A 135,534-nucleotide genomic window follows, 5' to 3' on the forward strand; every position below is an offset into this window, starting at 1 on the left:
TTCCGAACTATTGGCGTCCGAAAGTCATTTTCCCACGCTTTCCGCACCTTGTAGATCCGAAACTATGTCCGATAGGCGAAAGTTCAAGAGAACTTTTTTTCTTGTCTCAGTGGTAAGAGTCAGCTCCCAAGAATTGTAACACTTATTTTGCAAAACCCGATATATATATATATGCATGTATATATACCATAATATAAATAACATTTGGAATTGAATGATGAAAATCAATCCAAGAAATATATGAACATTCCGTTAAAACTAACAATTTTTATTACAAATTTGTTATTTATCTATTTATTTAGTCTTATTTTAACAGAAATTATGAAGATGATAATACTCACTACTGTTTGCTATTTCACATCATCATTAACAAAAAGCAATCCGTGCATGTGTTAATTAATTATTTAAGTATTGTAAACGTACATGAATTAAAGGTCTGAAGATTTAAGAAACGCAATGAACGTATACACTGATTTATATTTAATAATAATTTACTTTACCTTTTACTTCCTTTCGAAGTGAATTAACTGTGGGCTGAAGAAAAGAAAGAATGCTGTTCGCTCACTTTTCCTTATAACTGATAGCTAGAAGAAGAAGGCGGTACAAATGAAATTATGTCACGTTTATTTTTATTATTTAGGAAAGATTTCATCTCATGTTGAAACGATAGGTAAAAAGCATTCATTGCAAGAAATAGTAGATTTCTATCAGCAATGACAAACAACTTATTCCTCTCCACATAAGACAATAGATAAAAATTTAGAAAGGTAGATAGTGTCTTCAATAGTATATAATAGATAATAGTGTCTGTAATAAAATTATTGTACCAGATATTGTTATAGTTTATGAGTATTTAAAAATATCTGATATTTTCCTTTATTATTTATTTATTTTTGTTATAGGTGATTTCATTTGCAAAGGACGAAACCTATTGTCCGCAGTAAAAAAGATAATTCAATATAGATTATGAATTCAAATACTTAAAAGAGCAGATAATGATCTTTACGAAAAGGCTTAAAGATGTAAGACTTAACTTTTCCAATAAGGTAATGATGACAATTTGCAATCTAATTTTTTTGTTTGATGATGTTTTTATGCAATGTTCAAACGCACATCTATCCGACCTGTTCATCTGTCCATGTGTAATCTTATAGGACTTGCAGTAGAGTTGTTACGAGACAAATTCTGTTTCATGTGTAATTATTGCTATATAGAAAATTAGGAGAATAAAAGATCTTACTTGCCACCGATTCAAACTTAACAGCCTCGCAAAGGGTTAAAAATAAAGGCTAATAATCACTAACCATATTAGAATTTTAATATTGGTGTTAAAAGTTTGTTAAAATATTTAAAACTAACAGCTGATTTTAGAAAGCTGCCCATAATTTTGAAATTGGAAAGTAAAAGTTTTATGTGCTAGCAGCACTAAAATGCTGTCTTAAAATGTATGGTGCCAGCATCCATTTTATTTATCAACATTAGTCTTCTGACTCTGTTAGTAATAACAATATTCTGTTTAATTTAAAATAATCATCGTTTTGAATTAAAATCCTATCATTGGACGGGAAATGAGCAAAGAACGTTTGGATTACAGTTAATTTACGAATGTAATACTCAAAAGCTATGAACTTCTTAAACATGCTAGATATTTTTTTAACATTTTATAAGAATAATATTTGTATTCTTTAACATTTATGTTATCTACAGGGTGGGCCATAAGTCCCTTACAACCCCTTGTAAAATCCGTGTTCGTGGAAAATAGTGAACAACAACCATGTAGTAACATAGTACGCCAAAAGGGAAGTAGGATTGTGATGGTGACCAAGATGGCGGACATCTTGAAAGCCGCCATCTTGAATTCACGTCAAGATTTTAAAATAGAAACATGGTCATGCGTTACATCATTTTAAGCTAGAATTTAATGACAAACACAATGGTGAAAACGGTTTGTTGATATCTTAATGTGTTCAAAAGTTACAGGCATTTCAAATTGCTAATTTTGCCTGTCGCGCATAGTGGAGCACGTGCACTACGTGGCCCCCATCCCGAGTTATGCACAAGGTAAGTCGTTAAACCCAATTGTCCATGACCCTCAAAAGAGTTTCTGGTGAAATATCGGCACAAGCTGCAAATATGCGTTCTTCCAGGTGTTAAAGATCCCTTATCTTTTCGGCACCTTTCCTTTCAGATGACCCCGCAGATAAAAATTCTAGAGCGTCAGAACTGGTGATCGTGCTGGCCATTCAATGGGGCCACGGCACCCAATCCAACGTTCAGGTAATTGTTCATCCAGATAGGTACGGACCTGTAATCCGTTATACGGAGGGGCACCATCCTGCCGGAAAAAGAGTTGAAATGTGCCGTCCTCGGACAATATGGAAGGGAGGATAAGATCCCGCAACATATCCAAATACCGTTCAGCAGTGAGGGTACCAGGAATGATGAATGGACCAATTAATTGGTGCCCCATAGACCACAGCACACCATTAATTTACCTGTACCTATCATTTTGCAAGGGTCAACCGACTCAGGATTTGTCGGGGAGCGATAGCGACAGTTTTGCTTATTCAGTTCCCCAGTGACATAAAAATTGGCCTCATCGGAAAATAAAATTTGTGTGTGGAATATGGGATCCGTTTGTAACTTTGCAAGGACCTAGTCGCAAAATTCCACACGACGATCAGGGTCATCTTCAGATAGATGATGTTGAAATTGCAATTTGTACGAATGCCACTTGCTTTTCTGTAAGATACGTCTGATGGATGTACGGCTGACCCCACATTCCATGGAGAGACGACGGATACTGCGGTGTGGTGATGTAGCAAATGATTCCAGTACTGCTGCTAATGTGGCTTCATCTGTTTCGGTCGTGAGTCTTCCACACCTGGGTTTACCTACCATGACACCAGTATCCATGAACTTCTGGAAGAGTTGGGCGACACTAACATGGGACACAGGATGTCGATCTGGGTGCCTGGCATTGAATTCAGCTGCTACAGCCCTTGAACTTATTTCTCCCCATGCCCTGATCAACTCCTTCCTATCAGCTGTCGTTAGCGGCATAATTATTCACCTGCAACAACAGAAACAGTACGCTAAAATTAGCAATTTGAAATGCCTGTAACTTTTGAACACATTAAGATATAAACAAACCAATTTCACCATTCTGTTTGTCTTTAAATTCTAGCTTAAAATGACGTGCCACATAACCATGTTCCAATTTTAAAATCTTCACTTGAATTCAAGATGGCGGCTTTCAAGATGTCCGCCATCTTGGTCACCATCACAATCCTACTTCCCCCTCGGTTTTAGACGAACGCGGATTTTACAAGAGGTGGTAAGGGACTAATGGCCTACCCACTATTTACTTCGCAACATTATGAAGACAGTACGTAGAACTTAACAGATGTTATTTTAAAAATTGATAAGTTTAGCAATAACGAAACTCCCGCTAATCAAAATGATGTATGCCCAATGAAATGATCCGAGACTGTCTTTACAGAAGTTACTGTCTGCAGATGACATGGATCCTGCTCTGAAACCTAAAAAGTTGATTAACAGACTTGAACAACAGTAAAAGCCAGTATCCAGATAAAACAACGTTAAGAAACAAAAGAAATAGTGATTGCCAAGATAATATTTTAAAGTAATAAAGTTATAAGCAAAAAATAAAATTAAGTTCGTGTATTGTATCCTATTATCATAACATCCAGAGATCTTAGTGGTGGGGAAATTCGTTTGCAGCGCGTTAAGGTGTAGATATCACGGCAGTGCAGAAAAATTGTGAAAAGAACGAAAGCAAAAATTGGTGTAACAAGATACCAAACATATGTTATTAAAATAGTGTTGGTACGACTGAAATGTTCTTTTGATACGTCTTGCATTCGGAGGTGATGAACATGGAAACCACAATACCAGGTTATCCAGTTTTCTCAGGCTAAAGCATTTCTCCACCTGTGATTGGGTTACATGGCAGAAGAAGTCTACAGTACGTTCTGCAAAGAAGAAGTGAACACGTTGCAACACTCTGTTATCTGGGAAGTTCTTCCCTGAAAAGGGTGAGATAGCAGATGATATGATAATCGGTGGAAAAGATGTCAAGAGAATACGGTGGGTGAGACCATTCTTAAACATTCATAATATACCAAAGTAAACTTAAAATAATATTAACGCCAAAATAAATTTCATAGATTCAGTTCCAAAAGAGTACAATATTATTCCCTGTTTTCCTTATAGTATAATCCAACTTACTAGTCAGATAAACACTGCGGCTTTTCTTACCACAGTAGCCAGTAGGTAGTCGAAGGGCTGGCGTCACACGAAAAGTCACGTAAAACGCAAGATACTTTGCGAATTATGAGCCAGCTATGAACCATAGTCTCCTATCGGCAGGTTTTTCAGACAGCGTCAATTAGATGCTTCACATCACAATATACATTACAATTTTTTTCCTTTTATTTTTATTATGAAAACTTGGGTACATTACAATATCTCACACATCACTGATGAAGTCCCACTTGAACTGTGAATTTTGCTGCTTTTCGTTCGTACTCTTGATTTATGTCGTGTATTCTTTATACATTTCTTGAATTATACAAATTTATATGTTCGGAACCCACTTTTTCTACAGTGACCACCAATTAATATCCCGTTGTATTCTATTTTATGCTTTTTCTAGGTCGATGAAACTATATGAAAATAATTTTGTTATTCTCTGTACGTTTCCACTAACATCCTAAGATCATACATTAGGATCTTGTTTTATAATCCATTGTTTTATAGAAAAGATATACGAAACACCTATATGTAAACATACTGCCGGTTTTATGCGTCAGCCCATCACCTTGAGACTAGTATAATTTACTATTATTTTATTTTCTCGTTCCAAATAATCATTAGTATAAGAAATTATCTTTATGAAGATATGTCATGGTGTTATAAAAAGCTATTAAACTTTTTATGTCAGTAATTGCGCATACTATATGAGAAACTTCCACAGTTTACCCTTTTGGCTATGTCACACTGAGTTTTTTTGGCGCAAGTGAAGACATTCTCCGAAAACATGAAACATGATGGATATTTTTTCTATATAACCCAAATTCATGGGTTTACTAAGGACAGTGATGTTTCAGTGGTAGAACTGTCACCTTTGTTACGTAGGGTAGGGGGTTTCTATCTCAGTTTACTTTGTGCTGTACAGACATCGTTCGTAGATTTTCTTGGGGTTCGCCCATTTTCTGTTACTGATCACTTTATTCATTATCATCATCTCTATATGTAACACCGATGTATAATTGTGAGTCGATAAACTTGAAATTACATTTTCCTTTTCATGACTTTATGAAGTGCGCAATCCAGAGTTATATAAGGAACTTAATAAACTCATGACTTGCCTAACAGAAAGATTACGTCCTCTGTGATTTGTAAACTCAGTATGAAGGCTTTGATTTTGCCAGGGGTAGGATATATGATACATGTAAACAGAATTTGGAAGCTTCATACCATAGCTGCTTACAAGGTTTTATCTTGCCTTAGACAAATTAACTTCTGGAAGATGTTCTGTGGACTTCTATAATTTACGTGTAGCATCATAATTAAGTATCAATTCTGATTTCTTAAAAGTAATGTCTCTTTTCCTCATAGAGATTATATCCCAAAATATAAACTACAAAATAACGAAATAAAATCTTTAACACCACATGTTTTTGCTTTTTGGATTAAAGTAGATGGATAACTAAGTTCAAGTGAAAAATGGTCAAGAATGCATGGAAGAAAATGAGAAAAATTAATAAGCGTCGTGAACAAGATATTGATTCTTTTTAGTCTTAGGTCAAACCAGAGAACCTTCGTACTAAGTATAAGTTCCACCAATGAGCCACAAATTGAGTTAATGAGGACGTTACCGCCAAGGATATTAATTCTCTAACGGAAAGTCCAGTTGTCGACATATCCTTTTCATAAAAGGAGTTACAAAATAAAAATCAATTCCAAAATAAGATTTAAATGAAAAATGTATAAATGGGATATCATCTCAAAAATAAACAGAATGGAAAGTGAAAGAAAAGGTCGTAATGAAACTTCAAATCTATCATGAAAACATATAACAAGAAAAGTAACTTAAAAATATAAGAAACTCATACATCTCAATCTAATTCAATTTCACGGCAAAAAACGTGAACACGGTCATCCCTTTAACAAAAGTAACATTATTTTCCTATTCATCTTGGCTTCTGTACCAGCACGCTAGTGTCCCCCAGTGACAACTTGGACTGATACCCAGCAAACAACGACGAATCAACCTTATTGCTGTAGCTGATAGAATCTCAGGAATATAACTTCACGAGTTCGAATTTACTAAACTCATTCTGTACTCTCATAGAAACACAAGTAAATACATAATGCACACTAATTCCACTAAGAAGCAAAAGTCAAGCAAACAGCTTATATCTTGGACAACGATTAGGACTAAATAATAACAATAATAATGGAAGTCATGTTTCTGAGGTATAGCCTTGTTTCTAGTGACCGTGTTCTAGTTTCATCGTGCGACTGACCTACGTATAACATAAATGAGACTTATTTTAAAACTATTATTTGTTTTTTTTTTTATTATTATTACTGTTCTTTTAGTTACCTTTCTTGTTGTTCGACTACCATGTCTTTGGCGAGAGTTTAATTCCCAATGTTAGTTAGTGTATTTCGGATCTCACTTTAAATTAGGTTCACGTTTCTTATAGTCTCATTGCGGAAGAGGCGCTAAACAGAAATAACTTTCTTGCTGTTATGTTCTCTATTGCATTTTAGAAGCTTTCTCACAACTTCTGTTTAAATTTTCATTACCCTTCTATGTAAATATTTCGAGCTGAAATTTAATGTGTACCTTTTGGTCTTCTAATTGATTTTTCCTCGAAAAATCAAGGAAACTATATGTCGTACTAGTTTAATTGAATTCATCTGCTTGGGAGAAAATTTGTCATGGTGGGAGAAGTTGATCTGTTATATAAGCCTTTCAAATAATATGTTGTTAATGCTTTCAGTTACCGCGTTATAGATTATCAAATTTTGTGTCATATTTTTGAAACCGAAGACCCATATTCACCGAACTCACCCGACCGGGATAAAATTTGTCATGAAGTTATTCTTTAAACTCCTATATAATCGTGAAAAATATTACGTCGTGCAAGTTTTTGCTCCAAATTTGTACTCAATGACAATCATTCGGCAATAAAGTTTGCCTACATTATGCCCTTCTGCTTTTATGAACTGAATTACATAACGTTGTTCACACTTAGCCCCTTTGATTGCATACGATATATTTTAACGCTTACTACTCTACTTACTACTACTTACTACTAACGATGATTAAATGGAAGAGTGTCTGTCGATGTGGTGAATAACTGACGTTCAATGAGTAACTTTGTGTTATCCCCATCACATGATATCACGTGGCTCTCCTTTGGTCTCTTAACGGAGGTTGATAAAAAAAAGCATCCGTAGCACTTACCTCACCTATCATGCCAGATATTGCGTCCATTAAAATACACATTTAAATTATCATTGCAACAAGAAATTTTATTCCAGTCTTATTTGAAATATCAGGTACATTTTTTACAAAATCAAATACAACGACGGCAATTTTTGTATTTTTTTAAAACCCAAGTATCACATTAAGACTTTCATAATATCTCAGTTATTTGCATGATTATGTTGTATCAAATTTGTGTAACATTTAGTATGCTTTACTTCCTTTTCGAATAAAAGTAGTCAATAATTTCAATATTTTAAAATTTTGCATTCAATAAATGTTATATCCAACTTTGAAAATTTTAAGTCCAAATTTTTAATAAAACTTTATATGCGCTGGTTTTATTACGTAATTCTGACTTTCACAGCTAAGTGTGTGACTGGAATAATCCGTCGGCCGTGTCACTAGCTAATTTTTTTCACATAAAAAATTATGTGGCTATGTCAATATAAAGTAATGCCTAACTTCTGAGAATAACTCATTAACGCCATTTTCAGTCACAGATTCTGAAGAAAAGTGTCAGGGTACTGTAAATCCACTATTTCTTTTCTATAGATGTCAGAAAACGAATTAGGGTTGCCGAAACTTCATTAGTTAAATATTTTCTTTCAAATTTACATATAAACTTTGAAGTAAAGCATACTCGATATGTTTAATTAGCAACAGCATTGTTAAGCCAATTAGCAACAGTATCATAGTTATTATCAAGCCATTGCAATCGATCTTCAATATCTGGAAACAAGTAAGATAATCCTCCTAAGACATCCAGATGCTCAACTACGAATTGCTGTACCTATAAGGAAAGAACAGTTATTAAATATCTTGGTTAACGCTATGGCTTTTATATTTGCATTGAGTTGCAGAACACGATTTTTAATGTCATACTCAGAATTACTAGTCAGATCTCAGATATTACAGAAATTGATATTGAATACTTTTAATATTAATCTACTATGACAAAAGCATAATAAAAAGACAAACTTGCTTTTGTTACTGAACGACTATTTTAAAAATAATTTTCTTCACTTGAAGCCATTCGGTGATTTTTCACCTTAATATTTTCTGTCCTTGCTTCCAATCTCCAGTTTTTGTTTTCTTTCCCCAGCTTAGGATTAAATAACATTAGTTCTAGAACCATTACGATATCTGCAGATTTCAGCTTGCTTCCTTTATTGTTGTAAATTCAATAGGGGACACCACGTAAATGGGACACCAACTAGCATCGTACTATACGAAGTTTACACTTGACAGAAAATTTACTGACAGACAAGTCGCAACAGTATAGTATTCTTTCGAAAAAGTCACCAATTACTAATAAAATATTAGCAAAAACACGATTAATTCGAATTTTACGTAACATGTATTACATTCATTTGTATAACTTCATGTCACTAGTCTAGAATACGAGGTTCCTTGAAGACGAAAAAGCATGTTAAAGGATATTACTAATGTACATCATCCAATATTGTACTCTAATTCCAATTTTTTATATTTTCCATTTTTGGGCAGCTCAAAATTAGAAAAACAGAATTAGTCAAATTTTACATACATAATATTATCATGTGTGATAATGGAGATAGCAACAAGCTAGTTGCTTTAGAATTTTAGAATTAGATAATGAAAATTAGTACAACAAATGAATTTCAAGAAGTCTTACAATATTGCTATAAATTCTTATACATAACTTGGATCAAAAGTAGTGACAACATTGTTTTCACGTCTAAACACAATGTTTCAGCACTAGAAGGGTTCCGTTGTTGATAAGGGAATGTGAGGCAATGAGGTGTGGCAAGTAATAACAACTGTATGTTATTGTGTCAAAAGCAGCAGTGTCATAAATTAAAGGAAGAATGTGGAAGTGCCATAATGACGTTTCGAAAAGACGAATAACGTGAGTAGAACAATATTGAAGTGGCATACGCGGGCAGTGCAAAATATTGATTTTATAGACTTCGTCATTATCTTGCAACCAAAATAAAGGCCATTTCCCGCTAAGTACTATACAAGAGAAGGCACCATTCGTACCGTATGGCGGTTTCTGTGTGATATAAACAAATATTGCCACGCTCAAGGTGTACGACATCTTTCACATGTGTAGCAGGTGATGGAGATCAGAGGTGATTATATATTTTTATGGAGTAGTTCAGTCAAATTAGACACGAAAAGATCTAAACCCAGAAAAAAATCATAACAAGCTGAAATTTTGCACATACTTTTGGGAAGGTGTATATAACAACATACTAAAAATCCTGAAATATCCGATGACAGGTTTGGCCGCCATATTAGAAAATGGTCGAAAAACGGGTGTTTTTAATGGTAATGACTATTTCTAATTTTAATAGCTTTAACTCACGTCGTATTTGCACTATTGATGTTATTTCTATTTCACTTGCATAACAAAGGACTACGCTTACAGACTGTGCATCACACATCACATTACTGCACATGCGGGAAGTAACGGAGGGATTTCTTTTTTAAAATCCCCAAAATGTTTTCTTCTTCCGATTAGTTTTCTTATTCATTAACTCAGAAAAATATCATAACAAGCTGAAATTTTGTACATATCTTGCGAAAGGTTTACATAACAACATAATAAAAGTCCTGACATATCCGATCACGGTGTGGCCGCCATATTTGAAAATTGCCGCTAAACCGATGCTTTTAAAAGTAAGTTACTGGTTCTCACTTTAATAGCTATAACTCACGCTGTATTTGCAATATTAGTGTTATTTTTACTTCATTCCAATAACAACGAACAACGATTATAGACTCTTACTAGTCTATTAAACATATTGGAACTAACGGAGGGATTCTTTTTTGAAAATCCTCAAAATTTCCCTTCTTTCGATTACTTTTTCTTAATCAGTTGACAAACTTTTCCTCTGAGAGTAGCAATTAAACTTATATTAAATAAACCAGAATACACAAAATGTACCCTCCGTGTTTAATTGGGATCATAATAATAGAAAAGAAACAACAAATATTTATACAACTGGTGTAGCAGGGTTCTATTGGGGACAGTGTGCCCCTAAACGTACATTTTAAAAAATGTACGGGTCACTAAATCTTCTTTAACTTATCAATAGTAACACTTGCAATAAATAAAAATTTCTGATAATGTGCACAATCTAAAATAATTCCAATTATAGAGGCTTTTACAATGTTTTCATGTATACAAATTGAAAGGTAATTGTAGTATTCGTTAAGAAGAGAGTGTCTTTTTCAGTATACAGAACATTTAAATGAAGTCTAGATTTTTAATAGCTATTATTACGTTTCAATAATGGCCACGTTCGTATTTTCATCGGGCTTGATTTCCTCATAATAGGAAAGGATGGAACTATTGCCATTACAATGTCCACAAAACGAGGTACATATCAGTTCTGTTTTTCTGCACTTACATACGAGTTCATAGCCCATCTTGCAGTTACAATATATAAGTTTTAATAGAGTCCTGAGTTGGAACATTCACTATTATGATTGGTTTCAAATACGTTTCACTCCTCTGCCATCTCCAGAAAGTAGAGGGTAGCTTGTTATCCTTCCAGTGTTGTACCTGATGGTAAACACGAAATAAGTGCTGATGGGCTGCTGCACTGGAGGTGGCAAAGCTTCCAACTGAATCTCACTTGTGACTGTGCATTTCGCTACAGATTTTATGAATGCTCGATAACGCAACTGATCTAAGGTGAGCACTGACCTTTCAGCACCATACACTGTAAGAAGAAACAATTCACCAGCGGCAGTGATGGATTCACGAGTCGCATTTTCACCGTTGGAAATACCTATTTGCTTTTGTCTTTTTCTTTTCCTTGGCTACAAGCAGCTGATGTTATATGGCAGTCTGTGACATCTTGTAAAAATGATAAATGTGTCTTCATTTCTACAAGATTTGGTTGTAATTTTCTTAAACTGTAAACTTAAAATTGACTTTTCTCCTACCAGTTTTAATGAATGTAGCATCTATTTCCCCACTTGCTAATGCGTCCAAAAGCACAAGCAGATCAATATCTTCTCCAATGATTGATACCGGATCTGGCTGCTTGAGAGAGATTTCTAATGCTGGGTATCTGCTAATACGCACAATCTGGGTATCTGCATCTCCAGGACCTTGAAGGATACTGATACCAGCTGCCGTGAGATGTTTAGAAAGAATTTCAATAAATCTATATTTGTTCATCAGATTCCAAGGAAATTCTCTTGAAATGTGACAACGGGTGTTGAAGAAATAAACAGAACAGTTGGAAATGTAGTTTGACAAAACACCTTTTTCGATCAATGCCTTTTGTTGCAGATTCCCCATAATGTCGTGTTATGCATCGTTTGCAAGCATAGTCCTTTGTTATTCGAATGAGGTAAAAATAACATTAATAGTACAAATACAACAACAGTTTAGCTATTAAAGTGAGAACCAGTTATTACCTTTAAAAACAACAGCTTGGTGGCCATTTTCCAATATGGCTGCCAAACCCGTCACCGGATATTTCAGGACTTTTAGTATGTTATTATAAATATCTTCCTAATGGTATGTACAAAATTTTAGTTTGTTATAATTTTTTCCGAGTTAATGTATATACTGACTGGACTACAATGTAAAAGGTGTTCTGTGCATAAAGCAAAAACGACTAATAACAATGTTGACGTTATTTTTTGTCTAATCCTTGATAAGCTGATGGCAGGTAATGTAAAGTATTCCATTTTGCGTGTTTATGTTCTAATATTTGGAAGTAAATTCTTTAATTTCGTGCGTTTATTCGTATTGTAAATGCATATAAATTAAAGGTTTTGCTTATGTTTCTATTGAAAAAATCTTATTTTCGTTTTGAGATGTATTCAAGATATCTGTAAATTATGATATAAATACATAATATTTATATAATAATACAAAATATAGTAATACCTTGTGTATACAAGTTTATAAATGTAAATGTATTAGTGTAAGTTAATATGCAGAGCTCCCCCATGGCTAAGCGGTTAGCGTCAGTGCTTTTTTCGTGGGAGTCACGTGTTCCATTCCCGAGGAACTCATGTGGTTTGGATTCCACGTTAAACAGTAGGTTCATGTATCATATAACCTTGCTGTTGAAAGGGTCGATATGCTAAAGATCAAATCAAATCAAACTCCTGAGGCAATGCATTATTAAAGCGATTAATCTTATCTCTCTCACTAATTTCTTCCCCATTCTAGTGGAGTGGTATTCTATAAAAATCTGACTGTGTTTAATAAATATAAAATTAGGAAATCCATTATATCCATTTCAGCTCAAATAATTGAGATGATTAGAAAAATAGATTATGTTCGACAAAATTTACATGACGAAAGTATATGAAAATCATATAATTTATCTTGGAGAGGATTTATCTAGGAGTCCTGATATTTGATTGATTTTAACTATAAGAGTTAGGAATATATAAAAACCTTAATAAAGACATACATCATATTGTGTTAAAAGTCAATAAAATTTAAGAAAGTTATCAGAGAACATTAACCTGGTAGAAAGATGGTCTTCAATTTGTAGTCCTGGATTGATTTTAAATACAACTGAAGTCTCAAAAAGTATATGTTATATTCCATGAAAATCTAATATTTTCGGGAAGGTACCTTGAACCTATTTTTAATCTATGGGGCAGGGGTAATCCATATCAGAGACCAACATTTACTGCTCAGTCTCCATTGTTTTTAATCCTAAGCACAGTGGATTACGGAAACGAGTCAAACAAAATATACATAATAGTGTACAAAAGCCAAATAAATTTTACATAAATTACCACGGAACTCTAAAATAATCGGTGTACAACTATGTTATTCCTTACTGACTGTAGCTCTGTGTAGAATGAGTGATCGAGAACCTTAAAGAAAATGTATCACACTAAAATCGGACCGTTGGAACGGAAATTAAAGAGGATTTTTTTTTAATTTGCGGGGAGTAATCATACCAAATAAAGAAGGTGGATTCACGGTTCATTCTCATTCTTGACTGATTTTAATCCTAAACACTGGGGATTACCGAAAGAGTTAAAGGAAACGTTAGAAAATTTAATTGAACTCTAAAGTTAATCGGGAGGCTAGAGGAGATATATCCACTACCTTATTCATTACTAATTTCAACTTCCTGCAAAGGGAAAGGTCAGAAGGTCTCAAAGAAAATATATCACATATTACGCCAAAATCAAATACATTTTAACGAAAATTATTGTATAACATATTTTTGAAATTCAGTAAGATTATATTCACATTTTCACTCTTGGCAGAGTGAATTCTAACTTCAAGTTAGGGGATATTTATACTACTTTAAAGAAAATATACACTAATGTCTGTCATAATCGAAATATTTACGTTTTTTTTTTAAATTGTCTTGGGTATGCATGCTAAACTTGCAACACAGTGATGATTTAAGCCCTTATATCCTTCTCATATTTAATGGTTTGCAACCTCAAAATATAAGGTTATTTTAGTAAATGAAAAAATAAATCCAGATTTCATCATAATCGGGTACATTTTACGCAAACTCTCGTGGAACGGATGAACGGGCAGACACCCAAACGCCAATCAAGTCGAAAAATAGAAGTGTCGCTATTGGTCGCTTGTATCATCCGTGGTGCAACATAAATGAAAGTAAACTAAGATCATGTAAATGAATATGAAACATTTGACAAGGAAGCAAAATATTAAAACATAATCTTCTAAAAATGTAGTTTGTTAGTGTGTTTACTTCCATCTAGGAGTACATTTTTCTCAAGTATAATTACTGTAGTTTATCCTTTAACTAGCCAGCATGACAATATTTCTAAAGTTTAATTATATTTGGTTTTAGTTTCCAAAAATTAAAAAGAGGCAATATGTTACTTACTTGATCAAAATCTTCTTGGGTGTTAATGTCGAGTAATATATCTTGAACAGCACTTTGTACCCTTTGAGCTCCAAGTCTGAAATATTAATATGTAAAATAATTGTATAAAATTGTACTATATTTTGCACTAACTAATAACAACACATTGTATTTAAAATTCGAACTAATAATCAAACCGATTATCTTCCTATACGTAAATTGACATAGTCTAAAGTTGTGCAGACAAAAATTGAAATATACGTCAACTGCTCAGACTGTACAAAAATATGGTTAACGATTCTCGTTTTTACAGCAACATTTGCGGGGAGATAGATATTATTATATGGACTATATACTCTATTTGGATGTACAGTCACAATTAAAATTATAATTTCCGAATTCTTATCCTCCAAGATAGCACTAACATTAACATCTTTGAGATGAAGGGTGAAACGCCTATTCTTCTTGTTTTGGAATTGGAAACTTTTCTTCCCTCTTTAATCAGTGGATTGTAATATTCTTAGGTAGAAAGAAACCTTATCTCTACATATCCTTGCACCTATCAGGGTTTTTTGAATAAATATGTTATTAAAGCTTGAATCAGAAGAGTTCCGATCCTTGGAAACTGATTATAGAAATGTCCCATGGATGTGTATCGAGAAGAAATAGGATAGAATTAAAGACGAAATTACAACAACACAGAGTAATTGAACTCAGTAACTGCGGCACTGAGAAACTTTGTACAAAACTTATAGCTGCAGCACTGTGGCATTACTTGCATTTCTTAGTCCGATTGTGTCTCTCTGTTGAAATTAATCCTTGATATGAAACCTTGTAATATAGGTCTTTGAAGACTAAAAGCACTATAAAGTCATCTAAGTTCAGTAGAATTCATTATTTAGTTATTCACCGAAGTGAAAACTGGATAACTACTAAAGGAAGCTTTTCAGTGCACTTTTACGACTTGACAGAGAACAGATAAATTGAAAATTTAGTAATGAAGAAGACACGTAAAGGAGATTTTGTACTACAAGATCTTATTTCTTCAGGGATGAAGTTCGACTGCTAGTTGGATGGCAAATGAACCCGAATTCACTTTTGTTAGTCCATACGCCTCTTCCAATCGCATCATTCCCATCGAATTGTCCTTGAATAGGCTCTGCATTTTCTGGGGAACTGTTCTAAGCATCCTTTCTAAACATCCTAAGATTCTAATAAGGAATCTTACTTACGTGCACTCTCCTGCATTCTTCGACCTAGAAACAATAATAACATACTCTGACTCATTTCCGGCCAAATGTTAATGTTGCGTTGTCAGATTGGTTCTAATTGAAATTTTCCCTTCCTTATTAGAATCCAAAGTGAGAGTAACATAACGTTATAATAAATATAAAGAAAATATTCTAAAATTCTTATCTTTTGGTATGTGCCTTGATGACACGTTCTAGAAATGTGGTAATTTTATTTAGCAATATTGGCATAACAAATTCCATATGACCTCTCGTGTTTTCGGTTATCTACACATATCATAATGACTCGCAACATAAAACATACAGAAGTTACAGATTGAAAATAGACATTGAAGAGATGTATACATTTCTCTTACATGTAACACTAAATACTACACTATAACGATAGCAGAACTACTAAATTAAGAAAGAAAATTTCCTACCTATTCCAATGAAACACATAATTTATGTTGTTGTTAAGATTTTCACGAACTAACTGCAGGTTTTTCCCACCAGGCCATTCATCGGATTATCTAAATGTTACAGAATGGCTGCGTGAGTCGCCAGAGCACTATGCTGCTCCCAAACGGAAAAGGTGAAAAACTGCTTGAGTTAAATTCAGCTCATGTGGCAGTTAATGTGTTACGTAAATGAGGATACGAACCACCTAAGTCTACCTACATTGATAAAAATTAAAATTTTATCACTACTGAGTAAAGTTAATAAAATAAAACTTACCTAATTTTCTAATTGTTGTATACAAGAATAAGGGCATTAGATAAGTTGTATATCCTTTGGTTGAAGGAACTATGTTTCAAATCTTATCTATGTGATTTCTGTCAGCAGCCAATCAGAATCTCGATTCTCAGCTCATTTTATATTCTTAGGAATAACATGGGAAAGGACCAACCTTGTTCCTTCTTGTTTAAGTGGTTTCATGGGTTCAATAATCTTAAGTATAACACTTCCATGTATTTTCTAAATGTTCTTTAGTTCTTCATCAATGCACATTAGATTCTAGTGTACCGCCGAAACAGTGACAAGGATATGACGTCAGAACTTAGAAAGTCCACAACTAGCCTATACCTATGAAAGTAGGCTTTAAGTTATTACAACTTATCATTACTACCTATGAAACAAATATTTATAATACACACACACCTATATATATATAAGTTAACATTATCAGCTACTTACGATTCAAGAGCCGCATCAAAATTTTCACTGATAAAATTAAATGCCAATCCAGGTACATCTTCGTTGGAGACAACAGCAGCAAAGAATGAAGTAAAATATTCGTTACTCACTCCTCCGTTGGATGGATCAGTAATGGATTGTTCTAACACGCTAAACAAAGTAAAGAAATTTTAGGATCTCCTGCAACCATGTCTTATTCTTCTAACCAAAAGTCGTTTTCACCTTTCAAATGGGCTTCGAAAAATCTGGAAACATATTTGGACAGCCCATATGAAGATGTAACACATTCTATACAGTTATAGCTGCTAATTCACGCTAATAATGAAGTAACAGCACAATAACGATTTGAGAAACGTGAATCAAGAAAATGATAAAACTTTAAGATAAATTCAACTACCTTGAAATATACTTAAGTAATCTTGAAGAAATTTTGTATGACTAATATATGTCTAATACGTAGTAGTATTGCAAACTTTAGGAGTAATTTGAGGAGATTGGTTGCTACAATCACGATCGACAGATTTCGAAATACAGACAAGGAAATATAGCTTCTGTTAGAAATAGTTTCCAAGAGAACTATCTTAACCTGAAGTACAAAAATGTGTACATTGATTCTACAATTTTGTCAGAATAAAAATCTAAAACAAGCATTATAACCGAAATAAAAATGAGTGAGTAAACAAAATTTCAGGGTAGAAAGAATTCTTAATCAAAAATAACTGGAAATGTTGATTTGTTAAGCTGCTTAATGCATTAAAAGTCTTGAATGATAATATTAAAACCTGGGTTTTGTAATGTTGGTATTACTTATCTTTTCTGTATCGAAGCAGTATGCACAATTTGTACTACTGTTAACATGTACCGTGCTTTAACCAAAGTGTCTTAACTTTATTATATCAACTAACAATGAAGTGATACTTTTATGATCTTTTATTTTTAAAGTGGTTAGATTGTATCATGAAATAGTGTTTTATTTCCTAGAGAAGGAGTCTTCTGTAGGCATTAAATTTGAATAAATGTGTATATTTTCTAGAATGTGGAACACAATAAAAAGATATAATTATTGTAATGTGCATTTCAAAAGCGAACAAACAAGAAACTTATAAATATATGTATTTTTCCATTTGTATATCTCTTGTGAAAGTAGTTAAGTCACATCATTACATTTAAGGCAAAAAAAGCTAAGAGCAAGTTCAGAATATGTGTAATGTTAAATTAGGAATGAATAAGCTAGAAAATATTTTAAGAAAAGGAAAAGAAAGGGTCAAATGTAGACAGAAAAAAGAATCTAGAAGGGAGACATTCCTTAGTTTCCTCTCACAAATAAATGCATTTTTTCAGGACTAATCTAAACTAAAATGACCTATTCTGTTTTAGTTTCAAAACCTTCCCTGTATTACTATGCTGAGTTCAATATATTGAGCTTTCAACTATAGATATCGCGTTTGTGCAGATATTTCTTTAGCTTGGAATATCGTCCATTAATGCGAGAATGAAAGAACGCAAGGAATATCTGTTCTATTGTGCGTTGGAAAATAAACTGACTCATTTTAGTACTAACAGCAATTGTTGAAGTGGCTATAAACCTCGTCGGGTATCATTGGTTTGCAATGCCTTGACTTACATTCTATTAAAAGCACTTGATGAGCTACTCTCAAAACTATAACGGAAACATTTGTGTACCTTTAATTGATGGAAAATATCATCCTCAGTCAAGATTGGACAAATACTACGCTAATCAATACATAGTACAGTTTATATTCTTCTTCTTTAAAAAAGACATAGGCGTTGCCTTATCATAAAACTGAGCAACTCTATAAATAGGTATAATTTTGTTTTTCTTCCTTCGATTTGATCTATAACACTCTATTGAATCAGACAAGACTTGCGAAATATTACTATAACTTCATGTAGTATAGGTATTTAAACAACAAACTCTTCAATACTAAAGACAGATGCTCGACAAATACTTATAGATGCTTGAGTAATAAATCCTTTCAATTTATTCCCCCATTGTAAAATAAGAATATGTTTAATATTATACAAGTGGTTTCAATACCTCTTTTGCCCACCCTAGTCCACTCTAATCATGGTGTTAGAAACCCAGTTAAGATGGGAACGGTGTATGAATATAATTTCAGACTAAAATTGCTTTTTTTGTATCATATGACCTAACTAATGTAGCATTTAAAAAACTTTTTCTTGAAAAAAAACAACCCATGAGATTTATGTGGTTTGCTTCGTGTTCATTTATTAATTTTTCCTAATTTCTTATTCTCTTAAATTCCTTAAGGGGGACCTTTCAAAATGTAATTTATATATAAATAAAAGATCGTTATCATAAATTTACAAAGAAAAGTTTATTTCTTCATAAAACATCTCTTGAAGTTTTTCGATTTTTCTTTTCTAGTATTTAAATTTCACGCTTCTTTAGTTGTCAGTACTTGAGAATACGGTATATTGGTTTGTATTTAAAAAATGTTCTACTTAAACTTTCCATGGGTAAAGACCAAACACTGTTCAAAAATAACACAAACAGTAAAGCTATTTTTGTTTGGTAATAGTAAATTTCAATTTCCGGCTCCCTACAGTACAGCCATGTTTAACATGAAAAAAATTGTAACACTTAAAATGAGTAAGAATGTTCAACTTTAAAAGAGTTGTACGAGCGAACCATTCAGGGAATTGACTTTTAAACGAACACAAAACAAGGACAATACTTAAATTCAGAGTAACATATACAATATTGAATATGGTTAGGAACTGGTAGCAAAACCGTAGTTGATGAAGTAAAAGACTTGGCGGGCAAAACAGAAGCAAACCTAATAGTAACACAAGAATTATATACAAAAATATAAATATTAACTAAGGTGGGACCCTGGGAAACAACAGTAACTAATAACCACATAGGGAAAAAACTATGTTTTAAACGCAGGTAGTAAAAACAGAATCAACGGTGGTGAATGGAAACAAAAACATTAAAATTTCAAAGATGATGCAATTTCGAAAGAATTGGACTGTGTCTAGAAATAGGAACTACCTAGAAAACTTTGAGCCAATAAACTGTAATTGTCTTTAGCATGTATATCCAAAAGTTTTTAGACAATATTGACGAAATGAAATATTTGTTTTACGTCCCACTGTTATGTCCGCTAGGCTAAAGAGACAGTGATGATGAGAAATGAATGAAATGGTGGGATGAAGAAAAAGGGATGAAACGGGAGAACCCCGAGAAATCCCACGCACAGTTTGTTTGTCCACCACACAGCTCACTTGGAGCGAGCTGGAATCGAATGAAGGACTCCATGCAGCAGAGGTGAATGTTCTACCAGTGAGCGACCGAGGCCCCACAATATTGACGAATTCTGCAAAATATTTAAGGGAGGAAGCATTATAATATGTATGGACCCAAATGTTAAATTAATATTACCGCACAACAAAAAACTGATATAAGAGGGAAAAGAGTGTAGGAGTTAATAATGAGCAACAATTTAATAATCATATATAAACAAGGAAATCTCCTCACTTACAAAGATAGATAGGAGACAGAGTCAAACATCGATCAAACTATAACCACAAGAAAAATATATAATTTATTCTGACAAATTGAAAGATACTACATACAGCTACTCTCAACGATCGTAATTAGCAAATTTTGATATAATAAGAACAAAAACACGAAAAGAAACATATAAAGGAGAATGTAAGACACTATACATTTCTAATAAAATTAAATGGAAAAGGCTTTGATCAGATATACAATTTCTTCTAGCAGAAGAAGATAGTAACCTCACGGAAACCAAAATCAAGAACACAAGCACAAATTGAAGCAAACACTTTCTGGACTAATGAATTACAAAATTTAGAGAGAAAAGTACGAAAGGTAAGAAAACTCTATCAGAATAACATCAATAACAAATACGTCAAAATAAAGTAACAGACAAATTGTAAAATTATTTTCAGGAAAAATGAAATATAGATTCTTAAGGAGGTTTTAAAAAATAATAAGTAAAAAAGTCATAAAATATCAGACGGAACATCCACAAAAGGATGGGAAGTAACAGGAAAATACCCAATGAATATCATGACACCACAGAAAGACAGTGAAACATAGACAAGAATTAAACTGGATATGGCACTGATTCCTACGAAAGGTAAAGATGAAAATGTTACAAATCAACAGATAATAAAAAATATAAAAAAGATTAATAACAAAGTTCCCGGACCGGACAGGCAAATAGATACCTCCCTTGTCAAGGTTGTTGAACTTACGATTTACTTGGGACAATCAATTGATTCGGAAAGACCGCTTCTCGATATCTTTCAATGTTTTTACTCTACAGAGATCAATATTTAAACCAGAAATAGTAAATTTGCACCACTTTTTGTCTTAGTAGAGAAATGCACAATAAATTACGTATTGTTTTGTAAATCGATTCCAAAAAAATAGTTTGTCGCTTTCTATTACTGTTTCTGTTATCTAGTTATCAACGTTTAAATGGAAAATAGTTTATTTCTGCCGCTTTTCGTTTGAATAGAGCAATAAAAGAGGCTTTGTAATCTAATTTGTAACTCTAAATTGATTCCAAACAATCGCTTCTGCAATGTAACACTTCTTGCTCTATTGAGAGCAATATTTAAGCCGAAAGTAATACTCCATTTGTATCATTTTTGGTGTTAATAGAGAGATCCACGAGAGATAGTATCTTTCCTTCAAGCACTGGATCAATTCCTAAAAACCGCTTGTTTATCACCATTTACTACTGTTGTTACATATCAAAAGGTTTTAATATTATCTATCAGGTTTCAATTCTTACTTTTTTCCATCATTGACCTCAGACTACCAGTTATAACTATGATCCTAAGATTCAACCAACTTTAAAATTTATCGGATGCTTTTAAAAGTATTCAAAACATTTTAAAACTTTAAAACTAAAATTTCAAGAAGATCAGACAATCACGTTGCACGAAACATAGTGTTCCACTAATGACGTAGACTACGAATTAAGACTGAATTTAAAAGTGTGAAATTATAATTGTTCCATATTAAACATTTGTAATAATATCACATTTGGTTTCAAGTCCTAGATTTTAGATTATAAGCCGTACCTACAATCCTAAGACTCAAAAATTTTCAAACTCATATTTGAAAATAGTGAGAGAAATATTTTAAGCGTAAACATTTGCCAAATATTTCTCCCGAAGCTTAAGGAGAGTGTCCCAAGGTACTCAAATTCAACGAAAGATAATAGAACCCTGAATTCATCCATATGTTTATATGTTACAATCTATCTTAGTGAACATTAAGCACAAAATTTAAAATTCACATCTCATGCTAACTCATTTTGTCGTCAAAATTTACAATTTCCGTTAAATATCAAGTGATCCTATTGACAATATATTTTTGATAATTTTGTATCCATATATGCAGGTCCTAGAGAACTTTTACCAACATAAATATTTTATAATTTCCAAATTTAAGAGTGGGCCAATAAAGCTTTCCCAAACTTAAGAGGTGGGTCATGTACATTTCCCAAATTTCAAAAGGAAAGCATCAATGTACCCATATCCTTATAAAGACAATTGACTCCTATTCTCATCTACATGTACATAAGCATATTATACTAAATCATCATCAAAAAGGTTATAACAGGTCAAAGACCTTCACATTTATAATTTTTGACAAGTTTATATCCATAACAGTTAGCAAGAATACGAATCAAATTTACAGAAATATATACTGGAGTCATATTACCAAATGTTGTGTTTTTGACAATTCCGAAACGTAAGGGTAGACTAATGTATTCCTCCCAAAATTTATGATGAGTGCGTCAATGTACTTACGTCTTATTAGAGAAAAGGACTCATGTGCTCAATCATATAACCATATAAGGTAATAAAGCCTTATCAAAAATGAAGAATTGCTCAAAAACATTCTAAACTTAGACTTTCGGTAATTTCTTACACATAAAATAAAGAGATGGGTCATCCAAACTACTGAGAAAAACGTAAAAACGTTGATTCCTGCAGTTTTTTGGACTTAACGTACAGGATACATATAACTGGAAACCTATATTTTGTACGTATCTTCCGTATAAGTGTTACGAATAAACGTACTTTCCGTACGAATGAAAGAACTGTGTATATGTAAGCGGTCAGAATCTCACAAACGCATGGACGTATGTAACGTGCATATATATATATATATATATACTAGCAGCGTTCACCCCGCTTCGCTGCGGTCACCCCGGAACGCAATAAACTTTGTTACTTAGATAATTTTTACTTTTTCGCTTTCAAGTGATATGATAAAAACCATAGAAGATTGCAGTAAATGTTAACATTATATCGCCTGTCATTTATGTTAACCCGCCCCGCTTCGCTGCGGTCACCCCGGAACGCAATAAACTTTGTTACTTAGATAATTTTTACTTTTTCGCTTTCAAGTGATATGATAAAAACCATAGTAGATTGCACTAATGTTAACATTATATCGCCTGTCATTTATGTTAACCCGCCGAGTCACACGGTCATGCGGGTTGCATATAAATACTTTATTTTTACCTATGATGAACTAACAAAGGATTTGTACGTTATGGACACTTGAATGGTCAATTATCTCAAGACACTGGTAATTAAAAATTAAAGTGATATGATAAAAACCATCTAGGGTCCAAATCCTAATAACCCCCAAAAATGAAAGAAATTGGTTCAGCCGTATTAGCGTGATGAGGGAACAAAGGATTTGTGCGTTCTCTTTTATATATAAGATATATATATATATATATATATATATATATATATATGTGTGTGTGTGTGTGTGTGTGTGTGATGTGTGTGCGTGTGTGTGTGGTGTGTGTGTGTGTGTGTGTGGTGTGTGTGTGTGTAATATACGGCAAAATGTTAAATATCATACATTCTGCAACAACATGATGAAACACCTAAGCGGAAAAAGTATGTAGCATATGGATAACGTATGCCCCGTACTGATCTCCGTAGTAAACATAAGGATTCCGTATATTTATACAATATACCGCTATCCGGAAAACGGATCTTTCTCAGTGTAACCCAAGTACATACCTCCGAAACATACTACCATACCAACTCTACTACCATATCACATTCCAAAATTTAAGGAGTGTGATATATTATGTAGCCCTTCCAAAATTTTTCGGAAGGAAAACGTACGCAATGCCAAAATTTATAGGAGCTGGTCCTGTATACTCCTATGTCACTGACTCCGGGCATCTTAAAAGTTTGCTGACTTCGAGATTTACGTTGGAGTATGCTACTATTTTGTTGCATTTTCCGACTACGTACAATATTTTTGTCCTCTTTTTGTTGTACAATATGTTTGTGGAATGGATTAGACAATAATCATAAAAGAGGTAGATAGTAGTAGACAAGTTTTACATTTAAAATGAGATAAAGTATTAGTTTCCTTCCAACGAGATAAAGTATTAGTTTTTATGTATGTCCCGGGGTAAATCGAATTCAACGTTGTTTCCCTGTTCCATAGGTACGAAATTAGAAAATACAACGGTAAATGGTGCTTCCATTCTCTACTTCTGGCCAAATACACTGTTTATATTTTCACAGCTCGCTGTGCAGAATGTCCGGGTTTAACTCGTAAAGAAACATTATTAGCAATTGTATGTTCTTCATACTATACTTCATTCGATATTCTTCAACAACGCACTGAGTCGTCACTGTGACACATTTTAGCCTCATTGCAAGATGGGTCTATCCATACGAAATGGTCCAGAGCAGGTTGCTTGACCATCTCCGAAATTTATAGAAATTGGAGTGTGATGAACCGTGTGTATAAGAAACTCATGTTTGCAAACGTTCACGAAAACTACACTTGCTCAGGACGTAACAATCAGACGAACATTAAACAAAAACGAATGTTTACAGGAGAGACTGACGTACACGGAGAAAATGAAATGAAATCTTTGAGTTTTACGTCCCACGGTTATGCCGGTTAGGCTAAAGGAGACGGTGATGATGAGAGATGAGTGAAATGGTGGAATGAAGAAAGTGGGAGGAAACGAGAGAACCCCGAGAAAACCCACGAGCACGATGTTTGTCCACCACAAAGTTCACTTGGCGGGGGCTGGGATCGAACCCGGGACCCCAAGCACCAGAGGTGAACGCTCTACCACTGAGCCACCGCGCCCCCCAACGTACACGGAGAATATAAACGTTTGCTTCTAAATAAATATGCAGAGTTGCAAACTAATACATGAGATCACCGGAAAAACTATAGAAAGTTACACTTTTAAAGAGGCTGTATTTTGGAACGGCTTTGTAAGTTCTGTGCTGAATACTATTGCATGTTAAGAGTCTGCAGAAATATCCACAGCTATGATACTACTGGTACCGTAAATTTATGGGGGTCCGAAAGTTGAAGTTTGTGATTTTGATGCCATTTTTGGGGAGTATTATCTCAGGAGGGCAAAGTGCTAAAAATTGGTACTTAGGCCACAAAGTAGTTTAATTCTGTATGCGAATAAACTATTGCAAGGAAATCATGACTGATATTACATGGAGAAAAAGTGAGGACATGTTAAAAACGCAAAGAAAGAACGTGCGCGACAATGGTCGTAGCGCGGAAAAAATTAAATATTTGGATGTGTTTCATGCTAAATCTCAAACACTACACATGGTGCAGCAATTAGGCCCGCTTTTGTTTGTGTTCAGTTGTGTAAAACCCTGCGAGTGACGTTTGTTCCATCTTTCTAGCTCCATGATCACTGCAAGGTCTATATGGTACGGGGTAGCTCCCCCTTGCACCCACGACACACATCGTCGTAGTGGACAGCGGTATTAAAGTACTTAAAGGATGAGCAAAGTGTCATTGAAATTCAATCCCAGTTACGGAAGTTAATATGTTCACAAGGTTGTGTTATATAGGATAGACTAGCCTTTGGCTAGCTGGGGGCTCCGCCCCAGGCTCCCGAGTTAACTAGGCCTCAAACCTCTAAAACCTAGAATTCTACTAAATCTCAAGTTTGTTTCCGTATTTCAACTACCTGAAAGATAAGATTTTGTATCACAAGAAGACACCCATTTAAATAACATGGGAATTACTTTATCCGCCCTTTAAACTCCTTAAAACAAAAAATGCCCTTTGGGCAATTTCCTTATGGGTTAGTTCTTGAAGTCTACAATCATGCAGAATTTCATCATTCTAATCCTGCCGGAAGTGCCTAAACATTTTCGGGTATAGAAGATGTCCCATATAAATAACGTTGGTAAGATTTTCCAGTTCCCCATAAAACCATTCTGTGGTTCAATATTTTTATTTTTGGTTACTTACTTTGGTAACGCTAATGGAAATGTCGAAAAAAGTAGAAGACGTCAAAAAAGACCCATTTAAATAACATGGAGAATTTGTTGATCCCCGTTAGACCCCCTAAAATTTAAAAAATATTAATTTTTGGCAATTTTCCTGTGGGTTAGTACTTGAAAGCTACAATCGTGCTAAATTTCAACTTACCACGTCAACCGGAAGTACCCCTTTATTTTATATCAGCGTATTTTTGTATATAGTTTTAGTATAGATGTAACGCAACCTTGTGAACATATTAACTTCCGTAACGGGGATTGAATTTCAATTTGGGTTAACCCCCATACCATATAGGCGTGACAATGATTATGGAGCTAGAAAGGTGGAAAAAACGTCACTCGCAAGGTTTTACACAACTGAACACAAACAAAAGCGGGACTAACTCTTGCACCATACGTAGTTTTTGAGATTTAGCATGAAACACATTTAAACATTTAAATTTTTCCGGGCTACGACCATCGTCATGCGGATGCTTTCTTCGCGTTTTTATTATGTCCTCACTTTTATCTCCATGTAATATCAGTCATGACTTTTTTATTGCAATAGTTTATTCACATATATAATTATTTTGTAGCCTAAGTACCAATTTTTAGCACTTTGCACTCCTGAGATAATACTCCCCAAAAATTGCATCAAAATCACAAACTTGAGGTTTCCGATCTTCATAAATCTAAGGTGCCAGTAGTATCATGCAGACTCTTTACATGCAATAGTATTCAGTACAAAACACAAACTCCGCAATTTATGCTGTTCCAAAATACAGCCCCTTTAAAAGTGTAATTTTCTGTAGTTTTTCTGATGATTTCATGTATTGGTTTGGAACCCTGCATATTTATTTAGAATCAAACGTTTATATTCTCCGTTTACGCTCGTCTCTCCTGTAAACGTTCGTTTTTGTTTAATGTTCGTCTGATTGTTACGTCCTGAGCAGCTGTAGTTTTCGTAAACGCTTGCAAATGCAACAATTGGCACTCCACCGAATACAAAGATGGCCGCCATTCAGGAACACTTACATATACGACAACGTAAATGATGTTATTGACCTTCTCATACACACGATTCATCACACTCAAATTTTTATAATTTTCGAAGGTGGTCGAGCAACCATTTTCACCATATTTGGACCACTTCAGATGGATTGACCCAGACGTATATACAGCAGAATTTGTGATGTTAAACGGGTGACCTTAATATATCCCTGTGTTGTGTTGCTGATGTGACTTTCATACCAGACATAAAAATAGACATTTCATTCGCTCTAACATAATACTTATTGTGAGTTAAAATCTGACAAAAATAAGGGTATAAATTCAACTCCATTTCAAACCTAGGAAACATGAATTGTCAGCTTGTATTTACAACAAAATTATTTTTTTAACAAACTACAAAGTATAGTAAAATATTACTTGAATTACTTAACACAAAGTATTCAATTATAATTAGAAACTTATAGGGTGATAGTAACCTTGGCAACATCGTGAAAGACTGCCAAACAAGAGAAGGAGAGTTTAACCTTATTTCTTACTGAATTATATACTGACCTGTTCAATAGAGTTTCATTTTTTGAAGAACCTAACGCTTGAACCCAATATGACCTCTCAGTTTGTTGTTGATCGTTTAGATATTGCTGATAAGCAAAATTCCATTCATCGGTACCTCCTTCTCTAACAGCTGTCTTATAAATGGTACTCCTATAATTCGGGGAAATTCTACAACAAACAGAAAAATGCAAGGTGAGAATATAATTCTATCTCTAATTCCAAAATGTATTATACTTTTAATTACAAGTAATTTGGGTTCGAAAAGCTAACCTAGTATCAAATTTATTTTTACGTGTTCCATTCAGAACCAGTCTCTTTGCGCTCTTGGAACACAAATACGTTTATAGGGCGAAGGATTGGGATTTGATATGCTTCTACGACTTCCTATAAGGCCTATCGATCTTACGCATTATGATTTCTGGGTGTGTTTAAAAGTACTAATTAGCATACTCATAAATATATTGTATCTAATGTAACTGAGAGAATCAATTTTGGAGGCATACTCTAAGAATAAAATTAAAAACTTTTAATTTAATGTCCCAGGATTGTGATCATTAAGCGAAAGGATATGGGTAAATAAAGGTAATGAACGATTATGGAATGGTTAATATAATCAAAACGTTGGAGGTACGGGAAAACAGTAAAAAAATTCACAGAGATGATGTTGCCCTCTTGAAATTCACATGTCTGAAATCGATTTGGGTTGACTCTCGCACCAGAAATGAACTATCTACCACTAAAGTAACATTGTTAACGTTCCTAAGCGTCTTTACTCTTATTTCACCACCTTCAGCATATTTCACTGCTGCTTAAAACTTTTTTTGTTTTTTCAATGTAGAAAACTAGGACAAAATCTGCCATTAAAATGAATGTTTGTTGTTTAGTACAATTTTTTTCCTACTGTTTAATTGCGAATTTTGCTGGTAATAACTTAAAACAACTTTCACTCAGAACTTGCTCACTAAATAACAGAAAACACATATTTCTTTCTTTCAGAGCAGTAATCCAAGATAAATGTGATATTGGATTGTATATTTTTCTTGTAATAAGGAAGTGTATTGATGACATTTAAAGCACTTAGCCGTCGTTGCTGTTGTCAATACTTGAGGAAAGGGGAAAGAGTTACGAAAAAATATACCTTTTTCAGTTTTAAAAATAAATTATCTAAAAGCTTAGGGATATATATATCGCGTGTTCTAAAACAGCGCCCACAGACCACACCGCACTTTTCTACAGGTCAAAATAAAGTGAATGTTATATCATGGCATGGCCTCCCGGGCCTCCTGCAGCCGCTACGGGGAATCAAAATTTCACTGTGGCAACATTGCTTATGAATTTGCAACCATTAGCATTGCTCCACAAATCTATCAAACAGTTACATAGATTGTTAATTAATAAGTGGTGCCAGTGTTAACGTTTATTGATTTTAACTATCATCTGGTAAGAATCGATGTAATTATTTGGTGGATTGGTAGATCTAATCTGTGGGTTTTTATCAGCGATGTTGCCACATAGTGCAATTCGCATCACCAGAAGAGGACCCGAAAGGAGTACAAATTTTATATATATATATATATATATATATATATATATATATGTGTGTGTGTGTGTGTGTGTGTTTATTTTGATTTGTAAAATACTGCTCTGTGGTCCGTGGGCGCCATGTTTAGAACACCCGATTTTTCGCCACATTTTTGAAAATTTCAGGCATTATTCTAAGAATAGTGCACATATTATTATGGTCAGTAGCAAGGTTCTTCAATGAATTTCATTCGGGAGGAAAGCAAAACTTCTTCCTCAAAAGTACGTCTCGAAGCAACATTGGTCAATAGTTTCCATCAACTATTATTAGATAACTTGAATCAAAAAGTAAAAATAAATAAAAATTATAATAAATATAAACAATAAAAATGTTAAATATCATAAAATTATATATATCCCTATTAATAAAAAAGAACTAATAAACATTTCGAATATAATTTAGAAGATTCTACATATAGTCAGCTGTTTTTGAATATAAAATTTCTGTTGAAACATTTAATTAATCGGGAGACAAGATCTTTCATACTCGTCGTAAAGTTTTCCGCCTGTGATGAAACTCTTCCGACACAATTTTGTAGAGAGCATAACGTGAAGCTTGAAATTGAGTATATTTCGATGAATCTTAATCTCTGTTGAACGCAGAAGATCGTTAGTGATTACAGAAGGCCGATCCTACCGTGTTACATCATGAATATTCTCTTGCCCTTTCTTAAACAGTCTGCCCACTTACGAACTTTACTATCACTCCAAGAGTTTGGACTACACACTTGCAGAGTTAACAATGAATTTAATCCGGTGTAACATTTCTTAATAGTTAAGAACCAAATTACAAATCTTTGTTTCACAGGAGGTAGGCAACTCGATCTTCTTGAAATCTCCTATCACACACCACAGAACTCACACGTTGCCGATGCTACTCTGAATGACTTCTACTTATAACCAAAGCAAACATTGCACATGCGCGAAATTACCAACCTTTACGTCTAATTTAGATCTTGCGAAACGGAATTTACATTAAAACTTCAAAGAGGGTACATTGTACCTTTGATCTCGTTGGCGCTGCAGTTTGTGGCCTCGTTTTAAAAAACTAGAATTGTACCTTAAAAATCTACACCGCAGAAGTCGCTTAAACATCACCTAACTACATCAGAAGCAGCTGTTTCGGAAAGTTAGTTAGTTCGGCTCAGGAAACTAAACAGCAGCGTGTGACGATTTTTACAACACCCTCTGCTCGAACCCCAGCCATTATTATTTTCTTTTTTAAAAATCTTTTAGTTGCGCTTGCAACTGAACGTTAACCTAAGGAATAGGAAAATAACTTGAACACATCATATTCCTAACACTTTAGCTCTATATGTGATAGGGGTCAGGCTATGGCGATTGCTTCGTTGACGTACATTTCTATTTATATTTACTAATGAAAAGCGTAAAACTACTTACGTCGCTGAAGAGTGTTACCCTACATCTCGCCACAAGCAAAAGCTGATATGATGGTACTACTATGTGGTGCAATGTGTATATTACAGCGCGAAGAAACTGACATTTGAATAGCAAAGATATGATGGTCAGTGATTATTTCCAGAGCATCTCGGGTTCCCTCTTTCCCTTGGAACTATAAAATTGCCCACGGGGCATACATCTGTTCGTTGCTCAAACTGCATCATCAGTACTTTTACCTTTTGTGCATTGATAATGTGATTTTGCACCCTCTTTCTATCATGAGGAAGCATGTTTTGGGTTTATGTTACTTGATCTCTTCAACAAATACTAAAACAAACACTGTTGGTACTTGTATCATTCTTAAAATATTTTTAAAGTAACAATTAACTATCTACGAACTATTTTTGCTAGGTAGCTGCAAAGTGAAGTTGTTATCTTTTTGTTGTTCGACGTTAAATTTAGTGTATATTAGCGATACATTAAAATATAGCTGCTTTTCATGACAACATCACAACCGTAAAAGGAAATGTCAATAAAAGGGGGTATAAAGTGAACGCCAACTTAGGAACTGTTTTGATTCATTCTTCTGCAAAAGCAACCAGTGGTTTTAAAAAGAAAGTGTACAGAAATTGCGGTATGTCTGCGTATGCGTATCCAAGAATCTATGTTTCAAACTAGATACTTACGGACTTTCATCTGGATTTCCTGATGCTATCCACTGTTGAAATGCTTCCAGAGACTTCTGTGAAGAATCTTCATTCCGAAGATCGTTGAGAAGTGGAAGCAGAAGATATCTAGAGAGGGTTTTATCTTTAGATTCTGTTGGCTGTTCATCAAAACCTATATATTCATAGATACCCTCAAGTAGTCCAAGCAAGTAGGTCTGAAATAAATCAGGAAATAATTTTAAATCTAAAGAATAATTATAATGTAATTACTTTTGACACTTGTAAGTTATTATTCTTACAATAGATTTAAATGAAAGTCTTTTTGCTGATGGCCTAAAAAGCGATGTGATATGCCTAAATATTCTGCTTGAAGGCATGTTTAAGGTGCGTTTAAAAAATGGTCGAAGTGGCAAATACCTTTTCCATTGTTTAAAACAATATATGGTACTAGAAATGTGAATTCTGGGGAAAGTATAGATTTTAGTTTAATATCTTTATAATTTAGTTTTCCTTTATTCGTACTTCTGTAATAATAAAGTAGGACCATGGCATAGGTAGTAAAATTTTAAATAATATTTTTCTTCTCTAATTTCAGAATGCCAAGTACAAGTGTTTACCAGTAAGAACGTCGGAACAACTGGAGTACTCTGGACATGTTGCAGGAAAATTTCCCCGGAAGCTTTCTGTCGAGTGAACTGAAAGGGAATATTTAAACCACTGCTGCGAATTTATCGCGCAATATGTGTACAAAAGTGGATCTCCGGAATCATTCCACCCACGGAACCAGAGAAGGGCATATTGACGATATTATATGAGCAGGGAAGACCATGACAAGTCACATTTTCTAACTCTATAACAAAGTCTAAAAGAAATTTTCATATAATCCTATAACAAACAAACACTCCCTGCTTTCTCCAGACACAATTCCGAAATTACACTACCTATATACTGTTATATGGTCCCATTCCAATCCATTGCACCGAAGAACTCAATGTCGGACATGTGATGTGGTGGATCCACGTCATATATCTCTAAAATCTCTACAGATATGTCTCTAAGCACAATCATTACCTGTGTTATTGCTTCTCCTAAATGCGGTCGTTCGTACATCCATACGCATGCCACTAACTGTCCCTCAACTATGTAACTGCAACCATTCACATCACCCACAGTTTTAAACTGTATTTCTCCAGCTAACCGACATTACCACAGTGACAATTACTCTGAAGCATCAAAAGTCATACATACCTAATAATGTGTGGAACCTCATCGAGCACGGAGAAACGAGTGAAGGCATATGTAGAAATACAGCCTCGGCTGCCTGCCACAATTAGATAGTTGTGGCGCGATTCGATATTCCCCATGTAATCAATCAGGTTCATGTCGATTGATCTACAGAAACAAATCATGGGTTGGAAGTTGCCAGAATATTACCATTCATGGACGATTATGACAAGATACATGGGACATTGTCATCTTTAGAAATCTCAATGTTGGCAGGATACAAGAACTCTAGAAAAATCTGTATATCATCACCAATCATATGAATATATAGATGATCGGTTCACATTGGTTGACCAAGTAAGTCTGCGCTACACCGGGAGCGTATTATATGTAGGTGCAATATGAAAATGTGACTCATCTAATCATGCTACACATTGCCAATGATATAACGTCCAATCCACGTGTTTCTGAACCGACGTGAGTCACAGCGGCCGATAGTCAGTGGTTGTTAATGGTATACATGTCAGAGGATTTTCTGTTCTGATCAAATTCTGTTGTACGAACCTCTCAGACGCGTAGTTAGAATGTTCTGATTCAATTTTTCAGTGCACGCAATATTTCTTGTTTGTTTGCATCTTTCTTGCAATGTTTCTTGTTCACAGTCTTCGCCGGTTACGATCAGTCAGCACATGATAGGAGCCATTATGTTGTTTCTGATAGCATCTAATAGTTTCAATTCTCTACTTGTTGTCAATCATTGACACTGTGGAGCGGGAACAGTTTGATGTTCAGACGGTTTCCGAAATCACATTTTCAATTTGTCTACCATGAACTATCATCTCGCGCACAAACTCCGATAATCACTATCGGCTTGTAATCTGTACCGTCCACATTTCACTGTATCCACAGAAGTGGAAATGAGAGCACTTCCTGCGGTTCTACAGCATTTCCGCAATTTTCCTGTGATGTCAAGAAGTTCTCTACAGCTATCAAGTGACTTTTGGCACTTCAGTGTAAAATTACATTGATACTTTCTGTTCACTTATTGGGATAGGGTGATTTATTCCAGGGTACGATTCAGTACATAACTCAAAATATTCTATTTTGAAAATGTTTTTGATAAAACAGCAAAGAATGGTCTAAATCACTAGAAAAGATTTTCACGTGGGATTTAAAGTTAATTTAATCAATATTGTTCTAGTCAGAAGAAAGTTTGCATTTTTTCTAGCACCTTTTCCCTCACTTATTGCTACGAAAAACAACAATAAACGTATTACGAGAAAGCAATGCATATTAGAGCAATGGTCTGTTAGAGCGCCAATACTGTGTTTTACGTCCCCATTGTGGATCATTGATGTAATCTCCATACTCTAGTTTTGGTCGACGTTGTATTTTCTGTTATGTATATTTTTATATAATTATTTTAATGATAAATATTCAACTTAGCTAGAATATTAGATTTCACAATGCTACGAAAACTGAACACTCTCTACCATTGAAAGCTGACAAAGAAATGGACTTAACACACTAAACAATTAAAGCGTTACTAAAATCACAACAGTGTCGTTTGAGTCTATTCCTATTTAAATAGGTCTTACCCTGTAAGTGTTATAAATATCTTGGTGTTTCAGATGTAGATTCAGCAATTGAAATATGTTGTTTAAGGCCACGTACCACGGCACATATTCAACTTCTCTGCTCATATATCTTGTGAGTTCCAACGGTACAGTTATATTTATAAGTCCAGCATCATATAAATCATAGGAGTCATCGTGCAGCTGAATTCTATTGAAGGCACTGATGTTAAGGCCATCTTCAGACTCCAGAAAATCAGCAATCAGCTGCCAATTTCTATCATCATAATTCACTCTGTAATAACCTGTCATAAAGATTGTTTCAATGTAGAGATTTAAAATAAATGAGAATCTAATTTAGTAAAGTTATTTCCAAGTGGGGTATTGGGTAAAGAATTGCAAACACACACATATCTAGAAATTACACGTAGCTTTACTTCAGCCTCGCTCCCAAAGCATTTTTTTCTAAGACTACTATCCCAAAAACCTACGTCAGACCTACCATTTGAATTAAAATGTGTATCAAAGTTGCTTATATGGTGAGCGTTCAAATCATTAGAGGGCGTTTTGTTTTTCTAAAAAAAAAATAGAACAAATTTTAAGAAAACGTCATTTATTTTTCCACATGGTCCCTTTGCTACAGTTATACATTTATCGCAGCGTTCAACTAACACCTGGAAGACTTCAGCGTAGAAATGTTTGTCAGTATGCCTTACGGATTCCAGTTCATAGAGCTTACCTTTATCATAACCGTGTAAAGGTTGACTTCTGAGGATTTTAAGGGTATAAACGGGTGTAAATCACTTGACATTAAGTTCTTCCTTGTACGAACGCTTCTCCAATTCAGTACAGATTCCAAATATTTTTTGTCGGTCGAAAGCGGAAAGCTGTTTTGGGATCAAGTGTGCACTTAATTTTTGACACACCAAGTGGTCATGAATTATCGTGTTTTACTCTTCCAAACGAATGATCCCACATCTTTGCAGTTTTACCATAGCTTATGGAATGATTATCAATAACCATTTGATCAAAGAACCTAATGTTCGCAAAAATGATTGCTGTGGGCTGAGATCCTTCACGACTGGGATGATCACTGACAGATATATCGAACGCCCCTCGCAATTATTTCTTTGTTAATTTTTGAAGGAAAATGTACTATTAAGAAATGTAAACAACGAACCAACAATAAATTTGGTGAGACTAAATGAATGTACAGTTTGGAAAACACATCTTGCAAGGTAGTATCTAAATTGAAATGCAATTCCATACTCTACACCTGACTTTTAATGATGCCTTTTCAGAAGATAGTTTTGCTACTCCCCATGAAAATAGAGGTGATACTGAAAGAAACTATCATAATCATAACAGTGGTATATAGATGGGGTACTATGCAAATAACAGTGGTCATGGGTTAATCATGAATATATATCCTGAGCGCAGCATTTTTATGAAATGTTGCCATGATAACTGCTACAATTGCTCACTTTTCTGGAATAGAATACAAAACAAATTAACAATACAAATTTAAAGCCGTTGTCATCTACAGAATAACATTTTCTGATCCGGAAGGTCATAATGGAGAAATGTTTCAAGTTTTAACATATGATAATAAAACACAGAGAGTGTTAGAACAAAATTTCAGCTTCCTCTAGTAAGAAAACGTTGAACCCTTGTTAGATATTGAATTCAGAAACTCTTGCCTTACGATCAAGAGTCTGAAGAAGATATAGTGCAAAATTTCATTCACCTACTTCAAATTGTTTCGATATCTGGTTAAAGGCTGATAAATTTAAAGGTACAATTTTTCCTTAGGGATTGCACTCCGTTAAATTCCGTCTTACCTTCAACTTAGAGTGCTGTACAATAAGGAAATCTGTACGAAATTTCAAGCTTCAAACCCTAACTGCTTCGGAGATGTGTTAAATGATCAAAAAGTATTCAAGACACCTTTCCTATCTCAGGGGTACTTTTCGTTAAAATTATGTGTTATTTTCAACCCTGACTTCAAAGATAGTGTGTGTGTATGAAATTGATAATTCTTACACTGAAAATCCAGAAGTTGCGGTAAAGGTTGAAGAATATTTGACCCCTCCCTTTCTTCGAGTGGAAGTTCAGATACATCATTAGTCTAAGATTCATTGACAACGTTTGTGTGTATAATATTTCTAGTTTCTGCGAGTAGTAGTTTCAGAAATCTGGTAAACAACAGAATGAGTTCCAGTAACTTTTTATTTCCCTCATGTAAGTGTATTTCGTAAAGTATTCCCAGTCTGAGATTCAAGGAGCACATCTATAAAAACATCAATTTCTTCCATCTAACAACTACGAAACTACTATGAACTGCGGAAATATTTTCTAGTCCACTTTCTTTCTCCATACAGATCGTATCTCTTTAACCGTTGGCATTATTCTCAGCCTGATGTAAAAGGAAAACATTTCTACAGAACTTTGATTTCCCGTTTCCAAGACCTGATGAAACTACATAATCAGCGTTATTCCTGTTGAGTCACATATATATGGAATTATGTGTTTAATAGAAGTATTTTACAAAAATTATTCTTTTAAATTTTAATTGTTTACGAACTGTTTCGAACATCAAATAATATTTTCAAGATCCCTTTTTCCTCTTAGGCATCACATTTCCTCTTTATTATTGTCATCAGTTCGTGAAAAGTTAAGAAGTTTCTAAGCTTCTAGGCTAACAGTTTCAGAGATCTTGTAAACTGTTAAAATTATTCAGATCCTCCTTTCCCTACCAAGGAATTGGGTTTTGTAGTTCTGTCTTATTATCAACTAGAACGCATAATGAACGTAATGAACGTTTGTAAAATAATTTAAGCTTCAGTACCTCCTGTACTGGAGACGGAAGAAAAACCTCAAGCACATTTCCAGTTTTAGTATAGTATTTTGCAAAATCCTGTCGTGTTTACAACCTAGTATGCAAGGAAAATACTTACCCAAAATTAAAAGATCCGGTCGTAATAATTCCGGAGATCTAGCAAATGCCCTAAAAATCATTAAAACTTTCTTCCCCGTAAAGGACCACATCTATCGAAATTAGATTTTGCGTAGATCGTATGATGGAAGAAAAATGACTATATACAATTTCAAAGTTCTACGCCTAATTGTTTTCAAGATATAGAAAGTGCCCAGAAACATTTAAGTATCCCCTTTAAATTGAGAGCTTGCTTAGGACCCAAGAAGAATACTTGTACAAAAAGTTAATATCCCAGCAAAAGTGGTTTCTGAGATTTAATGATCAGTGAATCAGTATACAAGTCAATAGATTGTACGCATAAATTATCTTTTGGTTTTACGGACGTTCCTTTAACGCATATTGGAATGAAGAGGAAAGGGCTGGAGCCGATTCATTTTAAAAGTCCTCCGTTTAAAACATTAAAAGCGTAAAATGTTGAATATAAATGTGTATACTACTTCTTACATTGATCAGGTATTCTACACTGTCAGATTGGATAGTGATTTTGTTTGAAAGTACCAAACTATTATTATTGTATCCTTCGTAACGTAATTGTGCATATTAGATGCCACAGATAATGTCGTAACTTACGGACGATCGGTAACACCAGCCTGATATCACCTTATTTTCAATCCCTTAGAACGAGAGATGAGTTTGTTGTGACGGTAACACTTAAAAATATTCAAATGTTCGTAAATAGTTTGAAAGCTGTCGACGATACATTCGTTGTAAGAGTCTCGCTACGAAATCAATTCCTCCATTGAAATCTTAATGTTGACGTTAAAATCTTACGAAGGGTTGTGTTTCAATCAGATGTTCTTCAAATATGATGCATTGAATGTAAGTTAAAAGTGAGATGAATTAGAACTTATTGAATAAATTTGTTCCCATGTTCCTAATATGAATATCTAATTTCTTCATATCCTAAAATTGACCCTTCTGTTATTAGGTAAATAAATAATTTTGTGTATACTTACCTGTTTGTTGAATATTGAAGATTACAAATTGGTCGTCACCTGGAAGGCCATCTATTAAGATTGATTTTTCTTTTCTTAGGAAGTCAAACGGAGAAGTATCGTTAAAATCCAATTCCTCTTGGGTGGTAAAAGTCACAGGAATCCACCAAAGAGTTTTGTTATCAGTAGAACCATCGGTGAGAAATCTTTGCTAAGAAAGACACAAAGAAGCATCGTCATCATATTTTGCACCTAACTTAAGACTCCATGATTTCTCTGTATATCTATATAATAATCACAATAATCCCATAGAACAGAATAACAATTAACTGCATTTTAGGGTTAAAAGAAATGCTCAAAAAAACTTTAACCATGAACAATTTTTATTTAGAAAACACAACAATGAGCACAGTATCTATTTTTGGACAACAGCTATTTATCAAAGAGTAAGTTCACTGTTACCATGCGTTAGCTATATTCAAACATTCCCCCATTCCCATCTATCTTTAGCACATGTCCTGAGTTGTGCTGTAAAGGTCAAGAAATATCTTCCAGTTTGCATACACATATATTGTATAGTATATCAACACCTCGTTATTCAAATTTAGCCAAAATTCCGGCCAACCGAGGCCTTATTGGTCTCAACAATTTCTGTTTAATGGGCCATTAGTCTATAGTTATAATTAGACAATCAAATACAGTACTTTAGATATTTTTTTTATTATATTGGCATTATTCAGTAATTTTTCAAATTTAATTTTAATGGTCTCTTTTAACCCTTTGGGGATCCTATGGTACAATTTGTACCATATGCACTTTTCATAGTACATTGCGTTATTTCTCTTCTATTTGAGCTTTTTCGTCCGGGTTTTTTTTTTTGTTTGTTTGTTTGTTTTCCAAGTCCAGAGGCCTTGTAGAAGACATTACGTACGGTTTCAGATCGTCCTGCGTCCAGACATAGGAGGTGATGACGTCATAAGTCAAAAATTTATTTTCTCATTTTCTAAGCTTATGTTCAATTTTTGGCGGGCTTATTTTTCTACGTAGAAGATTGAAATTTTGCACAAACATTCAGTCCACCGAGTAGTATTTACCAGATTTTTTGTTCCGATGTCAGTGCCAAACCAGGGGGGAACCAGAGGGGAAAAGGGGTAAAAATAGGGATTTTTTACCCCCAAAATCCCGTTTCTCGTCATTTTCCCGCCTTACATACAAGATAGGACCACGTGAGTCATACCGTCTGAAAGGCCGTTCTATTCTGAAGAGAATGACGGTCGAATTATTATTCTAGGGTAATTAGGAATGTCTCAGGGATTTTTTGAAAAATTTACTTCTATATAGGGAAATATGGGTCATTGTCGGTATATATTTTTTGGCGGGTTTATTTTTGAACGTAGAAGATTGAAATTTTGCACGAACATTCAGTCCACCGAGTACTATTTACCAGATTTTTTGTTCCGATGTCAGTGCTAAAACAGGGGGGAACCAGAGGGGCAAAGGGGTAAAAATAGGGATTTTTTACCCCAAGAATCCCGTTTTTCGTCATTTTCCCGCCAAAAAAAAACATGATAGGACCACGTGAGTCATACCGTCTGAAAGGCCGTTCCATTCTGAAGAGAACGACGGTCGAATTATTATTCTAGGGTAATTAGGGCCGTCTCAGTGAATTTTTATCCAAATATACTTCTGTATAGGGTAAAAGTGGGGCAAAGTAGGGAAATTTTCTCTGGCAGGCCTATTTTTTCACGTAGAAGATTGAAATTTCGCACAAACATTCAGCCCACCGAGTAGTATTTACCAGAAGTTTTTTTCCGATTTCTTGCGAAAAACAGGGGGGTCCAGAGGGGCAAATTTGAAAAAAGGGAAATTTTGCCCCCAAAAATCCCTTTTGTCAGGAATTTCCCGCCTTAGATACATGATGGAGACATATGAATGGTACCGCCTAAAAGACAGTTCTATTCTGAATTGAATGATTGGCGGATTATAGCCTAGGGTAATTAGGGATGTCTCAGGATTTTTTTCCCTGAGATCGTAGTGTTTTATGGTACTTTGGGGCACTGTGGGAATTTTTGATAAAAATTCTCCCGCCCTTACTATTCAAGATAGAAACTTGAAATTTGGCCCACACATTCAGTATACTAAGTACTATTTCTCAGATTTTTTTAGATGGCTACGATCACACAGGGGGGTCCAGGGGGGCCAAAGTTCGAGAAAAAAAATTTTCCCTCCGAAATTTTCACTTTGACATTTTTTCCCCGCTTCTGGTATATGGTATGAGCACGCAAGTAGTATCATTTGAAAGCCAGCTCTATTCTGAAGGGAATGAGGTATGAACCATGATCCTAGGATAAATAGTGACAATACAGTAGCTGTTTGACTGAAAGTCTAAAAAATAGCCCAAAAAGCCAGGATCCCCAAAGGGTTAAGTGGTACGAGCATTTAACGTATCTTGTTTTGAGAAAAATGTTTCGTTATTTGTTTAATTCTTGTACTACATACAAGTAACTTTATATGTGTTAATAAATTATATGAAATCTTAGTTTTAGATTTTTTTCTCACTGACATGTTTGCTACAAAAAAATTAAGTTACACGGCATCCTAACGATTTTGAAAGTGTACTTATCATCTAAACCCGTCTCGCCGCTACGATTTATGTACTATCGAACCAACAGTATTATTCACTGTGTCGCAATATTGCAAAAGTTAACCGAACAAACTAGGTTACAGAAGAGGCATAAAAATTTAATCCTATTCAACCTTGCATGTTTCTCAGTACGCCAGTCAGATATGTTATAAGTAGACATGGCTTTAACAATCCAAATGTGTATAAAGTCGTTCGGCATAAGTAAGAGCATTATCATGGGAAGGAATAACATTATCTTCCGTTTCCGGCTCTATGTCATGACAAAACAGGAATAATGGTCTGGCTTTATTGTTGGGGGATATGTCCATGAGAATCTACACCTAGTTTATTTGTTCCGTGCAAATAAGAGAAAGATTGGGATCATGTTGAATTTCTGGAAGTAGACAGCATTTACCTTCACATTTTTGTCCATCTTCCTCTCGTAATCATATCGGACGACAATCATGATTCCCTTAGAAAATTTTCGTAAAAATGTGCCATCATAAAACTTTGCAGTCTCTGGAAATAGAAGCCTCGATATGTAATATCCGATGTTACTATTACGAGAGAGATAAACATAGACCTCATCAAGATCTACAAGCGCCTTTTATTTTGATACAGGCAAATCTCTTTCGTGGAGTCTGTCTTACGTAGAGCGATGGGCCTCGGGAGAAGGTTTTGAAATACGACCTTATCTACAAACTATAGGCAATGATGGTGATGTAGTGCCTGACAGTAATTGCACCACATTTAGTCTCTGGTTCATGTCACGATGGATGGTATAATTTGAGTTTAGTGCTCCTTCCAACACCGACGCTTCATGAGACATAACGTGTGATCCGGACCATATGAGCTATCACTAGGAACCGAACCCGAGTCTCAAACTCCTAACATTGCGTACGCTTATCATGGAGATCTCATGTCACGTTGCAATGGAGAGTGTTCTAGTCTGACAGTCGATGTATTCCATAAGGCACGTCAGGCGAAACTTATGCTGCTAACCGCCAACGGGCCCCTTTTTTGGCGAAAGACGGGCCCTTTATTTATAAGGACCTGATCATGATATCTTTAAGTAAGGTCCCTCGATGACTAAACCATCTTTCCCAGACTGTATTATTATTCGATTGTACGAAACATGTGCGTGGAAAAGACTCATGATATATGTAGTCTTCCAAATGACTGATCTCTTTCCGCAACATTTCAGTACCATAAACACGATAATTCAGCACGTACAAACTGAAACATAACATTGATAAGACGAAGGTTTCGTGGGTTTTGGCTCAACTAGAAGAGGTTACAGCAGCTTTATCGGATCGGACGGATTGCATACATAGTTCAGCAACACATATTTTGTTAAGTAAATATGCAAATTATGAAAAGATGTGGTTATTTTGGCTAATGACGATTTATTGAACCACATCATATGTGTGAACTTGTTGTGTTGAATAAAGAAAAACTTCCGAAAATTAAAGGAAGATATTTTTATTCAAAATTAAGTGTATTATGTGCTTTTCAATTTTATTTGTATAATAAAATTTTGTGTTTACTAGAAATTATATAAAAAAAACTTTAATCGCATTAAAGACCTAAGAAATAACAAGGAATGGATCCTCCTAATATAAACCTCTCCGAAAGTATCCCCAACTCATTGCGTGTGGCATATACTGTTACTGTTCCTATATATTTTATAATTGCTTACCTGACTGACATATGCACTGCCATATTCATAGTTTCTTTCCACTGTCACGAGAGGATATCCCGCTTGCAGAGTCCAAGACTCAAAAATTTCTTCCACGCTGAGATCGTCTGCTAATGTTCCTGCTTCATGTGCCACGGAATTAAGAGCTTCATACAAAGCAGGTCGTGTTCCGGAACCATACGCTCTACAGCAAAATGGAAAGCAAGTCTGGAAATTATATTTTTCAAAAATGGTAATAAGGCAAGTTTAAGATAAATTTGTATTTTTTCGTTCGTGGATCTCTAGCAAAAAGCACTGTATCAGCAACACTGAATTCGACAGCCATTTCTAACTACAAATCTGATAGTTTTCCCATTCTTAGCCCAGGGCAGCGTCTAGTTTAAGCCAAACGAAAATAAATTCCTGACGATATGGAGAAGTCCAAACATTCAACTCAGACGGAGAAATATGGAATGCTAATTCCGAATAAAATCATTTTTATAATGCGCGTAGTTTTCTGGGTTCATTTGAAGTTGCGCACTCTAACAACGAGTCTGAAAAGCCATAACAACCATACAAATATAGTTATACTTGACTGGGCCATTGCAAATAAAATTTATGTTATAAATCATATAAAAATTACCTCCCATATTACCACGATAATGTGAGAAAATTGTTATGTCCTATCGTTTTTACAGTTCCACGCATAGTAAACCTAGTTGCGTCAATAATATAAATGGTTGCAAGTATCATTCCTTGTTTACGCATGTGCTGAACAGTGTATTAGAAGCACAAACAGCATCGTCGTCGTTTGCAATTTCAAGAAGTTTAACAATTGTGAATATGTCTGAAGGAATAGCAAAACAGTCATTAGAAACATGGAGTACAAGAATTAATAGAAAAACGTGAAGGAAAGTTTATTTAAGGAATTTTATACAGAAAAGTTCACTTAAGGAATTTTAAACTTTTTTAACAACATTTATATGAGTATTATCTTATGTTCCATATGTTTCTAGTATAAATAACATTTGACATAGTTGCACTGTTATTCGTATAAATACTGTCAGAAAATTAATTCACTCACAATACTAATTTGGTGAGGTATTATAGGAGAAATACTACGTTGTACAGTATTTGATATAAATCGATTAATATACCGCATGAAGTGTTGTTTATAGCAAGAAATAAGACACAACGCAAGTTCTCATTGACAGTTACTATACATAGGATGTCTAAAAAACATTGTACCAATTTCTTTAATTTTCTAGGTTCTCAGTATGTAGAGAGGAGTATAAGTGACAAGGATTGCTATTAGATACTACAAGTTTTAATTGAAATACCCGCCGTTCCGAGTACCAGATCTTTTTTCTTAAGATAGCACCTACACAACAACAGAAGGCATTTTGTGCTATGAAATACGCATCTGTTATCACAATTCAACGCAACTTTAAACGACATTTTGAGACCTATCCAAGTAACTAGAACTTAGTTAAGCATTCATGGAGATAGGTTCCCTATGCAAAGGAAAACTACCGGCCTTCCTTCTCATTCAGAGGAGACAGTGGATAGAGCTCAGCAGTATTTCCACCGTAGCCCCTCGAAGTTAGTTCTAAAAGCAGGCAGCGAATTAGCATTGGCCCGATCAACTGAGATGTTCCTCGTAACTGTTTGAAATTCAAGGCTTACGTGCTGTAACTTGTGCAGACACTCACTGAAGATTACAGAAAACTTCGCGCTGTCTTCAAAGTAAACATCTTAAGGTTTCTGGAAAATGATGATTTTAGAGACAAGGTAGCTTTCAGTGAGGAGAAGACCTTCCAAATCAACGGCAAATTCAACTGGCATAATGTTCAGTTCTGAAGTTCGGAACACCCTCCGCGAATCATTAATAAGCATGTCAGAGATTCTATGATGTTGAATGTCTTTCCTGCCATGTGCTGAACAAAGCTTCTTGGGACATTCTTTAGAAAGAACTTTAAAGGAACACTCGTCTCTTGATATACTCCAAATGTGGTTGATACCATATCGTGAAGAACATTTCCGAGATTTCTTTTTCGGACAGGATGGAACTCCACTCCACTTCTATAATGACGTGAGAGGGTATCTGAATGAACATCTCCCACAGCGTTGGATACGTTGCAGTGGTACTAATAAGGTAGGTAAAAAACTTTGATATATTACTTTGCTTTTTGTATATTATGGATTGTCACGTTTGGGGTCTCGAAAATGTTTTATGAAAACTATACATTATTATCCGGACAATCTATATATCTGATGTAGATAAAAAAAAAGTATTAAATTAACACACCTTATGCATCGAGCACTGGATCGAAATGAAATTCAGTTAACTCACTATTAAAACCGGATATGGCAGAAATCTGATTTCATCTTGATAGAAAAGAAACAGTAATAGAGCAACAAGCGTTTTGCACAATCGATTCAGCATCTGAAGTTAGCAAACCATCATTACTACAACACTATGGCAATCGAAGGTGTTTGAAACCACTAATACTTCTGGTGTCAATATTGATTTCCGTAGGGCAAACACAGCAAGAGATATCGAGAAGCTGTTTTCTTCAGTTGATTTAGCGTCCTATGAATAGGTCACATTTCCTCCTTTAACTCTCTATTTTAAACGGAAGAGTGCAACAGAATTGATGACCATAGAACAAGAATTGTAATACATAACCACAATCAACGTTTAATAATGAATGCAGCATTTAAGCGAGCAAAGTCACCACTCACAACGTTCTACGAAAATCAGAAATGGTGTGAGAGTACTAGTATTTCCAGGACCAATATTTATATCCATAAAGGAAAAACTGAAAATGGTATCAAAAGTGTTCTTTAACTCAAATTCGAGGTCCGAAGAATGAGTTTTCTCTCGACTTTTATCTATCTGTTGAAACCAGAAGTGGTAAAAATCTGCAAATTGTTGGTTACAACACTTGATATCATAATGGATAAAACGAAAATGGCGACAAGCAGAATTTCATATGGATTCAGTACCAAAAACTTGTTATACATCTGAATTTATTCCATTAATGAAGCCGAAAGTGATAGACTTCAATCACCATTTCCAACTTTAATGTTATTCTTTATAGAGAAATAACAATAAGCAATAGCGAGTAATCTTTGTCTGATATGGCTTCAGAGTCTAAGGAACGGGTTCCACCCTTATATTTATTCCTCTATTGCAACCAGAAGTTATAAATGTACTATTTCAAGTTTGATATTGATTTTCCATAGTTTGGAAGTCTAGATTAATTTCGCAGGGTGAAATGACATTTACTTGTCCCTATTGAAGTTTGAACTTTACATTTTGATTGCTTTTCATAATAAAATTATTTGTGTTTGCAAGTAACCTCGATTTTGGTAAATATGATATTTGTATTGTTCAGTTAAAGACATTGATTTTACATTCTCTTTCATTAGCAGGTATATTGTTAATTAACATTAGTCATTCTCTCACATTAACCAGTGAATAAAAATTTTCTTTTCATAGTTTTATTTTTGTATTGGAATGTTACAGAAACATTAATATTTCTGGTATTGCATTGGTCCAAGTATATTTCTGGTATTGCATTGGATTAACCTGGTCCTCGACTATCACACAGGTGTATTACTAGAGTCAACTGAGAATTCGATTTCGAGGGTGATGCTCCAGTTTCGGTACCGGAGCGTTTAAAGTCAAGTTTACATTATTCCTCTTTGTGGCAGCTGTCGTCCCAGCATTGCAACGTACAAAGTCCTACGTTATAACAACAATTTGCAAGAGTGCAAACCCTTTCCGGGATCTCCTAAAAACCAGGGAGCTCTGTTAACATCAGAGTATGCCTGAAGTATCACATGCAGTATCAGATTCTATGGACGTGAAAGTCGTCCATTTGGAAGTGGGGAAAAACTCTACTCAATGAGGAATCTGATCTACAATTATGCGTTTAATATTCTCCAGCCGGAAATATAACCTAGAACCTTGTATACCAAAGGCGAATGTGCCAACAACCATAGTAGCAAAAAGGACACTTCAGAGTATCAATGTTTATAAGGACGAGTACATGATTAAAGCAGCTTTTCAGTCGTTTGTGAGCATTCTACAGAATTCTACGTTGTCGGAACAAAGACCTTTGTAGCAAAATAGGAGGCTGTCATGACGTAACAAAGAACTACGTCAGAAAATAATACAATTTCATAGCAATCATGAAAATAATTTTTTTACTTTATTTGTTGGACTGTCTTCATGCATAATTATATTAGAGAAATAAACTATACCTGTCATTTAGATAGCGGTTAAGACCCTGACGGAACACTTCAGGTGTCAAGATATGTTGTAGCATTCTTATGATGGAAGCGCCTGGAATAAAAGAATGACGGATTTAGGATTACTGCTGTTATACAGATATGTAGTAAGATTTATTTCCTCCGATTTTTAAAAACATTCTCAACAATCAACTAGATATAGGGCTTTAGCTAACATGTTGCACCAGAAAACATTAGTATATTTTAGAGTTTATAGTATTTTCTTAATATGTTTTATTAAAACTATTGTTTGTACTACGTGGTTGAAATAGACCACATTTTGTCACATTTTTTCTTTCTTATTTTTATTTATGCTTTACTAGGATATTTAACTCTACCATATCATACATATAATTTCATAAATATATTTTATGTTTATATGTGTATGGCAATTTGTAGTTTATTTTCATTTACTGTTAATGTTCCGTATCTAATTTTATTCTGTATGTAAATCCCACTGAGTTGGTAGAACAAAATAATTGACTTCTAAATTCATTTCTGTATCTTTTCGTTGTATCAAGTGAAGATTTTCAATGAAAACATTTTAAAGATACGAAAGTTAGATTGTACTGTTTCTATGTTTATAAAGCATAAATTAGTGTATTTCGAATAAACTGATACTGATATTTCCTCAAGTATACTCATACCCAGTTCTATTATAATTTAAGGTACTCATTGTTTAATTTATTCAATTTAATGTTATTTCAGAGCTCTTTTCGAATTTAAGCATTCCCGGTTTCACTTACTTCCCAAGGTTCTTTATAACAAGTTAATCAGTATAGTTGATGCCAGTCTGTGAAGATGCTGCAAAATTATTGGTCTTTAAGGTGGGAACGTGGGTGTGTGTTCCTGCGGCAACGTGCGAAATGCGTTTCCTCTTTATTATTATTATTATTATTATTATTATTATTATTATTATTATTATTATTATTATTATTATTATTATTATTATTATTATTATTATTATTATTGTCTAATGGATAACATGAAGGATATAACATAGAATTAAAAGAATATCATTTTTCATGTGATGGAAGTATCCAATACAGTCGTAGGGGTAGATTTACTCGTGAAAAGGGCATCCAAATATTGTCAACTTGCCCAATATTGTCGAAATATTGGATTGCGACTTCGGGTATTTAAAATAAATAAATAAATATGAGAAATGAAAGCTGTATTCGAATTTTTAGTTGATATATTTAATTTGAATTCTTTAACTAGTAAAAATAGTTATTATTGGAATTTCGTTTATTTTTGTCGTAATGATTAATAATGCTGATTACAATGTCGGCTTATCGTATGGACATTTAAATGATTTTTGAAAACTAATTTCTGAATTCCATTACATTAAAATGGAATTCCAAATTTATTTCTGTACCTTTTCGCTATATTAACTGAAGATTTTCAATGAATGAAATTTTAAATTTATAGAAAAGAAATTGCTTCTTTATCTATAAAGCATAAATTAGTGAATTTCCAATAAACATAGGTAAGTCCCCTAGGAAACAAACTTACTGATCTTTCGTCATATCAATAAAACATTTACTGATATTTTACTGGCATACTGATATGAAATACACAACACTGGTTTAATATTAAAGTTATGACTAACTTTGTGTTAGTCTAATTTTATAATTTATATAAACCAGCCTAAAAATAAAGATACATTGTCGAGGATTTCTATAATTTTTAAATTTCTGGTTAATGGTTGACTGTTGGTTACATAATCTTGCTCTCAACTGCTCCGATTACTGTAATTTTTTCACGTGACTCTTCGATTAACTGTAATTGCTCCCGCATGTCTTTTGATTCAAAACGAATTAGGGTTTTAGTATGCGTAATTACGTAACAACATGATTCACTATCTGAATCCTCTGTTCCAAAACATCCTTATATTTTATATATTGTTTATCTTATGAACTCAGGGTTAAGATCTTATCTAATACCTGAAATAACAACTTGTGCTTTATTCTGGCATGAAAATTAACTAGATGACGGCGAAGAAAACTTAATATGATTTCTAAATTGTACGGCCGCATACATAAATTACAGAACTAAATCCTATAAGGCTAAGTGATTTCTTTAATGAAATGCTCTTGTATCAATTATGATGGTGAGACTGCCACCAACAATTATAGTGGTGACTTAACGATAATTGCAATTTGATAGTAATGCTAATGGATTTATAATCGATCATGCTAAGAAGTTAATTCATACGATTTTCATGTTATTTATTACACGTATCTTCCAGGGATTTCCATGTCCCAAGCCAAAATCTGTAATACCTTCCGATATGCAACAGATACAAATCTCAAAATTTCTCGATTCGAGATGACGACTCAAACTTTAGGCTTCTGAAATGGATATTTGCTCAGTCTCCATATCCACTGGTGGAGAGAGTCATCCATGGAAGAAGCGGAATCTCAGGTAGGTTTCGTAGTTGGTGGCATCTAGCCTATATAAGACTTCACATTTTACAAGTTATCTTCCTAATTAAAAACATTAACAACTATTTGCAACTTACACGTATAAAAGTGGTATCAGTGAGTAGAGAAGCAGAAAGATTTGCACATAACCAAAAACATTTTCCCGCGTAAGATGTGTTCAATTTTTTCCAACTCTGCGTTTATAATTGGATCCTGTAATCGAGTTCCTGCTATGCATGTAGTGTCACACAACCGACTGCTGCAAGGATTTATAATATCCATTTGAATATCCTGAAAGGATAGTGCATGATCTTTCTTTAATGTTTGAATGACATCCTTCATGGTGTTTTAATTTTTACAAAAATCCTATTGATTTCCGAAAATATCAGAAGTGAATTGAAGTTTCTGTATCTATGATACGCATACACTCTCATTTCTACAGTTAGTGAATTTATATTTTGAAATAGTGTATGTGGTTTCATTAAGATCGTCTGGTCTATATTTTATAAGACGATCTGAGTACACATAGTTCGTTTCACCTCAATGTCCAGAAGGCGAGTTGTTAATTTTTATTATTAATAATGTATTTAAGCTGCAAGATTTAAAGCTAAAGTTCAAAATTAAAATAATTGAGAAATATAGTGATATAATAGTATATGGAGCTCATCGTCAGGTTATAGTTCCGACTTGCTAAAGTGGCAATTATACAATCCTTGTTAAATTGTTTGTACTGAGAGACTATTGTTATCTCATTCTGTTTAAACTTGATATGGTTTATAAATTTCATTTGAAAAGAAAATTTCATCTTTTTGTTATTTCGTAAGAAGTACTTTTGTGCAAATTTATAATTGCCCTATATGATTGGAACAAATTTAATGTCTAGGAGTATTATTACTATTACTAATAATTGGTACTTTTATAATTTAGAATAATTGATTTAGAAACGTAATATCAATTTCCGTAATAAACAAACACAACTAATCACGAAAATATCCATATTATAGTTCACGTGGATGTTCACATTAGAGTTCATATTAAATAGCTTGCAAATATAAAGCCAGTAGAACATATCGCTATTTTTCCACCAGAGTAATCCAATCATATACATTGAATTTACATACCTTTCTCGTACGTGATAGAGTCAAACATTTCCTGAATTTCATTTGGTGTGCTCACGTTCATAGAAATAGGTCTAGTGTTACGTGTTGAATCCAGAGGAAATACATCTTGAATTTGATCTATTAAGAACTGTTGATCATATTTATATTCAGCATCAACCTAGAAAGTAAATACAAAGCAGCTTAAAATTAATATTGATTCAAAATTACATGCCAAAGGAACAACAACAGTGTTATGTTAGAATAAAGCGAAGAGAAAGCCCTTCTATACTGAGCCTATCTTCTAAAATTCGTTCTGCAGCTATCATATACAGGGTGTATTTGGAAAAGAGATATACAATGATTTGCAATTATTATATTATTCGATAGAGTATTATGTGTTCTACAAAATAGTGTTTTTAGTTTCTTGTATTAATATAGTTCTTGTTGTTTTCAGGTCACTAAAGTGGATGGCCAATTCGACAAAAAAGAGCATTTTTGACATATTCTGTTTTTATGTTTACTCGAGGTGCTAAAGCCACAGAAGTTGCTCGACAGGTTTTAGATGTGTATGGTGATGAATTGGTTTAAGCGATTCAAAGACGGCAATTTCGACCTCAAAGACATGCATCGCACTTAACGCTCCATTCCGTTCGATGAGGAGCGACTCAATCAGCATATTCACGAAGATCCATGCCAAATGGCGAGAAATTGGCAGAAATAATGAAATGATCCCACAGTACTATAAAGCGTCATCTTCATTCGATGCTAAAGGCTCAAAAATAAAAAAATCGCCAGTATTTATGAGCCAACCCAATACAATCCCCTAACTAAACCTTCACACCTTGTAGTTTTTTAACTTATTGCTAACCCACACTAGAGAACAAATTTGAACTTTGTGTTTGTTACAAGAGAATTAAAATGTTATTTATTGAACTTCTTCGCTGATTTCAAATTTGTTGTCTGTGTTTTACTATCGTTGTATATTTGAATAGCACACACTTCAATCAATAAAGTAGTCCCTATTACATTGTAATATAGCATATTATATATTACGTACATTCAGTGGTGCTATTCTAATTTTCTACAACAGATAGATAGGCAGATATAATTCCGTTGACATACAGCGACCTACACAGCATAAAAATGATGTGATGAAATTACATATGTTGCACTTCGAATATCTTGGAAACGAATTATCCAAGATAGATTGTTGTCAAAAAGTATTTAAAAGACCTTCATCCACCAGTGGATCGACAATTGTTAATAATGGTATGTATGAGTTTCAAATATAAATAATCCTCACTACTTTACTCACATGATCCCAGTTATAATTCTTGATATCTAAGCATTTGAGATTAAGGAATAAACGTCTACACCGTCTTCTGAGAGATCGTACTTAACCCTTTAGCTGTAAGAATTTCTAAGAACAAAGACACTTAAAATAAAATTTACCGTTGCCCTCGCCCTCCTTTAATCTTCTCCTATGTACAGAGCAAAGTAATGTTCTTCAAATAGGTTAGTTGTTTTTGGCTGTGAAAAATTTCAATTCTACAAGCTCTCCCTTCCAGCTGAAATATGCAATGCACACATTTGCTATGAGCGGCATAAATCTGTCTTCAACATTGGGAGGACGGGTAAGACCGTTCCAGTTGTTTTATATATATCCAAGAAATGCAAGTAACAGTTCAAGAAATGGATTTTGAGAGACATAGGGTGTCTATTTTCTTGTAGAATTGTTAGAATTCTCGTACAATTTTTAAGTTCTGTCGTTACCAAGAAAGTGTTCGATGATGCTGGCAGAAGATAGCCATGCAACCAACTCATTAGAATTCAAGTAAATTTCAAACGTTGAATTGTGCAGTAATGTATAAATTTGGGGACCAATAAAGATGCTTTCTCTTATTTTTGCGCCACTAATTTTAGGGAAGTACATATTCCAGTGCCTTTAACCAAAATATTCCAACCTTTCAGTCTTGATGCCAATAACTCATCCTGCTTTTTAGACAAATCGAGATCTTTTAATTCTGATTGTTGATGAGGTATGGCTTGTTGATTTCTTGAAAACTTAGATATTTTCTTCCTTCATTACCTGACAACACGTTGCATACACCTTTATTCATTTCCTACTCTTCTTCCTGTAAGTTTCATTCGTCAGGTACTCACGGAACGGGAAGTCCATCAATGTGGGGCACTGCGAATATTGCCGATGGAATGTTGGGATGTACGACAGTATTTCTTGTCTTAACTGTTATTCCTCCAACTTTAGTCATACAGAAGTAGCAATACGTAGAATGATCACGTAATTCTTTCCACACCATAATCACTGCAAATTTCATATGACGATTTTCTTTCAAATCTTTTAATTTGCTCTTACAATTCGTTATTTTTAAAAAATTCACTCGATTTCCTCTGTCAAAAGTAACACTTGTAATTCTCCAAAACATAAAGAGAGAGGATTAATAATCAGAAAAGAGAGTAATGCTGACTAAAAAAATCTAAACTACTATGAACATGAAAGAGGTTTTTTGAAAAAAAACTTTAGACTTACTTCATTGACGGCGAACTGCTCAAAGAAATTAGCAAATCCTTCATTAAGCCAAATGTCACTCCACCAGTGCGTCGTTACTAAATCACCAAACCATTGATGAGATTGTTCATGTGCCATGACACCAATAATGCTTTGTTTCCTTCGAATGTTGTTTACAGAAGGATTATAAAGGAGATTGTATTCTCTGAAAATAACCATATTATAAAAATATATCATACATAGAATATTACCTCTATTTACATCTCATTGACAATTACTGAGAGTTGAAGAATTTATAAGTACTTCAAATTGAGAATTGGACAATATCTCTAACAGTAAGGGAAGTTTTAAAGATTAGTCTCATATTATATGAAAACGACAACGGATTGAAATTATTTTAGAACATAGATGTAAGCTATTTTAATCTGAGTATTTATCATATTATTTTGATTAAAATGCATACTATAATAGAAGAATGTGAACATAATTCATTTAGATAGTTTAGTATCTCACGAATCCCTCAAGTTATGAAAACAAAACTTGGTATATATACTCCTCATTAACAAAAAACGGATATATGTATTAGCGTTTTTGAAATTTTTTCTTTAAAAGGTGTAAGGAGTTATTTTAAATCTGTATTGTAGAAATATGTATGTATGTGTGATTTCATCTTGGATGCCATCATTTGGATGTCTTCACACGGGCAGGAATCATTGAGAAACTGGAAGGTGTGACGAACATGGCCCAGCTGGATAATGCCCAAAACATTGTTTCACTTGCTTTAGGAGCATTTCGAGCCACGTGCAATGGGGTACGTAGTAAATATAGTGATGACTAGTGTTGACTAAGATAGTGGACTACGATCCATTTTGTGACAGTCAGAGAGGATGCACATAAACAACTGGAACAATTTTTAACACATTTGCAATAACTTAAGACTCCTAATCTCACGCTTCATAATGACACGTAGATTGCATGGAAATAATCTCTTTGCGCGATGATCATTATGTTGTTTATCTAGACGGTGTCAAGAATATCAGGACTGAACAGGGGAGAATTTGTTCACTTTCTCTTCTCAGGTGAGAGTGTATTCAGTTGGATTAGTGATTTGGACATACCTTCATTTAGCCAGAAGTGGGTTTCGAAATCTCTGAATGCAGCACAAAGACAAAAGCTCAAGGACGAGAGCAGTAATCTTCTCCAACACTACAGCCAGGATCCAGAAGGCCAAGTTCAAACCCGTTATTAGCGACGACATTTGGCTCACTACAATGAGCCAGAGACCAAAGCCCAATCAATGCAGTGGAAACACAAAGGCCAAAGAAGTTACCAAGCCCCATGCCAAAGAAGTTACGTGCAGAGCCCTCAGTCGGCAAACGCAAGGCTACAGTCTTCTGGGACTAGAATGGAATCGTTCTCATTTACTGATTGGAACCCGGGGCCACCATTAGCAGCGAGTCGTACGTGACAACGCTTCGGAGTTTCAGTGCGCAGTGCAATTCAGAGGAAACGACCGGGAAAATGGCCGAAAGGTGTGCTCCTGCAACACGACAACGCTCGTCCCCACACGAGTCGGACAACCACTACTGTCATTAGTGAGCTGGGGTTTCAGGTGCTGCCACACCAGCTTTATTCTCCTGACTTGGCCCCTTCTGGTTACCACCTATTCGGAGCATTGAAGAAACCGCTGCGTGGATAGCATTTTGCCGACTTCCAAGAACTGCAGGATGTTGTCCGGACGTGGGTGCGATAAACTCCGGAAAAAATTGTTCGCAGAGGGCATAGAGAATTTGCCACATCGGTGACGCAAGTGTGTAGTTTTTAATGGAGACTATGTTGAGAAAGTGAATGTATCTGACGAGGCCTAAAGGTTCTTATAAGTGTAAAAAAATAAAGTGTAAATCAATATAGAATGTCCCTCGTAAAAATGAATGTGTATATGAATATATGTTCCAGCATAAATTGGAACTCCTGGAGCGGTTTCAGTCCAAAATTGTATAAATATAATTTACAATCTGGAAAAATAAAATTAGTTATTTCAAAAATGGCTGCGATCAGTAAAATGACGAAATAGAGTTAACAACGGAATTTGGTTCCTCTAGGGTACACCTATGTTTCCATTCATAAAGACCTTTAATTTCGTTGGTCTAATATTTTATAAACAGATGTCAACTTTCATTATTTTATGCAAAACGGGCTTGAGTCAGTCACTGAAGAACTTTCTTCATGGATAATTATATTTGTTTTATATGTTACTGGTAATAGCTATTGATTTTTCTTCCCTTTCGGTTACTAAGCCAGCAATTTTCATTTGTTTGTCATGTTTGCTTTTCGGTTTAAGGTTTTGTATGCGCTGTTTTATTGATAACATCACTGCTTCCTATCATCTTAGTATTGTGTATTAAAAAAGAAAGTGGTTGAATAACCATAATGGTTGTGAAACAGAAAATGAAAGTTACAAAGACGAAGTTAGTGGGAAAGAAAGGAAAAGGTGTGAATTTGAATGCTAAAAAAATATTAAGATAATTGCGATATGCAAAAGTTTAGAGTATAATTACTATAAAGATAGGACTGTAGTAAGGAGAATAAGAATCATGAGTTGTCTAGATTTGTATTGATACTTACAGACACAGGTTGTTTTGACAAGGTAACAATGTTTTTTTTTTTCCTGTAAGGAAACTTTCTTTTTTGCCGTATGATCGGGATTTTGCAACAGTAAGGCAACAAATTTGATAGAATATACACTCTTGGTGAAATCAAGGAACTAATTACAAACAGTAGCTAGACACCTGGGAGCAATACGTTTCCTGTAAAAGAAGTTGAAACCAAAGGCATTTTGGACTCCAAATGATAATGGGAAACGTATTAAAAGGAGAGTTGCTATCACAGGAAACGGATAGCAAGAGTGTTCCAAACTAAACAAAATTCGATTTGAAATCAGCAGTTACGTGCAGTTATTTTGTTATAAAGAGAACTTTGGTAAAATCTTTGCGAGTCAAACCATTGAGAGTATAGTGACACATTCAAAATGTGCAAAGATGAACAACAAAAACCAACACTGACACAACCTGCAGCTTATGCCGCCGGTAAAATTGCCATCAAGAGTGCCAAAATTAATGACTCAGGAAACTTCTGCCACATGATCGTAATGAGCACAAACACTTCTATAATTTGATCATGAATTGGCCTACAGTTCAGAAAATCGAGCCAGATGTCCAAGTAGATTGATAATGTTCCTTTTTATTATTTAAGAGGAACAAATCTTAACACCGTTTGGAATTCCATATTGCCGTGTGTTTAATAAGTTAATGTAGTCAATAAACGTATCTTTGTTTCCATTTGGAGTTATGTTTGTTATACCTATTATAGGTTTTTAACTGGGCAACAAACGTATTAACATAGTTTTGTTTTAAAGAGCAACAAAACAATAAAAAAGAATATAAAGTTATATACATACAGGCTTTCGCCTATAATTTAAATGCAAGAAGGGCCTCAGTCTACAATAGAAAATAATTTTGTTGCCATGGCAATGAGCAAAAAATGGTTTTCCTATACAGTATTCGTATAATATGAATGTTATCTACGTGGAAAAAGCTTTGGTTCATCTTCAATTGATAGTTTCAAAATTACAATTTTTATGATTCACAAAACTAAACTTGTTTGACTGAAACCCTTTCTCCATTATCTGACTGAATTAATGTTGGGGGTAAGACACTTCTATCACAGTAGTTGTGGGAATAGGAAGTAGTAACCTTAAAAAATAATCAAAAATGATGTTTATCATTTTCAACGATGTTAGTGTCGACTGAGGCAGTCGTTGAAGAAAGACGTGTTTTATACATGCTCTAGGAATTAGTGAAGTGTGAAGTCATGGAGGAGTCGCTTGAATGTGTGTTCGTGAAATTGGAAACAATTGAAATAAAATAAATGAAGTGTTTGAATTTTGTAAACAATTGAATAGTGTTCAAAGTGAATTTGAGAGAAACGAGTTAAAACCAAATACTTAAGGAATAAATTGAAATGAATCGAAATAAAATAGACAGGTTTGAGAATTTTTTGCAAAGAAACAATTTATTTTTTATAATCTTAGAAGGGAGAAAAGATGAAACTTGGAAAGATTGTAAAAAATGCAGAAAGATAGCAAACAAAGGCTTTTAAAAGGACTGGAAATGAAATTTCGGAGTAAGATATTCATAAACTAGAAAGAGGCAAAAACACGCCAACATGGTAAATTTCATTTATATAAAGAGAAACTGGAAATTTGAAGAAGTGTGTATATAGCAAAACGAACTAAATCTCTAATATTTGTGGACTTTTCTGTGCTTGTTCTTGAAATGAAAAAAGAAACTTATGGAGCTAACCAGAGAACAAGGGAAACATGCTTTCCTAAGATTTAATAAAGCAAGTACCGATAATAAGCCATGTATATTATAACTCAAAAGTGTTAATGATGTGTGTGATCAAAGTGAAGTTCTTGAAATATGTTTCACTCACAAGATAGTTAAAGTGAGTTGGAAACCATATAAATGAATCAGAGTTCAAGAGGAGTTTACAATGTGTCATTTCCTCAACTGCCCAGAAAATCACAAGATTGAAAGCCACCAGGGACTGAGGGGAGAAAGTGATGTTATTACAAAGAGAATATTTAAACAAGCAAAAGAAAATGTTACATAAAAAACTGATCATTCGCAAGTAGTGAAAGTTTAAAATGCCAAGAAACAAGGAAAAGTCACCAACACATTCCTAAGTATCTTTTTCCAGAATGCAAATTGGATTACTACGAAAATGTGTAGTTTTACTTAATAACTTGTGACCAAACAATAATATAGCTGGAATTAATCAATTTGGTTCAATAGAAACAAATAGATCTCAAATTTCTTCAATGGCAAACATATTCAGTGTTTAGAAGCGATAAGAATCTAAAGGACACAGGGAAACAAAGAGTAGGGGAGAGTTACTAGTTGTGATGAAAAAAGTTAATATATTTGCTATAGACTGCTCTTACATAAATGCAGATTGTGTGTTAACTAAGACTGTTACAGGCAAAAAGACCCATTGCTTTGAATATTTTGATCCTAATTTGCTGAACAACTCATCCAAATATTACTGCTTAAATAACTTTATGTCATTGTATTTCCTAATACCGTTACCGTTCATAATATTACAAAATAATAATTTTGAAAGTTAAATATTACAAAACTAAGACTTCTAGATAGGACGTGTAGAACAACAAGAAGAGACAGAGAGGGGAATGACAAAGTAGGATAAACAACTAAGATTGCAGAGATATCTAAGGAGATTCAAGAACGAAGACTGCAGTGGTCATAAGGCTATGATGGTAGGTCAGAAAATTGATCATAATGAATGCAGATTAGAAGAGAGAGAGAGAATGACCACAAAGGAAATGGATGGACATGGTCAAGACTGACTGAAGAAGAAAGGTCCAACAAATGAAAAAAGTTGTAACTATTACATGTAGTTTCATACTGTTAAGCGTAAGTTCTTTTTAGTATAACTACATTGTATTAAACTAATAAATTTAAATCAATATTAACGTATACAATACCTTTATCTTATTAAGTAAACAACTATGCTTATATTGTTTCTGAAATCCTCTTTACGTATTTTATTCATTTATTTTATTACTTACCCGTATGTAATCAATCCCCAATTTTCCATGGCTCCACTCTTGCTAGGAAGAGCTACTGAATCTAACTTTGGAAGTGCAAATGGTATTCCTAAGTATTCAGTTAGGAAATCGATAAGTTTAGGACCGACTTCTAATGCATATTCTGTGTCGTTTATCAGAGCAGGTTGAGCATAAATAGTGTAATTAGAACTACTGGAGGCAGAAGCAAAGTCTGATACCAGTAATACTACAAGGTAGGAAGGCATATACACAGATTCATCAAAAGTATCCAAATAATAACCAGGAATGTCAGATCTGAAAACAAAAGGAAAATTTTAAATAAATACAGCTTTAAAGAAATGTTCATGAAGTAAATAATGCATTAAATAAAGTAGAACGCAAATGAAAAATTGTTTCTGATCATAAAGTTTCAAAAACATTGTCGCATTTCCCAAATATTCCTAAGAAATCCACTAAATTATAAATTTTCAATGATTCTTAGTCATTGCAGCAATGTAATCAAATTTACCACATCAAGAACAATATGCTTGAAAATTTTTGCTGTACTTTAAACCCTACCTACATTAGACTGATCTTAAAATTAGAGTTATCTGAAAACGCTGTTGAGAGTATGCCGGGAATTACATCCTGTAGAGAATCCCTTGCACGCCCATTGCTCATTAATGAAATAAGCATTTTTGGATTGTGTGTGTGATTTTTTTATGCTGATATGGACCATCATCCATACATTCACGAATTCGAAGTAGTCCATGTTGAAATTTAGGTTTTTCACGATTTTAGACAGCCCTAGCTATGAAACTATTCATTTTTCCCCCATATGTTTATATAGACGTTTCTTTCATAGTAGGGTGAAATAGAGTAAGTAAAAACATTAATGTGGAATACTGCAAAATTGTACATATCAGGAAGAAAAAGTATCAGCGTTCGAAGAAACATGTTACGCGTTCGTGGTAATAGAACATTTAGATATTGAGTTATTTTAAGCCCCACGTCCAGTTCAGCAGCGAGGCTATATGAGGCCTTGACATACTATTAACGTCCAATCACATGAGATCCCGCCGAGAATCGAACCCGGCTCTTCCACGCCCAAAACGCGTTGGCTAACAGCCTACAACATTTTGGCTGGCTTCTTAGTTAACATACGTACCAGAAGAGTACAAGTATAAATTTAGAAGGAATTATGGAATTGTTACACAGTTTCACAGAGACTACTATAATTTCAAGTCAGTATATCAGTAGGTCAAGTTTCACAAAAATATGCTGCTAAATTCAATTTCCAACTTATGACCAACAGAATGTAGTAAACACCTAGCTAATTTTTATTACAACTCGCACTTGGAGGAGCTACAGTTGATGAACTAGATCCGTTACGTTCAAACCGGGTGAAGAGGTTATTGGAGAGCTTGACCTAGTGTTCTCTGTCAAATGATGTCAAATAAGATTTAAAAGTGTCTACTCTAGCATAAACTTTGGTTAGACATATATTTTGTATATGTAATGCTAAAGGAGATAGTGTTGTAACATAGCAAACTTTTAGATGTTCATATAATTAATTTACTCAAATGATTATATCATTGGCATATTTAAGTTTCGTAACAAGAAGTAAAGGTGGGCATCATGCAGTGATTGTATTCTCCAATTGACAGGATTGACGAACAAATTATTGTCTTTTATTTTTTCAGAACATTCAATCCCAGACTTGTTTACTACTCTAGCTCCGGATAAAATGTCTTCCAAAGATATGTTATCTTAGAAATTGTCTTGAATACTGAGGTTCAAGCGTTCATTTTGGAAACAAGGAGTCGTTTCCCTTCTCAGCAAATAGACTGAATTTACTGTGAAATAGATACTCTAGCAAATTTTCAGTATCATGCTAGGGAGACAGTCGCGTACTATTCAAAGAATAGCTGATCAATGTGTACGGATTCCAGAAACTTACTATAGTTTCAAGTCAGTAGATCAATATTAATGAATACAATATGTTGGTTCCAAGGTTTCAGTATTCCAGCCACACTACTACTGTCAGTGGTTAATAATGGTAGTTGTTGAATAGAAGCTATAAGTTTTGCAGATCAAAGAGCATTTAAGTAAGCAGGTGGACAGACGTTGATGATGTAAAAGGAGAGACCTCTCTGAATTTCAAAGAGTCTAAATTGTGGTGAGCAGTCAGTTCGCACAAGTAAATGTAGAGGCTTTAATGTGTTAGTGTATTGTGAAGAACAATGTCCAAGGTGATAACTGACTATAGAACTCATAAAGAAGTGAGATAAATTAAGAGCAATAGTAAACGTACGAGAATCCTGAGTGACATTAATCATCGAACATTCATAAAGATTGTCATTCGAGGGTGGTAAGGGTCAAGGTGCTAAAAATGTTACTGCGGAACGCAACCTACATATTAAATATATTACGACAGTTACAATTCGACACAAATTGTATAACATGAACATCAGCGATCTGGTTGCGTTTTTCAAACAGTCGATGAAGAGAATTGTGACGAGAACACTCAAGGTGGACTAGAAATTAATATGGTTCCATGAATCCTCTTTCATCGTATTTCCAACTGCCAGTCGTGTTTACTTATTGCGGATGATCACAGAAATTTATGATCCGAACTGGATTCTGTCTATGTATGAAACAGGGCGACTCTGTGACAGTCTGGGTCTCAATTTATTGATATTCAGTGAGTTAAATGGTTATGCTCACAGTGTCAGTGACTATATACAAGTTTTAGCTGACCATGCCCGTGCTATATTCCAGATGTTGTTTCAGAGTAGTGCTGCTCTTTTGCCAGATGACAATGAGTTCCGTATTGCTTGAGTTGATGTGTGGTTTCTAAATATAGGGATTAACTATAACACATCTCTCAGCCAACTCACTCCCTAGATTGCAATATTATTGTACACCAGGAAGAGTCAGTTCTGAAGACCAAATTCTCTATTAGATACTCTCATCTTTCTTCACTGACAGGACTGACTGCTGCATTATATCCAGGTACGTTACCTACTAATTAAGTAAATTGCATTTTCTTCAAATGTTTTAATAATCTTCTTTATTTAATGTATGATAATTACTACGATAACTTATTCGAAACCGCATAGAATAAATTATTAATAAGATTCATAATAACAGTAACTGGTGGCAATATTCTTCGCCGATATAATCACCAGGTCCATTGTAAATAGTTTAACTATCATAACTTATACCCTAATAAATTAAATAAACCAATTCTATTATTAAGAAGGCATTTGTTAAAGGCCCTATTAAACCCCGAACTCTTCACACAATCTAAAGCATTATGAAAACACCACCTTGTTTCTGAGAATATTAACTTGAATACTAAGACGTAAAAAACATGCTGGAGTCATATTTACACAATCCTGAAAATTCTTAAAATCACACTTACTTTGAACTCCTTTGTGCTTCGTTGTTTAATTGTTTACAAATGTATATACAAATAGATTGAAATACAACATTCAAAACATACACGTATTCATTTAAAAAAAACTAATGATTTTATATGAACACTTTTGGTAAATGCCTATTTTAATAAGACGATTGCCAATTAGACTATGTTAAATATGACCCTGAGAGGAAAACTGGAGTATAAAAATACTGGTTTCAGTACCATGCAGTACCCACGTTAAGTCATTTTCTGCCCTCTCTAAAACAGAATGCTGTAGATTATTACAAAATTAAAGCAACCTAGATACGATATTATTCCAATTTTATTTAACCAAATAAAATTTATTCAAACCATTTTACTCATTGTGCTTTTAATCATAAGCTTTATTCCAGATCCACTAAATATCTCTCATTGGCCTTTCCTCGTTCTAAGAATTTCGAACTCAAAAACATTGTTATTGCACCATATCAAGCATCAAATACGTGAGACATGATGCACTTCCAAAGAATCAAGGCACAGAAGGTTCAAGTTCTTTGCTAAGCCCACTCATTTTTTTTCTTTTATTTTAGTTTTAGTAACTAATTTACAGACAATAAAGAATATAAAAAATTTAGAAGGTAAGGCAGATGTTTTGAATACTCTATTATATGAATCAATAATTATTATCAATACTTTTCCTATAGCGTACAAAGGGTCTATCTGGTTACTATAGGAACCAAACTGTGCCACGTGATCCGGCCAAGTCACGTTGTGTGTTAAATCGAGTCTGTAGATGTGAGATATTTCAAGCACGTAACCTCCGCGTAAGGCGTATTGGATAATTATAAGATGCATACACTTTGACTTTGGCAATGTTTTACCCATATTTACCTTACGTGCTGTACATCGTTCTTAAGCTCTTCATTACGTCTTTGTATGAAGCTTTCAATTAGCCATCTCCTCATTACATTTTTAGATATGTGGACGACTTCATTTTATCATTACTTACCATTGACATTAAAGTTAATATTTCGTGTTGTTGTTGTTGTTGTTTTTAGTATGGGTCATCCATTATGGGACAATTTCTTTTTTAATGTAGAAGGTACAGAGTCTTTTCTATATTTAAGCTGAATTTCAGCGATTTACCTCTTTCGGTTTTTAAGATAAGTGGAGGAATTGTTTGTTTTTCTTTGATGTTCCATTGACATTAATGTTAATGTTTCTTGCTTTTCGACTATGTTTCATCTATTGTAGGACAGTCTGTTTCTGGAATATAGAATCTACATAGTTTCTTCTATACGTAAGCTGATTTTCAGCCATCTCCCCCAAAGTCTGTTCGCATCATTGCAACCGCATAGGCCCTATGGACGTCCAGTAAATAATGATGTCATAAACTGCACATTCTAGTATCTGATTTATAAGAAAAGGTTTGGAAACAGTCATGAGTTGGTTTAGTAACATTACATTATGTAGATACTACCTGACTTGCTTTCCAGTTTTTTATATATTTTTTCATTTCCTTCAGCTATTCAATAAAATTTCAAAAATTAGGGTGAAATTAGCGAAGAACTTTAACTGAGAACATACATAAACTCTAGAGCAAGCCTACAGCTACGGGAAGGCCAGGGGGCTTAACAACTCATGCGACCACTTCCAACTCCCACTGAAAATTTGTGTTGTTTGTTTAGATAAAAATGTCTTGAAAAGATAAACATTGAAGAAGGTAAAACGAAAATGATTGACAACCCTTTTACAGATTAAATAAATTATAAATAAATAACGTTTGCGTTTCATGATATCGGCTATACCCCCCTCGGTGTTATCTTTTGCCTCCTCTAAGAAATCAGGCTGGCTAGGAACCTGATGTATTATACCCATAGTGTACGGTCAAAAATACGACAGCTGAAAGATAGAACGTCATCTCTGTTGCAAAGAAATTTCAGTTCGATTGCAAGTCATATCATTAATAAGAATGTATTCATGGGTATCCTCGAAGTTTTTCCAGCTTATTTTCAACTTTTTACTTCACCAACTACTTCATAATAGTGCATCAACTTCCATTAACTTCCTTTTACAACATAGAGATACGTAAAAGAACATTAATCAGGATATATGCATTCCATTGTTTTCCATGTAATGTGCACTTCTTTTAAACATTAAATTAAATATTATCATTCTTAGTTTCACTCTGAAAGCTGAAAAGAAACAATCTATTTTCTCTTGATATATTACCTCTTTCACAATCTTATCAAGAGAGGACAGAAGATAAATTATATATTTAATAAATCAGTTTAAAATGTTTTAATTGAAAACATAGCTCTTACATGGGCTGAGATTCTCCAATTTGTGGCATGTTGGACACAGCAGAATAAGTTTCCGGTCTTCCAAGAGAAATCCTGAATCTAGCTTTGTACCCTGGTTCATCGAATGATGGAAAAGCTGTTCGGGCACTTGTAGGTTCGAAATCTGTTGCTGCTACCCATCTTCATTACAAAGAAATAAGAGTAATTATGCGAATTTTGTATTATATGCAAAAACTACTTAAAAACAAGACACTCGTATTTCTTGCGATAATATAGAAGTATTAGATTGAATAAACAATTTCAGTAAAGAAGGAAAAACCATTGAGACAGTCGGAAAAAGGAAAAAAGTTTGACTTCGAAGTAGTTGGGTTGTGAAACAATTGCAATTCAAATAATGTACTACATTCGTCACTTTAAAACTGAAAAGTGTACATAGTAGTTAATATTATCATTACTCCAAAGTTTGTAATAGTTTAAGACTTTCAATTATGAGTATGATAATAATAATACATATCACAAAAATGATAAATATAATATCCAATTGAAAAATATACAATAAATGTCAAGGAGAAATGTTCTTAGTATTTCCGTAAACTGTATTTTCAAAGTTCTCTTAAATAAATTATTTTCTTGCTATATTGTTACGAGGTTTATCGAGTATATATATATATATATATTTATTTCTGAAAACTCAAAGTTTCACTTTTAAAGTCTGTCATATGATAATAATATTTATCCTAGTTTACCTTTTTGATTTAAAATACTTTGATTTTTGATAAGCACAAAATATGAATGTTTAGAAAAATAAGACAGTAAAATAAACAGAAGCTTAAGCCACCACATTTAGACATAAATTTCCATACATAGAAGATTTCCATAACTTCTGATGTATCTCGTCATATCTTATAGATGACTTGTGCAAATTGAAAAATTCAGGAGGTTCATATCCTCGGCTAATCTTTTTGTCTTAACATATCAAAAAATGAAATGAAATTTTTGAGTTTTACGTCCCACGGTTATGCTGGCTAGGCTAAAGGAGATTGTGATGATGGGAAATGAATGAAATGGTGGAATTAAGAAAGTGGAAGGAAACGGGAGAACCCCGAGGAAATACACGGTTTCTCCACCACAAAGTCTACTTCGCGGGAGCAGGGTTTTACCCAGGACCCCATGCACCAGAGGTGAAGCACTATCAGTAAGCCACCGCAGCCCCTGTTAACGTATGGAGTGTCTTTCTCCTCTCTATTTTATCTTCCACTATACCTTAACTCTCATCCCTCAGAAAATAAGTCTCTCTTATATAAGTTACCAAAGCAATTGCAACCTCTTCGCTGAGTCCTGTTTACTTTGCGCTTAATAGCAATGGGACTCTTTTATCCTGTGTACAAATTGAATTTCTTCCCAGGGGGAAGATGTACTTCAGCCGTATTAGCACCTAGCAATCATTCACAAAGAAACAAATAGTATAAAATGGTTTCCGGAAATGACAGAGATCTTATGAAAGTTCATCCAGTGGTGTATTACGAAAAAATTGAGAAAACACCGTTTAGTTCTTAAAAGCGGTTCAGAGAATCTTAATTTAGAAATGTGAAAATCAATTCGGTTTGATACTAATAGATTGGATTCTTGATTTATAATCTTACTACAAACTTTTCAATTACAATTTAACTTATTTCTACATAAATTGAAAGAAGATTTATTCTTCCAGCAGAACTACGTTCTCTCCCTTCCTCTCTCTCTCTCTCTCTCGGAAGAGTATAAGCAAATGCATATATACTATTCGCACAGCCCAAACAGAAAGAAGCCACTGCACCTACCTCCAATTAGGACGGCAAAATAAATTCTATTCTTGATCAGTTCCTTTTTAGTTTATCAAGGAGTATAAATCTAAATGGTTAAAATAATTTACCATCGAATTCTTTTTTACTATTGAAACGAAAGAAGCTTTATGTATGTTTATTTGCTTGTAAATTTTCCTACTGAATATGAGCTTACTATTTTTTAATGAAATTAGGGGACATCTCCCGCTTTTGAGTATAACGAAACGATTTAGCTGAATCTGAGTTTTTCAGAAGTTTTCCTATAAATAGAGCTAGAAATTTAGGTGCATAAGCTTGCTTAAAACAATGTACAAATTTAAAATGTAAATATTCATACAAAGAGTACAAAAATTAATCACATAATATACTGTACAAGGACTCAAACTTCATTGATGCATTTAAAAAAATCTATCTGAAAGAAGTTCAAGAACGTAATGTTATTAAAGTCACAAGTTCGGATAACTGTTAAAACAGATGCTGAGATTGTGCGCGCTGCAATTAGTAAAAATTGTCGTGTAACCATTTGTAAGGTTGCTAAAAGAGTTGGTATAAGTGTAGAAACTTTACTTCAAATTCTGAGTGAAAAAACTTGCAAATTAACTGGCAAAACGTCACACTTTCATTTTGTCCCACGCACCCTATTCTGCGCAATTGGCTCTGGTAGAGTTTTTTCTACTTCTCAAACTTAAAACAACTTTGAAAGAACATATTACTTAGTCCACACAGAAAATTCACGAATATACGACGATAGTACTGCACGCTATCAAGAAAATTGATTTTCAGTATTCGTTCCAAAATTCGAAGAAACAATGGTAACAGTCTTTTAACAATAGAGAGGAGTACTTTGAACGAGAGTTTTTGAAAGTTTGGAGAATGAACGAAAAGCAAGAATGTCAAAGGTGTTGTCTTTTTTAATATATCTCACATATATAACTGTCGTGAGTGTTCTACAAAGTAAATAATTCATTTTATATCATTGGAGAATATAATCCGAAATATCGTATTGAAGTACTGTCGAAGTACTTACACAAATACATTGTATAGCAAATTTTCTTAACATATACTTGTGTTTCAAATCGAATTTACTTGACAAATATCCCAAACCCGACAGGAAAATGATTAGTTTGATAGAAATTTGAGAGACTTACAAGATGTATTTCTTTATTGATTGATTTGAAATTTAAAGTCACTTTTCACCACTATATGAAACATGAACCTAGTTTAAGAAGGGACCCGACCTGTATGACCACTCACTAATCAAACCTTACTTACCTTGTTTCTCCATCACTTGTTATATAGGAATCCCTGTAGAATCCTGTATTATAATGGATCAAAGTTCCAGTGAAGTTTAAACTCAATTCATATTGTTGTCCTGGCTGAAGAGTCTCTTGCAACTGAACTATGTAGAACTCCAAATCCTCATTATATTCGTGGCCAGTGATCGCAATCTCTGACCCCGAGGATACCTCAACCACCCGCACTGTTTCTTCATCTATTGTTATATCAAGAATATGTAGAGTTATGTTGTCAGTTTCATGTGTTACATTAACGACAATACTTTCAGCACCAAGAAAGGTGAAATTTCTATCTTCGAAGAAAGGTATCAAAGTAATGGTATAAAGATCAGGAACTACGTAGCCAGACAGACGAATATCAGATCCATCTCGTAACTGGGGTGGGAATTGTCCTAAACGTATAGGTGGAGGTATTCCTTGAACATGGTGTCCTATTCCAATCACCACAAATAGTATTAGGAAGAAAGGTTGAATTTTGAAAGTCCCCATGATTTATTTTCTTCAAGAACCTAGAAGGAGATCAATAGATTAATAAATGATATGCTGCAATCTCAATAACACTTAATAATCACTGACGAGAACACAACTCTTTTATTTGATTGGCAGGTTTATTTAGAGATTAATGTTCCTTTCCAACACCTAAGCTACTTATATAAGACATAGATTTAGAGCCTAACCTGTATCTTGAACCACGTACTCTATCATCGTAAATAGAACCTTATCACCATAAGAGCATATTATAACCATACAACCACGAAGAATTTCGAACGTTTTTGCTCATATTTTTCTCCTTTAGAAGTGTAGTTTAGAAAATTTAGAAATTACTGTAGCTGAAAAGAAGTTTATTAGTTACAGAAACAATACATTAAAATTCTTTTTACAATTATTGTTCGTTTCAAGATTGCGGGAAAAGTTGGTGCTTCATAGATATTAGTAATTCATTATGGAAATTACACGATTGCACTTAGTTACTCTTTTAACGAATGGCCACAAAGTTCCGGTTCCTGCGGAATCGGATCCGCGAGGAACCGATTCTTAGAGATCCAGTTTTCAGAACCGGTTCCGTAACCGATTCCACTAATGGATCCGAAAAACCCGGTTCCAAAACCGGATGTTAGGAACACGTTCCAGACCTGGAAACGAAAACCCAGTTCCAGATCTGGATTTAAAAACCCGCTTCCGTAACCGGATCTTCTAGAGCCGGATCCGCTCAGAGCCGAAAACCAGTTTCACCAGGAACCAGTTCCGGCCATCCCGAATTCTTTTCTGGAAAATTTTGCTAAGTCTAAATTAAAGTTTCATCACCGATAATTCGGAATTCAGTACAGGAAAACATTACATATGCTTACCGGGCAATCAATGTCTATTTCCGGGCGAATTTAATGAAAATAGGGTAAATATCTCCGCAGAAACATAAAAAATAAGTAAATAAATATACATATATTCATACAAATATTTATTTTTATACATAAGATTCTTAAATGTGTGGTACAGTGTTCTCGTGTTTGTCCTAGGAGGGAAGATAAAAGCTGTAAGAAAGAGATGTGGGGTTGCTATTTATACAATAAGACATCTATATCTTCCAAGTCTTTAAGGTAAGAGACATGAAATTTGATGTTTACATCTTTCATTTAAAAGTATGAAATATGCATTTTACCGATATTTGATATTTGTCCCAGAAGACAAGAAAAGAGATGAGAGGAAAATGAGGTAGGGATGATAATTACTACTGTATAATGAGATGTCCACATCTCGGAATCCCATAAGGCTAGAATCATGACTGATATTTCCAATTATTATCTGAAATGATTAAATACTTGTTTCATTGATTAGTCTTAGATACTTGTCCTAGAATACAAGAAACACGAATGGAGGTGCTCCTTCGAGATGCCTCAAATTTTGAGCAAGACTTCGAGTTCAGATGAATTTTACATGAAAAGTACAGAAAGAAGAAGACAAGATATTCTGCACATTTAGACGTGAGTAATTTGCTGGTACTTATATAATGGATCAAAATGAATAAAGACTTTTAATCCAGCTGCCATCTGTAAGAAAATCTCCTTTCTTATAACATTTAATTATGTTAGTCTTAGAAGGGAAACTAAACAAATTTGAGAAAGGCAAACCTGTAAATATATAGACTGTGACGTGAATAGAGACTAGGATGAAATTTTTTATTGTTTATTAAAACAATTGATTTAAAATATATCTAGAAAGTTGATTCACGGAAATAATCCTCTTATTTGAACAAACAAAGTGAAGTGAAAGGGAAAGCAACAACTATTTCTGACCATAGAAAGGTGGACCTGTGACGAGATAAACAAGGACTTCCTGATTGACGTCACAGAGAAATAACAATTTGGTGGTTAAGAAAGACCAGATATAGAGAACAGGATGATAGAAGGGAAAAACAAATTGTGTATAAAAACACTAGTAAAAATTTACTAGCGGTCAGTCAGTTGATAATTCTCGGACGAAGTATACTAGTCGCGTTATCCGTACTCGGTACTCGCGTAGACTTTGTCCGTCTTTCCATTCAATTGTTGGATGTTATACTTGGAAACATGTAAGTTGGAATTATTCGTTATTTGTTTCTTAATATGCATAAAATTATTACCAGAGGTAGCATATATCATAATCATATTCCTCAAGCACCTTAGGCCTATGTGCCAGGACTTATAATTTGACATGTTACTATAACTAAATTTGCATATGAAATTGATTCAGGTTTTTGTCCAAAACTATTTGATTTAATGGTTTGAATTTATGTTATTATCACGATAATGGACAGGAGTAATGTAAGCATTTCATTGCAAGTAGTTGTACATGTTTAATGAGCTTGTTGGTCCAAGATATTATGCCGACATTCGCGTCGTGCTTTTTATGTAAGGATTAATTTAGTTGTGAGGGCCAACTAAGCTCATCTTCATGATTCAATTCACATTTACTGTAAATAAAATGATAGACTAGATTCCTAGTGTCATTATTTATCTATTTACATGTAGTAATGATGAAAATCCCCGTTCTCTCTCGCGTGACATGGTAATTAGCGAGTTAGATGTAAGTTCTATCAACTTATTTAAATAATTACATCTTCCTAACCATTATGCTATCAAGGGATTACAATAAATGTACATAAATTTATGTGTTATATCTATTTACTTACTAGTAATGACTTGTTACGTGATATTTTATGTGATAAGACACAACTTAATTTTGTACTTAAACTGCTCTTATATTTACTACAGTGTTTGAAATCGTTTCTCTAAAGTTCATAAATTGTCATTATTAGGCTGGGACTTTTAGATTTTTTAAGATTATTTTAGATTTTTTTAAACAAAAGTTTCAGTTCTTTTGAGATTTCATTCTTTGTCATTTTTAGGCTAATCTGACATTAAACTTGTGCTAAATCACACGCACACAATAAAGCACAATTTCCTTGATGTTGTTAGTGTTCACTAATTTTGTTTTATCATACAAGAGCTAGTTTTTAAGTAAGGTCCGATTGTCAACAGAAACAAAACTGGTAAAGATAGTGCCACTATTTAGTATTATTAACTTTGTTCACATTAAGCCATTTTCCTACATAATTACCATGTTTGTTTCAACATTTATCATAGCGTTCGAGAAGTTTTTCTACGTCCCCTGCCTGTGACCGAACCTTAAGCCGTTGTTTTCCCTTCTTCCTTGGTGTCAAACTGCTGAGCGGCAAGAAACTGCTTCAGGTAAAAGAAGGTACGAGAACAGTTTATAATCGCTCGCCGCAAGGTCCAGGCTATAGGGTGTGTGCCCAGTAGTTTCCATCCAAAAGATCTTGTTAACTTTTCGGTTTAAGCAGCAGAGTAAAGGTGTGCATTGTCGTGCAGCAACAAAACATCATATGAGAGTAGGTCATTGTGCCTATTCTGTATAGCGCTCCCAAGCTTTTTCAAGATCATGCAGTACGCAGCTGAGTTGATGGTTGTTCCTCGTGGTATAAACTTGACTTAGAGGACACCATGACGATTCCAGAATACGGCAAACATAATCTTGCGATTACACATTCCCTATTTGGCTTTCACTTTGACTGGAGATGTCGAGTTTCGCCATACCGTTGCTAACTGCTTCGATGGTGGAGTCATAGAACAATGTGGTCCAATAGTTGATTTCCTCCCTCATTCCATCGGGTTAAAAGGTTAAAGCACGAACCAGTCTCCTCTTTTTGTGTTCTTTAGTAACCAGTCTGAGCACCCACAGTGCGCAAAGTTTTCGAATCTCCGAAATTTCAGAAACGAGTGTGTATCACACCGACCGTGAAACGTCCGATCACATTTCATCATGAATATTGTCCCGCTTGTCCTTGAACGAGCACACCTATTTACGCCTTGCTGTCACTCATTGCATTCAGCCGGTACACCTCACATATCTGGCCTTGGATTTCCACTGCTGACACGTTCCTTGCTAGACGTTTTACATTTTCATCTCATAATGATTTTGGTAGGCTATTTTAAGATCGAATGCCCCCTTTCTGACACCAACCCTGACCATTTATATGGGCATAGGACCTTCATCTTGGGGATCGTTTCCCCCCCTCTCAAATGTTTGATTGTCCGACTTTGTCCTGGCTCGGACAGAGGACGCTCAGTATAGAAAAGAGTGGACGAAAAAAATTAAAGGTGGGAACGCCGACTCAATGCAAATACTGGGAAAGGTGGAGACAAAGAAGACACAGAAGAAGATTTTTTTATGAGTTCAAGAAATTAAGTTTGAAATGCATTACTACTGGAAAATTAATAAAAAAAAACTCTTAAGATAAATCTCTGAAAATTTGAATAATCGGTATATTTAGTCTGTTTTAGCTTCTCAGCTCGGTTTAGCCGTTTTTAGGATGAATAGTCTTCGTACATTTGAGTCAGAAGTGACTAGATCGAAAATTTATGTTTAAAGCTTGATGTTACCAAGTTAAAAATTAAGAATAAGGATCATAGCTATTTTTAAGTACCAATTAATACCAGTTTTTTTTTAGAAAGGAATAATAAAGTAAAGGACCTGCAATGATACACTATATGCTAAAGAACAAGTGATATGCGATTGCAATTTGTTCTATATTAGGAGAAGTTGGTTGAAGGGGGGTTTGACCAACTCCAAAGGAGCTTGAGTTGCTTTCCTGGAAATATGTTTTTAAGAAAATCTTGTTATCATAATGGGGGGACGTACAATTCCCTTTGTTATGTAGCGTACGTACAGTCATGTCCAAAATTATTCACGCATATCTACAAATATGTTGCTGTAGGAATATAACTTGATAACGATTTCGCCCGGTATTCCTTACAATGTTTGTATCTATATTATCTGTGTAAGCTGATTCTAAGACGGGCGCTCTCCAAGCCCATGATTAAACGTGAATTTTAGAACTTTTGCAGTTTAGAACTTATTCATGTTATATTCATTTTTCTTCATCCCGAAGCCACGACAACCACATAAATATGTAGACAGTCTAATTGGTAACAAGCCCTGTTAATTCCAACCGACAGTCCTATTTATAAATAAGAAACATTTCAGTGCGTCACACTAATAGATGGCTTTACCTACTCATCCGCTTTACTTATCTTAAATCATTTCAAAATTGACACTGAACATAAATGTGTTTTACTGTTTATTATTAAGACAAGGACCGTAATCATACTTACATTTGAGCCTTTATATTTATGTAGTGCATGTCGGTTGATGTGCAAACTAGAAAAGAACGTTAAAAATGTAAACAACTAGATTTTTTTTTTAATTAAAATCGATGTAGGTTACAGCGGGCCGATGACTTGGGCGCAGTCAACGGATTTGGACGTTTCATGGCCATAAATTCTGAAAAGTAATTTTTCGAAATCTGTATGTTATATATATATATATATATATATATATATATATATATATATATATATATATATATGTGTGTGTGTGTGTGTGTGTGTGTGTGTGTGTGTGTGTGTGTGTGTGTGTGTGTGTGTGTGTGTGTGTGTGTGTGAATTCACTTCACGCTTTAAGACAAAGCGAGAAACGACTTATGAGTAACTATTCAGCATCAGAGGATCAGGTTCTATCTTTGATCGTTTTAATCTATTGCAACCAGTAGTTATACTACATCACTACTTCAAGTTAGAGCACTGAAATCGCTTAGCGTGGAAGTCTACAGCAATTCACACTATGAAATGAAACTCACTTCTTTTGAATATAGAAGTAGCTTACCCGTCAACGTCCAGTGCCACCTACAGATGGCACTACTTGAAAGGCGTCTTCTTCCTTGTACAGTACGTCGACTTGGAAACTTTTTTGTGTGGTGATGCAACATATATGGATAAGTAGCTGGTGCTCACTAGGACCCTCTGGTGGACGATTGGTAAACAAGAAGACGCCTTTAAAGTAGTGTCACCTGTAGCTGACATTCGGCGTTGATGGGTTAAATATTTTTTTCCCTATTATTAAAATATATTTCAAGTGTTGCTACAAAAGATGTATTGGATTATAGGACTACAGAACTTTGTTAAAGATGCGCAAAGTATGGTTGGAGTAAAATGTAAACGTTGATGGCTATTGCTAGCGTGTGTATTCACGTAGCTCATAGTGTTGGAGTTAGAGCTGTCATCTTTTCCAAGCAATACAGTAGAGCGTCGATTATCCGAAGTAATTGGGGGACATGGGTGTTCGGAAAACTGGTTTGTTCGGATAATCGAACTGTACATGTTTATTTGGCAAAAAGAAGTACTGTACAGTAAATTTATTCATAAAAACAGGCATCTCTTTAAGTATTACAAAGTAACGTACAAAGGCAACTTTAGTAGGAATATATAGTATGTGGTACAGTTTATTAAACAAAAATATGTACATATTACATACGCATTTTGCATGTGTACTACTGTGGGAAACTTGGTTTGGGAGTGAGGGGGATGATGGACGGTAGGGTGGGAGAGTAACAGGTGCGAGCGAGTACACAGTTCGGTTAAGCGGTCGTTCGGTTGACCGACGCTCGGAAAATCGACGCTCTACTGTACTTGTTTTTCGGGACACTTCATGCTTTTTGTCATCTTTTCGAATCAAAATGTAGAGACATTTCATGCAGGATATGTACCAGCGTTTCTTTTTCCAAAATAATGCAATAGAAGTCTATTTATAGTGAAGAAAGCATCATGCGTGTCTAGTTGATGAAAAGGTGAGACCATTTAAATCTTATAGACTCTATAGTGTATAATATGTAATACAGATGTGCCCAACTTGAATAGATTAGTATTAGTATGTATGACCTGTACGTAAGTACTTAAACACGTGCAAAGTAAAAAAAAAAAAAAAAGCAGAAATAGTAACTGTTTCAACATTTAATTACATTTTAGACTTCCAAATTATTTTATGCATAAGTGTCGGATCGAAATCTGGTTTCTTGAAATAGATTCAGCTTCCTAAGAATGAGTTTCATCTTCTCCATTAACCCTCTATTCAAACCGGAAGTGGTACAAATTAACCATTTTTGATTTCACAATTCATCGCCATAGAACAAAAGAGTATTAGATAGCTATAAGTAGTTTTCTATTATCGATTGAGGGTGTCAAGAGAACATACCTACCGTCACAACCAGCAACAATCAACCAAAACCACAAAAAGTTGAACTTTACTAGTTCTTCCGGTTCCAGAACTGATTTCCGTAAAGCTAAAACGGTAAGAAATATCGAGATACAATTTTTCGCAGTCAATTCTGCTTCTCAAGAATATGTTCCATCGTCTCCTTTAATCATATATTCAATATGGAAGAGGTTCAAATTAAGATTTCTCTTTTCAACCTTTATCGTCATGGAACATAAACAGTGAAGCGTAGACTTTTTCATATGAATTTAGCATCCGAGGATCAAGTTCTAACTTTGATATTTTTAATCTGTTGTAATCAGTACTTATAAATGTACTTCTTCAAGTTTGAGCACTTAATTTCCATACTTCAAAAGTCTACCATCTTTCCACATTGCGGAAGGAAACTCATGTTTTTTTTCTTTTTTTTTTATAATGTAACATAAATCACTTCTACGTGAATACTTTCACTTGGGTGTTTACTCTTGAATGACTTTTTTTTTTTTTACAATTTTGTAAAATACCACTCATGTGTTTTTCTTTCTTATTATTATTCTATAGACAAATATTTAATTAATAATCTTAACACATGGCATAAGTTCTTTCTTATGTAAAAATCTACACGCGATGGGTTTTCTTTCGGAAAGTTTTCCGAAAACTATTTATAATTTTGTTCGTATTTCTCAAGAAGATATTTAATTAATACCTGTAACACATGATTTAGTTTAAGTGCGGTGACCCGTAACGTTTATTCTATTCTGTAGTTGTGTATGGGAAGAAAAAACTTAATTCATTGTTATAAAATAAATTAGAAGTTTTGTATGACTTTCGTGTTATTTTTAAATATAAACTTTTCAGTTTTGTAATGTCTTCAGTCTTCATACCTAGATATCTAAAGTCTTACCAAGAGATCATAAATATTTATACAATGTGTTTAACTGTTGATGGGCCACGTCATTAGAAAATATGAAATCTTTCATTTTAACGTCCCAGGATCATGTCTTTTAGGCTAAGGGAGACGGATGATTAAGGCAAGATAATGATGGGGAAAAATGTGGAATGAGAATGTGAGAGAAAACGAGAATATCCCGAGGAAACCCACCTGCACGATGTTGTCCACCACAGGGAATTTTACTATACAAGAGGTGAAAATTACTATTAAATATACTGATATATCACATTTAGTAGTTCGTAGGTATATCCCAAGGAGAGAATTTTGTAGTTCAGGAGCAAATTCGTCCTCTCCACGCTGCCCTCTGAAATCAGTATTGCTTGACGATGTTCGCTACTTCTATGCATTTGGATTCTGTCATATTGTCAACATTGACACAAAAAGTAAGTTTTTGAACTCCTGCACTGTGGAGATAGTACAAACAGATTATTCTGCTTCTTCTTAATATTTATTTTGTTGTTGTTCTGTACTTGCAGAGCCAGTGACGGCAGATGAATTTTTGGACTTCTGCATTTTAATACTTATGCATATGAGAATCTTTACTGTTTACAGTTAGGATTTGTCACTTTAGAACTTGGGGCAGCATATCTACACATTCTAAATCCCTTTTACACAACTTTCTAACGTGCTGCTGATTAAGACACTATAGCAATCTACCCCACGATTACAGTGAAAATTAACTTCATTTTAAAATTATATTCTCACAAAACTGAAATGAATTCAAAGGGTAAATAAACCCGTCTATTTCAAAATTTCTCTCAATATTTAAGTAAATTTTTATATTAAAATGAAATGAAATATTTTAGCATTATGTCACACGATTATCCCGGCTTGGCTAAAGGAGACGGTAATCATGTGAAATGAAGAAAACAGTGGAATAAATAAAGAGGGAGGAAATGGGAGAATCCCGAGGAAACCCACGGACACGGTGTTTGTCGACCACAAAGTCCACTAAACTTGAGCAAATATTCATATTACGTCTTCGCATTTTGTCTTATATAATTATCATTTTGAGCGAGAAGTCCTGCAAGTGTACAATGAATTCAGCATCTGATGAATTTCTAAAGTTTCTGGCCTCTCATATCTGTCATCCATAAATATATGAAAATCGTCTTTATTTAGAATGAAACGTACCCTCAATACTGGACAAACTTAGACAAAGCTGTTTGTAACAGTATTATAGCTCTAGGTTTATTGAAACGCGTGTGATTTTGTTAATTACTATTTGCTGTGCTCCACAGGTATGTGCATAAAGATATATTAATTTATAAAACATTACAAACTTATGTACCAATCCAATAATAATTATAATAATAGATTACTTTACCTTACAGTGAACGAACTGATGGGCTGAAGAAAGCTTAGAGTGCACTTGGCCCACCTTTCTATGATTAAAGATAACAAGCAAAGAATGAACGTTTGTAAGATGACTGATACAGTAAGAAAAATAACATTAGATAATAATATTTATCATTTAGACATTTTTATCTCGTATAGAAACAAAATTTCATATCTCGTCCAGGAATGACATGGAAAAAACTAATTCATTGTTAAAAATAGTGTATTCCTATCAGTCAAAACAAACAACTCATCCCATCCCTCTTCACGCAGAACAATAATATCAAAATTTAAGAACACGTGTATTATTTCAGTGATATAAAATAGATAATAGTGTCTGCAATTAGTGTTGTAAAAAAACGGTTTTTTTCTGTGAAGTTTTTTTTCAATAAAAAACGTCGTTCTTTTTCATGTTTTTTTTCAAATGTCTGTTTTTTTTCTGACAACTATTATTTATTGATTTATGTTGCAGATTATTGAAATAATCAACAGAACTTGAGTCGGAGCCCTCGTAACTTACAAATCGTTTGTTTCTTTGTACCTATACGAGCAAAATTGTGTGATTATTCCTTTCGGACCCAGGTCATTTTTGGCGTTTTCCTAATTTTCAGGTAATGAGTTATTGCTCAAAAACCATTCATTCGATTGATTTTGGTTAAGGCCTTGTTTTTTAGAAAATGGATATGGCTATGTTTTGGTGTAAGTTGCATTGCAGTGTTGCCAACGGGTGGGAATTATTGAGGGAAATGTAGGGGTGAAAATTTACAAAAAAATCCCTAACCGAATTTCAAATTTTTTCTATCTAGCACCCCTGTTGCTATATGGATTCAAGTCACCTAAAAAAATTCTTTGGTGTGTTAACAAGGTCCAGTGAAATCCTGAAGTCGCTGGCTTCTATTCAAAGAAAGCAAGAAAAATTCTCTGTCATCATACACATGAAATTTTGACACTTTTTACGCCTCAGAAGCAAAAATCAACAGATATGCCAAAGCTACAGCTTCTCTAATTACCCTATTGAAACTTTTTATGGTGCGTTCTGTAGGCCAAAGAGGAAGCTTTCAGGTAGTGGTACATTTGTTTCAATGTAGTCAGCAAGAGGGTAATAATAAAAGGGAAAGGTGAAAATTTCCGAATTTCTCACCTAAAATCGGGAATTAATTATTTTGGCTGGAAACACTGCTATCAGACAGACGAAAACTATCTGAAAATAAACCGTAGTACTCCAAAAATATATCCTTCAAGTATCATGGCGATATCCAACAAAGTAAGCATGAAAGTTTAAAAAATATCTCATTCTACCTCAGAAATGCACCATTTTCTTACCATTTCCAGAAAATGGTTTATTATAAACCTCGACTGTACTTCTCCTAATTATTCTAGTGAAACTTTTTATGGTGCGCTGTGTAGGCTAAGAACGAAGCTTTTAGATACTGGTACGTTTGTTCGAGTGTAGCCAACAAAAGGGAAATAATAGAAACAAAAAGTTTTTTTTTTTTTTCAAAATTTACCCCCAAAGTCTGGAATTAATTTTCTGAGCTGGAAACACTGCTCTCAGACGCACACACAAACTATCTTAAAATAAGCTTTGGTATCCCTCTAATACATCCTACAAGTATTGTGACTATATATAATAAAGTAAGCATGTCAATAAAAAATATCTCATTCTACGTGAAAAAAATCAGTTATCTTTCCAATTAGAGAACAAGGTTTAGTGTAAACCTCAACTGTACTTCCCCTAATTATCCTAGTAAAATTTCTATAGTGCGTTGTGTAGGGCAAAGACGAGACTTCCAGATACTGGTACGTTTGTTTCGATGCAGCCAACAAGAGGGAAATAATAGAGACAAAACTGATAATTTTCCCAAAATTTCCCCCTAAAATCTGGAATTAAAATTTTCTGTATCTGGCAACACTGCTACCAGACAGACGCAAACTATCGTAAATTAAACATTGCTATACCACTAATATATCCTACAAGTATTATGGCGATATTTAAGGAACAAAGCTTCTAATTACCAAAAGAATATTACATTAAACATAAAAGGAAAAAACTAGAAAAATCAATCGTTAGAACCTAAATACGAATTTTTCGTGCGCCCCCTAATTACCCTCTTGTAACGGTCTATATTTGCGTTTGTTAAGTAAGGACAAATGTTCGATTGGCGTAAGTTGACTTGCACTCGGACGTATAGGTACGGATTTATAAACAAAAATTTCGAATTTTTTGCCCAAAATTTATGGAAGTTTTAATTTCCCTAATTGACAACACTACGCGCAGGCCCGTCCAATTGATGTCAACAGTTAGGTATCCATCCGAGGTATCTATCTGGCACGTCTTAAGGAGGTCTTTCTACAACGAAGGAAGCTACAGGGAAAAAAGAAGTAGAGGAAATTCGAAATTAGAAAATTCTCGAATTTTTGACTGGGGTGAAATTTGAGAAGGAAATTGGGCACCAGAAAAAACAGAAATTAATATGATAAACTATGGTCCAACCATATTTGGCAAGAATAATATCCCGATATCTTAATTAGTGTACACAGGAGCGGATTCAAAAAGTGACACACCCGTGTGTGCCACTTTGGCCACCTGGTGTACATTTGATTACTTTTTTTTGAGTACTAACCCGTGTTGCTGTTGTAGTTATAGTCTCGACTAATAATAATATCGTTGTTGTAAACAATAACTTTATAAGGAAAATTTTCTCTCCTTTTTACATCTTAGTTCTAACACTGTTAGTGAGAAATGCAGCGTGTTTCAAAAGGAATATCGGGGTTTTAAGTCTTCGTAGTACGTATTACATTTTACGTAAAATTATAAGCAATGAATCAAGTAAAAGAGCACCTCAAACAGTCTTTGCTACAAGTGTTCGATGTGAGATTCATTCGTCACACGGTACACATCTAGATAGGCGAGAAAGGCCCATAAACTTTCCGCCGTATGGCACAAAACACATTCAATTTAGGGGAGTCTCGTTTCAACTGTACCATCTCCTGAGGATTTGCTGACGGCCAGATGCAAACATTATGAGTGTTCACATTAGCTCTTAGGTGAAATGTCGATTTATCACTGAAGACGACACTATCCAGAAAATCTTCATTGTTATGCAGCAATATTTCACGTGCGAAATTGGCACGTAAACCGTAGTCTGTAGGCTTTAGACCTGTAGCAACTGCAAACAATAAGGATGTAGTTGCAAGCGCCTTCTTAATATTCTTCACACACACGATTGCACTGTACAGATTCAGTCTTTATTAAAACACAAAAAGCTTTTTGCTCTCTACTCACAATCTTTGCTACTTGCTCTTTCTGACGGCAGACAGAAGAACAATGCATGTACATGCGTGCGTACAAAACTGTTTGAGTTGCTCTTTCATTTGATATAATATTTATAATTGTAAGTTAATTGTAATAGATACTACAAAGTTTCAAAACCCTAAAAAACACCCTGCATTACTTCAAATTGAGTCATCCTATATTCATGTCTTGTATATACATATACAAGAAGGGCCATTATTATCAACTACCAACTTTCATCATCATACACACGGCCGGCCCTAGGCAATTTGTCGCCCTGTGCAATGGCATAATTTGCCCTCTCTCCCTTTCTCCAGAAAGAAGAAATCTTAAAAATCATCATTTTGAGTATGCTACTCCAGCATGAACAATGAAGGGGAGCGTAAGTGCTGTTGTACTCAGAAAGGCTTAAATACTTACTAAAAATGCAATCCCGTTTTGTCTGCTTTTTTTTTCTTTTAAATATTAATCTATTATGTTTGTGAAAGAAAGCAACCACACCTCCAGAGGAAAGATGGTAATCCTTTTTATAGAATTCAATATCAAACTTCAATCTCAATGTATCAGTTTGCAATTCCAGTGCAACTAGCTCTTTTATCTTTATTTCTTAATTTTTCTTCTACATCTGTAAACATTTTTTAAAAAGCTTGTTTCTATCTTCAATGATAAGGAACTTGTTTCTGACAAAAACAAGACTAGTTGTCTTATCAAAACTGTGATAACTTACTGAGTGGAACAGATATTCGCTACTATTCGAGAATTGCATTCTTGCATTTGTAAACAACCAAGCAATTTGTGCTCGGATTGATTCGACCATTTGCTTTAACATTGTCCATGTGACCTTAAACTAATGCAACCTAAACATAATTTATGAATGTAGTATTCAAATAGGTCAGCTTAGTAAATGTAACTACCATCATCATGAAGTCTGTTTCCAACAAGAAATATTTAATTTAAATAATATACTTATAACCAGAGACCAGATGTCAGGCAAAATGTTCTTTAATGCTAAAGATATAATCAAAAATAATGTTTTAAAGTTTATATCGGGGATTATAGTTTCGATTTAAGCCAACTTCATTTTGCTTATATTGCCTATTTCGGTCCTCACTGCCTAAATAATTGCTTTAGTGCCTAATGTTGCGTATTTTATGCATTTTCTTTGAAATAAGACTTCACTGGGAAATATATATAATTTATATACTGTAAATAACAGAAGCACATGGTACATTACAATTTCTCTCTCTCTCTCTCTCTCTCTATATATATATATATATATATATATATATATATATATATATATATATATATATATATATTATGAAATACATATCAAGCTTCGTTTTTTAAATATAGAATGAAAGAAGACATTAACAAACAGGTATGTTGCTATATTCTTTGAACACTATTTATGACGAATCTATTTTTTAAATTGTATTGAGTATTTATCTTCATTATTTCGAGTTACATTTTAGTGCCTATTTTACTGCTTATTTTTTAAATTTTAAGTCCCTATTTGCCTGCTTATTTTCCAAGTTTTTAATCCCTAAACATCCGGTCTCTACTTATAACAGATTTTGCGGACCCTCCAAACTTGTCGCTCCATGCAAATGCACGTGTTACAGATATGGTAGAGTCCGCTTTGCATATCATATATATCTAGTCGACAAGTTATTTATATATGATATTTAGAAAAATACTATTAGGCAATTTATTATTAGCTTTTACTTTTAGACAAGTTGTTTGACTTTTATACTGTTCCTGACATTATTTTCGTACATATTAAAGGCCTGCTTTCACGGAAAAACAAAATTTCATTTCTACTTTTATTTCTTAGTTGATATTGATGAAAACTGCTGAAACCCGAATTGTTAATAGGTATGGTATTCATGTATATTGTAAAATATTTGTAGCGTATCACTGTCTAGCGTTTAATTTATGTTGCATTTTACGGTGATTACACCTACATAAAAATATTTCATACTTAAATAGACGTAAGATGCATTACAAATGACTATTTGAAAAAAAACGAAATTTAGAAAAAAAACGAGAGGCAATGTTTTTTTTCTAAAAAAACGTACATTTCTGAAAAAATACGAACGGTTTTTTTTCTATTTACAACACTATCTGCAATAGAATTGTCAGACCAGACATTTTTTTTTAATTTTGTGATGTTTAACATTTTTATTGTTTATATTTATTTTGTTTATTTTATTTATTTATTTTTATTTTTGATAGAAGTAATTTAAGAATAGAAGGTGGAAGTTATTGACCAGTGTTGCTTCCAAACTTACTTGCGAGGAGAGGATTTTGCTGCCCCTCCTCTAAATGAAATTCATGAAAGAAACCTTGATATTCACCATAATAGCATGGGAAATGGCGTATTTAGGATTTTGTTTCGGGGGGGGGCTATCTGCAACACGATAATAAGCACTTATACTTTTCCTTTTGGCTACCGACGAATTTTAATTAAAATCATTTTCCTTCCTTTATTATTTGTATAATGACACTTCCAGGTATAAGGAATGAAAACATTGAATGAAAGTGGGGAGAGGGCAGAAATAAATGAATGGTAAGGTAATTACTAAATTATCAAGAAGGAAATGCACGGGGGTATGAAATTCGGTGGCGACACATTTTAGAAAAATAAGTAATCCACCGTTTAAAATTAATAACGAAAAGAAATGTAAGTCATTTAAAGTGAAGCGAAATTAGAATGAAGTAATCAAAAAATAAAACAGTTATGAACAATAGAAAGATATTAATATTATTACACTATATTTTATTAAACAACATACATTGTGTTCTTACATAATTTTCTACAACTAATTTAATAACTTTACATTCTTTAAAATAGCTCCTTGTGAACAGTATGGTTAGAGGACCTATATTAAGATACATATTTCTATAGTTTTGTGGTTACTGATGACGGTCGACTTGAATCACAACTAACAACGGTCGAAAGCATGATAGGAGAAACGAAAGAAAGTAACAACTAAGGAAAAGAAGCAGAAAAGTAGAACGGACGAAAGGAAAAAAAAGAACGCAGTTCTACATGGAGCGAAATTTGACAAATACAGTATCCTTTCTGAACAAAGAGCATAAGAAAATAGAAAATCAATTAAATTCTTAGAAATAATAAGAAGTATTATTGTTGCGCGTAGAATGCGAAGAACTAATAAATTTATTTCGGGGGGGGGGCGATAGCCCATTCCTAAATACGCCACTGAATATGTGTATTAATGTTAGAATAATAACTGAAATATTTAAGTGTTCTCTTATAGCGAAGTCGCTAACGTTCTTATATTTGGTGCGAGCAGTCCTGAGTTCAATTAACGATGGGGCCACTCAATCGAAAAATTGTAACAGCTTTCTCAGGCCAGCCATCATGATGAAGGTTTTCCTGGGTTTTCCTCATTCACACCAAGCAAATGCATTTATGGTACCTTACATAATGGTCCCAGGCTGCTTCCTTCCCTCCCCCCCTTTCTTCCTCTCCAATTCCCCCGGTAGTGTAATCACCGAAGGACGTCATCCTTCATATGTGAGATGGGCTAACATGTTTTTAGATGCCGAAAGTACAGAAACCTAATTCCTAATTCCTGAAATATTTAAAAATGCAGGTAACAAATATTATGGAAAGGCACTAAATATCCATGTTTTCCGAAAATAAGGGGAAACTACAATAATGATGAAATGTTACACAGATTTTTTTTTTTTTTTTTTTTTTTTTTTTTTTGCTTGTTTTCTTGCATTAACGACACCAAGCCCAAACGCAAAGCCATTTGTATTTTCCCTCCACCCGTCTGTAATCTTATTAACCTTAATAGGCCTATAATCGACAACAATAAGTAGACACATCCTAATTTCAGCTTCAGTTAGCCTGCAGCTGGTAACGTTTCGTTTTCAATGTGGCGCTCTCATGTGGCCCACTGTGGTGCCATCTAATTTTATAGATTAAAAATCATTAAAATATAGGAAAATTATGTTTGCAGGTTAAGATTCGACAAAGTATTTTTTATCAGTGATGCATCTAGAGTCAGTAACAGTTTCTAAAATTTAGATTTCGCACTAAAAGAATGTCAAGGTTACTAGTACCATAAATCTTGATTACAGTAAATAGCGCATAGTCCAATCCCTCCATTCAATTTGATTTGTTTCTCAGTTTAGCGTCCATTTAAGTAGTTTGGACGTCCATTCCAATAGACATATACCTGTAGCTAGTCCTGTTATTGGCTATTGCAATTATTATATTAAAATCTCCATATGTCGGAATCTCTGAATATTAAAGACATAAAATTTGGTATATGGACTTCTCATTTAAAATAACTAGAAACGTTCTTTAAGCGTTTCTTGATATCTGACCAAGAAGAAAAGGAAAAAAGGGGACGAAGGAAAAAAGGGTGGAAATTACAATTATTATAACAATATGTCTATATCTCGAAATCTCTTAAGGCTAGAGACATGAAATTCGGTATTTGGACTTCTTATTAAAGTAATTAGGCATGAGTTTCATCCTTTTTAAAATAATTACCGATAAGGGAAGAAAAAGGGAGGTATTACAAAATTGTTATAAATAGATGGCCAAAACTCAAAGAGTGCGTCCAGGGTTTAGCCCCAATTTCGTCTCCCCATGAATTTGCCCGAACGTAATTGCAATCGGTAGCTTCCGATGCCTAGAACACGACTGTGAAGGAACAAAAGTAGTCACATGCACTATTCCTGAGATATCGCGTTCCAAAGTGTGGAGTGCCACGAGATGACGCCAGCATCGAAGTTGAGATCAACGTTGCACTTTAGTTTATGAAACTCAATCAGAAACATCCTCATCATCGGAAGCATTTTCAAAGCGAGGAGAAACATTGGACTATCGATGACCGGACACAAGAAACTCATAGTTGTAGCGGTAAGAGAAGTATCAAATATTGGTGGCCATATGTGAACAACATCCTACTACAAGTGCTCCAGACTCGCAACAACGAGCTTGCTCAACGAGTTTAATACGATACGGAGTTATATCAGTGACCACTATAACGTGATAGCTTCACACTTTATACAAATACCCTTGAGGCGTTAAGAGGCGATCTCGCAGCTGCGTCTCGATACTGGCGCCATCTCGTGGCATCCGACACTTTGGAACACAATAACGCAGGAACGGTGCATCTGATCACTCTGGTTCCTTCAGAGTTGTGTTCTATGCATTAACGCTACCGCTTGCACTCAAGTTCGAGCAAATTCATGGGGAGATGAAATTGGGGCTAAATACTAATGCTTTGTTGGACGCAATCTTTAGTTAGGGTTAGAGACATGAAATCCGGTATTTAAACTTTTACTTTAAAGCTAAAGAACTTTTACTTTTACTTCTGTTTTTATAATTTCCACGGCGAAAAGAAAAAAGGAGTGAAGAAGAAAAAGAGTCAGAGTTCTAATGTTAAAAATGAAATGGTCATATTTCAAAATGCGTTAAGGTTAGAGGCTATGAAAATTGTCGTTTAGAGTTTAAATTTAAAATATCAAATGACCTGTTTAAACGTTTTTTTAATGTTTCCCTTAGAAAGGAAGAAAAGGGCGGGAGGAAAATGATTAAGGTTGTAACTGTTAGAATAACTCGTTTAACTGTCGGAAATATCTCGTAATCCCTTAATATTAGAGATATGTTAGGGATACGAAAACTGCGAGACCGAAGACCAACACCGGGGCAGGAGTCTGAGGCAAATTACTAGCCAGCCGAAATCTAGTAATAGATATTTACCGACTTTTTATTTCATAATATTTATTTCATTTTCTCACATATATATTTTAAATTTGTTGTTTCCTTAGTGAATTTGTTCCTGAAATATTATGGAAATATAGGCTATATTCTGCACTATAATATAATCTTAACCACAAGTAATACTTCGTGCCCCTACAGCATAAACTAAATTACACGATATTGAAGCCTAAATGTTCATAAAATGTTGCTTGATATACTACTTTACATACATACACATGCTTGATATACATAAATACTACTTTATTGTGATGCATTATAAGATATTTCTTACACTGTGACTCAGTAGTAGAGCCTTTGATTCTGATGCATGAGGTCCCGTCTTCTATCCCAGCCTCTGGCGGTAAATGGTCTTTTTTATAGTGGGCAAACAGCGTGTGCGTGGGTTTTCTTGGGATTATCCGGATTCCAATCACTTTCTACCATTATCATTACCAGGTACGGACCCCGCCTTCGAAACCAGAAATGAAAAAGAAATAAGGAAGGACGAAAGAAAAATAAACGAGAAAAACAAAAATCAGCGTTAAAAATGTAAAGCTACAGCAAGCATTTGGTTACTCTTTCTTATAGAGAGCTTTGTGTGAAGGAAACGGGAGAGGGGGTTAAGTTAAAAATGGATATTATTGTAACGGAGCATTTCAAATTCAATCTAGCTAGATGTTAATCCTATGGACTACAAATGACGATCGGTAAATTGGTTCGATCAGATAGACTCTCAGGTAGAACTTAAGAAATGCCCACAATCACCAATAATATGAGCCTAGCAACTTAGATTCCAGTTGCACTTGTTAAAGAAATTTTCAGTTTCGCGGCAACACCAACCCATTTTATAGGATGTTTTTATTGTCGAAAGATATCTCTGTGCTATCTTTGACGGCATAAAACGAAGATAAAAAAGAAGAAAGAAGACAAGAAGAACCAAGTACGAATAACTGGAAGACTATATCTTTTTCAATACTTTTTTTATATTCTTTTATTCGAAGTATCTTCATAGTTTGTTATTAAAATACTTACTAACATATCATATTTTTATTGTTCTAACAAACCAATATATAGGTATGTTGGAAGTAACGTAGTTTAGATTGATCGAGTCCCTGGTGTGCAAGCACAGCATTTCATGTCACGCCTCCCTCCCTCCCCCATTCCGAAATTTTGGCTAAACGAACCAGTGTTGCCAGTAAAATAGTTTAGAATGATCGGGCCCCTGGTTTGATAACCACAGTATTTCGTCATGGACCCCCCCCCCACACACACACTCTCTCTCGTATTACGAAATCCTGGCTACGTGCCTGTCATTACCCATCTTCCTTTAGCATCCCTGTATAATTGTTGAACGTTAGATATCTTTTAAAAGGTATCTTATATAAATGAAATCTGCGTCGCTCTTCCATTTTTGGATGACGTCATCATGGATTTATGTGTGTGTGTGTGTGTCTGGTCAGTTTTAGTTTACCCTTGAGGTTCTACATTGATTTAACATGACACATGTCTTACAAGGGACGTATGCGAACCGTGACAGCTGGATATTTTTGAAAATTGGTGCCCTGACTAATTGTCAATCGTTAATCATCGTGGTGATAGCCACTCGGTGCGGAAATGCCTTCTTTACGCGATATACCAACCAGTGACCGGGTGAAGCTGTACCGAGTTATACCACAGAAACGACGGAAAAGGCAGACAATGAAAAATGTGTGCAGGTAACCTGATACTTACGGGAGGGGAACACGTGACCAAGAACACGGCAGTAGTGTCACACAAGCAGAGTCACCATCTCATTACAAACTTATAGTTTTTTTAATAGAACGTATAACATTTTATGGAATTGAAACAATTGGCATAACACGTGAAAGAAAATAAGCAAAAGATGAGTTACCAGTGTCGCCAAATAAGGGAGATATGAGGCTGTAAATTTGAGACATTATGAAGTCCGTACATAGAAACGAACAAATGTACAACAACAAGAAGACTGTAGAAGGAACAAATGTACAATATAAAGTACACTACAGCATGCACAGTATCCAATAACTAACGGTTTGATATAGGATTCAGCCAAGAAGGACAGATATTAGAATAGCCGCAGAAAGAAGTCCCATGTGACAATGCGGAAATGTGAACAGCAAATCTTATAGCTCAGCAATTCCAATGACGTTTGTGTGGAATCGATATCTCGAATTGTTCCCGAGAGTTATAAAACAAAATATCTTGGGGTTGCAACACTGCATAAAATCCTGCATGCATTCCAAACTACAGAAACGACGGCGTAGCACCTGAAAAGAGTATAGAAAGCTGTGGCATGAAGGGTAACAAATATGTGACAAGAAAGTACGTCAGAAGGTGTTAGTTCTGAGTACTGGAAACGTTACCATGTAAGACAACGATGAAGATGAAACACACTGCAGTCAGGTTACCAGTAATAAACAAGAGCAAAATATTTTAACATAATACACCAATACATACAACAGAAAAGTCATAGATCGTATGGCAAAATAAGTACATTTCACCACCTAGCTGCACACTTGAAATGGATATCAAGCTGGATGTTGTGCATGCTGTGGTTTGCTTCCTACTATACTATACAGTCTTCTTGTTGTTGTACATTTGTTCGTTTCTCTGTATGGATCCCATAATTTCTCAACTTTACAGTCTCATATCTCGATTATTTGGCAATACTATTAACTCACCTTTTGCTTATTTTCTTTCATGTTTTGTGCCAATTGTTTTAATTCCACAAAGTGGTATAGGTTCTTTTTGAAAAACTATAAGTTTGTGTTGGGATGGCGACATTACTGCCGTGTTCTTGGGATGGGATGCTTGTGTGACATTACTGCCGTGTTCTTGGTCACGTGTCTCCCTCCCATAAGTATCAGATTGCCTGCGCATATTTTTCATTTTCTACCTTTTCCCAGCCTTTTTTGGGATATAATTCGGTACAGCTTCACCCGGTTACTGCTTGGTATATGCATTATACGTCGCGGGTAAACAAGACATTTCTACACCTAGTGACTATCACCACGATGATTAGCGATCCACAATTAGTCAGGGTACCAATTTTCATAAACATCTTGCTGTCATGGTTCGCATACGTCCCTTGTTAGTATGTCTTAGTGTAGTTAGGTGTCTATCTGAACTTCGAATTTACTTGGAGTGTCAGTAACATAGAATAACCAGATTTTTAACTAAAAGCAAGAGACATCCTATAGAAATTTGCAATATATTCAGAGTTATGAAAGTACCTCTTATACGGAAATGATTATTAAAACATGATTATTAAAATTATTGTTCCACTTACAAAAACTGAGTGACTCAGAGTAGATTATTCCTATTACATGAGCATCGATGTCTTTAAAAAGCGCATTTTTTAAACTATAGCACGAATAGTATTTACTTATGTTTAGGAGAAAGTGAGAATTTGGAGTTTTGTTCAATTTTGAAGATACAGACGATGTACATCCTGAACTTCCGGGAGCCCTACTTTTCAAGAATACCACCCAAGTCACTAACGCTGATGTCTTTTTCCTGAGACACAATTATCGGTTGAAAAGACAAGCACTTAATGTCTTAATTATCCAATTGTACTAAACAACGTAATATTTCTTCGGAGGTAAGGAACTTATGGAATAATGTGGACGTTGAATGAAAGTAGTATGTAGTTTAATAAAAAAAAAAGCGTTTTCATTGCTTATTCGATACAAAAACACCATAACTCACAAACAACTTCATTCAAACTTTTGGACAGAATTTTAGCCTTGCAAGAAGTGTGGCTAGTAAAACCAGCCTTCAGGACTAACTGTAATTCAAGAATCACATTCAACGGCATGTCCAATACACAGTCAATAGGAAATTTATAGTATAATACACTTACTGTATGTCTAGGGGACCCGAATGGCATTGACTCTGCATATAATCCTTGTTTGTTTTTGCTGATGAACAGTGCTATGGACGGAGATTGTTTAAAACGTTGTCATCTTATACTGTTGGTCATTATTAAACACGCTGTCGACAAATGACCAAAATGTACTTAGCAGCGTTATTCGAACATATCCTTTAATTACCTTCATCAAAACTTTGTAGTCATTGATAAATCGGTTGTTGCAGATTGAGAACCTTTCGTGCTGTAAAGTCCTCTGTTCATCTGTGCGGTACGATATAGAAAGCACCTTCTTGAACTACAATCATCTTCTTTCGTCTTATGTTTGATTGAAACGTTTGTATTCTATCATATACATATTTAGTACCATTTCTAATGGAAAACTATCTTCTCGAGTAATGTTTCACACAATATCCTTTCACTTTTTCACAATTCTAAATATTGTACTTCTTTTCCAAACTTTTACTAACATATCACGCCACAAAGCAAATTTTCTCCACCCTTCTACATAGTCACACTTCGAACAGTTTCAATCATGTTTCTTCCTACTTTGACGGTATTCACATCTTTAATCGGCATAGAACAATGTGAACAATACTCAATAAGTACAAGAATACCTTATGAATCACTTATGTTTCTTTATTTAAATGATATACACTTTTTTTAAAAAAAAAGAAAACCGTGTTTCACCATTTTAAAAGTGCTTTCTTCGTGTATATGTCAGATCTTCACTAATAATAGTACCTGAGTACTAAACCTATTCATATATTCCACATACCTCGTTACTTGGAATTTCTATTTTTCATGTACATTCATTAATTTCAGTTGGCTTTGTTTTCACCTTTCTAGCACATTCGTTAAGTATACTTAATTTAGTGCCTACAGATTAAGGAGTAGTTTAATTCGAAGGCTGTCTTTTCAACTCAGTTAAGTCACTAGGGAAGACCCAAATGACATGACGAAATGTAGATAACTGAAATCTATTTATCGGATGTTCACATCTCCCATACAAAAGGACATACTGTATCATTGAACCATTGTGAAGTATCGAGTGTAGAATCATAGAAATGCATTAAGAGTGCCTTCCAAAGCCGGTTCGTGATGCAATTTGATTTCTTAGGTGGCTGATAAGTTCTCTTAAATTTCAGGATCAGACAATTCAAAAATCAAACTCTATTCTTATCACGAACCATATGATTCATTCGTTCATAAATTTCGCCAACTACCACAGATTTCCACCCTTGTCCCCTCTCTTCGAGCACATCGGTAATTCTTACTTTGGACTGTACGTAACACTTGTGCAAACAGCAATACTTTATTGAGTTCTGTCGTAATCCTTAATCATTCGACAATGAACTGTGACTATATTACGCTGTTCTGCCTGGATAAATTGAGTTTTATCATTTTGTTCGCAATTAGTGGCCGCATCTGATTGCACTCGATATATTTTAATGCTAGTTAAACTACAATGATTGAATGAAAGAGCATGTGACCGTGGTATGAATGAGGGATGTCCAATGAATAGCTTTCTCTTATCCTCGTTAAGTGATCTTACGTGGTTCCCGTGTGGCCTCTTAATGGAGTTGAAAAAAAAAACAGATCTAGTATTTACCTTTTCCATTCTATTAGATATTTGGTTCATTAAAATACACATTAATTTATCATTGCAAGATGAAATTTTATTTCAGGTATATTTTTTACACAATCAAATATAACGACGGAAATTTGTTTTCTTAGCATTTCACATTAAGACTTTTGCAATATTTTAGTTCGCATGATCATATTGTATCAAATTTATGTAGCATTTAGTACGCTTTACTTCTTTTTCGGTGAGCGGCAATGGCTCAGTGGTAGAGCGATCCCACCTCGTGACAAGTGAGCTTTGTGGCGGACAAACACTGTGTGCGTGGGATTTCACGGGATTCTCCCGTTTCATCCCACTTTCTTCATTCCACCATTTCATTCATTTCTCTTCATCACCGTCTCCTTTAGCCTAACCTGCATAGTCGTGCGGCGTAAAACTCAAATATTTCTTTTCGGATAAATGCATTAAGTAAGTTCAATTTTTTTTAAATCTTACATTCAATAAATATTACATCCATATTTGGAAAGTTTTAAATATTTCGAATAAAACTGCATATACTGTAAAACTTTATATAATAAACCTGTATAAACTCTTTCGAATATAATCTTAATATTTCTGACTTTCAGTCACAACTAAACGCGTAAGTCAAACAATGTTATCTGTCCGTCGTGACATTAGCTTAACTTATTCAGAGAAGAAAAACGTGCCTGTGTCTGAATAAAGCAATGCCTAACTTTTTAGAATACTATGTTAGCGTCGCTGTCAGTCATGAATACTGCATAAACGTGTTAGAGGACTGTAAATCCACATTTTCTTTTCTATAGATGTCAGAGAGTGCCAACATGTGCTAAAGAAGTTAAATTACAATTCCAAATTTAAACATAAACATTTGAAGTAAACCACACTGGATTCCTCTAACTTGCGATAGCATTATTTAGCCAATTAGCGACAATATCATAGTTATTATCAAGCCATTGTAGCCGATCTTCAATCTCTGGAAAGATAAACTTTAATCTTCCTAAGACATCCTGATGCTCAACTACGAATTGTTGTACCTAAAAGTAAAGAACGGTTATTTAAAAAAAATATTCCTTAATTGTATCACATTTATATTTGCAAAGAGATATTAACACAATCTTTAATATCATAATCAAATTTATTCTTCAGGTGTCAGATATTACAGAAAGAAATACTGAATGTTTTTGACATTAATCTACCACGACAAAAATGTTACATAAAAAGACAGGTTTGCTCTTGTCACTGAACAAATTGTTAAAAAATAATTTTATTTAGATGTAGTCATTCAATGATTTGTCACATATCTTCTGTCATTGCTTTCAATCTCCAGGTTCTTCTTACACTAGCTTAATATTAAATAACACTAATTCTAGAACCATAACGATATCTGTTGGGTTTCGGTTTTCATCATTGATTGTTGTCAGTCCAATATGGAAGACCACGTAGATGGGTTACCAACTAGTTTTGTGCTATAGTAATTTTACTCCTGAGAAAAACTTCCCTGACAAACAAGAAGCGAGAGGATGATGTGCAATTCTTGACAACCTGAAGCTAGGTAATTTAAAGTAGGCCACTTTACGTGTTTATGTTCTAATATTTGGAAGTAAATTGTTTAATTTCGTGCGTATATTTATTCTGCCGCTATTTGCAGGTTACTTGCTAGAACTGAGAAGCTTCCATGCTCCACGGTCTTCCACTAACCTCTTCGTCTTCACGTACAACATTTCTGTTCTAATATCGTCCATTAATTGTAGTCTCCTTTGCCCCCTCCCTCTCCTTCCTGCAACTATACCCACTAAAACGTCGCTCATGATACAGTTCCTTCTCATCTAATGTTCCAACCAGTTTATCTTCCTCTTCTTAATAATATCTAAAATTGATCTTTTCCCCTCTACCATTTCTAACACATTCTCATTGGTTTTCGGCACGACCCATTCTTCTTCACATCCACATTTCGAAAACTTTCAGTCATTTTATATATATATATATATATATATATATATATATATATATATATATATATATATATATATAATACAAAATATCACTATATTTTGTATTATTATAATTTATATTATTAGATAAATATTATATATAACAAATTATACAATGTATACCATACTATTACCGATATTATAAACGTATCTCGGAACGAAAGTATTTTGTATAGTGTATTAATGTAAGTTAATAAAACTACTTTGAATTACTATGATGCTATGTATTACTAAAGCGAATGACCTCTTCTTCTCTCATTCATTTTAACTCCAAACTACAACACAGGATCAAAAAGTAAGTTAACAAGTACCCTAAAAATGTACCACTGAATGCTAGTTACTCTTTGTTTTGGTGTGATGTAGGGTAGTATCCTCGGTGACCGCTAGAGAGCAGCACGGTGATAGAGTTGCAGATAATCGAATTTCGCAGATGGCAGGGATACTGGAAACATGGTCAAATGTTGAAGTGCAAAGTGTGATAAGGTTTCTGCATGCAGAAGAAAAGAAACCAGCAGAGGTTCATCGGGAACTTGTGGAGGTGTATAGCAACAAAGTGTTATCGAAAAAACAAGTGTAGTGTTTGTGTAGGGAGTTTGATAATGAGAGGACTGATATCACTGATGAGCATCGAGAAGGCATACCCTCAACGTCTGCTAGTGACCAGAACATTTGTCAGGTGGACGGAATGATTAGGGAGGATATGCGAATCACACTGTCACACTCTGCAGAGATACTGAACTGTGTATGGTTACGTTCACAGTATTGTTCACAACGTACCTGGCTATCACAAAGTGTGTGCACATTGGGTACCACGGAATCTCACAGAAACGGACAAAAACAGACGAATGGGCATTAGTCTGAACCACCTAACCCATTATCAACAAGAAGGGTCTTCATTTCTGTATCGCATCATTACGGGTGATGAGACACTTGTGCTATTCTGACACCTGAATCAAAACGTTCCTCCATAGTGTACAAACATTCTTCATAGCCCCCATCCAAAAAGTTTAAAACAATAACATGTGCAAGGAAAACAATGGCCACTGTCTTTTGAGACCACCTTGGTGTGATTTACCTGGAATTCTTTCCACCGGGTACCACGACCGCGGCTCGAACCTACTGTCAGACGTTGGACAGACAGAACCAACACGTCGGAAAAGACGTGGAGCACTAAGGGAGGGTGTCTTTACAGGACAATGCTCGACCGCACATAGGCCACCTATCCCGTGACCATGTCACACGTTTCAACTGGAAGGTTTTGGAACACCCTGCATACAGCCAGGACCTTGCACCCAGCGATTTCCATCTCTTCGGATCAATGAAGAAGCATCTTCAAGGACAACACAGTGCAAGAGGCACAGTATGCAGTGAAAACCTGGTTGAACAGCCTTGACACTGACTTCTTTCATAGTGGCATTGATAGATTGGTCACCCGCTGGAACAAGTGTTTAGACAAATATGGCGACTATGTGGAATGTTAGTTTGCAGTGTCCCCTGTTATACCCTGTAACAGCAGTTATACCCTGTAACAGTATAGACAAACGAGACATAAAGATTTCTGAAAAAAACATTGTTCCCTTACTTTTTGATCCTACCTTGTATAAGAGTAAGTCACTAATCTCCGACTAAACAATACAATGTTCTATAAAATTCTCAGTGTGATTCATAAATATTCAAGAATATATTATATAAAATCGGAAAAATATGTTCCCTCATTCAGCTGAGGTGAATTCAGACGATTGGAAATTCTTACATGTAACACTTTCCAAGTGTTACACTCCGATTTTGATAAAAATTTGGCAGGTAGATACTACACATGAAATAAACGAATACATACTTTTTTATCTTCTGCGGAGAAAAGGTTTTTTTGGGGGCAAAAGTACCCACCCAAAATACTGAAAGTTGGCAAGAAGGTAAAGAAGAAGAGGACTGAAGTGAATGAAATTGTGCACAGATATTGTAGACGTAAAATGACTGAATAGGTGTTTCGTATTTTTCTAAAAAAAAACGGTTCTGTGGTGTACGGACGCCTCCAAACCTTTGATCATGCAATATCAAAAGTGCTAATAACAAAAGTATGTCGTAAGTGCCTAAAAGACATGAACAATTGCAACAAAACTTTGTGTAGTGACAATACGCAAAAAAATAAACGAATACGGTTTTTTTTTTTTTTTATTTATTTTCTATGGTGAAACGGTTTTAGGATCAAAAGCACTCACCCAAAATTTTGAAATTAGAGGGCCGAAAAGCAAGAAGTAGACCGAAGTAAATGAAACTCTACACAGAATTTGTAGACGTAAAATGAGGAATACGTGTTTCATATTTTCCTCAAAAAGAAGAAAAATGTTTGAGTGGGGCATAGATCTTTCCAAACCGTTAATTACAAAATATCAAAAGCGCAAATAAGTATACGTCAGAAATTCCTAAAGGATCTTTGAAGTGCAACGAATCATTGTGTAGGGAAAATGCGTAAAAAATAAACGAACATGTGTTTTTAGTTCTTGGGGAAAAAAACAGTGTTGGGGTAAAGGCGCCTTCCAAAAGACTAAATATTACCGTTGTAACGCAGGATGGAGTGGACTAAAGCGAATGCAATTGCGTGTAGATATTCAATATGTAAAATGAGACAATTGGTGTTTCCCATGTGTCCCCATTCGATTTGCTTCAAATTTTACACATCAACAGTAAACAAAAAATAAATAGACATGTGCTTTTGTGTATGAGGAAAAACATTGTAAGGATTAAAGGCGCCTCCCGAAATACTAAAACATACGTTATACTGTTTGTGCTTACTGTTGATCTGATAAATTTTAACCAAATGGAACGAGGACACTTGTGAAACACATATTGCCTTATTTTACATATATACCTCAATATTTATGGACAATTTCATTCACTTCGATCCACTCTTTCCTGTACTGCCATGGTATTATATACTTTTTGTAGAGGACCTTGCCCATTACACAGTTTTCCCACGCAAAAACGTGTTCGCTTTTTTTTCTTTCTTTTAGTATATTGTCTCTAAAAAAAGTTTCGTCCCAATTCTCCATGTCATTTTGACACTTCTGACGTATACCTGTTAGCACTTTTGATATTTCGTAATCAAAGGTTTGGAAGGATCTGTGCCCCACTCAACTGTTGTTTTTTTTTTTTTCTGAAACATACGAAACAAGTATTCTTTCATTTTACATCTAAAATATTTGTGCACAATTTCATTCACTTCGGTCCACTTCTTCTTGCCTTTCAGCCCTCTATTTTCAAAAGTTTGGGTGGGTGCTTTTGCCCCTCAAACAATTTTTTAGTAGAAAATAAAAACACGTATTAGTTTATTTTTTGCGTATTATCACTACCTAAATTTCGTTGCAAATTTTCATGTCCCTTAAGACTTATAATATACTGTTATTACCACTTTTTGATATTTCATGATCAAAGATTTGAAGGGGTCCGCGCCCCACGCAAAAGCTTTTTCCACAAAATACGAAACATGTTTTCCTTCATTTTACGTGTACAATATCTGTACAAAATTTCATTCACTTCGGTCCACTTCTTCTTGCCTTTCGAGCGCCAACTTTCAAAATTTTGGGTGGGGATGAAATGGAAAAAAGTATTCGTTTATTTCATGTGTAGTATCTACCTTCCAAATTTTATCAAAATCGGAGTGTTACACTTGGGAAGTGTTACATGTTAGAAAAAATAGATTATGGTCGACAAAATTTATACTTCACGAAAGTTATCATAGAATTTGAAGTGATATCTCGTTAAGTGAATCTTGATATTTGAATGACTTCAGCAGCAAGAGAGGAGATTATGCTAAAACTTCAATAAATGCATTTATCATGTATTAAAGCGGATCATATTTAGGAAAGTTACCATAGAATAGTTTTTTCTTTATTCTGGAGAGGAAGACGTACATTTACTAGACATGGATTGAGTTTCAATCCAAGTAGAGAGAACAGTTGTGAAACCTCAGAAATTATAGACTATACCATGAAAATATGATATTCGTTAGCGTTCAGCCACAAGTCACTAACTCCAAAAATATACGACTGGAGTTAGATACTTCTTTAAGTATGATAGCAATACATAAGGTGAAATACGAGGCGTTCCAACATTGTCAGGTAAGTTCTGACAGGTGAAATTGTGACTTTAAGCGTTGTTATTCTTAGCATTGCAATGCCATCCGCTACACCAAGCCTCATAATACGTATCAGAACGTCGTATATGTCACCTTATATATAGTCCTCGTACTGGAAGAAGTACCTAGCTCCATCCGTATGTTTTTGGATTTAGTGACATCTGCTGATGAAGCTAGACGTAGCAAATGGCATTGTTATGCTAAGGACAACAACGCTTAGCATCAGAACTAGTTCCATACGTATCGTTTTGGAGTTAGTGACTTCAGCCTGAACGTCGACGATATCATAGATATTTTCTAATCTAAGAGGCAGGATTCAATCCATGCCATATCAAAAAACTACATTTACCGCTTAGTCTTAACTGATTTTAATTTCAAGCACAGGAAAAGACTCAAAGAAAATATAAATCATATTGTCCAAAAATCAAATGAACTTTATATAAATTATAGCGGAGTTCTAAAAGAGTAGCGATGTTGTATTAATACCACTGTATTATTCTTTACTAATTGCAGCTCTATGCAGAATGAATGGTTTGGAAGCCTTAAAGAAAATGTACGTCATACTCATGGCGTATTTAGGAGGTTGATTATCGGGCTCAAGCCCTTCCCCCAAATCTCACTTACAACAATAATCCTTCTTATTATTTCTAAGGAAAAATATAATTGTTTATTCACATGTTGTGCATAGTCCCCGCAAAACAAAATCCTAAATACGCCACTAGTCATACTACACTAAAATCGAGAGAGAGAGAGAGAGAGAGAGAGAGGGAGAATCGTTTGTCATAATCGAATTTTTTACGTTTTCAGTATTGAAAATGCTTTCGCGTGTACATGTATAAACTTGACACATGATGTTTATTTTACCCTGTTTACTCCTTTCATACTTGGTCCATTGGAACCCCAAAGAACAGGATTATTTCTGCAAATGGAAAAAAGACACACGCAACATTTCATCACAATCGGACAAGTTTTATGGAAGTTATCGTGGAACAGATGGACGAACAGACACAAAAATCCCAGTTAAGTCGAGCAAAAGAAATGTATGTTCACTTCCGTTTGTTAGTATGTTCACTTCCATCTACAATGTTCTTAGGTATAAGTATTCAAGTTTATCCCTTAAGTAGCTAGCATAACAACATTTATAAAGTTTAATTATAATTGGTTTCTTTTTCAAAAAAATAAGGAGGCAAAATACATGATCACTTGATCAAAATCTTCTTGGGTGTTGATGTCGAGTAATATATAGTGAACAGCTCTTTGTACGCTTTGGGGTCCAAGTCTGAAATATTAACATGTGAAAAAGTTATCGAAATTGAACTCTTATATATGTTCATTAATAACAACCCGTTGTATTTGAAATTCAAACTAATAATAACACTGGTATACAAATTTTGATCAAGGTCGTGCTTATGTTGGTTTTTCGACGGTTTCTTAATGATTTGCACCCACTGAACACGAGTATGGCAGTTATTTTCCCGTAATGTCAAAATTTGTGATGATATAAGCATATCTGATTTTATTGAAACAGTAACATATTATACAATTGTATCTAATAGGAACATTGAACTACAAACATAACACACACATTTTGGACATCAATTGTCTGGGTAACAAAAATCTACATAACAATACATAAATACCAAAATATGTAAATATTACATTTCTTATAAAAAAATATACAAAAGTACTTGAGATTGGAGGAAAGTGTTCATCAAGTACTGGAATTCCGTAATTAAAAGTGAAGGTTAGTGGTTCTTTCTCTTTTGAGGAAAACGTTTACTTCGTCACAAAATAGCCCCCAAATATAATCACCCATCATTGCACTGTCCCACATTCCTTGGTATCTGCTTTCCATTACTTCAATGTCGTTATGGAAACGTTTCCCGTGCTCTTCGCTAACATCTCCTAAATTCTCCCTAAAGAAATCCGAGTGTGAATGAAGTATATGTAATTTTAAAAACATTCTACATCCCAATGCTCGATGTTAACCAATGAGTGTCTTAACGTGGTGATCCAACGCTTTACTTCGGTTATGCACAAGAAATCCCGTCAACAACTTATGAAAAGCCTCCCAAGCGTCTCTTTCCAACTCTGTCATTTTTTGTTTAAGTATAGCACTATTAAGCATGACACGAATCTGAGGCCTTGTGAAAATGTCTGTTTGCCTCTGATAAAGCTGGCAACATTTGTTTGATACATTGTGGGGCAGGTGAATTGCGATCCAGAGCTTTCACAAATTGTTTTGCGAATCCCAGCTTAATATGTAATGTTGACATGAGAATCTTCTCTCTGGACACTAATGCTTCATTTATCACATTATGTATTCCTGGAATAAGCTCCGTTCTTTCAGGCCACACGGTTTGATCATAATGCTGGTTAGTTGCCCGATTGTTCCACAGACATAGAAAGCAGGAATATTTAGTATAACCACTTTGCAACCCAAGAAGAAAATCAATAATTTTGAAATCCCCATACACGTCCCATTGATGTTCCTCATATTTAATTTTCTCCAACATCAGCTTCACACTTGAATAACTTTCCTTCATATGGATGGAATGTGCAACAGGGATTGAAGGGTACTGGTTTCCGTTGTGCAAAATAACAGCCTTCAGACTAGTACTCGAACTGTCCATGAACAGTCGCCTTTCCTTTGGTTCATATTGAAACCCAATAACCCTAAAAAGACCACCGATATCTGTACAGTAGCACACTGAATCCTCAACAGCAAAATAAACGGAAAAATGTTGGTGGCTGCTTCTGTACTTAGATATCTTGCAGGAGGGAAGTAGGAAGTTCCACTCTTTGAGTCATGATGCTAGCAATTCGGACTTATTTTTCGGTAATTGTAGATCTCTAATCAGATCATCTAGTTCTTTTTGGTTCAGTAAATGAGGTTTCCCACTATATTCCAAAACGAAGGAACTATCTGAACGGTCGGAATGAGCTGCTTCTTCACTGAAAACCGTTTGGGGTGGAGGTGAGGGAATAGGGAGTTCACTATGCGGAACAGGGGCTCGGGAGGATGGTATGTTTGGATATTGTAGATGACGTCTGTTCTTGTCTTTCTTCTAGTGTGTCAAGTCGATCAAGCAAAAATAACAAACATCATGATTGTTGGTAGGTTCTCTCCACACGTGCGGAATGGCATGGCAAACGGCATGCTTTTCCTATTCCCACGCAACTAATGTTCCAACGTCGACCTGCAATTACCACAAGACACATGTGGGGTCCATGGCTTGTCAAGATCCCCAACCGCCATTCCGAAGTAAGCCTTATATTCTGCACAAAATTTTGTTCTAGGCGCTATCCCATACTTCACCTGCTTCGGACCAATGTAGTATCCACACACATAACAAAAGGAATCCGCACGTAGCTTGCAGTTCCGACCTGACAACATGTTGCTCAAACACATTAACTACACACTGACACTTACACACTGACATTTAACTACACGCACATACACTCAGACTTATACGATAATATAAAATAACTGTGGAAAATGTGCAAGCAGCACTTTTCGACCATTTCATTACTACCAGAATTGGCTACAGCTTAATTATTACTTAGACTCTATTTAATCAATTTACAATTCTGCTATGAATCTTTAGAATCTATATTCTCTGTTTGCTACTCCGAACAATTTATCTTTAATAACAAATGCACTACCACCTAGCGAGCAACGAAATAAATGTACGAAAATTGCTCTGTATAAACCAGTATAGGTAGAGAAATAAAACATGCTTATATCACTGAAAATATTGACACTACATAAAAATAAGTGCCGGATTCGTGTTCAGGGGGTCAAAATACATAAAAATTCATTAAGAAATAATAATAAGCAAAATTTTGTTTACCAGTGTAATCAAACTGATCGTCTTTCTATACGGACCATTAATAAGTAAATTGACAGAGTCGAAAGTAGCCTTGACAAAAATCTAAATACATGTCAACTGTTCAGACTGTTATAAAAGATGGTTAATAATTATCGTTCTTATAGCTACATTAGTTCCCAGATAGATACGATTATATGAAATGTATATTCTATGTGGATGTGCAGCCACAATCAAAATTATCATTTCCGAATTCTTCATCCTCCAATTCGGTATCACCCTTTAATCCAAATTCTCATTTTTCTTAACATCAACCTTATACCTTAATATCGGCGTTTGTAAAAATGTTATATTTTTTACAACATTAACTAACAAATTGTGTAACATCTATCGTAGTTTTCCCTTATTTACATGGATCATAATTGTTCGCAGGATATAACATAGAAACGTTATAATATTAAAAACAGACATTGAAAAAATTGTTAAGTTTATCACGTATATATAACTAAATCATTATAACCATAACAGAACTCCTGAATACAAAAACAAAACTCTTACCCATTTCAATTAAAAATATTTTTATTATTGCAGATATTTCGTGAATTAACCTCAGGATTTTCCCACCTGGCTAGTCACCAGCTTGCTTAAATATTACAGAGTGCCTGGCTGTGTGAGTTGCCAGAGCACTACGACGTTCCCAAAGGAAAAATACGTATGAGTTGTATTTAGTACACGAGGCCTCGAACTGAGAACTATGTGAGTTAAATTCAGCTCATACGGTAGTTAATGTGTTAAGTACACGAAAATACGAACAACCAAACTGTAGGTACGTATGTATTTCATGTAATTAACTCTAAAATTAGTCATTTTCATCATCACATCAAAATTATATATGATAGTAAAATAGATTTCGAAATTGTGTTATTTATAAAACAATCATTCCTAATTAAGAACATAACTGAATCCGTATCATGCGTGTTACAATTAGAAATGTGTGGAACAGTCTTCCATGTTCATTAGATGTAGCAGTACAGTTTAGTGTAAGGCTCTGTGTTTGATAACTCTATGATCTGTTAGTAAATTCATGTTTATCTAATTAAAATCTCACATCAAATCAAATATTTTTTAAAAAAAAAAAGTGTCCAATATTATTACCATAAATCTCAAGCTCTTAAGATAATAGTATATATTTTTTCATAATATAAACAACAAAGGATTTAGGAGAAAATCATTTCGCAAATAATCTATTTAAACCTTAATCTCCTACTAAATTTAAGTAAAATACACACAAAATTTGATATCTCTTTATCTCTAATAATTCCGATTTAACCGGTATACAGTTGTGTGATTAGCAAGTATTGTAGAAGTAGGCTACAAAACCAAGGCACTACCATTCAATTCAGGAGAAAACAAAAACAAAACCCAAATTGAAGACATCCAGTAAGGTGACTAAAGATATAATAGAAAATAATATATACGTAGAACATACATTCGAATGCTCCCAGGTGTGTATACAGCTAAGGTCATGAAGTACTCAAGAGACTCACAAATCTGACGTTTCAACTACGAATGTCTATGATTATGAAGGATCGGACTCCTTACATACATTTATTATGAAAATAGATACAGCGAATACAGTTCATTGAATACAAAATTAAACGTCAATAATTATTGTTTTTTTCTTTTGTGAACATACATATCTTTTAGAACATATCTAAAAGATGACGATGGTTTCTACTTTAAAGTTTTGAAGTTACAGCAACTTAAAGAGGGCAAAAACAGTGTGACAGTGAGTGCACGAAACACGGGAAGTATATGCAAAACGGTGAGAATACGCAAAAGCTATTATTTACGCAAGAATCGTATGCTATAAAAGAAATAAATTATGTTTCTATTCCACGTCTCTGCAGACCAGAGCTTTTAGAAACACACGTTAATGCATGTAGGGAGAACACACAAAGCAACGGTGGGTATATGTAAAAACGACGAATCAGGTAAAATGTACGCACTAACTTATGGTTGGTAGCAACTACAAGCAACAATTGAATCTTAGTAAAGGAAATAACGTATCAATTCACATCAGGATAGGTCAAAACTGGTAGGCTTTTGCGAAACCACAAAGTGGTATACGTACGATGTATGCACAAAGCGACTATGAGAATGCACAAAGCGACGATGGTAATGCACAAAAACGATTATTCATGCAAGAAACACGAACTAATATATACTAGCTCACCACTACAAGCAGTAGTTCGATCGTCCTTTAATGTTGTACTTACAAGTAACTTAAGATATTCTTCACAGTGATTCAATGTGCATGGCAGGTAAGAAAGAACTCTCATAACAGTCTGTTGTACACTTTAGTGCTAATTGTCCGAGTTATCAACAGATATACAACTTCCTCTACTAATTGTAATGGTTTCGTATTAGTAATATTACTTTTTTTAGAAATAAAATACAGCTTCCTTACATTATGCACAGTTACTTCGCTCGTGCAAATATATTTCTAACATATCCCTTTCTCATATGGAGTCATTTATTTTAAACCTAAAATTGTAATTTTTATGACGAATTATTGAGAACTCTGCACCTAATTTTCAATATGGCGTTCTCGTACTCTGCATATAATTGGACGAACAAGTTTGGTGCTACGAGGAAAATGGAAAGAAGATAAAATTCACTGCAAAATTTTGTTTGTTTTGTTAACTTTCCAGTTTTATTTCTTAAGAGATTCACTTACTAAAAATAATACAAAATTTACCATTTTTGTTTTGTTTGTTTTTCATAAGTAAAAGGAGGTAATGAAATGGAACTTACCATTTTTTAAATAGCATTATTATTTAGTTTTAATAGCTGTATGTCAAAACTATTTTATTACAAACTAAATACAACTATTATTTAAAAAGTAGTTCGCAGGAAACCAAAACAACATGATACGTAACCAAATGAAGTTGAGTTAGTTTCTCTAGTCGCTGAATTAACTTAGATATTAGGGGTGTTGTTATTCTGACAAATACTGTAATTTCCCTGGATGACAACACTGAGCATTCTTCAGGTTCATGATTTCTGTTGTAGAAAAACATTATCTATGATTGTAGTAAGTTGCATTTCATTATTTCCTTTCACTTATGAAATTACGAAAAAAAAAGCAAAAAAATGGTAATATTTTATTATTTTTAGTAAGGCAGGCTCTTAATGATTATGTAATATAAAAATTGGGCAGGGCTCTATTATATTTTATGCCTAACATGGTCAAGTTTTGCTTCGGCTAATTTCATGTTTTTCAAATACGTAATACCACTTACTTGTGATATCATTCTGTTAGTGTTTAAAATATGATATCTTTGTCATTAAGTATACGTTGCAGTTTTATAAAAAGTAATATTAAGAACGGTAATTTTAAAGTAAAATAAGTAAATGTATGTAAAGAAAACTGCGTTAGGTATTAAATTCCATCAACATAGTATTTCTGCACAAAGGAAGGGAAATTGTATTTTATCTTCAGAAGGGTATTGTTACTAATACGAAACCATTATAATTGTTATAGAAGGTTGATAACTCTGAGTATTTATTGTAATGCTTAAGCAGACAACGAGTTTCTGTCACGAGAGTTCTCTCCTTTATGTTATACATATTGAAACAGCGAAAGCCGTTTTAAGGTATTCATACATACAACATTAAAGCAGATCAAACTGCTACTTGTGATGGCAAGCTAGTACATGCTAATACTTGTTTTTCGAAAGAATAATCGTTTTCGCGTATTCCTACTGTCGTTGTGCACCTGCTCAACAAACACTTAATGCTTCGTTCTGCCGTAATAGATACTCTTCTAGCTTTTAATGGTCACTTAGCACAGGTTGGTGCGCTCTTCATGTGTAATCATTTTTGAAGGAATAAGCGTTTATTCGTTTTCACTCTATCGATTTGCACATGCATTCTACGAACGCACTCCATGCGACGCCACCAGATACGCCCTACTCTGACGCGGAATACATAACATTCTTTCTGGTAGTGACTACCAACTATCAATCACAGTTTGATCCGTATTTTATGCTTCAATAATTGTTTTATGGCATATTAGTTTCCTGTGCATATTATGGACAGGACGGAAAATGTCATAGGGCGCATCACATGGTGTTGTTGTGGAGACTCCCAGGGCCCTCCTTCAAGGGGGCCCAGGGGCCAACTTCCAATTTTCAAATAGGAACACGTATTGAATCATACCTCATTCAATAGTACTTGAAAAACGAAACAACTTTTGTAGGAAACCATTTTCGATTTGGGCCACCGTTTTCAAAATGGCCGCAAAAAGTGGGTTCTGTATCAGATAAAACGTCCAGTGCTTATAGGCCTAAATCAGAAACGGCTGATAATAGAGAGATGAAACAAAAACTGAGATAGAAACGATGATAAAGCATATCAAGTGGTGTTGTTGTGGTGACCCTCAGGAAACTCAGTGAAGGGGGCCTAGGTGCCAACTTCAAACTGATACAGGACTTTTTGCGGCCATTTTGAAAACGGTGCCCCAAATCGAAAATTGTTTCCCACAAAAGTTGTTTCGTATTTTAAGAACTATTGAATGAGGTATGATTCAATACATGTTCCCACTTGAAAATTTGAAGTTGGCCCCTCAGCCACCTTGAAGGAGGGCCCTGGGGGTCACCGCGACAACATCATGTCATGCGTCCTATGACATTTTCTTATCTCAGTTTTTGTTTCATCTTTTTATTCTCAGCCATTTCCGATTTATAAGCACTGGACGTTTTATCTGATACAGAACCCACTTTTTGCGGCCATTTTGAAAACGGTGGCCCAAATCGAAAATGGTTTCCTACAAAAGTTGTTTCGTTTTTTAAGTACTATTGAATGAGGTATGAATCAATACATGTTCCTATTTGAAAATTTGAAGTTGGCCCCTCAGCCACCTTGAAGGAGGGCCCTGGGGGTCACCACAACAACACCATGTGATGTGCCCTATGACATTTTCCTATCTCAGTTTTTGTTTCATCTTTTTATTCTCAGCCGTTTCGGATTTATAAGCACTGGACGTTTTATCTGAAACACCCTGTATATATATATATATATATATATATATATATATATATATATATATATATATATATATATATATAATTTTTAATTTGACGAAGTATTGTCAACCTTAACGAACAATGACTTATGCCTCTTTTATCATGTACTAGAAGATGAAACAAATTTTTAAAAAAATAAAATAGAAATGATTAGTATCTTCATTACATAACGTAGTAACTAATAGAGTTCAATATTGTACTCATTAACTATATATTTTATATCTAGCAAAGTCTTTACATATTAATATACGCAAAGATTCTAGTCTTTCGTAATCAAAGAAATCCGTAGTTAAAACGTCAGATTTCTTTCGTCAGGCCTTTGAGTACGTCATGGCGTTTGCTGGATAAATAGTGCGAACATTTAAATCTATATAATATGTAGGTATTATTATATTTATGTATGTTCTCATAATTGAGGCCTTCCATTTGGGAATATTTTTCTTGTTTTCGAGGTGGAGGATACTACCAGCTTTATTATAACCTAGTAGTCAGAGAAATTCATTTTTAAGAATTTTCTGAACATTTTTTTAAATTAATTTGTAAAAATGCAATCATTTGAACTAAAATTAAAATAAATAATATGAAAATATTATAGCTATAACTAGTATTTAAATTCAAATAAATGGTTTACGGAAAAACATTTATAACGAAGTGTGAAATATGGTAGTTATAGGGTTGAAAATGGAACTTTCATATCTCTAGAACCACTATTTCATGCATTTAGTTCTTAAGATACATTGATAGCTATGAACATTTAGCACTATATTTTGATTATAGATTAAATAAGAAAAAGGAGAATCTAGTACCGATAGAAAGTAAAACTTGCTCAAACAAGCACGTAGTAGATGGAAAACATGAGAAAACAAGTGTAATCATAAGAAGACGATGTCTGCGTTGCGAGAAACTGAAAATATTAATGCCATTATCGTTGAAGAACAAGAAATTATTATAGTAATCAAATAGTTTGAGTAAAAGTTGTTAGAGGAGAGTAAACGATGAAATTTTTCAGATGTGCTTCCAGGTCACTATCACTTCCAGACCTCTCTACATATATTTCTATTATTTTTATAACTATATGATATTCTGATTCATAGTTCACTAGCTCCGTCTATATACCTAATAAGTTCATAACAGTTTCTATGAATAGATGGAAGTTTTAATAATCTTATATTTGTTTACATTACATTTTAACATATATCTTATGTTAGCACTTTAAGAAGACGAATTTAATTACACTGATGCAATATCACGATGTGCGCAAATGAAAATCGTTGTAATGAAGTAAATGTTAGCCAGTTCTTATTTACAAGATATTAGTAGCGACTCTTCAGCGAAGTTACATTGATAAAAATGAAATTTTTACCGCTACTGACAAAACATTTTCTAATTGTCATAACGAGAATTAAGACATTACTTAAGGTTTCTTCCCTTTGCTTGAAACGGCTAAATTTTAATTTTAACCGATATGACTTCCGTCAGCAGCCAATGTTGCGTGATAATCCGAATACCAATTCACAACTCGTTGTATCCTTAGGAATCACATGGAAAAGAGTAATTGCCGGATTCCTTCTTGTTTAATTAGTTTGATACATTCAGCAATCTTAAATGAACACTTCCGTCTACTTTGTAAATACTGTGTAGTTCTTTATTAAAGTATATTAGATTCTAGTGCGGAAATCATTACAACATTGGCAAGAATATGAAGTCAGAGTTCAGAAAATCCACAATCAGACTATACTTATGAAAATATCCTTTAAGTTATTACATTACAATCTATTATTACTCCCTACAAGACAAATATTTATAAAGTACTACCTAGGTATGATAGAATATGTATATATAAGTTATCATTATCAACTACTTACGATTCAACGGCTGCATCAAAATGTTCACTTATAAATTTAAATGCCAATCCAGGAACATATTTGTTGGAAACAACAGCAGCAAAAAATTCAGTAAAATATTCGTTACTCACTCCTCCACTGGATGGATCAACAATGGACTGTTCTAACACGCTAAGCAAAAAAATAAATTTTAGATGTTTTTCAACTATATATTACTCTTCTCATTAGGAATACTAACCATCTGCGAAATGGGCTTCGAACAATCTGAAACAGATTGTTAAATCCCATATAAAGATGTCACACATCCGAAAATTATAGCTGCTAATCGGCGTTAATAATGAAGCTTTATCACATAAAGATTTCAGGAACGTGTACCAAGACAATGATAAAATTATATGATAAATTCAAATACGTTGGAATGTACTTAAGCAAACTTAAACAAATTTTGATAACAACATATGTCTAATATATATCTAATACTTAGTAATATTGTAAACTCTGATCGTAATTTAAGGGAATTGATTGCTACCGTCATGATCCACCGATTCCGAAACGCCCAGAAGGAACATGGCTTCTGACGGAAATAATATAAAAGAGGGCTATCCTAACCTGAAGTACAAATATATGAACTGGTTCAACAGTTTTGTCACAATAAAAAATATTTCAGAAATTTTGTAAACAATGTTTTGAAAAAATAGTTTCCAAAGTAATTCAACACTTTTCTCATTCAGAATAAAAAGTACTCAAAGCAAATAATATCACAGTTAACATAATAATCATCAAAACTAAAACAAAGGTCAGGTAAAGAGTTCTGAAAATTACTAATGTGAATTGTGTTACCCAGTCCTCGACACGGTTTTGTGGTTAGCCGTGCCAACTTTCATGCGGCCGTTTAGTCTTCAAATCTTACCCACTCCATGCTCTTGCCACTGGAGGAAAACAGTGTACACGTTAGAGGTCAGTATACAACGTAATATGAATTCAACACAACGTTGTTGTATACAGAAGGACTTAATAAACTTATGTGCAACTTTTGCAAAAGAAAATGCGTTCTCACACCACACTAAGAGTAATGCTTCCACAATAGTATGTTCAAATGACGAAGTCAGCATTATCCAGAATCATTACATACTACATTCTCAAGTAACAAACAGTGCAGCAATTTACCAGTCTCAAGTCTAGACTCGTTCGAGTAAGTGACTGTACAGCAGGAAAAAATTGGATGTAAAGGAAAGCATTTTTTTACGTTCATACACTTTACATGCAGTTTCTTCAATAGGAACATAAAGAATGAAATGAAATCTTTAAGTTTTACGTCCCACGCTTATACCGGTTAGGCTACAGGAGACGTTTATGATGAGAGATGAGTGAAAATGATGGAAGAAAGTGGGAAGAAACGGGAGAATACCGAGAAAACCCACGAGCACGGTGTTTGTCCACCACAAAGTTCACACGGCGCGAGCTAGGATCGAACCAGGGACCCAAAGCACCGGAGCGCTCTACCACTGAGTCACCGCGCCCCCTCAATAGGAACATAGTCGATAATGGGCTCTAAAATACATTTTACATTGCTCTGTATGATAGCAGCGAAACCCTCTGTAATTTTTATCTTTTGTATTGATAGGTTTTGGTAGATCTTGTTTCCAAATGAACACCTTCCATGTCCAAAAGGAGATAGTTTTATAATTTCCCTTGCAAAGGAAAGTGAGAAAACATTTCGTAATTCTAATGCCAATCACTAACTTTGTTAATTTTCCGCATGTAATATGAACAATCCTTATGTTTTGAGGTTGTACCTCTAGTTACGAAACCCGAATAATCTATTTAGTTCCCCGAGATACATAAAACGCATGATTAAAGACGATGATCAAGAATGTGTCTAATACGTAGTAATATTGCACATCTTAAGAGTAACTTGAAGAGACACGTCGCTTCAGCCTATATCCTTTATCGAAGCCACACAAATTTAATTTTATACTCTGATAACACTATTTTGTTGGCATATATATTTCAGGTTCGTGATCCTGGTGGTCTTGTTTACAAATATATAAAAATCAGGTGGGGTCCAATTTGCTTCCCTGCAGCCCAAAAAATGAATGAATGAGATTCGAATCTTCGAATTACTCTTAAAGATCTCAACATTGCTTAATTCTAGACACATGTTTCTTATTCGCTATGATCTTGTCATTATACTTGCGGGTGCCATTAGAAATTGTATATATATATGTGTGTGTGTATAGGGTGTAACATAAATGCATGGCCAAAAGCAACGAGGTGATTGCGGCAGAGATGTGCGTCTACGCGTAAAAAACGATAGTTTACGTTTACGTGTCAACTATGCGTAGACAATGTAAACAACGTAGACTATGTAGAATATGTCAACAACACGTAATTTAATATGGCATCGTGGACAATAAAGGAGCTTTATTTTGTCGTTACCTTGCGAAATTGCGTACAAAATAAAATGCCTAGACCAGCGAATAGTAACTTTCGAATACTTAGTTTCGTCTTGATGAAGGAAAATGAAAAATATTATGCATTTTGTAAAATATGCAAGAAAAAATTGGCAAATACAGCAGATTCAAGCCTGAAAGCCCACAGGTGAGAATTAGTTTTGTAAATTTCATTATAAAAGCAGTGCTCGAATTGGAAAATCTAAGGAAGTGGTATGTGCAGAGCAGAGTAAACATACAGATTAAATAATTCCCTCTACTTTTTATATGTTAGTCGTTTCCCTAACCTTTCGCTGCACCGAAGCAAAACAAATGAATGAGGAAATATGAACAAACGAGCAACGAAATTGTTCCTTACATTTGATAGTGGTTGTCTACATAGTCTACACGGGAAAAGGTGTAATGTAGATTACGTATAGATTACAGTAGACAATCGCGTAGACGTAAAATTATAGTTTACGGCACATCACTGGATTGCGGACATCCAAATAAGTAAAAATGTTCCTATAAACATGGGTCCGATGCCGCTTCGTTTCCAAGATACAGTGTTCAAATGTCGAGTCCCTCCTTTCGCTCAGTATGAGAAAGTGAATGGAAATGTTCAATATTACAAGAATAATACAATCAAGTGGAATTGTACCTGTGTAAATACATTTACACAAACATAGAAAATGAAACTAATCAACATTTGAGGTTATTAGGTTGTCAGCGTTGCCAAAGTGGTACAAAGTATTATGTTTTCAAATAGCACTAGACGTCCACACGTTAGCATATGATTGCTAACATCAAAACGTTCCTAAACATAGGGCAAATTCCGCTTTGTTTTCAAGAGACAAGGCTTCCAAGTGTGAAGTAAATTAATGGCTCACGTTAGTAAACAACTGTTCATAAATCACAATTATTGCATGTTTCCAAAGATAAGTAATTGAGAAGGATATTCGATGGAGGCCACAACGTTCGTGTATATCACACATCAACTTTGGAAAACAGTGCCCCCATCCTTGGGAACGTTTTGATGTCAGCAATCATATGCTAACTTGTGGACGTCTAGTGCTATTTGAAAACATAACACTTTGTACCAGGTTGGCAACACTGACAACCCAATAAATGTTGATTAGTTTCATTCTATATGTTAGTGCAAAATGTGATTGTACAGGCATAATTCCACTTGATTGTGTTATTCCTTCAATATTGAACATTTCCATTCTCTTTCCCATCGGCGGGACTGACATTTGAACACCTTGTATCTCGGAAAGGAAGCGGCATCGGACCCATGTTTATAGGAACATTTTTACTTATTTGGATGTCCGCAATCACCTCGTCACTTTTGGTCATGCATTTATGTTACACCCTGTATGTATGTATGTATATATATATATATATTGGCGGATATATATATATATATATATATATATATATATATATATATATATATATATATTGGCGGATCCAGGATATGATCAAGGGAGGAGCTAAACCATAGTTTGCCGTTTTATTCAGTGTAAAGCAGAATTGAAGCCCATTTTATCGAGTGTATACCTTAGCGTCAGGGGGGGCTATAGTCTCTATAGCCCGTCTTGGATCCGCGCCTGTATATATATATATATATATATATATATATATATATATATATATATATATATATATATATATATATATATATGTTGCTAATTCTACGAAAATTCCCTTTATCCTTACTCGAGAAATTGTCAAAAATCCCAAAAAATTGGATTTTCCCACGCATTAGCATCACTAGTGTAAGTAATTCGGCATGCTCTTTGTTACGATATTTCTTTTCTGATAAACAATTCTTCTATCAAAAATATATTTTACTCCTACACAAGATCCTCCTCAATTTTCTAGCTAGGAAAAATCCTTTAAAATGTATACACTAAATAATAGTGTAATATCTTTTTCTGTTAACGAAATCTCTCTTTCGAAAGGAAGTCATAACTAGAGATTAAATAAGGAAAATTGACATGGAGAAACTGCATTATACCCAGGCTTCCAATTATAAAAGGGAGTAAACGTCACTTCCGGTTATAGGTAAGAATTTATCATAATCTTTCCTTCTGAGAAATAAAGCCAGGAAAATTATTTTTACTTGTTTAAAATATGATAAAACAATATCAATGAAATTTTGACATAGTTGCTGACCAAGCTCTGATGTAATAGACCAAGCTCTGCATGTTTCCTTTACATTACCACAAAGTCCTTAAACTCTTTACAGCGTAGTGATGCATTCTTTGCATCACAATTTCATAGGATAATTCTACACAGTGGTGCAAATTTTGTATCATTCTCGTAGACGTTCTGCTGGTTCTTTCACAGTGATTCATTTTCTGAATCACTTAGTCGACATATTTTAGGTGTTCGTTCCTAGATGTAACGCTAAAATATTTTGAGAGATTCGTAATACAAGCACGTGTTTGGCTTCTATCCAGAAATTCATCCAGTTAATTTTAACAATAATAATAATTCCCGTGCAACATTTCTGTGCTCTTAGCAAATCTACACATGATGTTTGTAAACTTCTATTTACATTAAATTTGAAATTGTATCTATAAACAGAAGTGCATTACAACACCATAACTGCAACTAAGGAAGTCCTCGTCGTTGGTAGTGTCTAGCACTTGCGCCTCTGGTGTACGTGCTCCCGAGTTCGATTCCCGATGGGAATCTTTTGAAATTTTAACTATCCTCGATTTTTCTGTGTTCGAGTCCCTGTCGTTCAGGTTTAATGGAAAATAAAGAATAAAATAATTAGTAGTAATTACGAATAAGTGGGTATCGTTTCACAGTGTGAAACTAAGACTTCCAAACACTGTGAATTCAATACTCAAACTTGAAGTAGTGCATCTCCCGGTAATTGTTACAATAAAGCAATAAAAGATTAAAGATAGAACCTGTTTCTCAGACGATAAATTCATGTATTTAAAAAAAAAAGTCATTACTCACTATCTCTTATTGTTCTTGTTCTGCGGCGATAAAGGTTAAAAAGCATTGTTTTTTTATTTCAACCACTTCCGGTTTGAATAAAGATGTAAAGAAGGATATAAAAACCTATTATTGTGGCCCTGAATCGATTGCAAAAAGAAATGCATCTTGATAGCATTTACCGTTTTTGCTCTACATAAATCAGGATTGAAGTAATCGTAAGGATCGGAAGTAATAGTAAATTTGAACCACCTTCGGTTATGATAGTGTGTTGTGGATAGTCATAATATGTTGTCTTGCGATAAATGTTGAAACCGGAAGTAATAGTAAATTTGAACCACTTCTGATTTTTGTACGATTTTGTGGATATTCATATTATGTGGCCTTGGGATACTGACACCTTCCTTATAACAGCAAAAAAACAGCTTCTGTATAGCATTTATAAAATATTATCTTCTAGCATATTATATATGCAGTTTATGTTCATTTTATATATGTTTGGTGTCAACACAGTAGCACATCTAAATATGTAAGCATAAACATTATCTACGTATGTTACTCTTTGATATTTGTAATTATTTGGTCTTCTACTTAACAGTGTTTTTGTACCAAATGCAACAAAAAAGTCTAAATATGCGGTGCCGTAAACTGGGTATACTTTGGCCCTTTAAAGGCAACTTTGGCCCAAAGAAAGAGAAGGATTCGATTTCTTTCTACATGGTTTTTATGGTTTCTATCAGTAAGAAAAGTTGCGGATTGAAGTATTAGAACATTGAGAACACATGAATATTGGCTGTAGGGATTTGTTTCCAGAACGTGGGAAGCAAAATGCTAGCAATTGTTAGCAAGTAAACATTTATCATATTTCAAGTTCCACAACTTTTGTTCATTGCAATGAAGTGACATATCCTGAATGCACAAGTAAGTAGAAAATAAAAACATGTTCATTAGCGAATATTAATAAGTTAACGCCTTAAATGTGTGTTCAATTACGCACAAACTATTAAGCGTTTAATTGCGTGGGGTAACATTGGCCCCATTTTGTGGGCAACATTGACCAATATTTTCTGTGTTGGCAATGGTCTAATATTAAAGGTGAAATGGTGTACAAATGGTGCGATGTAATAAGGAAGATATTAAACTACTAGCTTCTAAAAGAGGATAGGTATTAATACAGTACCTGAATTGCAAGAATTTTCTTCCTAAAACTGAGCAGTATGGTATCTGTAAAGTACTCTACCGCAATGAAGAATATGATGCTCTTATTTTCGGAAGTTAAGTATTCATCATATTAGAGAGATTTTCATTGAATGATATTTGTGTTTGCTTCTAAATTGAACAAAGTGATTTCACCCCTATTTTTGTAATATCGGTATTTTAAGTTAAGTATTCAGAAATTTTTAGCGTTCTTTTATAGATGTTTCGTGTTCACCCAAGTAGAATACAAATATTTTCATCAGACGATATTTCTCGTTCGATTGAAATTCAGTAAAAGCATTGATAATTTCACCAATGTGTTCATAATACCTGTTCTTTCCTTCTGTTTCTTAAATACAGTGCTACAATAGTACTTTCGTGTATTAATTAGTCATTTTGACAAAAATGGGCTAAAGTTCCCCCAATCATGAAAAATCTTGCATAGCATCAAAAAATTGGAACTATAATCATCATTCTCGGTCACACTGAGTGTTTACTTCTTTCAAAAGAAAGCCAAAGGATTGATTTTTAACAAGGCCCTAATAGCATGTTGGTTTGCAGCAAGTCTTTCACTATATTTGATTTTAACTTGCAAGACTTTCCGTGCACTGTACACATGCTGCAGGCGTTTTGAAAGAGTTACCCGCAAATGTCGTAATTTGATTTTCTCTTGCTAGATTTTACTTGCCTCGGAGGCTTGCTGCAACTTTGTAGCAAGTGTGTCAGTTCTAGTTTCTACCAACAGGTGGCACAAAAGTCTAATCTTAGAAATCTCCCCGCCAGGTCGCCATTTGTAGTAGATGCGAAGTGTGTGAAGCATTAAAACAAGTGGATAATTAAGATAATTACGTAAGTATCCAGTATGTAGAGATAATTTATATTTTAAACGTATATTGTTTGACAAAGTTGTTGAGAAAAATATACTGTGTGATTGTTCGTATATAGTAAATGTTCGGTTTGTAAAAGCCACGCAATGCAATGCAAGTATATGCCTACAGAAGACTTACTACATTCACTTGCTGAAGATCTGTTATAGACTTGCAATGCAAGTATATACTCGCAGAAGACTTACTACAAACTTGCTGTGGACTTGCAGTGCAAGTGGTATCCTTGCAGAGACTTGCGTCAAACCTGCACTAACTTGCTGCCGACTTGTTGTGCACTTGCAGTGCAAGTGGGAACTTGCATTTGGCTTGCTTTGCAAACTTACCATACAGTTGCACTGCAAGCGTGCTGCAAGTTCGAAGAGCGTCAACTAGGAAGTTTGCATTAAATTTGCATCAAACTTGCAGACTTGCATCACAAGTCTGCTGCAAGTTTGGCAGACTTGAATTGCAAATCTGCTGCAAGTTTGTTGCAAGTCATTTTTGCTATCTGGAGGAGAAATCCAGGACGGACTTCTGGGGGGGCGGTGGGTTGTAATAATGCTACTTACAGCTACTGTTAAGAGCTCCAAACTCTCGGATGGGTTTATTTATATATAAAATAAGAAAGTTTTCTCTTCTGGGCCGATCGCCCCGATCGTCCCCCTCCCTGGATCCGCCCTTACACCCTGAGGTAGTAAAGTCAGTCAGTTGAAAGATTTTCTTTCCTTCAGTGCATTTGTCGATACGCTTCTTTTAAATGAATTTATTCCCATACAAACTAAATGGAGTGCCCGTTTTTGTTCATTCTACTGACTAACTTAAAGTACTGTATCAGCTTTTGCTTCATGGATATACTTCCCGGTTTTATAAGAGTGGCCTAAACAGGGTGTTATTTTATTATTAACAAACGGTTATATATATATATATATATATATATATAGGGGAAGGAGGCACATTTGAACGGGGAGTACTTTAGAACATTGCCTTAGGGGGACCTTAGATAACAGGTCAGGAATAATAGCATATCTGGTAGTTTCAAAATTTTTAGCTTGGCAACACTGCGTAACGTGATTGTAAAGTATTATCTGCCATTTTAGTTTAAGTTTGGTTTAAATGGACAAGTTTTGCCGATAGATGGCACTACAGTGTTCATATCTCTCCCATGTATTTTGTATCTTTCACGAAAATTCACGATTTCTCTTACAAATTTCAACCTACTGACTTTCAATTTTTTGCAAAAGAAACTTCATAATCTATCGAAGGCAATAATCCGTACCAATTTTTTATTTAGAATTTTCTTCATTGTTGAAATGGCTTGATTGTTGAAATGGATATCCAAACCTTTAACAATGGAACTGTTTCAACAATGAAGAAATTTGTAAATAAAAAATCGGCACGGATTGTTCCCTTTAATAGGTTATGAAGTTTCTTCTCTAAAAATTTGAAGTCTCTAGGTTGAAATTTGTAAGAGAAATTGTAAATTTTCGTGAAAGGTAAAAATATATGGGAGAGATACGAAGACTGTAGTGACATCTATCGGCAAAACTTGTCCCTTAACACTAACCTTAACTGTTGATGAACAGGAGTACTTCGTTACATTTGTGGGTTAGAAAGTTGGAAATTCTCTGAAGTTTTGTAAGATTTTTGCCAAAAGCCTGTGTTTTGATATTATCTACCATTCATTGCAGAAGTAAGTACAATTTACTTATCTAATGTTGCCCTTTGTCTTTCGCAGTAGTTCATGCTGTCTACGTATTACCAAATTTTGCTCTGTCAAGCCGGTTGAGGCAGTTTTAAACAAAATTAGGGGAACATTTGAACATTGTTCTACCTTTGTTCTACCTCTACTTTCTGAAGCGTAAAGGTATCAGCAACATGGTTGTGTTCCTAGACAAGGAGGACAAATGTTCAGTGCCAGATGCTGACAGTTTCGGTAGACTTTGTAATTCCACAACTTCTGAAGGGACGAAGCGTACTGCAAAAATTCTGACATTTCATGTTGATTTTCAGAATTTTAGGGTAGGATAAATTTTGTGTCCAGTACTCGGTTGGTAGTGAAAAAACAGATTGCTATTAGCAATATGTTTTTCATTAAGCTTATCCAGGTATGATTAGCAAAATTAAAGAGTAAGTCATCATCATATTTTCACAGCCTGCGCTTATAGATATGTTGTCCACATATCATATTGATATTTTTGTCTAACGTATAAAATACAGAATACATGTTTTATCTCTTATTACTATTATTATTATTTCCTTCCTATGTGTGATTGGTTAAATCTTGTGCCTTAAAGTTAATGCTGCTTTGTTTCATTAGCTTTGTTGTTCGTAAACGAATTCATCGTTAAAATAAAGATTATTGTAGTAAAATAATGGTTTGATCGAAACTGCCTTACGTAAGTTCAAATCTACCCCATGTTTCTTTCAATCAACCCCCGAAGGGGGTACATTTGAACGACGACACCTACGCCTTTGCATAGAATGACAAGTTCAAATAAAGTGTTCCATTTTATGATAAATATAGTGTATATTACATTTAGCATGTGGTGCAGCTCTATAAGAAAATTTACTGTGTGTTTGGAAGCAAAAACGAATATCCGAAAACAGATGTTCAAATATACCCATTATATACATACATAACCCGATAAAACTTTTAAGAATCCGCTTTGTAGTTGGCTTTTTGAAATTTCGTATTTTCCTGGCTATCTTTGGAGATATTTTAATAGATTTTCCAATAACGATGTGTCCTAACACGTTAAGCTCTTGGTAACCTATGTGTGTCTTCTTGGGAGATGCACGAAAATCGTGTTTTCTAAGCTTCTTGAATAATAATTCTAAATCCTGTAACTGCTGTGGAAAGCTGTAAGCGCTGGAAATTATATAATCTGCAAAACTTGTAATCCTATTGGGTAGTCCTTCCAGAATCATCCTCGTTGCGACAGACAAAGATTGTGAACTTGTCTTATGTCCCATTGTGCAACTTAAAAATTCGTAGGATTTTCTTGTGTGATTTACCTTGAAAGTCATGTATTTTCGGGTTAAGTAAAATTTGGAAATAAAAACTAAAAAGATCAATACTTGTTATGAAGGTTTTTCCCTTTATAGAACTTAAAACGTCTTCTGTGCTTTAAAATGGTATTAAAAGATACTTACTATAGCTCTTACACTTCTGCAAATTAAGAACTATGCGGAATTCTTGTATGTTAGGTTTGCGGAGCACCAGAAGTGGCGAACTAAATCCATTGTTGTCTGTGGGTCTAATTATTTTTGCATTAAGCAGTTCTTGAACCTGCTTGTCAATCTAATCCTGGATGTGTAGTGGAATCAGCGGGGAACAGTCGTGAAATACAGCAGATTTAGAAATCCTAATCTTATGAACATATCACCTAAATTTTCCAATGTTGTCAGGAGCATACGTAAAAACATCCCTGTACTTGAACAATAATTCATAAACGGCTTGTTTTTGTTTTTCTCCTAAGTTGGGGTTGACGTAAAAGAACTCTTTATTGAAAACTTTTTCTGTGTGTTTTAAGCGTTCTTCAGTTTCTTCGTTTGTTTTAAACTGGTAAGCTTTTTCTAGAAAATTTGGTTCTTCTAAGGTGTTAAAAGAAGTGCCTTTCTTCAAGAACCGCCACTGGGGTATTCCTCTTTATAGTGACGCTGTTACTATTAGGATATGATAATAAAATTTTGCTTGCATCTATCTTCTGGTCAAGAGCATTTAATCTATGTTTCTCGAGTATTTCAGGAAGCCATTATATATACAAGAATCCCACATCAGCTATTTTTTTCCTGCTACCTGAATGAATTGTAAGAGGAAGTGTTATCTGCTTAGTCAAGTATAAACAGTCTTGCTTTGGCTCCATTATTATTTGAGTTGTAAACGTTGACAGCGTATTTTCTTGTTTTCAGCTAGTAACTGCGGATTCCGTGGACGTTTAAAGAAAGAAATTATATTCTTGTTTAAGTCGATGGTGGAATGCGCAGGTTGGAGAAATTCAATTCCTAAAATTATTGGCACTATCCTATTAACTATGCGAAAGTAATGACTGAATGTTGTTTGTCCTATTTTAAATGTTATCAGTGCTATTTGCTTTAAACAAATATTCTTTCCTGAAATCCCTTTTACTATTGTTTGAAATTGAACTGAGTTTGTTCCAGGGATCAAAGATTCAAAAGACCAGACGGATATCGTGCTCACGGTATCAATTATTGCATTTTGAAGTCCTGATTTAGTTTTAATTGTTATATTTGATCTATTATTTTCATCTTCTAGAATGACGTTTTCTCGTCTTTCTGCCAATTGTTCTGATTGTTTCTCTATCACAGGGATTTCGTAAATTATGTCATAGTTCTCGCCAGTTTCTATTTGGTCTTCATATTTTGGATGATGTTGGCTTTCGGCCCCCTTGCTAAGGGGCGGCCTTACACGTTTTTTGGACGCTTATAACAAATGGATGCTCCGTGTCCGCGCTTTCGACATATCGCGCATACTTTGATCCTCCGTAGGTGTGGCCTGCTGGCTATTTTGGTTTTGTCCCGGCTTTTTCCTTATTATTGTTATTCCTCTTCCTATATCATTGTTGGTTTCTATAGCTCGTCTGCGTTATCACCAGTGATAATTCTGCCATTTTATTGGCCAAGGTAGATAGGTCATGTTGTGGAGGATTTTGCTCGTGGTGGGGAACGGTCTTCGGTTCTTGACTCGTATTCTGGTATTCTTGAGGATTAGGTACTGATGGCTGAGGATGCGTCAAAGATTGATCCGATTGATAGGTATTAAATTGTTGTTGGGATGCAGGTACATAACTGTACATTGGTTGCATGGCAGGTTGCGTCTGTGGTATGGTTGTTGAATAGTATACATTATCTCTGGTTCAGTTGGTAGTACATACGATAGATCTTGTGGGTAAGATATAGGATTTTGGCCGTATAGCATGTGCAGTTTTTGTGATAGCTCTGCATGCTCTCTTTTTCTTAAAAAGTCATTGGCGGCTTCCAATGTATTCAATTTTGTTTGTAAGGCGTCTACTGTTTCAAACCTTTCTAACGCGATCTTGTTAAGAAAGTTCCTTTGTAATCCCAAAGATAAATTATGAATCTTTTGTTCTTCTGACGCATCCGGTAGTAACTGCTCATTGCTCGGAGTTTACGCAGAAAGTATGAATCTATGGACTCACCTATTCCTTGTTGGACTTCGAATAATTCCTGTTCCACCTTGTATAATGGAATCTTTGGCCTACTTAGTGCTACTAATTTGGATTTCAAAGTTTCATAAGACATAGTTACGAATTGGTTTTGGTTTTTAAGCTGTAACACTAGGTCTAATGCCATGTTCTGCAAGTATATTGGTAAAATTTCCTTCTTTTTAGCTAGTGACCGAGATTGTATGGTTGCCATATGATCAAATAGCATGAAAAATCTGTCCGGATCCTCATGCAAGTGTCCTGAATATTTCGTCAAATGAGGTATGTTAAAAGAGATATTAGATGCACCCTCAGTCATATTTATATTATTTCCTCCTAACTTATATGTCTGTTTACTTGACTTAGTTTCCGGCATAAAATCGCACGCGGGATAGGTATGAAAGAAACGGAGAGAGGGATATTGAAACTTAGATGGATTTTGATACTGACCTCCTCAGTGCCTGCTAAAAAGTTAATAAAAAGAGCGCCTCGTACAAAACTCCGGTGCCTATCACCATGAAATGATTTTATAGGTAGAGACTAAATAATAGTCTGGGGAGTCTTTCCCCTTCACCAATTTTATTACAAAAATTCCTAAGTACAAAATGTATTTGATTTACAAAGAATAAGTGGTGTATTTCCTTAATGACCAGATGAAGGGGTGTTTTGCCGGGTGTTCCTTCCGCTCATGGCAGCTTCCAGAACACTAGCAGGTTTGTAGGTGAGACTATGGATAATCCCCTCAACTCACGGCAGCCTCGCGAGGTTTCAGTTGAAGATGGGATCCCTAGTCCAGTGCGACATAGGGTATAGGAAAGATGTACTCCTACTCCAATGCGACTTCAGAGCAGGTGATGGTTAGTTGATCAGTTGGTCGACTGATACCAGGTCCTTCTGTGATCCCTCTTTTATTTGTCCTTTTCGGGTCCTTTCGTGAGGTCCGTCTCCTTTCGGCTTCCTTCGTTGTCTTCCGTGTTGACTTCTCGTCTGCTTCATTGTTTATAATCAATAGCACGTGTTGTATTGACATGTGCTTCTGTTATGATGTGGGGATCCTTACAATATACAGGGTAGTAAGAAACTATTTGAACAAACTTCGGGAGCTGATTCCTTACACCGAAACAAACAAAAAAAAAAGTCCTCTGGAACTTTGGTCAGTGAGGAATAGTTTCGGCGATACAAGGTGCCGAAAGCGTGAGAAAAATTAACTTCAAGAGGACTGTAATTCAAAAACAACGCAACATAGAGAGTGCGGTTTGAAACATGACACTCGAAGTCATACCTGCTCGATAGAAAAATGTATATTTCAAACCTCCGCAAGATGTGTATGAGGGATTCTCCAAAGGTACGTACAGATTCCGTGCCAGGTTATTGGGGATCCCTACGTTCCTTTGGGAAATCCCTCACATACATCTTGCGGAGATTTGAAACATACATTTTTCAATCGAGCAGGTATGACTTCGAGTATCATGTTTTAAACCGCACTCTCTACGTTGCGTTGTTTTTGAATTACAGCCTCTTGAAGTTCATTTTTCCACGTTTTCGGCACCTTATATCGCCGAAACTATCCCTTACTAACCAGTTCCAGAGGACTTTTTTTTTGCTTGTTTCGGTGCCAGAAATCAGTCCCCGAAGTTTGTTCAAATAGTTTCTTACCACCCTGTATAAATATATATATATATATATATATATATATATGGCGTACTTTTTTTAACTGGGTACTACACGTGACAGTACAAGACCTACACAGCATCCCAATGCAAGGTGATGTGATGAAATTAGACAGTACTGCGAATATCTTGGAACCGAATTATTCGAGATAGATGGTTGTCGAAAAGTATTGAATAACCCTTTATCCTGCAATGGATCGACAATTTTTGATAATGGTATGTATGCGTTCAAATATAAATAACCCTCACTACTACACTCATATGATCCCAGTTCTCACTCTTGATATCCGAAACTTTGAGATTAAGAAATAAATGCTTAGAGATCATATTTTTAATCTTGCAGCTGTAAGAATTTCTAAAAAGAAAGAGAGTTAAATTAAACTTTACTGTTCCTGGGTATAACTGGGTAAAATTTACTGTTATGTCTGGGTATAACAAACGGTTCTGCGAACTCGAAATATTTTAACCCCTTACCGCATGCCGCGGCCGTGCCATATATGGCATATACCAGCGGCGGATCTGTTTAAGGGGCATCCGGTCACGTGCCCTGCCATTCATGATCTAAATAGAACTGCAATTATTAAATCAGTACTAATACATTAACAGAAGCTTTTTTCTTTCTTTTGTATTGTTTGGATTTGTTCCGCCACAGCCGTGTTTGCGAATGAAGAAGGCTGTGGTTATGCGCTCTCGTAGGATAGACGAAACTTGGCAACACAGCGACGGTTGTTTTTTGGCTGCGGACTTACAATCTCTATGCTTTGACAGTAGCCCTATCATCAGAGGTGGCAGGGAATGTTATGGCTGTGTCCATTGAAAATGGGCACAGTAATGTTGAGACCTGTCGCATGAGGCGCTGTATTCTGTCTTATGGAACATACAGCGGTAAGAACGTCATGACAAGGAAACTCAACTCTGTACAGAGGGGAACGTAAGGAAGGGAAGGAGGGTCAAGCTTTTTTCAGAATTTGGGGATGGAAAATGTTTATGCTTGGCCTTTCCGGGTGTAGCGAATGATATATTAAGGGTTGCCACCACGGTGCAGTTAATTTACAATATATTGACCTAAAATTTACACGCATAAGTTACCAATCGGCATCTGCAATCGTATTTTCAAATAGTGAACTACACTTTACATAGATAATGTTTCCCAGAAAAGTACAATTAAGAAACCACACATAATTGAAGGAAATGGACATATAGTAGTTGAAACAAATTGTTGTTGAAAACAAATAAATAATTATTCATTACCCAAAATATCAATCAGGGGCGTTTTTACACATGGGCCAACATGGGTCATGGCCTGGGACGGCGAGTATTCTGAGATCATTTTATATTATTTAATACCAGCTTTGGAAATTTCAGGTATTTATTTATTATGCATAGTTATGGTGATATGACACGGAATTATTGCGTTTGTAAATATATTAAAAAAAAATCTGCTTGGCAAGAAGTAAGTAATTAACATTCTAGTTATTAATTTACATAAATTATTTCCCCTCTCGTATTGTTGACACCTTATTCTTTGATCGTAATTTTAAAACATTTCCATTGTTGATAAACTTCCAGAATTACCTACAGTTTTCAAACATCAACCGAGCCGCCAACGCAAGAAATTTGAATGTTTCAATGTTGTATTATTATTCTTGAACTTGGCTGATCTCATGAACTTGGTTTCATAATCAGGCACTGTCTCCGAATTTCTATACTGCAAGGGCGCCCATCAGGGGGGCAAGGTGAGGCGCTCGCCCCCTAGAGGAAATTATACTTCAGAATATCGAAAATCCAATATAATTTTTACATTAGTTACAGCAAAATTTGAAACTATTTTTGAAACGTCGCTTATACCCCCCCCCCCCGCTTGGAAACCACAACATAGGCGCCCTTGCTATACTGGTATTTAATTTATTGTTATTGACGGGGTGGCATTTTTACAATGGCTCGAAGGCGGCAAAAATGTTAAATATGTCCCTGAATATCACGCTACTGATCTTCAACGATGGCAGGATTTAAAAAAATGGTCTCTCCTAATGTTATCCTAGTGTGTAGCAGTAGATTATTTCAGATTATGGTAGGGGGACGGGAGGCAAGACTATCCACCGACATAATTAAAATTTTTAATTAGTATTTTACTATAGTAGATTATTAATGATATATATATATGACGCCCTAGTATGTAGGTATTTTGGATGTGCCCCACCACTTTTAAATTCCACGAGCCGCCACTGGCATATACCCTTTTTTCACCTTATCTTTTTTGTGATTTATCAAAGGCACCAAATGCCTGTTTTGTCTGCTATGTGAGATATTGATTGTATGAATAAGAGATTTTGGTGTCATCTGGCATGTTCTTTGTGAGTTGTAAGTGTTATTTCTCGTCGGAATTAAGTGAAAAATCTAAAATTCAAGTTTTAACCCTTTCTTGCCTTTTTCGGCGTTTTTCTTGAGTCTCAGATAAGCAGCGACAGTGAAATCCCTATTTACCCTAGGATCATGGTTCATACCTCGTTTTTCTCAGAATGGAACAGCCTTTCAAAGTTCCCATATGAGGATTTCCAATACTGATTTTTTTTCGCTAAAAGAAAAAATCATGCAGAGAGGGGTTAACAACAGTTTCTAGCGAAACCGGTACGAACTAGCTGAATAGCACAACTGGACCTGAGTAACCCGGCCGCGTAGACGAGCAAATAATTGTAATTATGGTTGATGCTGGTGAGTCATTCGATGTGCAATTGTTTAATATGTGGGTAAGCCTATGTTTACAATTTCCTTCACTTTTCGGCAACTTTTCATGCGGGCCATCCTGTAATTGCATAATTTATATGAAGTGTCTTAGAAAAGTGTTTATTTATCGAAGTTCCCTTTCCCTTTCCAGCGCCGAGATTTTATAAGACGTGAGTGCGTTCCAATCTTCCAAGGCTCTCTCACCGGGAATCGAACCTTGGACCCGTGCACCCAAGGCGCGCAGGCAAGCACCATAAATAGCGGACAAGGTGGTTTTAAAACGTGAAAAAATACTCAGAAAGTAGAATTTCAATTGAAAAATAAATTGCCCACTTTATAAAATAGAGATGAAAGATAGTAAGTGGCATTGGTATCCCTCCAGTTGCCCTTTAGTGCCGTCGGTGAACAAAATGGTTATTGGTGGTTGGCTCAAGTTCAGCGGCTCTTTTCAGCACCGAGCCTACATGAAACATGGACCGACAGTTTCAAGTGGAATCTGAACCAGTGTAAAGTATTCAAAATTTTAAGGCTTTCCCAGAAGGAATCGAACCCGGAACTACGTACGCTAAAGATGTGCGCGCTATGAACAGTATCAGCAAAGAAAAAGTCCCCGAGATTATTACAACACAAGGATTTTAGGAATGATAAAAAAAATAGATCTTGGCCAATAATTAGTTTTTTGGATAAGGGCACAAAATTTTTGAATGCCCCTAAATCGAGTTTTCGTATTTTGTACGAAATAAGCACATCGTACTGAGTTAACCATTTTGAGACTTCCACTTTTTTAGGTAACTTTTAGATTTTCAGTCAAGCAGCTTTGCATCGAGACTATCTATCGTAGAATTATGGTTCATACCCCGTTTTGTTCGGAATGAAGTAGTGTTTCCAACTGTACCAGTCAAATTTCTCTAATAGTACGTAAGGCAATAATATTCCCGACCAAAGTGGGAAAAAGGATTTTAAAAAAAAGGAAGCCCTCGTTTCCCGCGAATTTCTTCCCTCCAATACACGACACAGACATGCGAATGTTAGGCCTGCAAAAAAAAACGTTGCTTCATTCCGAACAAAACGAGGTATGAACCATGACCCTGGGGTAAATAGTCTTGGTGCTAAAGTTCATTTACTATTTTTCCCGACCCATTTTGCGTAATAACTACTAATCTATTATTATCCAATAAGCTCTAGTGTCAAGACTCTTTATCGTAGGATCATAGTTCGTACCTCATTGTGTTCGTAATGAAGCAATGTTTCCAACTGTACCACTCAAATTTCCCTATTATGTACCAGAAGTAGAAAAATCCCGCTCGGGAATTTGTTCCCCAGGTACACGCTAGCACCACGTGAGTGGTACAGTTTGAAAAGTTGCTTCATTACAAACAAAATGAGGTACAAACCATGATCCTATAATGAACACTCTTGGCGTTAGACCTTATTGAATAACAATACATTAGTAAATATTGCCCAAAAATTGGAAGGGAAATTTAGTAAATCAGCTCTAGCACCAAGACTATTTACGGTATTCTTGGATTATGGTTTATACCTATTTTTGGTAGTAATGAAGCATCGTTTCTAATCGTACTACTTGCATGTCCTTATCATGTACCTGAGGGGAGGAATTCCCGAAAAAATGTATAAAGATGTAACGGGAAATTCAAATTTTCAAAAATTCCCTATTTCGAAAATTTCTCTCTTCAGGCACATGACAGCGCCACGGTAGTGGTACCTTTGGAAACATTGCATCATTACAAACAAAATGAGGTACGAACCATGATCTTACAATAAATAGGGATGACATTATAGCTACTTTATTAAACACATTGACTAAAAATGTGTAAGGTTTTAAACGGTACCAATCATATGACCCTATCATGTACCTGAGGAGAGGAATTCCCGAAAAAGGAAAAATCTCGTGCAAAAATCCCTTTTCCACTTTGGCGAGATGTTCCCACTTTTGGTACATAATAGGGAAACTTGGTTGGTATAGTTGTTAACATTCCTTCATTACGAACACAACGATGTACAGACCATAATTCTAGGATTAAAGCGATGTGTCAGGATATTTTTTAAAAAGCTAAAATTGACCGTTTTCTTTTTTCCTTCGTCCATATTTGTGACCTCACTGCCCCCAAGTATCGCACACGTGATCGCAAAATCCCCATGAAACATATTCTTTGATGCTTTCCCGCTTGAATGAATGAAAAAAAAAAAACGATGTGAAAAGCTTTACTAGTGATTTATAAAGGAAATTCCGAAGGTCGACGCCATGGTACAGATCTGTATCAAAAGTCCCCAAAGGCTTAAGTGATAGTTTTGGTTTGGCTACACTATATGTAATTCTCAAGATATAAGGCCTACAATAATTTTTTTGCCTGAAATATATGGGATCTTTTTATACAAAAATAAAAATGTATTATGGTATCAGTAATAAAAGTAATGGTTCTTAGATGATCTCTACAACTTATTATTATTATTATTATTATTATTATTATTATTATTATTATTATTATTATTATTATTATTATTATAAGATGTGTCGGTCGCAGAAAACATCATCATCCCCATCTGTGAACGTTTTCAACTATCAATTAAAAATGTTTATTCCAAATTTATGATTTAAAAAAACAGTTACAGTCACAACAAACTTACAAGTGCAAGAACAACAAAAATTGTTGTATCTACGTTGATGTATTTTTAGGAATATTATCATTAAAGTTTATTTTTAATCTATATCTTTGTAAAACCAAATTTTGTGATTCATAAACAATCTTTACGAATTATAAGTTGTGTTCGTTAAATGCTACAAGATCATGAATACGGTTTCTAGCATTCCATGAACAATCTTATTTTCAGGAAAAGTGACAAAATTGTGGACCTGAATGCTGTGGTTATACAGCATTATTATCCCAGATAGCACGAATACTTGCGGCAAATTTTTGCTTCGTTTAGTGGAGCAAACAATCTGAAAGTTTGCGAAGGCAAAATTTCTTAATATTTATTTAAAGCTTTCAATATGATCTGCAAATTTTCGCTGATTTGTAAAAATAAATTCACCACTGCAATTAACTTGCATCTTTTTTGAAAATATATCGTTGAAAGTCTGCCGTCGCAGTTTGCAACTCTGTAAAAAAAACTTGTTTCCAAAACCTTGCTGAAAGCAAATATGTGATGATATTACCGAGTGCGCGCGCATCGTACCCAGAATTCACTGCGCTACATCTTCTGTGACAAAACAAGCGGGAAATGAGAATCGAGAAAAACCAATACACCAGAGGACTCCAGAATAAACTCACTGGTCTCTTATCAGATGTTTTTTATTGACCCAGGCAGCCTGACGATATTTTGTGAATGTGTGTGAGGGTAAGTACAGGGATATGATCGTTGAGTAAGTAGATAAATTGCGATATCCTTTGTCTGTGCGTTTATCGTTCATAAGTTTCTTATCTTTGGCAAGTAGCTAAAGATGTTTAATGCTTGCCACTAAGAAAAGACGGATCCACATTATAAAAATTTTGATGTTTCATAAAGTTAGGTTTCACTTTATAAATTTGCAGCAAACATTACCTGATACATTTGCAGCAAACATGATCTTGCGATCGTGAAAACGCTTTCTGCAATGTTGCTGCAAACCTTTTAATATTTTCACCAAATTTATCAGCTCATTTTCGGAAATTTTGTCAAAGAAAATTTGCACAAAATATTTGCAGCAAAGTCCTGGCAAACTTTCTTGCTGTGCAGTCGCAAACATTTCGTTTGTATTGGCAGATGTTTTCATTTTCTGAGGCAACTTTGCTGCAAACTCAGCCAGCGTCAACTTCGTTATTTGCATTGAACTTTCGGCAAATTTTCTCATTTGAAAAGGCAAGTTTTTTGCAAACTTTTTAGTTTGCCTTTGCAAATTTTTAAAAATTTGTAAAAAATTTTCTGTGCTATCTGGGATATTTATTTCCTGAATATTGTTAGGTATCCTAAATTGATAAAAGATATCCGTTGTCGAAATTATAGGTGTTCGTTGAACATATGAATACAATACTTCGCGTTGTTATTTTCTCTTTTTAAATTAAAATACCAAATTATACTCTATTGTACGGTACCTAGGTGCACAATTTCTACAGACATCTCAAACACCCTATTGCCTAGATACCCAGTACCATGGTTACATTGTTAATTTTGAATCCACTTCTTTTTTCTGTATCATACATAATTAACTGGTTGCATATCCGTAAAACATTAAACTTAATACTTATTAATCAATTACGTGGTGGCACGGTGGCTCAGTGCTTAGCTCTGGCGCGTGGAATACCTGGTTCGATCCCCGGCGAAGTTAGTTTGTGGTGCACAACATCGTGTCCGTAGGTTTCCTCGGGGTACTCTCGTTTCCTCCCTCTTTCTCATTCCATCATTTCTTCAATCATCATTCATTTACTTTAATCGTCGTCTCCCTTAGCCTAAAGGACATAATCGTGGTACGTTGAACTATTTCAATTTTAATCAATTGTTTTTTTCCTAAATCAGTTTTCCAAATTTGACGAAGTTCTTTTATCTTTGTCCGTAAGTGATTGTGTAATAGAAGAAAGAACTGTATCAAATTTGAAAGACGATTTAAAAAAAAAATTATTGATAGAAATTAAGCTTAATTTTTCATGTATGTGCGGTCATTTAGTTATTTATGTATGCCAACTGGTTGTACCGGGCTGTGTAAACCCCTTGTGAGTTTGTGCAGACAAGCTCAAGTATATTATTTAAAAATATTATAAAGTTTGGCTGGGGGCCCAGACCTGGTGTATTCCCTGTAAGTGCGCCTCCATGCGGCAGCAGCTTTTCGTTCAAATGCAATTAAAATAACTGTTGGTCCAAAGTTGAAAATTGGTGGTGATTTTCCGGTGAAAATCGATTGGTTGAAAACTTCTGACGTAAAGCGATCAACAACGTATTTTCAACCGTTGATGAATGGTGACCACAACCAAAAATCAACTGTTAGCAAATACTCATTTGGTTACTTGGGAAAGTGACATTGTAAAGTTCACTCAAGAATTATAAACAAGGTCTTACGTGAATTTTACGAAGAAAGGGGAGTGAAACTATCTCAAGTTGACTGTTTACCACTTAGACAAAAGAAGACGAAAGAAAGGGATAGTGCGACAGAATGATATTCATAATGTTGAATTTGATGCAAAGCCGGATATGAAAATCAATACATTTTATTTGATAATTGACAAAATTAGAAACTGAATTGGACAGAAGAGCAGCCGCTTACAATGAACTTCAGACTCTATTTGGTTTCTTCGGTAACTTAAAGGTACTTCCTTCAGAAAACATTAGAAAAGGTGATGAAAATCTTGCGAAGAATTACTCTAGAGCTTTTTCGTGTGAACTAATTGAAGAATGTGTCAATTTTCCAGAATTTTTGAAAGGCTTTGAAATGAAATCTGCTGAGGACTCTCTAAAGCTTATTCCAGAGAAATAATAGTTCTTTTCCCAAATCTAGACACTGTTTTGAGAATTTTTATGAGTATTCTACCATCTAAGAGCGATCGTTCAGGGTTTCAAATAGCATAAAAACTGCTTTTGGAAATTCAGCATTGGAATGCAGACTTTCTACTTTGGTATCATTCACAGCGAACGCTGATGTCCTGCAAGAGGTTGACTTTGAAGGTCTCATACAGCATGTGTGGCCAAAAAGCAATGACGACTTGTACGTGCTTCTCTCAAAAGTGTATTTGATTTTACAGCGTATTTTTATTTTATAGAATATTGAATTCATAGCTTCAAATTAAAGCAAAAAAAAAAAAAAAAAAAACTTTTTAAAATTTTTCCACGTAATTGTCGGAGTAAGGCATCATACTTGAAGACATGAATAATAAAATGATTAACATTGTACGGCCTAAAATGGAAACTGAGCTAGGGGTCTCAAACCTGACAAATCCATCACTGCTATGAAAATTAATATTGAAACCGGAAGTGCTAGTAAATGTCAGCACTTCTGGTTTCGGTAGTTTGTTGCAGGTGGGAATATGTTCTCTTGAGACACCGAACCCAAGAGAACTGCAAAAACTGCTTGTTGCTATCTGTTTAGTTTTTATTCTGTGGCGATAAACGTTGAAATCGGAAATGATTGGTTTCTACCACTTCTGGCTTGAATAACAGGTTAAAGGAGGAGATGGAACACTGAATCGATTCCAAAAAATCGCTTCTTGAAATATTTTGCCGTTTTTGCTGATATCTGTCAACAGGCAGACAGATGGTCATAGTTGTTCTCTAAGGCTTCCGACACTTATGCATATCATAGTATAGTTTGGAAGTCGAAAAAAAAACTGAGAAAATCTTAGTAAACTTTAGGGAGAGAAGAGCAATCTTCAGCATTTCTTCAGGAAAGATTCTGCTTAGGGTATTGAGTAACGCTAGTAGTTTCTTCATTAAAATGTAGCTAAAAAATATGGTAGAAGGCAAAACAAAGTGGATCATTATTATAACTAATAGATGACACTAAAGAGTAATTCCTTTGTCAAAATGAACAGATTAGGGAACTATAAACGAAGGAGGCTTCTTATTCTGCATTAGCAGTCGGGTTCCAATTTCCAAACCGCTCATCACCACCACCAGCACTTTATCACACCGAAAATAGTGTCTACAAGAAGGAAAATAAACAGTATTAGAAACGCATATGTTCCTGTGAGTCTCCTCTTTCGCCTTACATCCAACATTCGTTCTTTACACTAACTTTTGGGGACACATGAGGTTTCTTCATAATGGACTCTCGTGCACCTGGGATCACTGTGCCTACAACCATTAACGCTGACTTATCAAGATATCCATGTGCGTTTCGTGAAGAAAAATAAACGGCCTAACAGATGCATCTCAGAGGTATATCTACTTCACGACAGTGTTGTCCCCTAATGTTGTTCAATATGTTCGTACAAAAACTATCCAACTTTCTTGTGGCGTATTTCAGCATTTACCACAGTCAGGGCCTGAGCCTTTCAAGCGTTCATGTTCTACTTCCCTTTTAAAGAAGTTCAACACAAGTCAATTATTCGATTCGGTTCAAGTTTAATACGTATTCAGCAGGTGCTTATATGATCAGGAAACAGACTTTTGAAAAGAAAAAAACACATTATTGAATAATGGGCAACACATGTAATTTCATTATGTATGTTCTGGTTTGGCTATCAATCAAGCTTTTGAGTAGTTACCGCCAACTTAACTGGTCACCAATAATGCATCCAATATGCACTTCAATGAAACAAAGTTGATAAATAGCACTCGTACTTATTGTCAAGTATTAAGTTCTTCCATAGGTGGTATTCCTGTAATTCTTGTCTCTTGACCTTCATCTCCCTGAATTGTTGTTTTTAGTAACCTGTGTTGAAACAGGTGAAAAGAGTTGATCACTCTATCCCTCCTTTACCATCTACGTTAATGGGTCAGGACAGGTGCCGAACACTCAGACAGAAAAAGTAGTAGTAGTAGTCGTCGTAGTCGTAGTAGTCGTCGTGGTAGTCGTCGTAGTAGTAGTAGTAGTCGTCGTAGTCGTAGTGGTCGTCGTAGTCGTAGTAGTAGTAGTCGTCGTAGTCGTAGTAGTAGTAGTAATAGTCGTCGTAGTCGTAGTAGTAGTAGTAGTAATAGTCGTCGTCGTCGAATAGACGGACATGAGTTGTGAGACTTACATCGTAATGAATCTGAGCACGAATTACTAAGTTGTTGATAACTACTGGTTATCTTCTGTATAAATTCAATTTCATACTTTGCTTTCGTTAGACCTTTTTAACATCAATATGTGTTAGCAGGCATATAACTTAGAAGTAATTACAACAATACATAGTACAATACAGAATAGATAGTAATATTAGGTAACTAAATAAAGAATAATGATGTATTTAACTAGTTACCAGCAAAACGCCAACTTAGGAACAAACTGATCAATTCCTGGTACCTTTCTTTGACAAAGAACATAATTTCTTGACGTACGGGTTTAAATTAGCCTTTCGTTCTGAAATTGTTGATTAGAAAAACATCCTCTGAAACGTTCTGCATCTTTTCTTGGGCAGTACTTACTCCAATAATAACAGGCAAACAACTTTCATGAAGCAAGCAGCGAATGGACACTACTAATAATACAAATTATAATAGTTAAATAAATACTAAGGCACTGTGTGAGGTGACGTCAACTTGGAGACAGACAGACACACACTTGAGGTTGGAAAACTGATAAAAGGAAACCACATTAGAAGTTACATTTTCTTCCTAATAGGACACTTTCAAAACTGAGTTACAGTTGTGCCAGACGAGAGAATTACCAGCTGGAAACTTCACCATATCCACTATTGCAAAACGGAAATAGTGGGACGTCCTTTTAACTTGAAGCATCTCTCTGTGTCTTTAATATAGTAGTTGTGTGTTTCTAAAGGGAACGAACTTGGAACCCAGAAGAAACTGGCTTCAATTAAGCTTCAAGGTAGATTTACCCTTCGTCTATGAAATCCCATTTTGTGTTCGAATTGATCTCTAAGCTTATCTCTGATACGTGGAGAGCTTGGCTCGATCTCATCTCGCTCCAAGTGGACTTCGTAGTAGACAAACGCAATGAATGGGTTTTCTCGGGGTTCTCACGTTACATCCCACTTCCTTCATTTCACCATTATTATCTATCTCATTATCACATTTTCCCTTAGCTTCCATGCATAATCATAGAATGTTAAACTTTAAAACCTATCATTAAATGTAAAGAAATTAGTAACCGTGAAAACTACAGCAATAATTCTCATTCCAATTTTCTTAGGTGGGTTGCTAAACAAAGCATCTATGATTATGATTATTCATCTCATAAAACACTCCCTGTCACTACTGAAAATATCCAAAATTAACTTACAAAGAGAGGGTCGCAAGTGTCCATGGGTCTGTCACTTGGTACGAACCCTATAGAACATAAGCTATAGATGGTTAATAAAATAATGGAAACATCTGAAGAAAATGCAACTTACCTTATTAATACGGCGTTAGACTGCCATTAGCCTACAGAGTAACCCTTATCTGTCGTGAAACGAAGGCATGTAAATCATTAATGGTTTCCAGAGAAATACCATTTATCACGGAGTGCAGCATTAAGATCCATCAACGGAGATGAAATATTTCTGATGCGGAGTCTCAGCTTCAGAACTGATCACAAACATTTAAGTGTTGAGATCTGCAGATTGAGTGGGAAGGAGAGGTGGCCTAGTTTATTCCAATGCTCATGAAACCACGATTAAACGTCTCCCGTAGTGTGAACTAGCCACTATCATTTTGAAAAATTGTGTATTAGCCACAAAATCTGGACCACAAGGGTATATGCACGTCATTGCCTAAAATGTTTATATAATCACTGGCAACAACGTGTCCTGTAAACGTAATTAAAGGACCCACGGAATATCTGTAATTGCGGTGAACATGATTAGTAAAGCACAGCCAAGTTTAACAGTTGGGAGAAGACAGTTCGGAGCATAAGTTTCTTTAGGCGAGTGCTCTAACACATCACTAAGTTCTACCTCGTCTGACATACTACATACTATCTAATACCAGTAAGAACGACTATGCACTGTACACGTATCCTCAGTATTACTACTTCACATACAGATTTTCGTTATTTTGACAACTATCTGTATATTTTATCGTAGACTGGACGTTTCCGATAATCTGGTACATATGAAGATTTGTTAGACTTTTCACATGGCGAATGGGAAAGGACTCCACAGATCGAAACACTCACAACTTAGATTGTATGCCCCTACTGGGCTAAGGCTAGATGCACAAAAGCGATGGAAACAAATACGTATAATTGGCATATGTATCGAATTGTCATACTGAGTAGATATTTACGTAAATAAATAAAAAAAAATAGCAATGTCCGAAAATCAGGATATGTACTCATTTGTGAATTGTGTGTGTTCAGTTAATATATATGAATATATCATCGTATACTCCAGCTCTTTACTGTATTTGACGTTACATGTTTACTTTTTCTGTTGAATCTAGTATTATGGTGTTATGTTATACACGTATTT

The 135,534-nt window shown here is 34.7% G+C and overlaps 1 protein-coding gene across 1 annotated transcript; it reads right to left on the bottom strand.

Moving 5' to 3' along the window:
* Window positions 1-7,561: 7,561 nt before the first annotated feature.
* On the bottom strand, window positions 7,562-77,128 carry LOC145678647 (aminopeptidase N-like). Its single transcript, XM_081749013.1, has 15 exons — window positions 77,025-77,128; window positions 67,139-67,670; window positions 64,068-64,226; window positions 58,359-58,652; window positions 52,730-52,913; window positions 50,203-50,359; window positions 46,629-46,710; window positions 42,378-42,561; window positions 38,077-38,266; window positions 34,147-34,427; window positions 31,343-31,539; window positions 27,675-27,842; window positions 16,782-16,931; window positions 14,377-14,452; window positions 7,562-8,318 (listed from the first exon to the last, which is right to left on the bottom strand). Exons 2-15 carry the CDS (start codon window positions 67,648-67,650, stop codon window positions 8,178-8,180), a joined length of 2,775 nt encoding a protein of 924 aa, XP_081605139.1. The 5' UTR covers window positions 67,651-67,670; window positions 77,025-77,128; the 3' UTR covers window positions 7,562-8,177.
* Between the last annotated feature and the right edge of the window lie 58,406 nt (window positions 77,129-135,534).

Source organism: Thermobia domestica, chromosome 2 (assembly GCF_964235325.1).
Source record: "Thermobia domestica chromosome 2, izTheDome1.hap1.1, whole genome shotgun sequence".
Classification (NCBI taxonomy): Eukaryota; Metazoa; Arthropoda; class Insecta; order Zygentoma; family Lepismatidae; genus Thermobia; species Thermobia domestica.

What these genes read in the sequence shown, in the direction of transcription:
- LOC145678647 (XM_081749013.1), bottom strand. Translation starts at nt 67,650, where the DNA reads ATGGGGACTTTCAAAATTCAACCTTTCTTCCTAATACTATTTGTGGTG. An exon ending in TGGGGATTGATTACATACGG is followed by an intron (nt 52,914 to 58,358) that starts GTAAGTAATAAA and finishes GGTTATTTTCAG; the next exon opens with AGAATACAATCTCCTTTATA. An exon ending in TTTGATGCGGCTCTTGAATC is followed by an intron (nt 14,453 to 16,781) that starts GTAAGTAGCTGA and finishes TTAATATTTCAG; the next exon opens with ACTTGGAGCTCAAAGGGTAC.